Here is a 144,179-nt window from a genome sequence, read left to right as displayed (position 1 = left end):
CAAGAAGGAACGTTATAAATCTGTTGTGCAGCTCATACAGAGCCTCGGTGACCTCCCTAATGCAGCAGTGCACATATCGCCAGCAGCGACCTGAAAGGATCCAGAGCCGTAAAAGTTTAGTGCCACGGTTAGCTTCATAGCCACAGGCAATGCTGACCTTGCCCTACTCTGAGGCTGCAGTTGTGGCTGCAGCAGTTGACATATCTCCGTCACGACCTCTTTTGTGAACCGCAGCTGGATGCACTGATCTTTGCTCATGTTGAGGTAAGAGACTTGGTCCCTGAAGGCCCTCATTGGATACGGCCTACTGCTCTGTGCCTCCTCCTCCCTCTCCTCACACCTTGACCTGCTCTGCGTGGCCTCTCTGCATGCTCCCAGTTGTGTTCTATGCCCAGTGGGAGCCCTAGCAGGCCACCTATGGTTAGCAGAAACCTTGTTTAGCACACTGTTTTAAATGTCACTAACAGTAATGCAGGAGCTGCTGGACCACTCTTTATATAATATTGCAACTTTCTCCAAGTATAGGGAGCTTCAACAAACATGTACAATTGTACCAGCAGCCAGAAGCAATAATCCAGCCACTAACCTGCAACACCTGCATGATCCCTTTAAATAGCGCTGGTGAGGGGTCCTCCAGGTCTTCTATGACCTGTTCAGCTGTGCATGGCACAGCCTACTCTCTACTGCCTACTCTCCCTACTTTACACGGTGCCGGCGTTCATTATCTGTGTGTGCACAAATGCCTTCACCAAGATGGCATCCGGCGCACGTAATACTAGAAGCGTGCGCGCGTATTCCGGATGCCATTTTGGGTCCTTAGGAGGCCGCGTAGCACCTACAAAATGGGCACTTCCCGGCCCAATTTATAGCCTTTAATATTTTATCAGCATTTGATTAGCTTTCACTCTATCAAAAGGAACTGCATTAAGAATAAAGACAAGTTCATTTTGAGGTTCAAATCATACTTTGCAATATTAATAACAAATGTGTTGGTATAAATTTTTTCGTCTTTGCTAAAATTGCAAAGGTGTTCATTACTAATAGCACAATTTAAAGCCCTTTATCTCCTATTCACTATAATATTTACTTCGTCATTAACTATAAGTAATATAACTGAAAAATAAACACTATAGTAATGTCAATTGAGACCTTTAAGAAGCTACATATTTTGCTATGTTATGCGGAAATTATTTTTATAGAGCAAGTAGAATGTGCTGACTCCTCTTTTGCTTCATAATGATTAATAGTTAAGCCTCATCTGCTCCGACACGATCATTTTTTAAAGGTTCTTTCCGAATTTAGATCTAGCTTACATCAGCTTTAATGGCTTTTTCAGGATCAGACACATGTCATAATAAATGATTTCTGTAATGTGCTTGTTCAGCATCATTGTAATCCAGCAACCGACCTCCTCCTAAAGCTGAAGGCACAAACAGTATTTGGTGACTTTTGGTTGTTTTATTCTAAGTGACTAATGCCAATATATTACACAATAACATGTTTTCATTTAAGTGAGACCAAAATGCTGATTGAAAATGATAATGTTTCATTCTAAGATGACTAATAGTTATACTGGGGGTAGTTTTGACATTGGACGATAGTGTAAAATGGGCGATATAAGAAATAGAAGCAGGAGTAGGCCAATCGGCCCCTCGAGCCTGCTCCGCCATTCAATAAGATCATGGCTGATCTGATCCTAACCTCAAATCTAAAGAACACAAGAAGTAGGAGCAGGACCCGGCCACTCAGCCCCTGGGCCCGCTCCGCCACCCACAGGGCCTTGACCGATCCGAACTCAGCTTCATGTCCAATTTCTTGCCCGCTCCCCGTAACCCCTAATTCCCTTTACTACTAGGAAACTGTCTATTTCTGTTTTAAATTTATTTAATGATGTAGCTTCCACAGCTTCCTGGGGCAGCAAATTACACAGACCTACTACCCTCTGAGTGAAAAAGTTTCTCCTCATCTCAGTTTTCAAAGAGCAGCCCCTTATTCTAAGATTATGCCCCCTAGTTCTAGTTTCACCCATCCTTGGGAACATCCTTACCGCATCCACCTGATCAAGCCCATTCACAATCTTATATGTTTCAATAAGATCGACTCTCATTCTTCTGAACTCCAATGAGTAGAGTCCCAATCTACTCAACCTCTCCTCATATGTCCACCCCTCATCCCCGGGATTAGCCGAGAGAACCTTCTTTGTACTGCCTCGAGAGCAAGTATGTCTTTTCTTAAGTATGGACACCAAAACTGTATGCAGTATTCCAGGTGCGGTCTCACCAATACCTTACATAACTGCAGCAATACCTCCCTGTTTTTATATTCTATCCCCCTAGCAATAAAAGCCAACATTTATCCCAACTCTCTGCTTCCTGTTAGATAACCAATCCTCCACCCATGCCAGAATATCACGCCCAATCCAGTGATTCTTTATCTTGAGCAATAATCTTTTATGTGGCACCTTGTCGAATGCCTTCTGGAAGTCTAAATACACTACGTCCACTGGTTCCCCTTTATCCACCCTGTACGTTATGTCCTCAAAGAACTCAAGCAAATTTGTCAGACATGACTACCCCTTCATAAAGGCATGCTGACTTTGTCCTATTAAATTATGTTTATCCAAATGTTCCGCTACTGTCTCCTTAATAATAGACTCCAAAATTTTACCCACCACAGATGTTAGGCTAACTGGTCTATAATTTCCAGCCTTCTGCCTAGTACCCTTTTTAAATAAGGGTGTTACATTAGCGGTTTTCCAATCTACCACTGTAAAATGGGCAATATCTGATCAACCGCCCATTATACACAATTTCATTTCAAAATAAAAATCAGGAGAGATGTATAACGGGCAGCTGATCCGAAATTGCCCATTTTATGCTATTATCGAAAGGCAAAATTACTCCCACTGTTTCCAGAGTTAAATGTAGCTGTTAAATCTCTCACCCATCCAGCACCTGACAACCTTACAAGCCAAAGCCTAATGGTAGGATGATTCTAGTTGGACAAACAGCGGAAAGCTTATCAGTACTCTGTGCTTGTAAGCTGTGTAGTTTTAATTGGTTTAGTTCCAGCAGCACCCCTCCATCCATTTGAGATCACTTACCCTTGGGTATTGCTGATCTGTGTTTAAGTTCTATGGGCTTTGTTAAGTGAGGTGTGTTCCTATGGAGAGTGATTGTGCATTCCATACCAGGCAAGCAGAAACTCTACTTATGTGGATTTCTCAGTAATTTGATTTGGACACTCTCTCAAGCATGATGATAAGCTTCCTTGCACGTCCAGTTAACCAAAAAACAATTCCTCCAATCATGAGTGATTACTAGAATTTTGGGACGAGTACTGTGCATTATCCAGTTAAAAACAGTTGTTCATAACAGTAGAATACTGTACAGGTCTTGATCAACATCATTGGAGAAAAAAATTTCCATTGCCTACATCCTCTCAGGACCGTATCACAAAAGGAAGTGGAGTTTAAATGGGTCAACCTGGTTAAATAAATAGAGGATAAATAGATCCTAGAAAGAACTGGAATGACTAGGTGAGATAAAATTGTAAGATCAACAGTGCAATGATCTGCTTAGTTTGCATTATGTGCCCAAATCTCTCAAATTAAGTTGTTATATGGAGGAAGCCTCTTATTACAACTCAAGCTCTAAATCACCGCACCCATTAAAAGCAAAATGGTTCAGCATGATGAAAATACTTTATATATATATCAATTTGCTGAAATGTATAGCCAGCTACCTTTAGGACTGATTTAATTTGACTAAATTGGTTGAGCATAAATTAGGAATGTCCCAAGCCAATATAATTGCTGTAACATTCATTCTGGTGAAGAAATGTCTTTAACATTATGCACAGAAGAAAGCAGTCATGATAAGGGAATATTTTAAAAAGCTGTAAAATAACATCAGTTTAGTTGTGAAAAATATTTATATTCTCTGAGTGGTATTAATATTTCTTGCCTGAGGAGTAATGTTTACTGCAAAAAAAGGAAATTACACAGACAGATATTAATTTGAGATTGTGTGACTGTGAAAAGAAATATTTTAAAATATGTTAATTATTTACACACCTTCTCTACTAGCATTGAATGAATCATTGCTTCACTCCATACTAACATATACTTACTTCGAAAAACAGCACAAGAACTACAAACATTGCAACGGAGTAGTTTGCATGATCACTTTTGACCTGTGCAAGACATGGGCTTTTATCTGTGCTACTGTAAAATCATTCATTACTTGTGTTAATATCCTATATAATGCATGGATGGGATAAGAGCAATTAGAAGATTCACCTGCAGAGACTGAGAAATAAAGAATAAAGCTAGAATTACATCTGCTTTTTCATTCACTTTCTAGTCTTTCACTCAAAGAAACTGCTGTTTTGGTCTGAATGCTACATTCAGCATTTTAATTAAATTATAATATTTTGAATTTATGGAGGTTTATAAGCAATGCAATCAACTTTCTTCTACGTGTGAAACATTAGTATTTTCAGTGCATGAAAAGTGCGTGGAAGATGAATGGAAATGCAGTTATCCTTCTTGTTAACAAACCTATGCAGAATCAAGTGCACATATCAATTGGTCTTTAAATCTAAGATAGGATATATATGGTATTTCCTATCTTCTCTCGTCCAAAAAGGTCTTAATCGCAAATTCTAAAACCGTACAAGGTTTTTGTAACTAATGCTCACGGGTCAGTTTCCTTAATGGATGTTCTTAAAAGGAAGGAATGAATTGATCAATCCAGATTCATTTACATGAAATCTCTTAGAGTGGAAAATGTTCTCAAAATCCAGAAAACAATAAAAATCTCTTACGACGACAACAACAATTTGCATTTATATAGTGCCTCTAACAGGGTAAAACACCCCAAGGCGCTTACACAGTATTTCTGTAATCAATTACATATTGCGACTTTTCAACTATCTTTTTGAACTCTGAATGAATTTTTAGATTTTTAACAGGTGTGATAAGCTGAATAAAGTAACTTACAAAGTTGATATGCATGAACACGACTAAAGGGTTAGTTTATAAAAACATATGGGGCTGATTGTAACTGTCTCCATTGAGCAGGAACAGGACAATGGCGGCTCTGAAAGTGACGGTGCTACACTTACCGCCCCGTTCCTGAGAGAGGGCAATGTGAGCCAACCTCTTTGCGCCACTGCCACTCTCATGGGGCTGCGGTTCATCACTGTCACTAATCTGCAGGAGAATAGACTGTAGGAGATCTGTGATGTGATTAAAGCACCTAGGAATGTGTTCCCCAATCCTTTGAAGACAGTGGAGATTGTGGAGCCAAGAGCCTGGATAGCATCAGTTTGAGCTGGTGACACATACTTCTATACAGAGTGCCCAGCGACAGTGTGTATAGAGGTGATCGCATGTTCCATGTTAGACTGTAGAATGCAGGTGCCAGAATGCCACATAAGCTGGAAGTGGACTCTCCATATTCTCAGACATGGGGCAGCAGCTCCCAGGCAGCCTGCCCAATACCTTGAACAATTTTTTTTTATTCGTTCATGGGATGTGGGCGTCGCTGACGAGGCCGGCATTTATTGCCCATCCCTAATTGCCCTTGAGAAGGTGGTGGTGAGCCGCCTTCTTGAACCGCTGCAGTCCGTGTGGTGAAGGTTCTCCCACAGTGCTGTTAGGAAGGGAGTTCCAGGATTTTGACCCAACGACGATGAAGGAACGGTGCTATATTTCCAAGTTGGGATGGTGTGTGACTTGGAGGGGAACGTGCAGGTGGTGTTGTTTCCATGTGCCTGCTGCTCTTGTCCTTCTAGGTGGTAGAGGTCGCGGGTTTGGGAGGTGCTGTCGAAGAAGCCTTGGCGAGTTGCTGCAGTGCATCCTGTGGATGGTACACACTGCAGCCTCTGTGCGCCGGTGGTGAAGGGAGTGAATGTTTAGGGTGGTGGATGGGGTGCCAATCAAGCAGGCTGCTTTATCTTGGATGGTGTCCAGCTTCTTGAGTGTTGTTGGAGCTGTACTCATCCAAGCAAGTGGAGAGTATTCCATCACACTCCTGACTTGTGCCTTGTCGATGGTGGAAAGGCTTTGGGGAGTCAGGAGGTGAGTCACTCGCCGCAGAATACCCAGCCTCTGACCTGCTCTCATAGCCACAGTATTTATATGGCTGGTCCAGTTAAGTTTCTGGTCAATGGTGACCCCTAGGATGTTGATGGTGGGGGATTCGGCGATAGTAATGCCGTTGAATGTCAAGGGGATGTGGTTAGACTCTCTCTTGTTGGAGATGGTCATTGCCTGGCACTTATCTGGCGCGAATGTTACTTGCCACTTATGAGCCCAAGCCTGGATGTTGTCCAGGTCTTGCTGCATGCGGGCTCGGACTGCTTCATTATTTGAGGGGTTGCGAATGGAACTGAACACTGCAATCATCAGCGAACATCCCCATTTCTACCTTATGATGGAGGGAAGATCATTGATGAAGCAGCTGAAGATGGTTGGGCCAAGGATACTGCCCTGAGGAACTCCTGCAGCAATGTCGTGGGGCTGAGATGATTGGCCTCCAACAACCACTACCATCTTCCTTTGTGCTAGGTATGACTCCAGCCACTGGAGAGTTTTCCCCCTGATTCCCATTGATGCACAGCAAGTATTTTTCTTTTGAAGGCTCGGCCTGTAAGGAAATATAGGTTTAGAAGATATTTGGGGGAACTAGCCTTGAAAGGGTTAAATAGTCAAAGCTTTAGCTGAAATTGCTGTGTCACTAAATAGACTGCTTTTGACTGAAGTTGCAGGATGACTAACAGCCATGACCATCCTGTCATTGCAAACTAAGGGAGGAACATAATGGTATCTCCACTCCTTCAGACATACTGGAGTGATAAAGCTAGTTAGAATTCCTGTTATCTTCAAGGACTATAGGGTGTCACATCAACTGTTCGGACTAAGAAACATTTTGCTAAGGATAAGTAGAGATAAGGGGGCTACAAGGCACTGTCTCTTCTGGGCTAGTACGTATTGTCCATATGTTTGGGTAAATTAAGGGGCGTATTGGGGAAAATACCTGATTGGATGTATTTTGCCGTAGTTCCATATTCTTGGGGTATAAGTGGAGGGGTCTGAGACTTTGTTAGTGTAGAAGCAAGAGGAACGAGAAGCAGACACACCGGGGGTGATTTTAGGAGGCAATTGCGGGTGAATTGGGGGTGGGGGGGTGTTGTGGGGAAAAATCACCACTCGGAGTCAGACTTAAAGATTCAACATGCAGTTTATTGGACAAAGCTTTGGGAGAAGACTGGACATTCCGCAATGCACGCAGATAACTTCTCAACTTTAAAATGGTTGTCATGCTTTTTTATACCTTTGAAATACAGATTTTCAATAGCTTTTACATCATTAATCTTGATTACACACATTAACCAATTAAGTCCGCACAGCAACAATGGACTGCTTACGCATTAACCAATTAAGTCCGAACAACTATTATCACCTTAAGACAGTATGCCTTTGTTTCACGCAGTCTGGTTCTATAGTTTTATCAGTTCGTTGTGAAATATCCTTTGTATTCCCAGACTGTAAGCCAGTTCTGGAATGTACAAACTCAACACTTTTAACTGTCTTTCCCACAGTCACAGAATCCATTTTATTTAATAGTGTCCCTTTGTTTAATAGAATCCATTTTGTTTAATAGTGTCCATTTTATTAGTAGTCAAGCGTTATATTTAAGCCTTTAATTAAGGTTAGTCTAATCTACACAAAGCGCATTTCAGTGTGGTTTAGGGTAAATACCACTGTCATGTACCCATTAGTCACTTCATCGTTGCCTTTAATTCAACAGTCCAAAATCCACGCTAACAGGGGGGCTTCGAAAATCGTGGAAATCCCTTTTGGGTTCGGAAGCCGGCTCCAACCCGCCGACTTCCAAGTTTCCCAGGGACCAACCTGTGTGCGTGCGGGCGACTCGAAAATGGAAGTCCCGCCGGCAATTAAAGCTGGCGGGATGACAGTTAAAGAGCCAAATGTACCTCATTGAGGTACTTAAGGCAATTTACCTGTGACAGATGAAGGGATTAGAACGATTTTTAACTTACCAGGGCGGCTTGCCCACCGCTTCTGATTCAAACCCGGTGAAACTAAGGTGTAAAGGGCCGGATCAGGGAAAAAGAAACTAAATAAATTAAATAAAAAACCATGGAAGCGAAAATGAACCTGCCTTTGAAACTTGCTCCGATGTCCGATGTCCCCCAATCCGATGTCCTCCTCTTCACCACCCCCCACCACCGATGTCTCCCTCTTCACCTTCCTGATGTCCCCCCGATCTTCCCCCGATATCCTCCTGATCTTCCTCTCTCCCCCCGATCTTCCCCTCTCCCCCCCAATCTTCCCCTTTCCCAACCCCGTGATCTTCCTCTCTCCCCCCCGATCTTCCCCTCGCCCCCCCCCCCCGATCTTCCAGTCCAGAGCCGGATCTTCCATTCTCTCCCGCCCTCCCTGGTGTTCCGTTCCAGCGCTGGATGATGTCTCGCTCTCTCTCTTTCTCGCCCCCCCCCCTCGCGTTGCAACTCCTGACAGCAGCCAGCCTATCAATCTGGCTAGCTGTTGGGCACGAAACCCGGAGAGGTTGTTAATCATTATCAATCAACGTGCGATCACGTTAGAAATGGTAAATTTGGTTCATGTGGGTTTGCCACGTGTACCTTGACCCCCCCCACTGCCAACCCGCCACCATTGTAAAATCGAGCCCACCTCCTACCCAGAATGGAACGGGTAATATATTTCTTGTTCTGTACAGTTAACTATTGCTTAGACTACTCGGATGTGTTGATCCTTGTGTGAAGTTAATAAAATATCACTATATCCAATTGGAGTCAAGTTGTATCATTCTGACAGACCTCTAAAGTTGGTATCACTGTCCTCTATAGCAGAGCTAAAACGCAAGCTTGCAGGTGAACCATCTCTTGGGCTGTCCTTTCACTAGCCTCTGCTCCTGCTTATTTGATCTCTGTGATTTATCCTGTGCAGATACCTTTGACTTGTTATCTTTGCCACCGGGATGCCAATTTCTGTATTGGTGCTTGGGAGGAACACAATAAGTGACGATACTTCTTCTGGAGGTTTGTCCATCTATGAGTCTTGTTCTGCAGGGTCCGAGTCATGTAACGGATCTTGGAAGAGGGACAAGGGACAGTATGGCACGGAAAGATTAGGCAGTAGCAGATGGGTGGCAGCACAATGCAGCACCAGGTTGCCAGCTGCCCATATATGTGATTGCTTGAGTAAAGAGAAAAGGTAAGAGTAATAGGCAGATACCCCGCTGACTGTGATTCCAGCCTCACTATTGCTGATGTTCCTCAAAATGCCTGCTCCAATAATCTGCATGGTTTTCTCCTCCATCTGGGTGAGGGCCTGGATGGAGGCTGACCCTCCTGTGGTTCTGATCTTCTCCCTTTTGTTGTGAACCAGCTTGTCCTGCAAAAAGAGTCAGAGTGAATCAATGTGTGGTTCTTGTAAAGGGTTGTACAGATGTGCGGCAACTCCATGTGGTGGGCATGCTGAGAGGGAAAAGCAGCAAGTTGTGAGCAGGTTGGGGAAGTGGTCATATGCAAGAAAGTAGCTTCAGTGTGAAATGTGAAAGCAGTTAGGAGTGAGATGTTTTCTAGTTGCTGAAAGCAGAATGCTGTTTGTTCCCTCTTGTGAGGGCAGCAGCAGCAGGTGAGTGTGCCATAGGGTTGAGGAGGAGAGATGGTGCACTGTCCCATTGTGATTGAAGGAGAAACATATGGAGTGGGGGATGGTAATGTTGGGGGGTGGAAATCACTGTGGCCAGGTGTAATGCAGAGAAATAGAGATTGCAAGACATAAACCTCACCCTTGCTGTTTGGGTAAGGTCATTGAAGTAGCAATGAACTCATGTCCTGGGGTGATAGTCCAGGCATTGACATTTTCAGTCACTTCCCTCCAGTCCTGCTACAAAATCTGCCTGGGCACTCTACTGCCATCCAAGGGGAGGAGGATCTGCCCATGTGTCCTCACCTATTCAACAAGGACCTCCACCGCTGAGTCACTAAATCTAGATGCTCGTGCCTGAAGCTCAAACCTCCCTATTGCAGCAGAAATTTCATGAGAATAAAGGGGCACCTTTAAATAGGTGCTGCACCCATCAGTAATCCCACCTTCTAAGTGGACAGGCTGCCAGCTCAGCAATGAAATTTACATGAGGTCCAACCATCAAAAAGGTTTGGACCTCCCACTGATAACATCAGGCAGATGGCCCATTCGCCCTGCCCACTGCCCAACTGAAAACCGCCTGAAGTGAAAATCTATCCCTGTGCATTATAACAGGTTTATTTACTGAGAATATTAAGTCAGCCATTAAATGCCAATAATTTGGCACAATGTATGGGAACACGTTCAAATCGCATTTCAGCTGCAGTTGCATTAACTGAAAAAAAGTTCTAAGTACAGCTATTCTTGGACAAAAATAAATCACAATAAAAGTAGAATGCACAGCATTCTACGTTCTATATTGGTGTTTAGATTAAAAATCTGCTCAATATAAAGTAAGAAGCCATTAATTGGGTACGATAGCATCCAAGTGGGGTAGCTATATATCCATTGGTGTCCCTAAGGACTTCCACGCAGAAACATTATTGAACACACACCACTTTCTCCTATCAAGCAGTGGAGTTATTGCACTCCACGATCGATCAATTTGGCTTTTTAAAAAAAAGTCTCTTCAGCGAAGTATTCAGCTCAGTAGTCAGCATATAAATAGGGGCATTGAGTACAAAAGCGGAGGGATAAAGCTAAATCTATACAAATCATTGATAAGGCTGTAATTAGATTATTGGGGGAGCTTTCAACTATGAACCCACATTTTATCTCCAATAAATGAGTGCAAAGGCCCTGAAAGTCAGGTCCCAAACTCACACGCTAAAGCCTTTCCACCATCTACAAGGCACAAGTCAAGAGTGTGATGCAATACTCTCCACTTGCCTGGATGAGTGCAGCTACAACAACACTCAAGAAGCTTGACACCATCCAGGACAAAACAGCCTGCTTGATTGGCACTCCCTCCACCACCGGTGCACCGTGGCTGCAGTGTATACCATCTACAAGATGCACTGCAGCAACTCGCCAAGGTTTCTTCGACAGCACCTCCCAAACCTGCAACCTCTACCAACTAGAAGGACAAGGGCAGCAGGCGCATGGGAATACCACCACTTGCATGATCCACTCCAAGTCACACACTCATCCTGACTTGGAAATATATTGTCATTCCTTCATTGTCGTTGGGTCAAAATCCTGAAACTCTCTACCTAACAGCACTGTGGGAGAACTTCACCACACGGACTGTAGCGGTTCAAGAAGGCGGCTCACCACCACCTTCTCAAGGGCAATTAGGGATGGTCAATAAATGCTGACCTTGCCAGCGACGCCCACATCCCATGAATGAATAAAAAAAATGCCTGCTTCGTGCACAGAATTCACCCGTCGACATTTTGAATTGGGGCTTGTTTTAGACGTCCAGTGGCGCCCACCTGCAAATGGCGGGTGCCTGTTTAAGCATACTAATTAGAGTCCCGCACTTGTTTTAGGACCCAACAGCCCTTTTTATCAGCCATGGCATGCTATTCGCCAACTCCAAATCAGTCACACAAATCACGGGCAGGAACAGATTGGAGAGACCATAAGTCCAGTGGGAGTTGGGCAGAGCCCCAGAGAAATGGCGTAAAAGGCTATTTGTGCCATTGCCCTCAGGGTTCCTCTGATCTCTTGCTGGAGTTGCAGCAGGAGACCAATGGAAGCCTAGTGAATTTTAGAACTTGAATTTTTAACAGTTGTCAGTATATAAAAAAATCTATGCAGGTCAAAAGTAGATTTCAAAAAGGTGACAACTGCATGACACAACTCTTACTTAAGAGCATAATAATTTTTTGAAGGGGAGAAATGCCTTTAGGTCCAACAAGTCTGTACTTTTTTTTCCATAGATCACACCCTCCCCTCAACTCACCATATCCCTCACTTGATTCTTTCAGAAGCACATCTAATTGTTTCTTGAACTCATTTATGCTGTTACTTCAATGACTTTGCACAAGGTCACAAGATACTTATAGTGATGAATGCCATTGCCACATCTTAAGTCATCTGTCCAGAACAACCCTAGACTCCCCCCACTGCTGCATCTAATTGTTTCTTAAATCATTCCAGGATTTTTAACTCCACCACCCAGAAGTCCATTCCAAGTGTTGATCGCTCTCTGTGTGACGAAAAACCTTCTAATATCAGTCCTAAAGTTACCGTTTACTAGTTTGAACCTGTGTCCCCTTGTCCTACTCACTTGATTAAATTTAAAGTAGGATTCCAGATTAACTTTTTCCATACCATTTACTATCTTATATACAGCGGCCAGTGACTAGCACGGGTAGTGCTGGCTGCACAGCTGAATCATTTTAATCAGGTCCCAGCACGAATTTAACATGCTGCCTGGGACCATATGAAGAAACGCGAGCAGCGTGTGCCCCGCCATTGGTGCGATCGATTTTCTAGGTCCATGTCTCCTGCATTCGGAATTATATATTCTCAAATAGATGAGCATTCTTTATGATACACCTTTTCCCATGATATTACGATCACAATGTGTAGATACTTGTTAGATTTGTCTAATAATAAATATGTTGTTGTACAGGTGGCAATCACTGGAATATTATAAAACAAGATTACCTCATCTCTAAAGATGTCTATCTTGCTTCGCTCTCAGGACATAAATAAATATTCTCTCAGCATCTAATTCACCATCTATTCTGTTCCCACCCCATGATACTGTGTTTGTGTGTCCATTCCTGCTTTACAAAACTACTTTATTCTGCCACCACCTAGTGGCCATGTAAAGTGTTAAAAGCCATTCTTGGAGCTGATTTTGAATTAGATAAAAAAGAACAAGGCAGCAATTTATTTTGAAACCATTTCAAAGTCACAAATCAAGTTATGATTTCTATTTTGCATTAAATGCTCCTTTATAAAACTTGAACAGCGATATATTTTCAGTTTTGGACTATGAATAGTTTCCATACATTGAAACAATCTATTCGAGATTTAATTGCCACATACTTCAAATTTCTTCGGAATTTTGTTGCACAACTTTGCCTTGCTGTCTGATTGGGGCAGAGATCGCATCGTATAGAAGGTAAGTGTCTTCATAGATAATGCTTGGTCCATGTGATCTCCTGGACTGGTTTCGATTGCCTGAGAGGGTTGGAGAGAAATTTTCTAGAGTATCTTTTTTCTTATTGGCCCTGGGTTTTTCCTCTGTTTTTTGCCTCCCCCAGGAGATTGCACGGCTGATGGGATGGGTGGGAGGTGGTGGTGAGGGGAAGTGGGGGTTGTGGGTGGGAAAGAAGAGTTTAGCCAGGATCGTCTGGCCATCATTGTATGGGCAGGCTTGATGGACCAGTTGGTCTTTTCCTGCCTGTCGATTTTATATGTTCATGCATATGTCAATGATGGGGACAAGGCTGCATTTATTGTCCATTCCTAGTTGCCCTGAGAAGGTGGTGGTGGGCCTTCTCTTTGAACTGCTGCAGTCATTGTAGTGATGGTGCTCCCACAATGGTGTTAGGTAGGGAATTCCAAGGTTCTGACCCAGCTACGACAAAGGAACAGTGATACATGTCCAAGTCAGGGTGGTGTATGAGGTGGTGCCAATGAAGGTCAAGGGTGGTGGCTGGGCTTCTCTTGTTCAAGATGGTCATTAGCATGCACTTGTGTGGCATGAACGTTACCACCACTTATCAGCCCTTAATGTCTCATTGTTATCCAGATTCTGTTGTACGCTGGCAATGAGCTGCTTCATCACGAGGAGCTGTAAATGAAGCTGAACACTGAGGAATCACCACTCTTGACCTCATGATGGAGGGAAGGTCATTAATGAAGCAGCTGGTTGAAATGAGGACACTTCCCTAACGAACTCCTGGGGCTGTGATGATTGGACTCCAATAACCATGGCCATCTTTCTTTGCATCAGGTATGACTCTAGCCATTGAAAGGTTGATGAGTAAGCTTACAGACAAATAGTGGGAAGTAATCAAAGAAGTATTTGGTACAATACAAAACCAGTATATACCCCTAAAAGGCAAAAGCTCCACTTGTGCAGTTAAGCAACTATGGTCAACAAGTGAGATAAGAGACAGTATCAAACTAAAAGAAAAGACTTACACAAATGCAAGGAAAGGTGGAAATCCGGGAGAGCTATAAAAAGCAACAAAGAGATACAAAGAAATTAATAAGATGTTCAAAAAGGGAAATATAAAAGAAGTCTTGCAAGGGATATCAAAGCTAACAGTAAAAGTTTTTATAGATAAAGTAATAGAAAGAGAGTGCTAAGGATGAATGTGGGCCCATTAAAGATGCAAGTTAGACTATAATAAATAATAAGGAAATAGCAGACTTGTAAATGAATACTTTGTATCCATTTTCATAGTACAGGAAGAGGACAAAATACCAACGATACAAGAAAACCTAAAAATAAGGGGAAGATCTTATTGGATTTAATATAAGTAATAAAATGGTAATGGAGAAAATAATGGGACTTAAGAAAGATAAGTCTGCCAGATCTGATAGTTTTCACCCCAAGGTATTAAAAGAAATAGGTGAGGAAATTGCAGATACATTAGTTATAAATTTCTAATCTCTAGATTCAGGAATTGTGCCTTTGGATTAGAAAATTGCAAATGTCACACCATTATTTAGGAAGGGAGGGAGAGAGTATTCAGGAAACTACAGACTTGTCAGTTTAACATCAACTGTCCGGAAACTATTGGAATCTATCAGCAGGGATAGAGTGACTGAGCATCTGGACAAGTATGAGCTGATCAAAGAGAGTCAGCATGGATTTTTGAAGGGCAAGTCACATCTGACTAGTCTAGTTGAATTTTATGAGGAGGTCACTAACATAGGGAAATGTTTATGGATGTTGTCTATATGGACTTCCAGAAGTTATTTGATAACATTTCACATTAGACATCATTAGCAAAAATGAGAGCACATGGAATCCATGCCCACCTTTAGCAAAACCTGGACAACATCCAGGCTTGGCCTAATAAGTGGAAAGTAACATTTGTGCCACACAACTGCTAGGCAATGGCCATCTCCAACATCTCCACCTCATCTTGACGTTCAATGGCATCACCATCACCAAATCCACCACCATCAAATCCTGGGGTCACCATTGACCAGAAATTCAACTGGTCCCACTACATAAATGCCATGGCTGCTAGAGCAGGTCAGAGGTTGGGTATTCTGCAGTGAGCGACTCACTCCTGACTCCCAAAGCCTCTCCACCACCTACAAGGCACAAGGCAGGAGTGCGATAGAATACTTTCCACTTGCCTGGATGGGTGCAGCTGCAACAACACTCTAGAAACCCGATCCAGGACAAAGCAGTCCGCTTGATCGGCAGCTTAACCACCATCTCAAAAATCCACTCCTTCCACCACCAGAGCATCATAGCTAGGTTGTACTACCTATAGGATGCATAGCAGCAACTCGCCAAGGCTTCTTCGACAGAACCTCCCACACCCGCGATCTCCAGCACCTAGAAGGACAAGGGCAGCAGGTGCATGGAAACAACACCACCTCCAGGTTCCCCTTCAAGTCACACACCATCCTGACTTGGACATATATTGCAGTTCCTTCACCGTTGCTGGGTCAAAATCCTGGAACTCCCTGCCTAACAGCATTGTGGAAGTATCTTAACCACATGGACTACAGCGGTTCAAGAAGTCGGCCTACCGTCATCTTCTCAAGGGCAACTAGGGATGGGCAATAAATGCTTGCTTGATCATGAATGGGAATTTTTTAAAAAGCTTTGGTCAGACCCCATCTGGAGTAGTGTGTTCAGTTTCGGACACCACGCCTCAGGAAGGATATATTGGCCTTGGAGTGGGTACAGTGCAGATTCACCTGAATGATACCAGGGCTTAAGGAGTTACATTATGAGGATAGGTTGCATAAACTTAATTTGCATTCCCTCCAGCTTAGAATCTTGAGGGATAATCTAACTGATGTGCTTAAAATGATAAAGCAATTCAATAAGGTAGATGCAGAGAAACTATTTCCGCTGGTAGGGTAATTGAGAACAAGGTTAAAATTAGAGCTAGGCCATTTAGGAGTGAAATCAGAAAGCAATTTTTCACACAATGGGTAGTGGAAATCTGGAATTCTTTCTCCAAAAAGGCTATGGATGCTGGGTCAACTGAAATTACCAAGACTGAGATTGATAGATTTTTGTTAGGTAATGCTATCAAGGGATATGGTTCAAAGGCAGGTAACTGGAGTTGAGGAACAGATCAGTCAAGATCTAATATAGTGGCAGAACAGGCTCGAGAGGCCGATGTTCTCCTGTTCCTATGTTCTGTCATCCCAAGGTTGGGGGGGAGGGGTGGGGGAGGGCAGTCATGTTCACTGCTTCTTGTCTTCTGCCATTCTTCCCTGCAGATGCACCACAGCCACGTGGACCTCCAATGCAAGAAGACGACTCTGAGGAGGAGGAGGTGAACTGGAACCCACCCTCAGCAATGAAGCAGGAAATTGAAGTTCCGGAAGAGGAGAGCAGAGAGCAGGCCAGGCCACAGAGTCAGCACATTGATTCCACCCATCTACCTCATTCTCAACCTCTGCCCTCAGTTTGCTACCACTGAAAGTTGTTTCCTTTCTCCCAAGCACCAGCTCAAGGAATGTAGATAGAGAAGTTAAGGAAGTGTCACCGGTGGAATCGTCTAGAACGGGAGTTGGGCAAGGATGTGTCCTCTTCCCAGCGGAGGCTGAGAAAACTGCTGATGGTTTCACAATCATGGGACCCAGAACTCATGGGCATTCACCTCAGAAAACAATGTTTGAGGAACACCATGCAGGCTTTGAAAGCAAACATCAAGGATGTGCAGCAATTTACAAGTGTGACAGTCGAGTCCACATCTTCCATTTGCGCCAACATCTCAGAAGCCTTGTCTTCTTTGCAGGTATCAATGCAGCATTTGGCAACTGCATTGACATCTGCAGCAGATCCCCAGATGAGAAGCACCCAGGGACCAATTGGAGTCTCCACTTCATGGAAGCACAGACTGCAGCTCTGCAGGCCACAGGGGACAGTCTGGAGCACAGCAAGGATTGTGGCTTCCACACCATTACCACTGCTGTGTCTCAGGGTTACAAGGATCTCATTGCTGCCATAAGACCGGTCATCCCACTGATCAGTGGGGCTGCAGAATCCGGGCCCAATGGAATGGTGGCCGAAGTCCATGCGCCTGATATTGCTGTCTCTCAGCAGCACATACCAGGATACCAGCAGGCCCCCTCAGAACACAATGCCTGTGGATGGTGGCAGGCGAGACCCGGCTGCCCAGGAGCTCGCCCCAGAGGTGCAGCCAGCAGTAGCTCCCTGACAGGAGCCAGCTTTCATGACACAAGCATCACCTCAGTCCCATGAACCTACTGTACAGCAACTACAGATCACCCATCTCCTGCCAATCTAGCCCTCAAGTGGCACTAAGAAGTAGCAACAGATGAGGGGAAAGGAAGTAACGCCTAGTCATCAAGGGGAATCAGGGTGTAAATAAAGAGTACAATGTTTCAACTTGAAAACATGTTTTTATTACTTACATTTTGCACTTGTACTTTGACTTTAATGTCCATGAATAACATTCAAGAAAGGGAGCATTCAGCTAGGGTGGACACTTATAATCAGGTGATGAATATTGGCGCCGTTCTCTTAGGGCATTGAGAGCTGCTATGCAGTCATGTGCTAAGATTGGTAATGATTTCAAGGAAGATCACTTTCTTGGCAACTGGCACAGAAGAAGATGAGAGTGCAGTATGCTGCTGTAGCTGAAGTTGAACACCCCCTGCACAATCTGCTTTCGGATGCATCTTGCAGCAGCCAGGCGTGATCCCTCAGACTGTTCATGCTTCTGAATTGCTGGGGCCTGCATTTCCCTTTCCTCGAGCAGCACTGTCTCATTGTCATTGAAACGGAATTGATGGCCTTCCTGCAGAGCAAAATTGTGCAGAGCGCGGCATGCTATGACGATATTCATGACCCTTTGAGGCGTGTACTGCAAGACTCCACAGGATCTGTCCAGGCAATCTGCTCTTCAACAGCCCTATGGTCCTCTCAACCACACTCTTGCTGGTGTGGGCCTGGTTGTATGCATCTTCTGCCTGCATTCTCGGTTGCCTCTGGAGACATGAGCCACGGCTGTGGGGGGTATGCCGTGTCGCGGAGGAGCCATCCTTGGACATGGTTGCTCGCATGGAAGAGGGCAGAAAATGCTGAGTGGTGTAGAATGAAAGCATTGTGGCAATACATACAGGATCGTCTGGTTGGTATCGCAGACAATCTGAACGTGTAGAGAATGGATCTCCTTCCTGTTCATGGATGTTAGTGGCTGTTCTGCTGGTGCCTTCAATGTAACTTGTTCCATTTATAGCACCCTGCTCTCTGGGGATTCCAGCAATGTGGTAGAACTCCCTGGCTGTCTCCTTCTGCTACTTGGGTATGTTGGGTGAAAATAAATTCACATCTAATCTGTGGTAAAGTAAAAGGTGCAGTTTATTAAAACAGAGCTCTGGGAGAAGGGCCTGTGCGAGCACCTTCTCCCTGATCAACAAAATTCACAAGCTTATATACAGTACAAGACTGGAGCACACCGATAGCAGTTACTACATTACTTATTCCTTAGCCAATCCGGCTCCGTGGCAACATTCAAAAACAACCTAATTATAATTTTACATCATTAGCTAAGCCCCTTCTTTTAGTTCTGTCTTTTATCCAGTTATCTGTAGGGTCCATTTTTGCTGTATCGTGGCTTTTGGCCGATCTGAGTCAGTGACTCGTGATTGGACAAGGCTCAAAGGTTAATCAAATATACCCTGCATACACCCACATGACAGTTGCTACTTCATAACCCGATTTTCTGCAAATTTTAACCTTATCTCCACATGCTTAATCACTTTTGTCTCAACTGAAACTAGGTTGTCATGCTGTGTCGCTTGACTGCAACATTCAGCTGGTTCAAATTCCAACCCATCAGGTACGATTCCAATGTGGATGAACTCTGCAGCTGTGCTGAAGAGCACATCCATGACCTGTCAAATGCTGCCATGACCGCTCCCTGGCTGATACTGCACAGATCCTCAGTGGCAGCTTCAAAGGATCCAGTGCCAAAAAAATTCAGGGCGGTGTTCATTTTCATAGTGACAGACAGATCTGTTCTGGCAGTGGAGCGAGGCTGAAGTTCTTTGCGAAGAAGGTTGCACACATGTGCAATAGCAACCTTGCACCCTTCAAACACAGAGCGCTGCCGAGAGGTCATGTGATCTGTGCTGCTGATACACGCTGTGGGAGGTATTACATGGTGGGCTGGTGTCTTCTGCCACGCTGTCTTATTCTCGTCACCTCCACATACTGCTGTTCCTCCTCCTCCTCCATAAGATGGCATGCAGAGATTTGCCTATGAGGAATGCCATATCTTCTCTAAAGTAGTTCTGAGTATGTTTGGTGGGATGGGGGGTGGGTGTTCAAAATTTGTAGGGATGAGATGAGACTGTAGCACTGTAGGAGTGGTCAAGTGCAAGTCTGTTCAAAACGGTGGAAAAAATGGGGTGAAAAAAGCATTTGCGAAGCCAGAAATCAGCAAGCAAAGTTTAGGGATTCTTCAAACCTGTCAAACTCCTCACGTCCGCTAGAATCAGGTTACTGGGGGAGCAACTGCACCTGTTTTATATGGGTCTACCTTTCCCAGAGTGCAGCAGTGGTATAAACAGGCGCTAGCGAATCGGTAGCCTGTTTTACATCTCTTCCGATTTTTATTTCCATTCGCATAGCGAAGCAGCCGATTTGCTATCGCCTATCGCACAAAGTCAAAATTACCACCTCTACGACAGGAAACAATAGAAGTGAAGGCCCTAACAAAGGTAGAGGATGTTGAATGGCAACAGTACCTTGACTTATTTGGCCACACTTAAGAGGACATTGGATCTCTTTCTGAATTCTGTGGAAGTTCTTGGGATGGTGGAGTTTGCACTGTCTGCCTCTGCCACCTGGCTCCATACCGCCTGATCAACCCTCTTAAGGAGCTTCCTGTCCTCAGTCCCCAAAGGTCTTACACTTCTGCCAAAATGACATGAACACATGTATCGAAAAGTCTGGGGGACCATCCAGCTGCAGCTCCTTGAGACATTGTGCATTCTCTACTGCTCAAAAAGTGATGTCCCCTTTACCTGGCTGCAGCCTGTTGAAGACTGCAGCAGCACTCCATTTCCCTCCCTCCCAGTGGTGGTAATAGTAACAACAAGTTGCATTTATATAACACCTTTAACACAGAAAAACGTCCCACAGACATTTCACAGAAGCGTAATCAGACAAAAATTGATGGCAAGCAAAGAAAGGAGATATTAGGAGGGTGACTGAAAGCTTGATTGAAGAGGTAAGGGATGTCGAGGATGGGTGGTAGTTTGCAAGGACAGTGGGGTCGAGGGTGGGTTCCGTGAGGAGGGGGGGTCTGATGCTGGCGTTGAAAGGGAGAAAGAATTATTTACAATGTCAGTTAGCATGGGGGTGAGGAAGGGAAGTTGGGTGGTCAGGTGTAGTGGGAATAGGGTCAAGGGAGCAGAAGATGGGTTGCATGGACAAGGTAAGCTCAGACTGGGCACAAAGTGAGGATAGGAGAAAATCTAGAGAAAGATGCAGGTTCAGGATTTGGATAGGGGGAGCCTGAGGGGAAATTGTGACAAAGAAGGAACAGCGATATATTTCCAAGTCAGGATGGTGTGTGACTTGGAGGGGAATGTGCAGGTGGTGTTGTTCCCATGTGCCTGCTGCCCTTGTCCTTCTAGGTGGTAGAGGTTGCGGGTATGGGAGGTGCCGTTGAAGAAGCTGTGGCAAGTTGCTGCAATGCATCCTGTGGATGGTACACACTGCAGCCATGGTGCACCGGTGGTGAAGGGAGTGAATGTTTAGCGTGGTGGATGGGGGTCCAATCAAGCGGGCTGCTTTATCCTGGATGGTGTCGAGCTTCTTGAGTGTTGTTGGAGCTGCACTCATCCTGGCAAGTGGAGAGTATTCCATCACACTCCTGACTTGTGCCTTGTAGATGGTGGAAAGGCTAAGGGGAGTCAGGAGGTAAGTCACTTGCCGCAGAATACCCAGCCTCTGACATGCTCTTGTAGCCACAGTATTTTTGTGGCTGGTCCAGTTAAGTTTCTGGTCAATGGTGACCTCCAGGATGTTGATGGTGGGGGATTCGGCGATAGTAATGCCGTTGAATGTCAAGGGGAGGTGGTTAGAATTCCTTTTATTGGAGATGTTCATTGCCTGGCACTTATCTGGCATGAATGTTACTTGCCACTTATCAGCCCAAGCCTGGATGTTGTCCAGGTCTTGCTGCATGCGGGCACAGACTGCTTCATTATCTGAGGGGTTGTGAAAGAGACTGAACTCTGTGCAATCATCAGCGAACATCTCCATTTCTGACCTTATGATGGAGGGAAGGTCATTGATGAAGCAGCTGAAGATATTTGGGCCGAGGGCACTGCCCTGAGGAACTCCTGCAGCAATGTCCTGGGGCTGAGATGATTGGCCTCCAACAACCACTACCATCTTCCTTTGTGCTAGGTATGACTCCAGCCACTGGAGAATTTTCCCCCTGATTCCCATTGACTTCAATTTTTTTTTATTCATTCATGGGATGTGGGCGTTGCTGGCGAGGCCAGCATTTATTGCCCATCCCTAATTGCCCTTGAAAAGGTGGTGGTGAGCCGCCTTCTTGAACCGCTGCAGTCCGTGTGGTGACGGTTCTCCCACAGTGCTGTTAGGAAGGGAGTTCCAGGATTTTGACCCAGCGACGATGAAGGAACGGCGATATATTTCCAAGTCGGGATGGTGTGTGACTTGGAGGGGAACGTGCAGGTGGTGTTGTTCCCATGTGCGTGCTGCTCTTGTCCTTCTAGGTGGTAGAGGTCGCGGGTTTGGGAGGTATGTTGAAGAAGCCTTGGCGAGTTGCTGCAGTGCATCCTGTGGATGGTACACACTGCAGCCACTGTGCGCCGGTGGTGAAGGGCGTGAATGTTTAGGGTGGTGGATGGGGTGTCAATCAAACGGGCTGCTTTATCTTGGATAGTGTTGAGCTTCTTGAGTGTTGTTGGAGCTGCACTCATCCAAGCAAGCGGAGAGTATTCCATCACATTACTGACTTGTGCCTTGTCGATGGTGGAAAGGCTTTGGGGAGTCAGGAGGTGAGTCACTCGAAGCAGAATACCCAGCCTGTGACCTGCTCTCGTAGCCACAGTATTTATATGGCTGGTCCAGTTACATTTCTGGTCAATGGTGACCCCCAGGATGTTGATGGTGGGGGATTCGGCGATGGTAATGCCATTGAATGTCAAGGGGAGGTGGTTAGACTCTGTCTTGTTGGAGATGGTCATTGCCTGGCACTTATCTGGCGCGAATGTTACTTGCCACTTATGAGCCCAAGCCTGGATGTTGTCTTGCTGCATGCGGACTCGGACTGCTTCATTATTTGAGGGGTTGCAAATGGAACTGAACACTGTGCAATCATCAGCGAACATCCCCATTTCTGACCTTATGACGTAGGGAAGGTCATTGATGAAGCAGCTGAAGATGGTTGGGCCTAGGACACTGCCCTGAGGAACTCCTGCAGCAATGTCGTGGGGCTGAGGTGATTGGCCTCCAACAACCACTACCATCTTCCTTTGTGCTAGGTATTACTCTGGACACTGGAGAGTTTTCCCCCTGATTCCCATTGACTTCAATTTTACTAGGGCTCCTTGGTGCCACACTCAGTCAAATGCTGTCTTGATGTGAAGGGCAGTCACTCTCACCTCACCTCTGGAATTCAGCTCTTTTGTCAATGTTTGGACCAAGGCTGTAATGAGGTCTGGAGCCGAGTGGTCCTGGCGGAACCCAAACTGAGCATCAGTGAGCAGGTTATTGGTGAGTAAGTGCCGCTTGATAGCACTGTTGACGACACCTTCCATCACTTTGCTGATGATTGAGAGTGGACTGATGGGGCGGTAATTGGCTGAATTGGATTTGTCCTCCTTTTAGTGGACAGGACATACCTGGGCAATTTTCCACATTGTCGGGTAGATGCCAGTTTGGCTAGAGGTGCAGCTAGTTCTGGAGCACAAGACTTCAGCACTACAGCCGGAATGTTGTCGGGGCCCATAGCCTTTGCTGTATCCAGTGCACTCAACCAATTCTTGATATCACGTGGAGTGAATCGAATTGGCTGAAGACTGGTTTCCGTGATGGTGGCGTAATCGGGAGGAGGCCGAGATTGATCATCCACTCGGCACTTCTGGCTGAAGATGCCTCAGCCTTGTCTTTTGCACTCATGTGCTGGACTCCGCCATCATTGAGGATGGGGATGTTTGCAGAGCCTCCTCCTCCTGTTAGTTGTTTAATTGTCCACCACCATTCACGACTCGATGTGGCAAGACTGCAGAGCTTTGATCTGATCCGTTGTTTGTGGAATCGCTTAGCTCTGTCTGTAGCATGTTGCTTCCGCTGTTTAGTATGCACGTAGTCCTGAGTTGTAGCTTCACCAGGTTGGCACCTCATTTTTAGGTACCCCTGGTGCTGCTCCTGGCATGCTCTTCTACACTCCTTATTGAACCAGGGTTGATCCCCTGGCTTGTTGGTAATGGTAGAGTGAGGAATGTGCCGGGCCATGAGGTTACAGATTGTGGTGGAATACAATTCTGCTATTGCTGATGGCCCACAGTGCATCATGGATGCCCAGTTTTGAGCTGCTGGATCTGTTCTGAATCTATCCCATTTAGCACGGTGGTAGTGCCACACAACACGTTGGATGGTGTCCTCAGTGCGAAGACGGGACTTCGTCTCCACGAGGACTGTGCAGTGGTCACTCCTACCAATACTGTCATGGACAGATGCATTTGCGACAGGTAGATTGGTGAGGACGAGGTCAAGTAAGTTTTTCCCTCGTGTTGGTTCGCTCACCACCTGCCGCAGGCCCAGTCTGGCAGCTATGTCCTTCAGGACTCGGCCAGCTCGGTCAATAGTGGTGCTACCTAGCCACTCTTGGTGATGGACATTGAAGTCCCCCATCCAGAGTACATTTTGTGCCCTTGCTACCCTCAGTGCTTCCTCCAAGTGGTGCTCAAACATGGAGGAGGACTGATTCATCAGCTGAGGGAGGACGGTAGGTGATAATCAGCAGGAGGTTTCCTTGCTCATGTTTGACCTGATGCCACGGGATTTCATGGGGTCCAGAGTTAATGTTGAGGACTCCCAGGGCCACTCCCTCCTTACTGTATATCACTGTACCGTCACCTCTGGTGGGTCTGTCCTGCCAGTGGGACAGGACATACCCAGGGATGGTGATGGAAGAGTCTGGGACGTTGGCTGAAAGGTATGATTCTGTGAGTATGGCTATGTCAGGCTGTTGCTTGACTAGTCTGTGGGACAGCTTTCCCAATTTCGGCACAAGTCCCCAGATGTTAGTGAGGAGGACTTTGCAGGGTCGACTGGGCTTGGTTTACCGTTGTCGTGTCTGGAGCCTAGTGGTCCAATGCTGGGTGGTCTGTCCGGTTTTATTCTTATTATGACTTTTTGTAGCGAGATTTTACAACTGAGTGGCTTGCTAGGCCATTTCAGAGGGCAATTAAGAATCAACCACATTGCTGTGGGTCTGGTGTCACATATAGGCCAGACCGGGTAAGGACGGCAGGTTTCCTTCCCTAAAGGACATTAGTGAACCAGATGGGTTTTTACGACAATCCAGTAGTTTCATGGCCACCATTACTGATACTAGTATTTTAATTCCAGATTTTTACTTAATTAATTGAATTTAATTAATTGAATTTAAATTTGCCAGCTGCCGTGGCAGGATTTGAACTCATGACTCTGGATTTTTAGTCTAGGCCTCTGGATTACTAGTCCAGTAAAATAACCACTATGCTACCGTACCCTGTAAATTTTAATTTTACTCGGGATCCTTGTTGCCACACTCGGTCAAATGCTGCCTTGATGTCAAGGGCAGTCACTTTCACCTCACCTATGGAATTCAGCTCTTTTGTCAATGTTTGGACCAAGGCTGTAATGAGGTCTGGAGCGGAGTGGTCCTGACGGAACCCAAATTGAGCATCGGTGAGCAGGTTATTGGTGAGTAAATGCAGCTTGATAGCACAGCCGACAACACCTTCCATCACTTTGCTGATGATTGAGAGTAGACTGATGGGGCAGTAATTGGCTGGATTGGATTTGTGCTGCTTTTTGTGGACAGGACATACCTGGGCAATTTTCCACATTGTTGGGTAGATGCCAGTGTTGTAGCTGTACTGGAACAATTTGGCTAGAGGTGCGGCTAGTTCTGGAGCACAAGTCTTCAGCACTACAGCCGGAATGTTGTCGGGGCCCATAGCCTTTGCTGTATCCAGTGCACTCAGCCGTTTCTTGATATCACGTGGAGTGAATCGAATTGGCTGAAGACTGGCTTCTGTGATGGTGGGGATATCAGGAGGAGGCCGAGATGGATCATCCACTCGGCATTTCTGGCTGAAGATGGTTGCAAACGCCTCAGCCGTGTCTTTTGCATTCATGTGCTGGACTCTGCCATCATTGAGGATGAGGATATTCAGAGAGCTGCCTCCTCCCATTAGTTGTTTAATTTTCCACCACCATTCATGACTGGATGTGACAGGACTGCAGAGCTTTGATCTGATCCGTTGGTTGTGGAATTGCCCAGCTCTGTCTGTAGCATGTTGCTTCCGCTGTTTAGCATGCATGTAGTCCTGAGTTGTAGCTTCACCAGGTTGGTACCTCATTTTTAGGTACCCCTGGTGCTGCTCCTGGCATGCTCTTCTACACTCCTTATTGAACTGGGGTTGATCCCCTGGCTTGTAGGTAATGGTAGAGTGAGGAATATGCCAGGGCATGAGGTTACAGATTGTGATGGAATACAATTCTGCTGCTGCCGATGGCCCACAGCGCCTCATGGATGCCCAGTTTTGAGCTGCTAAATCTGTTCTGAATCTATCCCATTTAGCACGGTGGTAGTGCCACACAACACGTTGGATTGTGTCCTTAGTGTGAAGACGGGACTTCGTCTCCACGAGGACTGTGCAGTGGTCACTCCTACCAATACTGTCATGGACAGATGCATTTGCGACAGGTAGATTGGTGAGGACGAGGTCAAGTAGGTTTTTCCCTCTTGTTGGTTCGCTCACCACCTGCCGCAGGCCCAGTCTAGCAGCTATGTCCTTCAGGACTCGGCCAGCTCGGTCAATAGTGGTGATCCCGAGCCACTCTTGGTGATGGACATTGAAGTCCCCCACCTAGAGTACATTCTGTGCCCTTGCTACCCTCACTAGTGGTGCTCAACATGAAGAAGGACTGATTCATCACCTGAGGGAGGGTGGTAGGTGGCAATTAGCAGGAGGTTTTCTTGCCAATGTTTGACCTGATGCCATGAGATCTGGAGTCAATGTTGAGGACTCCCAGGAATATACTCACTGTATATCACTGTACCGCCACCTTTGGTGGGTCTGTCCTGCTGGTGGAATAGGACATACCCAGGGATGGTGATGGAAGAGTCTGGCACATTGGCTGAAAGGTATGATTCTGTGAGTATGGCTATTTCAGGCTGTTGCTTTACTAGTATGTGGGACAGCTCTCCCAATTTTAGCACAAGTCCCCGGATGTTAGTGAGGAGGACTCTACAGGGTCGACTAGGCTTGATTTGCCTTTGTCGTGTCCGGTGCCTAGTGGTCCATGCAGTTTTATTCTTATTATGACTTTTTGTAGTGAGATTGTACAACTGAGTGGCTTGCTAGGCTATTTCAGAGGACGATTAAGAATCGACCACATTGCTGCGGGTCTGGAGTCACATATAGGCCAGACCGAGGAGGGACGGCAGGTTTCTTTCCCTCAAGGACATTAGTGAACCAGATGGATTTTTACGACAATCCGGTAGTTTCATGGTCACCATTACTGACACTAGTTTATTTTTAATTCCAGATTTTATTTAATTAATTGAATTTAAATTCCCCAGCTGTCGTGGCGGGATTTGAACTCATGACTCCAGATTATTAGTCCAGCCCTCTGGATCACCGGTAACATAGCCACTATGCTATGGATGGTGTCAATTTTAGTGATCATGGTCCAGGCAGATCTGGCAATGGATGGCTAAACCAGTTGCGTGCCAGATATGCTCAAGTCTGTGTCCCTTGCATTTGAGGGAGTGAAGATGGGGGGCCTTACCAGGAGGAATGATCAGGTAGGAGAGAGTAAAGATCTTATTAGTGGCAAGGGCATCAAAGGTGGAAGTGAGGGAGTGATTCAACAGATCGACAGCTATAAAAGTACTGTGGTGAATCGGGGGCAAAGGGGGGCAAAGGCTGGACAGTTAGGAGTTAGAAAATGCAGTTGTAAGTGACTTGGGGTTGAGTTTCTTCCAGGGGCAGACACATGAGGAAGTGAGGTTGGAAAGGGGTAGGAGAATATGGGTGGTGAGGGATACAAGGATGTGGTCAGAGATTGCCTTGTTTGTTTGTGATCGAAATGATGGGAGTGGAGAGGCCACGTGAGCTGGCCATTAATATGGATAGGAAAGTTTTATGAGGGAGAGGTAGAGAAAGGGCAGGAGGTCAGTTAAATCAGGGGAGATGGAGATTGAAATCACCAAGGATAAGGAGTCACTCAGTGCAGAGGCTGAGGGAGGAAAGGAGAGAGGATATCTTGGTGAGAAACTTAGGGTGGAGCTTGGGTGGGCAATAGAGAACAAGGATTTTAGAGAAGTGAAAGGTATGAAACAACTTGAGGTGCTCAGGGGAGGAGAACTTATCCGAGGAGTAGGGGAGAGACCAAAGTTGATTTTGTATTATGGGTCACACCACCACCGTGGCAGATTGGGCAGGATGGACGATGGAAAGTATAGTCAGATGTGAAGGCTTCAGTAAGGAGCAAGCGGTTGCCACCTGTGAGCCATGTTTCTGTCAAAGCCATGATGTCAATGTAATCATCCATAATAAGGTCATGGATGGCAAGTATCTCATTCGTGAGTGAATGGACATTCTGGAGGGGAATGCAGAGAGGGGCGGTGATTGTTGATCTGCTGGCAGAGTCCAAGGGGGTAATGGTAGATGGGTTGAGCAGGAAGGGAAGGAGGTTGGCAAGATTAGCCCCCAGCAGGTGCACTGGGCGGGAAGGTTGGCGAGAGATGAGGATGGGACAGTTGGGGCTGTTGCTTGTAGGGAGGCAGTGACGGGTGCCTTGGTGGGCATTTCGGAGAATGCCGAGAGACGCAAAGAGGGTAGCAGTGGGCTAATACAAGGGGGATTCAAGCTTGGGACAGCGACAGACAAGTAGGCAGGCAGAGATGTAATGATAGGTTGGGTAGGGAATGGAGGGGTCAAAGTACCCGAGATGGGAAAATGAAAAGTGGCATGGACTGGGTGAAAGGAAGGGGAAGAGATGGGGGATGAGCACAAGCAGGGTCAGGAGAAGAAAAATAAATAGAGCTAGAAAGTAATGGGGTCAGAACTGAAGCAGCAGCCAAAATGTACACACAAATGTACAGAGGGAATTCAAGCTACGTAAGTATGGTGGAGATTAGGAGATACATTGTTAACAGAGGGCAGAGAGAAGACAATATGAGAGAGCCCAAAGTTGAAATCTGAGGTCCTGTGGTGGGATGAAGCTGGCTTGTAGATGCAATGCAATGTTCATGTTTGGAGACAGTTGTACAGGATGACTGAGTCCAGGAGCTGTTCGAGGGGCAGAGTATCAGTGGGCGCACTGTTGCAGGTTGTCCAATGGAAAGTTGATCATGACCCAATAGAGGTTGACCCAGGGGTCCAGGAGAGGTTAGTAGTAGGCTCGGTGTTAATAATGCACACCAGCTGATCCATTATGCCTGCAGAGGAGTGAGAAGCAGTAGGAACAAGGAGCAATAGGAGTGACACCCAAAGACCGACAGAAGTGAAGCCCAAGGAGCCAAGGGACAGTGACAGGTAAATCCATGGCATCAGTGCAGATGAGGAAGCTGGATCGAGGGGCAGCTGTAGGAAGGTGAGGAGCACACAAGATCGGAAGCATCAGTAGTAGTTTGATGAACCAGTCCAGCGAAGGATGACTGAGCAGTTCTGAAGGATGAGTGGAGTCAGTGGCCACGGGAAACAAGTGGAAAGCAGCAAAGCAAAGGTCATTCATCAACAATGGAGCAGAATCCAGAGCAGAATGGGAACCATCAGGCACAGGTCAGAGTTAGCTCAGCGTAGAGTCAAAAATTTCCAGTGGAGGAGTAGAAAACTGTTGCAAGAGCAGACCAAGTATTGGAATAGACAGTCCTGCAGAAAATAGTCTCCATAGAAAGTGCCAGTGACGGTGGGGGTCACTATATGGTTGAGAAACAAGGAGACACTTGATTTCTGTGCATAGGAACAGAAGTAGGCGATCAGATGTCCCCTTGGCTCAGCGATAGCACTCTTGCCTGAGTCAGAAGGTTGTGGGTTCAAGCCCCTCCTCAGTCCAGAGACTTGAGCACATAATCTAGGCTGGTACTTAGTAGTAATTAAGGAGCGCTGCACTGTCAGAGGTGCCGTCATTCCAATAAGTCGTTAAACCGAGGCCCTATTTGCCCTCTCAGGTGGATGTAAAAGATCCCACAGCACTATTAGAAGAAGAGCAGAGGAGTTCTCCAAGTGTATTGACCAACATTTATCCCTCAATCAACACCTAAAACAGATGATCTGATCATTTATTTCATTGTGGAACCTTGCTCTGCGCAAATTGGCTGCCCCGTTTCCTACGTTACAACAGTGATTACACTTAAAAAGTACTTCATTAGCGGTAAAGCGCTTTGGGATGTCCTGAAGTCATGAAAGGCGCTACATAAATGCAAGTTCTTTCTTTCGGCACCTCAAGCCTGTTCTGCCATTCAATTAAATCATGGCTCATCTGTACCTAAACTCCATTTGCTCGCCTTTGCTCCATATCCCTTGATACCCTTAGGCAACAAAAATCAATCAATCCAAGGCTTGAAAATTTCAATTGACCCAGCATCCAATGCCTTAGGGGGATGAGAGTTCCAGATTTCCACTAGCCTGTGTGTGAAAAAGTGCTTCCTGATTTCACTCCTAAATGGCCTACCTCTACGGGTCCTACGACAGCAGAGTAAAACTGAGAAGTCAGCAATGCATTGGAAATACAGTCCTGACGTTCGGTGGATAGCAGCAGAAGGTGGGGGATGGGCACTATAAGTTCATACAGGTTACCTTAAAACCTGAAGCAACTTGAGTAGCAGATTCACGGCAGCCAAAATTGGCAACGTAGGCCATCGGTGAGTGACAATCAATCATTTTGCTTCAAATATTGATACATGTTACTCTTAAAAATAAATACAAGCTCCATCACTTAAATTGAATTTTCAAAAGTTTACATTCAGATGCATTTTGGTAATCCATTTTTAAGGGTGCACTTACATTATAAGTTGGTGTGAAGTGTTTCATATCAACACTAAACAATTTCTATTTATATAGAGCCTTTTATGACCTCAGGACGTCCCAAAGCGTCTCACAGCCAGTAAAATACTTTTGAATTGTAGTCGCTGTTGCAATGTAGGGAAATGCACCAGCCAGTTGGCACACAGCAATGTCCTACAAACAGCAAAGAGATAAATGACCAGATACTCTGATTTAGTGAAAAGCAAAATACTGCAGATGCTGGAAATCTGAAATAAAAACAGAAAATGCTGGAAACAGTTAACGGGTCAGGCAGCAACTGCGGAGAGAGAAACATAGGGTTAACATTTCAGATTGATGACCTTTCATCAGGTTCCTGCATTTTCTGTTTTAGTGATGCCGATTGAGGGATAAACATTGACCAGGATGTCAGCAGATGTATCCTACTCTACATCAGATTGTGCCATGGAATCTTTTACTTCAACCTGCGAGGGACTTACCTGAAAGACAGCACCTCTGCCTTAGTACTGCATTGAAGTGTCAGCCTAAATTACATTAAGAACATAAGAACATAATAAATAGGAGCAGGAGTAGGCCAATCGGCCCCTCGAGCCTGCTCCGCCATTCAATAAGATCATGGCTGATCTGATCCTAACCTCAAATCTAAATTCATGTCCAATTTCCTGCCCGCTCCCCGTAACCCATAATTCCCTTTACTACTAGGAAACTGTCTATTTCTGTTTTAAATTTATTTAATGATGTAGCTTCCACAGCTTCCTGGGGCAGCAAATTCCACAGACCTACTACCCTCTGAGTGAAGAAGTTTCTCCTCATCTCAGTTTTCAAAGAGCAGCCCCTTATTCTAAGATTATGCCCCCTAGTTCTAGTTTCACCCATCTTTGGGAACATCCTTACCGCATCCACCCGATCAAGCCCCTTCACAATCTTATATGTTTCAATAAGATCGCCTCTCATTCTTCTGAACTCCAATGAGTAGAGTCCCAATCTACTTAACCTCTCCTCATATGTCCGCCCCCTCATCCCCGGGATTAACCAAGTGAACCTTCTTTGAACTGCCTCGAGAGCAAGTATGTCTTTTCTTAAGTATGGACACCAAAACTGTATGCAGTATTCCAGGTGCGGTCTCACCAATACCTTATATAACTGCAGCAATACCTCCCTGTTTTTATACTCTATCCCCCGAGCAATAAAAGCCAACATTCCGTTGGCCTTCTTGATCACCTGCTGCACCTGCATACTAACTTTTTGATTTTCTTGCACTAGGACCCCCAGATCCCTTTGTACTGCAGTACTCTCCAGTTTCACGCCATTAAGATAATAACTTGCTCTCTGATTTTTCCTGCCAAAGTGCATAACCTCACATTTTCCAATATTGTAATGCATCTGCCAAATCTCCGCCCACTCACCCAGCCTGTCTATATCCCCCTGTAGGTTTTTTATGTCCTCCTCACTCTCCACTTTCCCTCCCATCTTTGTATCATCTGCAAACTTTGATATGTTACACTCGGTCCCCTCCTCCAAATCGTTAATATAGATTGTAAAGAGTTGGGGACCCAGCACCGACCCCTGCGGAACATCACTGGCTACTGGTTGCCAGTCCGAGAATGAACCATTTATCCCAACTCTCTGCTTCCTGTTAGATAACCAATCCTCCACCCATGCCAGAATATTACCCCCAATCCAGTGATACTTTATCTTGAGCAATAATCTTTTATGTGGCACCTTGTCGAATGCCTTCTGGAAGTCTAAATACACTACGTCCACTGGTTCCCCTTTATCCACCCTGTACGTTATGTCCTCAAAGAACTCAAGCAAATTTGTCAGACATGACTTCCCCTTCGTAAAGCCATGCTGACTTTGTCCTATTAAATTATGTTTATCCAAATGTTCCGCTACTGTCTCCTTAATAATAGACTCCAAAATTTTACCCACCACAGATGTTAGGCTAACTGGTCTATAATTTCCAGCCTTCTGCCTACTACCCTTTTTAAATAAGGGTGTTACATTAGCAGTTTTCCAATCTGCCGGGACCTTTGCCGAGTCCAGAGAATTTTGGAAAATTATTACCAAAGCATCCACAATCCCTACTGCCACTTCCCTCAAGACCCTAGGATGTAAGCCATCAGGTCCAGGGGATTTATCCGCCTTGAGTCTCATTAATTTACTGAGTACCAATTCCTTAGTGATTTTAATCGTATTTAGCTCCTCCCCCCCGAGAGCCCCCTGTTTGTCCAGTGTTGGGATATTCTTAGTGTCCTCTACCGTAAAGACTGAAACAAAATATTTGTTCAGCATTTTTGCCATCTCCATGTTTCCCACCATTAATTTCCCGGTCTCATCCTCTAAGGGACCTACGTTTGCCTTAGCCACCCTTTTTCTTTTTATATAACTGTATTGAACCCACAAGCTTATGACTTCGAAGCAAAAGCTACCACAGAGCCATGGCTGACACAGAGACTTCTGTACCATATGTCTAGAGTTAGGGCTCGATCTGACACCGGAGCAAAGTGGGATGACATTTTCTCCTCCAGATTTAGGTTGCATTTACACTCTAACTGTAGTGTCGTTGTAAAGGAAAACCATTTTGTACCAAGACAGCAGTCGTGTAAATATACACTAAGAGTCAAGCCTTGAAACATTTGTCCTTGGTGTTCAGCTAACTAGATGCCTTGTTGGGAATAGTCTTGCAGCTTTGTCATCACGTAAATCTTATCTGGCTCCTAATTATTTCATCAACAATTAAAAAGCTTTTTGTCCAGCCTGGCTCGCCATCCGCCAGTGCCTGGCTACTGGCTACACTCCTGGTGACACCGTTTCTAAACTCTCGACCCAGCCTGCCTTAATCAGTGTGTCTAATGAGACCACAGTGTCAGCCAATGAGTTGGAGGCAGGGCGGGACTTACAGCAGGACCAACAACAGTCTATTTTACAGCAAACAAAATCTATTTACTCAGCACGGAGTCTATTTAAACAGTGCACTACAGCAAACAGTCTACAGAGTCTATTTAAAAAGAGTATCTCGGAACTACAGCAAACAGAACTCATGGCCAAAGCAGGGCGATTTCGTCTCCTGATAAAAGCAGGGCAATTTCTCCAGCAAAATGCAATGAGTGGAGGATAGTTATATAACACAGATTGATTTCTCTGGAAAAATGCAGGGTGGAAGATAGTTATATCATACAAATTAATTATTTCTCCAGCAAAATACAGTGAGTGGAGGATAGTTTACATACAAATTATGTGCATAAAATCAATTCCAGTCGCTTACAGCAGTGCAGGCTCCAGGCGTGATTGATGGGGGAATTACCCAATCATCTCCATCCTGGCCTGGACTAGTGCTGTCATGAAATGCAACCAAACTTAACAGCCGTAGCTCCCGCCTACATTAACGACATGACGCCACCAATTGGCTGCTTCAAAGGACTCCCCGTATTTTATTGGTCAACCTGTCTGTCAGTCTGGCTGCGACAGTCGTTCCCCCTTCCCATTGGCTGTTGGCGGCGGAGGTTAGGTTGGCCGTAATGAGCCGAGCGTTGCTGTGGCGATAATCGGCTTGTTGCTCGTTTTTTAAAAATTTATTGACATTACAGATTTTTTTTATCGCTCTAATCATTTTGTTCCGATTTATCAAAGACTCGAAGAACTGCAATGTCTTCAAAGGAAGACAGGGCTAAGGAGATTCTAAAGGGCTTTAAGCTGTATCCTTTACCGTGTGAATATTTCGTTCCATTTGCCCGCTGTGCGAGATCCATGTTCCCAGGGTAAGTGCGGCCCTGGAGTCGAGGCCAGGGCCTGCAATAAATGTGGGGGTAAAAACATCTAAACTCATACAGCAACCGTTCGAATTGCATCAGGGATAAAGCGCGGAACTTACAGTGACCGAGGGCGCTGAAGGTGACTCCACACGACAGGGCCAAGGAGTCTGCACCCGGTAATTCCCAAATCCCACCATGTAGTGCAGTGACAGCGTCGGTAGAAGAAGCCGGCAAGGCTGTTCGGTATATTGCTCTGGGCAAATAATCATCTTGGGATTTTTGGGGGGAACGACACTATCTAAAGCTTAACTAAAGTCGTAATATGAATACATTTGTGACAAACATCTGAATCGTAGCGCAGTTCAAAATTATTTTTGTACTTTTCCCATCGTCATTATGATGTGTCAGACATAAGTGCAGAAATGGATATCGTTCTACATATGTTTTGTTTCAAGTTGCTATTTCAGAGCTGTCCAGATCGATCTTTATGTTAGGAGTGACATGATCAGGAATGATGCAGGTTGCAAATTAATGTATATTACATATTAACTCAAAATATGTTGCATTTTTAAACTAAGATGATTGTCACTCTTGATTAATGACAATTGGTCAGGTCTACTGTCTTAATTCAAGGAACAAGATATTGGCATAAGTAGTTTGGTCATGATATAGTTTTCTGATGTAATTATTAAAAGGTTAAATATGATTTAACAATACTGCGGAATTAATATTCTCCAGTTTGGTACATTATTTTAACTTTGCTCTAATCAGGTTAGAATTGTATAGCTCTAATATGGTATAATCTCTTGAAAGCTAAAAGACTGTCATTTGTTTGAAACATATGTCTAAAAGCATGTATTGTGAATTGTCTTTCAGAGCATGTTATGCTGATTAATTGATAACATTCACAGTTATTCTTCTAAGGGTCTTGAATCATGTGGTGCATAGCTTTACATTTGCTGCAACAAAAATGGCAAGGGTATATGACTGATAGCCTAAATTCTACTGGATTATATTGAATAAAATAGAAATGATACAGCTGAAACTAGCAACATTTGTTAGGCTATACTAGGTTAATTAAAGATATCTCTGATAAATATTCCTGGAAAGTAACCGGCATCTGAGAAACTGTATTCTACTAAGAGTTCAACAGCTTCAGGAGAGGAGAAGATAGAGAAAATTGGTGGAAAAAGAAAAGCTGTAAAATGTAAATATACAAAATATGCTAATCAGTCCACTGGTGTGCCTAATAAATGACAATCCCTCTGCAAACAATTTTACATCATACTGTTGTTTTCCATTCACATCCAACCTCATCCGCCAACAGCAGGAAGGGGCAGCGACTGTCTTCGCACTGCACATTGCCAGTTCTCGTCAACACTTTCTGATTCTTTAATTGCTAAATAAAAGTTGTCGTGGTAGAGTGCCCTCCCCATTCTTAAAATGACAACATGAAAAATAAATACTGTAAATTCTACTTTGTTTCTAAGATGTAAAGCAGCTCCACTAAACTTATCTTTGCAACAATCTTCCTAGCAGATTTACAAATAGTATTGTACTTACAGAAATGCAGGTTAATTTTATTAATGATCCTCTATTACTGTAGGGTCGCTAATAAAATGAGCGGTTTCCTAGAAACGTTAGATATAAGCCAGTTTTACTGACCTGAGAGATATTGCTTTAATTTTGAACTTTTTAAAAATAAGCCATTATAACTAACTTACAGTAAGTATAGTATCCAGTTGAAGCCTTGTAAATCTTTTAAGCAGATAAATATGACTTTCTAATTGGAGCAGAAGGCTATCTAATATTTATGCTCAGACCCAATGCGTTAATCTAAACTCGGCAATGAAGTGTACGTAAGCTGATTAGTAAATTTGCCCTGTGTCATACTGTTTGGCAGCTTAGCTATAGTTTATGCTTTTTAAATTAGTTATATCTGGGAGCGTGCTGTGGGAAGTGGTGGTAGGGAAATGTATTGGAGAGTTGGGAAGTCCTGTAATTTATATCACTAGGTGCTCAGCAGCACATGGCGAGGCCTACCCTTGAGGAAGTATTTCCTTACATAGTGATTGTTTTTTTATTCTTACTCATGGTTAAAAATAGAAGAAAGAGCTAATTATGGTCGGACACTATGATGAAAAGAAGACTATTAAAAAATGAATAAGAAGAGTAATTAGTAATTGGAAATTCAAATTTAGAGATTGCTTAAAAGTTAAGGATAAAAAGCTTAAATTAGGAAAAATAAATTGAGATCCTAAGGAGAATACAATTTGTTTTGGGGGAGGGGGGTATGTTGATCTGAAATTTTTTTTAAAAAAAAGCATTGCAGGGTAAATTTTCAATATTTTCTTATTATTGAAAACAGTCATGTCATTTCTGGTATTTGAAGTAGTAGGCAATGCATTAGGGTACATGGGAAAAATAAGAGATTTGTAGTGATATGTTTTAAGATTGGAGCATTTGAATATTTATAAGGCAACCAAACCAAATGGAATGCTTCCAAGAATTCTTAAAGGGGAAGGAAAGTCTAGCCGGAACCAAGGGTCTAATGAGAGTGAGGCACTTAAAGTAATTAATATCAGTAGAGAAAAAGTACTTGAGAAACTAATGGGACTAAAAGCTGATGGCCTACATCCTAGGGTTCTATAAGAGGTGGCTGCAGAGACAGTGGATGTATTGGTTGTGATCTTCCAAAATTCCCTAGATTCTAGAACGGTCCCAGCGGATTGGAAGATAGCAAATGTGACCCCGCTATTCAAGAAAGGAGGGGGAGAGAGAAAACACAGATCTACAGGCCATTTAGCCTGACATCAGTCATCGGGAAAATGCTGGAATCCATTATTAAAGAAGTGGTAACGGGGCACTTAGAAAATCATAATATGATTCGGCAGAGTCAACATGGTTTTATGAAAGGGAAATTGTGTTTGATGAATCTATTAGTGTTTTTTGAGGATGTAACTAGCAGGGTAGATAAAGGGAACCAGTGGATGTTGTATATTTGGATTTTCAAAGAGCGTTCGATAAGGAGCCAGATAAAAGGTTGTTACACAAGATAAGGGCTCAAGGGATTGAGGGTAACATATTAGCATCGATGGAGGATTGGTTAACAGACAGAAATCGGAGAGTAGGGATAAACAGGTCATTTTCAGGCTGGCAGGCTGTAATTAGTGGGGTGCCGCAAAGATCAGTGCTTGGGCCTCAGCTATTTACAATCTATATTAATGACTTAGATGAAGGGACTGAGTGTAACATCCAAGTTTGCTGACGATACAAAGCTAGGTAGGAAAGTAAGCTGTGAGGAGGACACAGAGTCTGCAAAGGGATATCGACAGGATAAGTGAGCGGGCAAGAAGGTGGCAGATGGAGTATAATGTGGGGAAATGTGAGGTTGTTCACTTTGGTAGGAAGAATAGAAAAACAGAATATTTTTTAAATGGTGAGAAACTATTAAATGTTGGTGTTCAGAGAGACTTGGGTGTCCTTGTACAAGAAACACAAAAAGTTAGCATGCAGGTACAGCAAGCAATTAGGAAGGCAAATGGAATGTTGGCCTTTATTGCAAAGGGGTTGGTGTACAAAAGTAAGGAAGTCTTACTACAATTGTACAGGGCTTTGGTGAGACCTCACCTGGAGTACTGTGTATAGTTTTGGTCTCCTTATCTAAGGAAGGATATGCTTGCCTTAGAGGCGGTGCAGCAAAGGTTCACTAGATTAATTCCTGGGATGAGAAGGTTGTCCTATGAGGCGAGGTTGAGTAGAATGGGCCTATGCTCTCGAGTTTAGAAGAATATGGGGTGATCTAATTGAAACATATAAGATTATGAGGGGGTTTGACAGGGTAGATACTGAAGTTGTTTCCCATGGCTGGAGAGTCTAGAACTGGGGGGCATAGTCTCAGGATAAGGGATCTGCCATTTAAGACTGAGATGAGGTGGAATTTCTTCACTTGGAAGGCTGTGAATCTTTGGAATTCTCTACCCCAGAAGGCTGTGCATGCTGAGTTGTTGAATATATTTAAGGCTGAGATAGACAGATTTCTGGACTCTAGGGGAATCGAGGGATATGGGGATCGGGCAGGAAAGTGGAGTTGAGGTCGAAGATCTTCCATGATCTGATTGAATGGCAGAGCAGGCTTGAGGGGCCATGTGGCCTGCTCCTGCTCCTATTTCTTATGTTCTTATGGGAACTACTCCCAATTTTATAGAAGAAAATATGGACTCAGGCAAATTTTGATTGACTTTTTAAATAAAATTGAGGTTTTATCAGGTCTCCCTCTCTCCTAGACAAGTCTAGTGACATCATCAATGGTGAACATTCGAGAGCAGCATCATTGAAAACATAGGGGGCTATAACTTTAGTTTGGCTTTAAAGCTGCTTCTGTAACACCACACCAAACCATGCTGGGAAAGTTGCATTTCCAGATGTTAATGGTTTCCTAGGGTCCTGTGGTTCTGAAGTGGCTGTTGGGTCATTTGATTTTGTAGCCCTGTTGTTTCCTATGGATCCCTTGTGAGGTTCACAGGAGACGTTAGCCAGCAGGGAGAGAGATCTGACTCTAGGACCTGAGCACGTAATCTAGGTTGATGCTTCAGTGCATTACTGAGGGAATGCTGTTCTTTGAGATAATAAACCAAAGTTGCATCTGCCTATTCAGATGGTTTAAGTGAAATTAAAGATCCTCTTTCACTATTCAGAACAAAGCAGGAAATTAGTTCTTCCAGGGGCCTTGGGCAACGTTCCCCTCTCAACCACTGCCACCAAAAAAAATTAGTCATTTCATTGCTGTTTGTGGGAAATTGCTGGTGCAGAATGGCTGCTGCCTACATAACAGTCACTGTGTGAAGTGCTTTGTAAGTAGGGACTCTGGGTTGAGGTAGTTTGAAGATGGCACGTCTGGCTTTGGATTTCTGGACCAGGTCAGTCATTTGCAGTACGCTCAGTTAACTGATATTTGAACCAGTTAATTTTACAGTGCTCCAGATTGCTGCTGTTGATGATTGACCAGGTCGCATGGCTCACTAATGGAACCAGATCACCCTGCAAACCAAACATCGAACTGGTAGGATGGAACTGGCTGGACAAATGAGGAAGTACGCTGTACTGGTAAGCTGTACAGTTTTTGCTGTTTAAACATTAGCAGTATATCTGTACACACTAGGGGGGTGTGCAGAAGTGGGGCTTTGACAACCTGCCCCTAAATTCTCTGGATTTGTGTAAGTGGGTTGCCTCTCTTGTGGGGAGAGGGTGTGTACTTCGTACATGTGTAGATTTCTCATGAGTTTGGTTTGGAGACTTTCAGGAGGTGTTTGATAAGTCTCACAAGAAACTTGTGACTGAAATGGAAGGTCTTGGGATTCAGGTAGAAACAATACATTGTCTATAAATTATATGTAAATAATGGAAACAAAGGGTGGTGATCATTGTAGTAGTTTTATTTGATCAGCTGTGCCAGTATAGAACCCCAGGAATCACTTCTGAAATTTTTGCTGGTCACAATTATTTGTAAATGATTGCACATTATATGGGAACGTAGGAGGTATAAAGAAAAGCCATGAAATTGAAAGCTATCTACTGATACTTGGGCACAAGGTAAATTAATCAAAAATGGAATAGTAACTGCATAGATGGCTTAAGGGATAAATGTACTTCACAGCATGGCACTCAGCCATACAGGAAAATAATGTCCCATGTTTGATCTATTGATTTTTGAGTTAGCCATTGTTGGGTGGGGCACTATAATTGATTTTAGCATTTGTAAATTGTGGAGGGTAAAATTTGTCAGAGTTCCCCCAGGTAGCTATCCAGTGACCCCAGCTAGAAAGTGCACATGCATGGAAGACATAGTCAGACGTAGCTCTGATTGCTCTCCTCCCTCAATTGCATTTATATGGCACCTTTCACATCCACAAGATGCTCCAAAGCACTTCACAACCATCGAATTGCTTTTAATCTAGTCACTGTTATGTAGAAAAATGTGGAACCTAGTTTGGGATAAATGTTGGCTAGAATACAGAGGAAAAATGCACTGCTCTTAGAATAGTGTTGTGGAATCTTTTACATCCACCAGAACGGGCAGATGGGACCTTGAGTTAATATATCATCTGAAAGGCAGCATCTTTGATAGTACTGCATGGAAGTGTCAGCCTAGGTTATATCCAGGGCTGAATCTGTGACCTTTTGACTCTGAGGTGAGAGTGCTAGCACTGAACCAAACTGACATATAAGCATTGGTAGAAGTTGGCATACAGCGGGGTTGCCCAACCTGCAACCCATGGGCTTGGGCTCTGGCAATTCAGCCTTCGAAGCCGAGGTAACACTATTCTATTGGTGCTTAATTTCTTATTTGCAGCCCATGAAGACAAAAGCTTGGTCTCCCCTGGTACTTTGTCATTCTATCGTCTCTTGTACACAGATATATTTCAAAAGAAATTTTGTTTTTTGCCGTTAAAGCCTTTGTGTCAAACTGAGCGATTTAGTTAATCCACTGAAAACAAGCTATATTATCAGATAGAAAGTATATGGGGAGGCTTCTTTCTGTTTCTGTAGGCAGACTCTTCTGTGATACTGGCATTCGAAAGTCAATTATGAAATAGTGGATGGAGTCTGTACTACTTCCTGTGTGAAGCCAAATGTGAAAGGTTTGGGCTTGTTTGGTTGCTCTATTGTCTTACATGATTTAATATATTGTTTAACTTTCAAATTACATTAATACAGCAGTGAAAAAAAGGCATCTGTACTTCCTGTTGTTGGTGTGCCTATAGACTGCAACTTTTCAAACTTCTAAATTTAGACTAATCACAGACCATTCTGAAACAAGAGTAAACTGCAGCAAAACTTTAAATTTGGCTTTTGTTTTTCCAGTAAACTGGTGTTTACTGAACTGTTAGCTAATGGTTTGTTTACCCCACCTCCAACCCCCAACTTATACCCAGTTAAACAGCAGAACTTTGGGTGGCTAGAGGGAAATGAGGGAAGAGTTAGGTTATTTGGTTTCCTGGAGCAGGATGTTGCTGTTGGCATAGCTATAAACGTGCACCATGAGGTTTCAGTGTGGTTTATACTAGGATAGCATGTGTTGCAATCTGAATTAAAGCTACAGTATCTCTGAGAAGATCTTCCAGTAGGTTCCACCAAATCTAAAACTGAACAGATATTTTCTGGCCGAGAGAGTTTTACTAAAAAAAAACTCTCAGTAATTATCTTTGGGCAGTGGTGTCTAAATCTGATATTGGTGAGAATTTGAACATTTCCAAAAATTGTTCCGATTTGTTGATAGCTAATCTGTTATCATAGGAACAGGAGTAGGCCATTTAGCTCCTCGAGCCTATTTCATTGAGATCATGGCTGATCTATAAGACCATAAGACACAGGAGCAGGAGTAGGCCATTCGGACCCTCGAGCCTGTTCTGCCATTTAATGAGATCATGGCTGATCTGATTTTTACCTCAACTCCACTTTCCCGTCCTTTCCCCATATCCTTTGACTCTCTTGCTGATCAAAAATTTGTCTAACTCAGCCTTGAATGTATTCAGTGACTCAGTCTCCACAGCCTTTTGGGGTAAAGAATTCCAAAGATTCACGATCCTCTGGGAGAAGAAATTCCTCCTCATTTCCATCTTGAATGGGCGACCCCTTATTCTGAGACTATGCCCTCTCAGCATCTGATCTGTGACCTAACTCCATACACCCACCGTAGCCCCATATCCCTTAATACCTTTGATTAACATAAATCTATCAATCTCAGCTTTAAAATTAACAATTCAGCTAGCATCAACTGCCATTTGCAGAAGAGAGATCCAAAGTTCTACCACCCTTTGCATGTAGAAGTGTTTCCTAACTTCACATTGTATATTGGTGCTATTGTAAGTTTTGTTGCAAGAGTAATGAAATAAAAATAACTTTAAATAACTCCACATTGGTAATTACATTTCCTACCAGCACTACTGCAATGGAAACCACCAATAAAAGGCTTATTGCTTCTGACTGGATGTATTTCCACTTAGTTTTGTTGAAGTGGTTGGAAAAATGCAGTCAAGAAGCAATTAAGCAGCTAATTGCACTTCCTTCGAAATTTTTATTTGAATTTCAGATGTACATGATGCTTTATATCATGAGTATAGATCTTGATACAAAATGGGCTACATATGCTTAAGTGGTTGGTTTGATATTCTAACACTGGAAGATATTGACAGTGGTTTGCAATATGTGGGCATAACACTCAAATAATGGACTCCAGGTTTCCTCGTAGGATTTAGTAGATGGTAAACTGGACTATTCCAATGCTCTCCTGGCTAGCCTCCCATCTTCCACCCTCCATAAACTTGAGCTCATCCAAAACCCTGCTGTCTGTATCCTAACTCGCACTAAGTCCCCTTCTCCCATCACCCCTGTGCTTGCTGACCTACATTGGCTCCTGGTCTGGGAACGCCTCGATTTTTAAAATTCTCGTCCTTGTTTTCAAATCCCTTCAAGGCCTCACCCCTCCCTATTTCTGTAACCTCCTCAGCCCTACAACCCCTCCGAGATCTCTGCGCTCCTCCAATTCTGGCCTCTTGTGTATCCCCGATTTTAATCACTCCACCAGCCTTCAGCTGCCTAGGCCCTAAGCTCTGGAATTCCCTCCCTGAACTCTGTGCCTCTCTACCTTTCCTTTTTAAGACGCACCTTAAAACCTACCTCTTTGACCGTGCTTTTGGTCACCTGTCCTAATACCTTCTTATGTGGCTTGGTGTCAAATTTTGTTTGATAACGCACCTGTGAAGTGCCTTGGGACGTTTTACTATGTTAAAGGCGCGATATAAATGCAAGCTGTTGTTGTAGGCATGAAAGAAATGTAAAAATAAAAATTTTGTCGCTGTTTAGCCAAAGTTTAGGGTAGAAGATTGTGATTTTAATGTGGGATAGAAAGAACTTGCATTTATATACTGCCTTTATGTCAGGACATCCCAAAATGCTTTACAGCCAATTGCTTATTTTTAGAATGTAGTCACTGTTAAGTAGACAAACACAACAGTCAATTTTTGTGCACAGCAAGGTCCCACAAACATCAAATGAAATTAAATGAATGACCACTTGATCTGTTCTTGGTGGTGTTGGTTGAGGAAGGAACCTTGGCTAGGACACCAGAAGAACCCTCTGTTCTACAAATATTGCCCTGGATCTTTTACATCCACTTTAATGCTCAGACAGGGCCTTGGTTTAACATCCAATCTGAAAAAAGGCATTTCTGGCAGTGCAGCACTCCCTAAGTACTTCACTGAAATATCAGCCTAGATTGTGCTCAAATCCTGAAGTGAAGTTTCTTACTCGGATGAGATGCTACCAACTGAGCCAATATATATTAAATACACATACACACATCCATGCATATCTGTAATATTGTTTACGGGAAGTCTGCTGACTAGACAAGGCCTTTTCCCAGGTTCTGCCTGTGAAATGGTCTAAATAGATTCTGAGAGCACTGGGGAGAGATACCAGGATCAGCAGGGGAGTGAAGGGTCACGGTGTTCGCTAGCACTGGGAAGGGTGCCAGGATGTGGAGCATTGAGGGAGTGCTAGAATGTATCAGAACTGGAGCAGGGGTCCTGGGATCTGTTGGCACTTAAGAGGGCATGGTTTAATATTGCTAAGGAAGGCCAGGAGCTAAGAATGTTGGAGAGGGGTATCCCAGGGGATGGGAGAATTGGATTGGAATCCACGAGTACTGAAGGTTTCCGGGATCTCTCGTCAGTGATGAGGGACGCCCAAGTTAAGGTAGCACTGTGTGGGATAAAGATCCCAAGTTTTGTGAGAATTGGAAGGAGCTTTGGGGCAGCACTGTGATGTTGATAGGATCTGACACCACTGGGGGCAATCTGAGAGCAGTAGGCAAGTGGCTGTTGGGGTCTGAGAGGACCGGAAGGCAGGTCTCAGGGTCTCTGATTACTGGGAGGGACAAATAAAGTATAAAGCATTGAGTGCTAACACCCAACTTTATGCTCAAAAGGAGATTGAGAAGGCAGGAACAGGTTGGGGCTGGAAGCAAGACCACATCGGCAAAGACTCTGAGTGGACAGTATGGTAGAATAGCAGCAGGGCAGGAGTCAGCTGGGTGAGCACAGGCGTGTTCTTAAAATTATAGTGGACTTCCCATGTGTTGCTTGGAGCTGGAAAGTGGTTTCATCAAGAGCGTAGACACCTCTGTTGGAATGATACTTGAACTCCAGATGCCTGACAGAGGTTAAGTTCCAGGGGAAAATTTAACAGATGATTTCTGACAGCAGATGGGTGATTTTATGGGTATTAATTTTTTTCTTTTGCAAATGTTCTTGCATTAATTGTGTTATAAATTGCATTTCTTTCCTGAGTGTAGCTGGTTGGCTAAAGGAAAAAATAGTAGATGCAAAAAGTTTGAACAATTTGCTTGACTTAGGTTCTACTGTACTTTTATTAATTGATTTTATTTGCATTTCTTAGTTACCGAGTTGCGATTTGTTGAATGTGAAATTTGAATGAATTAAAAAGCGTCATTTGAAATGCATTGGTGGGGCAAAGGGAGTGGGGAATGTGTAAGAGGCCAGAGTCGGAGGAGTGCAGGATTCTCGGAGGGTTAGAGGAAGAAAGAGATGGGATGGTGCGAGGTCATGAAGGAATTTGAACTTCAGGATGAAAATTTTAAAATGAAGGCATCGGTGGAACAGGAGCCAATGTAGGTCAGCGAGCACAGGGGTGATGGGTGAGCAGGACTTGGTGCAACTTAGGATACTGGCAGCAGAGTTTTGGATGAGCTTAAGTTTATGCAGGATTGACGATGGGAGTGTGGCCAGGAGAACATTGGAATAATTAATTCTGGAGGTGACAAAAGCACGAATGACAGAAACAGTGGATGGGCTGAGGTGGGGTGGAGTGGAGACGGGCACTGTTACTGAGGTGAAAGTAGGCGATGTAATGGCTATGGGGTCAGTAGGCAAGCTCAGGGTCAAATAGGATGCTGTGGTTGGTTCTGGCTGGGAAGGGGTGATGGAATTGGTGGCGAGGGAGGGGCAAAGACAATGGCTTCAGCCTTCCCAATGTTTAACTGAAGGAAATTGTGACTCACCTAAATCTGGATGACCAGCATGATGACAACATAAAGACAGCGCACGAGTCAAGAGAGGTGGTGGAGAGGTAGAGCTGGATGCTGTCAGCGTACATGTGGAACCTGATGTCATATGTTCGGGTGATATTGCTGAGAGGCAGCATATAGTTCAGAAATAAAAGCAAGCCAAGGATATATCCTTGGGAAACTCCAGAGGTAATGGTATGGGAGTGAGAAGTGAAGCCATTGCTGGAGATTCTCTTAAATAGAATGTAAAGCACAGAAACAGGCCATTCGGCCCAACAGGCCTATGCCGGTGTTTATGCTCCGCACGAACCTCCTCCCACCTTCCTTCATTTAACCCTATCAACATATCCTTCTATTCCTTTCTCCCACGTGTTTATCTAGCTTCCACTTAAATGCATCTATGCTAGTTGCCTCAACTACTCCTTGTGGTAGCGAGTTCCACATTCTAACCACTCTCTGGGTAAAGAAGTTTCTCCTGAATTTCCTATTGGATTTATTAGTGACTATTGTATATTTATGGCCTCTAGTTCTAGTCTCCCCCGTAAGTGGCAACATCTCTATGTCTACCCTATCAAACCCTTTAATAATCTTAAAGACCTCTATCAGGTCACCCCTCATCCTTCTCTTTACTAGAGAAAAGAGCCCCAACCTGTTTAATTTTTTATGATGGGTATAACCTCACAGTTCTGGTATCATCCGAGTAAATCTTTTTTACACCTTCTCGAGTGCCTCTATATCCTCTTTATAATATGGAGACCAGAACTGTTCATAGTACTCCGTGTGGTCTAACCAAGGTTCTATACAAGTTTAACATAACTTCCTTGCTTTTTAATTCTATCCCTCGAGAACTGAACCCCAATGCTTTGTTTGATTTTGTTAATGGCCTTATTAACCTGCGTTGCTACTTTTAGTGATTTGTGTATCTGTACCCTCTGATCCCTCTGCTCCTCTTACCCCATTTAGACTCTTATTTTCCAAGGAGTATGTAGCCTCCTTATTATTCCTACCAAAATGTACCACCTAACACTTATCATAGAATCATAGAAGTTTACAACATGGAAATAGGCCCTTCGGTCCAACATGTCCATGTCGCCCAGTTTATACCACTAAGCTAGTCCCAATTGCCTGCACTTGGCCCATATCCCTCTATACCCATCTTACCCATGTAATTGTCCAAATGCTTTTTAAAAGACAAAATTGTACCCGCCTCTACTACTGCCTCTGGCAGCTCATTCCAGACACTCACCACCCTTTGAGTGAAAAAATTGCCCCTCTGGACCCTTTTGTATCTCTCCCCTCTCACCTTAAATCTATGTCCCCTCGTTATAGACTCCCCTACCTTTGGGAAAAGATTTTGACTATCTACCTTATCTATGCCCCTCATTATTTTATAGACTTCTATAAGATCACCCCTAAACCTCCTACTCTCCAGGGAAAAAAGTCCCAGTCTATCTAACCTCTCCCTATAAGTCAAACCATCAAGTCCCGGTAGCATCCTAGTAAATCTTTTCTGCACTCTTTCTAGTTTAATAATATCCTTTCTATAATAGGGTGACCACAACTGTACACAGTATTCCAAGTGTGGCCTTACTAATGTCTTGTGCAACTTCAACAAGACATCCCAACTCCTGTATTCAATGTTCTGACCAATGAAACCAAGCATGCCGAATGCCTTCTTCACCACCCTATCCACCTGTGACTCCACTTTCAAGGAGCTATGAACCTGTACTCCTAGATCTCTTTGTTCTATAACTCTCCCCAATGCCCTACCATTAACGGAGTAGGTCCTGGCCCGATTCGATCTACCAAAATGCATCACCTCACATTTATCTAAATTAAACTCCATCTGCCATTCATCGGCCCACTGGCCCAATTTATCAAGATCCCGTTGCAATCCCAGATAACCTTCTTCACTGTCCACAATGCCACCAATTTTGGTGTCATCTGCAAACTTACTAACCATGCCTCCTAAATTCTCATCCAAATCATTAATATAAATAACAAATAACAGCGGACCCAGCACCGACCCCTGAGGCACACCGCTGGTCACAGGCCTCCAATTTGAAAAACAACCCTCTACAACCACCCTCTGTCTTCTGTCATCAAGCCAATTTTGTATCCAATTGGCTACCTCACCTTGGATCCCGTGAGATTTAACCTTATGTAACAACCTACCATGCGGTACCTTGTCAAAGGCTTTGCTAAAGTCCATGTAGACCACGTCTACTGCACAGCCCTCATCTATCTTCTTGGTTACCCCTTCAAAAAACTTAATCAAATTCGTGAGACATGATTTTCCTCTCACAAAACCATGCTGACTGTTCCTAATCAGTCCCTGCCTCTCCAAATGCCTGTAGATCCTGTCCCTCAGAATACCCTCTAACAACTTACCCACTACAGATGTCAGGCACAATGGTCTGTAGTCCCCAGGCTTTTCCCTGCCGCCCTTCTTAAACAAAGGCACAACATTTGCTACCCTCCAATATTCAGGCACCTCACCTGTAGCTGTCGATGATTCAAATATCTCTGCTAGGGGACCCGCAATTTCCTCCCTAACCTCCCATAACGTCCTGGGATACATTTCATCAGGTCCCGGAGATTTATCTACCTTGATGCGCGTTAAGACTTCCAGCACCTCCCTCTCTGTAATATGTACACTCCTCAAGACATCACTATTTATTTCCCCAAGTTCCCTAACATCCATGCCTTTCTCAACCGTAAATACCCTTTGAGTGAAAAAATTGCCCCTCTGGACCCTTTTGTATTTCTCCCCTCTCACCTTAAATCTATGCCCCCTTGTTATAGACTCCCCTACCTTTGGAAAAAGATTTTGACTATCTACCTTATCTATGCCCCTCATTATTTTATAGACTTCTATAAGATCACCCCTAAACCTCCTACTCTCCAGGGAAAAAAGTCTCAGTCTATCCAACCTCTCCCTATAAGTCAAACCATCAAGTCCCGGTAGCATCCTAGTAAATCTTTTCTGCACTCTTTCTAGTTTAATAATATCCTTTCTATAATAGGGTGACCAGAACTGTACACAGTATTCCAAGTGTGGCCGTACTAATGTCTTGTACAACTTCAACAAGACATCCCAACTCCTGTATTCAATGTTCCGACCAATGAAACCAAGCATGCTATGTTGAAATTCATTTGCCAATTCTGCAAGTTTATTAATGTCTTCCTGTATTTTGTCGCCGTCCTCTTCCAGTATTAACTATACCTCCCAATTTGATGTCGTCTACAAATTTTGAAATTGTAACGATTTCAATTGTAACAATTCTCTGCCACAATTGGATAGATAAAAGTGGAACCAAGCTAGGGCAGTCCCACTCAACTGAACAACAGAAGCGAGGCATTGGAGGAGGGTGGTGTGATGAACCATGCAGAAGGCTGCATAGAGGTCAAGAAGAATAAGGAGGCAAAATGCATCTTAGTCACAGTCACAGAGAATGTCGTTTGTGACTTTGGGGCTGATTTAGTGCTGTGGCAGGGACGCAAACCTGATTGTAGAGGTTTAAGCATGAAGTTGCGGGAAAGATGGGCACAGATTTGGGAGACCACAGCACGTTTGAGGACTTTGGAGAGGAAAGGGAGGTTAGAGATGAAGTGGTAGTTTGCAAGGATCGAGAGGTCAAGGGTAGGTGTTTTGTGAAGAGTGAATACGGCAGTTTTGAAAGGGAAGGGAATAGTACCTGAGGAGAGGGAACCATTTACAATGTCAGCTAGCATGGGAGCCAGGAAGAGAAGTTGTGTGGTCAGCAGTTTAGAGGGAATAGGGTCAAGAGAGCAGGAGGTGGGTCACATGGGCAAGATGAGCTCAGAGAGGGGAGATTGGAGAGAAACTTGGAAAGATGTAAGGAATCTTACAACACCAGGTTATAGTCCAACAAATTTATTTTAAAATCACAAGCTTTCGGAGATTATCCCCTTCGTCAGGTGAATGAGCGAAAGGTTCTCAAATCGCATATCTTATATTAGGTTGGGACACCATCACACCAATCAAAAGGTGTCGTTGGTGTTCAGACAGATTAGCCACGGAGAACAGTACGTCTCAGTACACTGAATATACATTGTGTCAAATTACACAGACAGAGAGAAAGTGACCCAAATGGCAGAGAGAGAGAGAGAGAATATTAAAAACAGATAACTTTTTTTTCCCCTTGCTGGTGGGGTTACGTGTAGCATGACATGAACCCAAGATCCCGGTTGAGGCCGTCCTCATGGGATCTTGGGTTCATTCACGCTACACGTAACCCCACCAGCAAGGGGAAAAAGAAGTTATCTGTTTTTAATATTCTCTCTCTCGCTCTCTGCCATTTGGGTCTCTTTCTCTCTGTCTGTGTAATTTGACACAATGTATATTCAGTGTACTGGGATGTACTGTTCTCCGTGGCTAATCTGTCTGAACACCAACGACACCTTTTGATTGGTGTGATGGTGTCCCAGCCTAATATAAGATATGCGATTTGAGAACCTTTCACTCATTCACCTGACGATGGGGATAATCTCCGAAAGCTTGTGATTTTAAAATAAATTTGTTGGACTATAACCTGGTGTTGTAAGATTCCTTACATTTGTCCACCCCAGTCCATCACCGGCATCTCCACATCAAACTTGGAAAGGATGTGGGTTCAGGGCATGGGCGGGAGGAACCTTGAGGGGAATATATCATAATATTACTAGCAAAGGGCCCTTAATTTTGATGATCCAGTTGAAACCTACATGTACTAGAATGGTACCAGGGATGAAGGACTTCAATTATGTGGAGAGACTGGAGAAGCTGAGGTTGTTCTCCTTAAAACAGAAAAGGTTAAGGGGAGATTTGATTGAGGTGTTCAAAATCATGAACTGTTTTGACAGAGTAAATAAGGAGAAAGTGTTCCCAGTGGCAAAAGGGTGGTAACCAGAGGACATAGAGTTAAGGTGATCGGCAAAAGAGCCAGAGGCGATGTGAGGAAACATTTTTTTACGCAGCGAATTGCAATGATCTGAAATGGACTGCCTGAAAGAGTTGTGGAAGCTGATTCAATAGTAACTTTCAAAAAGGAATTAGACAAATACTTGAAGGGAAAAAATTTGCAGGGTTACGGGGAAAGAGCAGGGCAATGGAACAAATTGGATAGCTCTTTCAAAGAGCCAGCAAAGGCATGATGAGCCAAATGGCCTCTAGTGCTGTACCTACCAGGATACTGCTATGATCTTCAAGTATTTAATAATTTTGTTTAATTGAGTTTTTTTGGAAACTGAAATACACACCTTTTCGGTTCTCTGCAAATAGACTTGTTCAAGTATTCCAATATTTTAACAGACGTATAAAGAAATGATCAGTGACTTGTTCAATATATGTTACCTGATCAGAATTAGTAAATGATAAAAAGATAGGAAGTGGTTAATTAAGAGTTCTGTTTTATGTTTAAATCAGGTAATTAGTCAAATGGGGTACAGTCAGTTACCTTCATTTGAGCTTATGTGATAATGGAAACTTTCTGTCTGGATCTGCTGGTACTATATGTCCAGATGGTGCACTGAACTGCCAGCAGCTGCTGGAGACAGTGAGTACCAGGGAATGTCGGAAACTAATGTTTTGTGAAATCAAAAAAGTGCTTGTGCTACGCTTCTTTTGTTGCATACAGTTGCAGTTTAAAACTGGAGATTGCTGGTAGCTAATCTTGAGTTGATGTGTGTATATATTCTAGAATATTTTCAGTATAAATAACTTTGAAGCATTTAACATTTTCATGGATGGTGATTTCAATTTAATCTACATTTTATATTAAAAAAAACTTATTGCATTTGGGTGGAGAAGGAAGTTATTGTAAGTAGTCTCAAAATCCTTGTCTCCTTTATCTTCAGTGGCCTTGCTCCTCCATACCTCTTCAGCCTCATTCATCCCTATTTTCACCTATGTGAAACATATTCAGACATTTTATTAATTTAAAGCTGCTAATTGATCTTCTGTGCCTTTGTTTATGAGGAGTCCAGACTGCAGTCTTCAGGTGAAGCAAGGTTAATTAGACCAGGATGGAGGAGAGAAGGCAGCTTATGAAGTTTTGGGTGTGTACCCTTCATCAGAACTAAAGACTGAAAGATGTTCAGTGTTCTTTTAGTTCTGATGAAGGATACACGCCTGAAATGTCATAATCGGCCTTGTTCTTTACAGATGCTGGGTGATGATCTGTATATTTCCAGCATTTTCTGTTTTTATGTCAGATTTTTTTAGCATTTGCAGCTTTTTTTTCTATTTTAAAATATTTTTTATGTCATTAGGAGCTCCCTACTTAGAATATTTCTATCTTCACTACTTGTGAGTTATTGTTTCCTCTTCAATCCTGAAAATAAATGTAGTAGTTAATAGATTAAAATTCAATATTCTCTATTTCATTCTATTTTAGGCAAATCCTATTTTCGTACAAAAGCAAGGAAGTTATGCTAAAGATTTATAAAACTTGGTTATGCCTCAGCTGGAGTATTGTGTTCAATTCTGGGCATCGCACTTTAGGAAGGATATCAAGGCCTTAGAAAGGGTGCAGAAGAGGTTTACTAGAATGGTAGCAGGAATGAGGGACTTCAGTTTTATAAGGAGAAACTGGGGTTGCTCTCCTTAGAGGAGAGAAAGTTAAGAGGAGATTTGATAGAGGTGTTCACAATCATGAAGGGTTTTGATAGAGTAAATAAGGAGAAACTGTTTCCAGTGGCAGAAGGGTCAGTAACCAGAGGACACAGATTTAAGGTAATTGGCAAAAGAACCAGAGGTGATATGAAACTTTTTTTTTATGCAGCGAGTTGTTATGATATGGAATGCACTGTCTGAAAGGGTGGTGGAAGCAGATTCAATAGTAACTTTCAAAAGGGAGTTGGATAAATACTTGAAGGAAATTTTTTTACAGGGCTACGGAGAAAGAGCAGGGGAGTGGGACTAATGGGATTGATACACCAGAGAGCTGGCACAGGCAGGATGGGCTGAATGGTCTCCTGTGCTGTATCTATGAAATTTTCTGTGCAATTTCCTCATTATCTTCTCATCAGAATCCTAGACAGTACTGAACAGATAAAGAAAGTCTATTAATAGGAGCAATGTCTGTTATTCAAGGTAAAAGAAATCCAAAGATACTTGAGCACATTTCACTTGAAAAGTGTTTTTCCCTGTCTCTATCTTGTGCTGTTACCAATGGGGACATAGGACCTTTTAAGTTGGTTTTGATAGTGACATCATAACAGGGATAACACCTTCACGATTCTCCCTTCCAAGAGCACATAAATGTGACCTTTTTGATTATGTTTTGAGACTGCACCTAATTTGTTTTGTTTTTTTTAGTTTTTTTAATGTTGCTGAGCCATGTTAAAAATATGACTTTTCCAAAGAAATATTACAGTTGGTGAACTTTAACAGAACCAAAAGTGATTCAAAAAACAGTGAAATAGTCTGGACCTGAAAAGTTAGAATGCAACTTCACCTCCCTCAGCCAACACCACCAAAAACAGAACATCTAATTATTCATCTCATGACCATCCATAGGATCGTGCTACGTGCAATTTGGCTGTTGTTTTCCTGCATAACAGCAGTTACTGCACTTGAAAGTAGTTCACTGTATGTGAAGTGAACATGTTCTTTTTCTTTTCATTCGAACCAATTATAACTACTGAAATTCTCAGTATGTGACATTTTGTTTCACTAGAAACTTTGGTCACGTTCTATTTGAGATGTATTAACATCCAAACTTTTTTGTGCAAAGAAATTAGAGTAAAACTTGTATCATATTGTTTATAAATGAAGATAATTACTTTAGAGTTATTACTTTAATTGGTAAACCTGGGAGTACAAATATATACTTGCGTTGGTGAAATAGTGACTTGTGCACAAATAATGGTTTATGTTTGGAAGTGCCTTTTTGGGATCTCAAACTTTTATGTTAAAAGTAACTATTTGAAACACCCTGGAAAATGCTACTACTGAAGCATAAGCAGTTTGCACTAAGACCAGTGCTAATGATTTTTTTCACAAGAAAAATCATATGCTTGATATGCCCAATTGTTATTTACTTAACAAATCCATTCTTCAGTAACTGGATGAATCTGCGCGATGCAGAGACAGGAAAAGTTTTGTGGCAGGGCACAGAAGATCTCTCATTACCAGGAGTGGAACATGAAGGTACTGTAATCATATGTTTCATAAACAAGCCAATTGGTGTTACAATTGGAAAATCTAGGCCATGATATAAATCAGAAACATGGTGAGTTCCCATTGGATTTAATTTTATACAACTTGAGCCAATATCTAAAACAAGTTAAGACTTCAATGCTTGTATGCTTTTCAATCTTAATTAATTATGTAAACATCAGATTCAACAAGCTCTCCCTTTATATCCACCAGGTGTTGAAGTTAGGCTCATATTTGTGATAGAAACAAGTTTTTCTATTATTGCCATCTCTTACATTCTGCTTATCACATTTTTCAAAAGTTGTTTCTCATTTTCCATCTATTAACCTCCATAGGCTCTAGAAAAGGTGAGCATGCAAATAGTTGATGTTATGACTGCAATTCCTTTGGCATTAACCTTCCCCATATGACTAACTTTTGTTGTCTTTCTCTTGTTGAAGTCACTTGTAGTTGTGCTGCCACTGGAGTGAAACGCCATGGGGGTAATTTTAACCCCCATTGTAAAAATGTAAAACCCGACACCAACCTGCCCACTTCCAATTTTTATCGAAGGTGGATTGGGGGCGAGTGACTAATCCGCTCTCAAGGAGGTGGGTTGGTGATGTAAAATCTCTTAAGGAGGCTGTGTGCCTCCATTTTAATAGCTTTTTTTTTATTTGTAACTCCTGCGGGCTAGATTTCCCGGACTTGTGATTGTCTCCACGTAAGAATAGGCATATGGGCCAGGAAGAGCAGGAGTGTTTCCTCCAGGCCCATCAAGCTTACCTGCTGCGATCCGACACATACCCATGTCCGAACCTCGATGTCTGTGACACCCCCCCAAACGGTGTCTGCAACCAGCACCCCCCTCCACCAGTCGCTGACTGCCCCCCCCAATCCAACTGGCTATTGTCGCACGGGAAACCTGCTGACAAAATTTTAAAGATGCCCTGATGTCAAAATCGGCAGAACATCTGGAAAAACCATACTTCTGGGTGTCCCATCCGGAAATCCTCCCTCCCCCAACCCCCTCTATCTCTTCATGGCAGAGTAAAATTCCAGGCCCATATTTCTCAGACAGCCTGCCAAAGGCTTTAAATAGTGTGCCAAAATCGCTGACTCATGATGATTGCTTAAAATGCTTGTTGCCTAAACATCATACTGCAGATTGCCAGATTTGCCTCAGGTTCACAGTTAATCCATAAAGAATGCCTCTACCCTGTTTTCCACATTATTTAGAGAAAAATAGGCAAGTACAGTAAGCCTTAGAAATTCAGCCACGTGCAGTCGGACATGCTGAACACACCGCATCAGTGACTGATGCCAAGGACTTGATAACTTCAGTCAAAGCTGGGGTTCACTGATTTTGAATGGCGCTGAGTTGGTGCTGAAATTGAAAAATGATCTGTACCAGCTATTGCTGAATTCTATATAAACCAAGAGCAAATTACATCCTATCTCTCCAAGGAGATAACTATTAGTCCAGTAACATGGGACTTCCTTCCAGCATATTGCCCCTATGCTCAGAGGTCCCAACACCATGTACCCTTCGAACCATATTCCCAAACGTTCTCTGGAGCGATGGGTAAGTAATGTCTACTTTCACACATATGGTCAATGTTTGCACCATCTTCACTGGGGACATTTCCCTGTGAGACATCAACAGGTTCCTTTTGGAGAGGAGAATGAGGATACAGGAGAATGTGGTGATATTTCCCAGTTGAAATGCACAGGAAGCACAGAGCTCGCTGCATGATAAATTCAGGATCATTGATTTACTGTAATAAGAACCGTGATGCAAGCTGTAATGCTACAGACTGGATCCGCACAACCAGAGGAGACCCAAGGGTCTGTTTTTGAACATCTCTACTTACCTACAGGCGATTTGGGACAGGACGACTCTTTCTCTTCACCCCCACCACCCCCCAGTGACAAATAGCACAAGTGCAAATTGTTAGACCAAGCTTCTGAATGCACACAAACATTTAACACAGGAATCGCTCAGCCTCCCATCCTGCACCATCCATAACTTGTAGCTCATCCAAAACTCCGCTGTCCATGTCCTATCCTGCACCAAGTCCTGTTCACCCAACATCGCTGTGCTCACTGACCTTTGTCAGCTCCCGATTTCCCCCCCCCCTCCCATACCTCAAATTTAAAATTCTCATTCTTATGTTCAAATTCCTTCATTGCCTCACCCCTCCCTATCTCTGTTACGTTCTCCAGCCCTATAACCCTCTTTAGAACACTCTGTTCATCCAACTCTGGTTTCTTGTGCATCCCGAAATCCCTGCTCCCCACCGTTGGTGGCCGTGCCTTCAGCTGTCTAGGCCCTAAGCTCTGGATTTCCCTCCCTACGCCTCTCTGTCTCTCTACCTCCCTGCCCTCCTTTAAGACCCTTCTTAAAACCCACTTCTTTGACCCAAGCTTTTAGTCACCCCTCCTAATATCTCTTCCTTTGGATCATTGTTGATTTTTATCTGATTATGCTTCTGTGAAGAGGCTTGGGATGTTTTTCTATGTTAAAGATGCTATATAAATTTAAGTTGCTGTTGTATTGGGTAGCTGTAACTGTCTCCAGAGTGGATTGCTTTCCTTTAGATCTTATGTAGGGCATAACAGACAGTTTTTATGGGAGTTCTTATGGTCCCATCGCTATGGACCAGAGTCACAAAAGTCTCAGTCAATATAGACATTCTTCCAGCACCTAACCCCAAAATACCCAGACTGTGCAGTCCTAGGATTCCTAGTCACTAGTGAGAAGTCCCAGTGACAACTCAAACAGTAGCTAGAGTTGTTCTGTACAAGCCAGCAAAAGAGGGGATACTGATACTGCCTTCGGACCTGTTTACAATGCCCAGGAAAGATTTTGAATCCAAAGCATATTATTTAAGAACCTGATATGTACATGGAAGGAACAGGGTAGGAAGCATTATAAAATCAAGCAGAGGAAGGCCAAGAAATTGATGAGAGGCAAAGAGGTAACATGAGACGAACATGGCAGAAAATATAAAGACAGCAACAAAATGTTGTTTGGGTGTATCGAGCAATTTTCAGGTTTTCTTGTTCCGTAGTTTGCTATTGGGGAGGTATGGCTTACAAATAAGTCCTGGTGCATTCTGTGAATGATCAAACATGCTTTCAATCAAAAGAAAACCTGAGAGTTATAGGCAAAAATGCATAAATTACACATTTTTAAAAGAACAGGATGTGGTCACAAAATTCTAATCGAATTGTACCTATAGCTGGCACTGTGAACATCACATTAGGTGGCCCATTTAATAAATTGGGCCTTCCCCTAATATGACAGGCTCCTGTACCATCCCCTACCTCTCCGGACATCTGAAACCGCCATTTATCCTATTCAGAAGAATTCTTCCTGAAATGACCTCAGAAACTTAAAACTCATCTATCCAGCAAAAAAATGAACTCTTGGCGATAGACTCAAAAAATGTTTACCTCAGAAGTGGAAAGCATTAGCGCCAGGAGCTTCCAGCAGTAGACCCGCACTGAAATGACACCATGGTGATCCACATTTAACTGCGTGGATCATCTTGTTCCTCAGCGACTGGTAAAAGCTCCTATTCACCTGTCCCTTATTCAAACACCTTTCCACCTGCTCTGAAAAGATTCCTCCCCTGTTAACCATCCCTCTCAATCACATTCTAGTAGCAGCAAGCCAAAAAATGACGAGATCCCAGTATCTGATGTGGTATTGAAATAGTCTGGTTGTGAGTCACAGTTTCTTCTCCCCAGTGAGAAGAGCATCGGAATCCCCTTCCCTCTGAAGAAATTCCACTCCCACCATTGAAAAGCAGTTTCCCCTACACCTACTGATGAGCAGTTTGGACCTCCTACCTATTGAGAAACAATTCCCTCCCTATTGAGAAGCAACTAGCACGCAACTCTGTACTCCTAACCCCTCCTCGGGAAACAAATTTGCTTTCCCACCCTTTTGGACTGTCCTCCCTGCCCCAACTATCAGAAGCAACACAACTGCTCAGAACTAACTCTACCCTTCTCTTCTCTTTCCCCCCCAGCTTCCTAGAAACAATTCTGGCCTCTCTCTTTAACCCCCCACCCCAATACCCTTGCAGAGAGAATAACCTCCCCAGACTCAATGCTCTCTTCCCCTCCCTCCCCCTGCATTGAGAATGAACATGGGCCTGTTCCAACTGTGTGGAACTGCTCTCCTCCTTCTCTGCTCGCCAATGAGAAGAACATTAACCGTGGCCCACTGCCGCCCAGTCCCTTCTTGTCCCTTGTCCACTCCTCTCTTTCCCTCTGCTTTTTCCTGTCCTCCTTCCCATCTAGCTCCTTGTCCTCTGCTGATACTCCCCATTGTTCCCTCGCTGCACCATTGTGAAAGGTGGCCCATTGTGCCCCCGTCCCACTAAGAAGAAACTAAATCGAAGCCCAGTGCCACCTACCGTTTCTTGGCCTCCTCGTTCTCCCTCTCCCCCTTTTCCATCTGCTGCGGAGCTGTGTTTATAGGGCGTTAAAATGGGCAACATGTGTATTCCATGAATGATGTTTAAAATAGCTATGAAAAAAAATTTAGAGACCGAGCATTCTTGGTAGACACTACACTCAACATGTCCAACCAATGCATAGCAGGAATCAACAAAGCCAATAGAATGCTGAACTACATAGAAACAGAAAACAGGAGCAAGAGTAGGCCATTCGGCCCTTCGGGCCTGCTCCACCATTCAAAATGATCATGGCTGATCGTCCAACTCAGTACCCTGTTCCCGCTTTTTCCCCATATCCCTTGATCCCTTTAGCGTTTATAAATATATCTAACTCCTTCTTGAATACATCTAATGATTTGGCCTCCACTGCCTTCTGTGGTAGAGAATTCCACAGGTTCACCACCCTCTGAGTGAAGAAATTTCTCCTCATCTCGGTTCTAAATGACATATCCCGTATCCTGAGACTGTGACCCCTGGTTCTGGACTCCCCAGCCATCGGGAACATCATCCCTGCATCTAGTCTGTCTAGTCCTTTTAGAATTTTATATGTTTCGATGAGATCACCTCTCATTCTTCTAAACTCTAGTGAATATAGGCCTAGTCGACCCAATCTCTCCTCATACGTCAGTCCTGCCATCCCAGGAATCAGTCTGGTAAACCTTCATTGCACTCCCTCCATGGCAAGGACATCCTTCCTCAGATAAGGAGACCAAAACTGCACACAATACTCCAGATGTGGTCTCACCAAGGCCCTGTACAACTGCAGTAAGACATCCCTGCTCTTGTACTCAAATCCTCTTGCAATGAAGGCCAACATACCATTCGCCTTCCTAACTGCTTGCTGCACCTGAATGCTCGCGACTGGTGTACAAGGACACCCAGGTCTCGTTGCACCTCCCCTTTTCCCAATCTGTCACCATTTAGATAATAATCTGCCTTTCTGTTTTTACAACCAAAGTGGATAACCTCACATTTATCTACGTTATACTGCATGTGCCATGTTCTTGCCCACTCACCCAACTTGTCTAAATCATATTGGAGCCTCTTTGCATCCTCCTCAGAGCTCACATTCCACCCCAGCTTTGTGTCGTCTGCAAACTTGGAAATGTTACATTTAGTTCCTTCATCCAAATCATTGATATATATTGTGAATAGCTGGGGCCCAAGCTTTGATCCCTGCGGTACCCCACTAGTCACTGCCTGTCACCCGGAAAAAGACCTGTTTATTCCTACTCTCTGTTTCCTGTCTGTCAACCAATTCTCAATCCATGCCAGTATATTCCCCCCAATCTCATGTGCTTTAATTTTGCACACTAACCTCTTATCAAAAGCCTTCTGAAAATCCAAATACACCACATCCACTGGTTCTCCCTTACCTATTCTACTAGTTACAGCTCAAAAAACTCCAGTAGATTTGTTAAGCATGATTTCCCTTTCATAAACCCATGCTGACTCTGTCCAATCCCGTTAATGCCCTCCAAGGGTTCTGTTATCAGATCTTTTATAATAGACTCTAGCATTTTCCCCAATACTGATGTTAGGCTAACTGGTCTGTAATTCTCTGTTTTTTCTCTCCCTCCTTTTGTAAATAGTGGGGTGACATTTGCCACCCTCCAATCTGTAGGAACTGTTCCAGAGTCTATAGAATTTTGGAAGATGATCATCAATATGTCCACTATTTCCAGGGCCACTTCCTTTAGTACTCTGGGATGTAGATTATCAGGCCCTGGGGATTTGTCAGCCTTTAGCCCCATTAATTTCCCTAGCACTTTTTTTTTACTAATACTGGTTTCCTTCAGTTCCCCCCTCTCACTAGACCCTTGGTTCCCTAACATTTCTGGGAGGTTATTTGTGTTCTCCTTTGTGAAGACAGAACCAAAGTATGTGTTTAATTGTTCTGCCATTTCTTTGTTCCCCATTATAATTTCCCCCATTTCTGACTGTAAGGGACCTACATTTATCTTCACTAATCTTTTTCTCTTGACATATTTATAGAAGCTTTAACAGTCAGTTTTTATGTTCCCTGCTTGTTTACTCTCCTACTCTATTTTTCCCCTCTTAATCAATCTCTTTGCCCTCCTTTGCTGAATTCTGCACTGCTCTCAATCCTCAGGCTTGCCGCTTTTTCTGGCAATTTTATATGCCTCCTTTTTGGATCTAATACTATCCCTAATTTCTTTTGTAAGGCACAGTTGAGCCACCTTTCCTGTTTTATTTTTGCGCCGGAATAATTGTTGTAATTCCTGCACACATTCTTTAAATATTAGCCATTGCCTATCCACCGTCATCCCTTATAGTAAAGTTCCCCAATCTATCATAGCCAACTCGCACCTCATACTTTCGTAATTTCCTTTTACTTAGATTCAGGATCCTAGTTGCGGATTCAATCACTTCACTCCATCTTAATGAGGAGTTCTATCATGTTATGGTCGCTCTTCCCGAAGGGATCCCGCACAACAAGATTGTTAATTAATCCTTTCTCATTGCACAATACCCAGTCTAGGATTGTGTGTCCTCTAGTTGGTTCCTCAACGTATTGGTCTAGAAAACCATCATGTACACACGCCAGGAATTCCTCCCCTACAGTATTATTGCTAATTTGGTTTGACCAATCTATACGTATATTAAAGTCACCCATGATTATAGTTGTACCCTTCTTGCATGCGTCTCTAATTTCCTGTTTAATGCCCTCCCCTACATCTCCACTACTGTTTGGGGGCCTATGGACAACCCCCACCAACGTTTTCTGCCCCTTGGTGTTTCTTAGCTCCAAACATGCAGATTCCACATCATGTTTTTCCGAGCCAATATCCTTCCTCATTATTGCATTGATTTTCCTCCTTTACTAACAACGCAACCCCACCTCCTTTCCCTTTTTGCCTGTCCTTCCTAAATATTGAATACCCCTGGATGTTCAGTTCCCATCCTTGGTCACCCTGCAGCCATGTCTCCGTAATCGCAACTATATCATAACCGTTAATATCGATCCGTGCTGTTAATTCGTCTACCTTATCGTGAATGCTCCGCGCATTTGGACACAATGGCCAGCATTTTAGCACCCGCTATCGGGTGCGTTTCTGGCGGTGGGGCCCCAAAAATCGGGAAATCCCGGAGCGGGACTGGAGCCCGCATCGAACCCGCGCACTTCCGGGTTCCCCGCTGACGCGCCGGCGTGCGCGCGCAGCCCCCGCTGGTGGGAATCCCGCAGGCAATTAAAGCCAGCGGGATGCCACTTGAAAGTATTTATTTGGCTTGTTCAGGTCATTAACTGACCTGATTAAGGGATTATGTGAGATGGGGTGGGATTTTGGAGCAAACTGGGACTGTTTCCCACACTGGGGGAAACACTCCCAGTTCAAATGGACCTGTTGCAGCCATCAGCCTGTGGCAGCTGCAAAGGTCCATTTGACAGGTGGGGGGTGGGGGGAGACCCTCACTCATTGCAGGAGGCCACTCTGTCACTTGGGACAAAGTTTGGCCTCCACCACCCTCCTCCTGACAATCAAAGTCACCAACTTGCACACTTACCCCGGGGTCCAGAGAGATGTACCTACCTTGCGGACCCCCTCAGATGTACATCTTCCGGATGGGGGCCGCCGTAGCTGCAGTCATGACTTCCTCGGAGGGCGAACAGCGTCACCAGCCTCGCCATCCACGCCGTCCACCTCTGACACATGGAGCTCCACAACAGAGTGCTGTGACACATCCACCTGCACAGCAGGAGGGAGGGCTACCGCAGAGAGCGATGCGTCGCAGAGGGCACTACCCTCGCCACAGGGTCCACAGACCGAGGCTCAGCTTCCTGGACCTCTCTGAGCAGCAGTGCACACGGAGGCTCAGAGTCACTCGACATGTAGTCGTGGACATCTGCAGCCTCCTTCATGCCAAGCTGCTCCCCGCTGGCCCGAGCACCATCTTCTTACCTGTCGCTGTCAAAGTCACCACTGCTCTAAACAACCTCTCCTCCGCATTCTTCCAGGGTGCAACCGGGGACATCGCCGACGTCTCTCAGCCGTCTGCACAAAAGCGCCCTGCAAATACACCTACACCCACTCTGCAGTGACACAATGGGTGGCATCAGTTGTGGGTCTTCATAGTGATCCTCAGGAAAGGGCATTATTGCACAGACCAGACAAGATTCGCGAAGACATGGCAGTAGTGGTGCCAATATAATATGTGATGTGAGTTGGTCAGAAATTCAATATAAGTAACAACCATGACAAACCCTCAAACACCCTTGTGCATCCCCTTCATGCTCACGACACGTTTGCCTTACGCTGCCTACTGCACATATGTGATGCATGCCCTGTGGCTGCAGCACAGGTAGTGGCAGGTTGAGTGAGGCTGGCCGTGAAAGAGATGCATGAGAGGGTGAGTACGAGATCGAGCCATGAGATTGTATGAGGATTGGGTTGAGTGGTAGTGGCGGGATGAGTACTGGCGAGGTGAGTAGGTGCAGGTACGATGAGGATGAGGTTTGAGTGGGTATGAGGGGTGATGTGACAGAGTAGTGTTGGCAGTGCAGAAGGAGATGTGGGTTGGGGGCAGTGATGTGGCAGACGGAGTGTGGGGGAAAGAGTAAGTGTACTCACTTTGGCTGACCTACTGAGGTCATTGGAGCGCCTCCTGCACTGTATGCAGGTGGGCGATATGTTGGTGGTGCAGGTGACCTCCTCTGCCACCTCGAGCCAGGCCTTCCTGGTGGCAGAGGCAGGCCGCTTCCTCCCGCCCGCCGGGAGGAAGATCTCTGTCCTCCCCCTCCTCCTCACCCCATGTATTGATATCTGGAGTGAGGCATCATTAAACTGGGAGCAGCCTTCCCCCTGGGCTGCTCCATGCTGTGATTTTTTCTGTTTGTTGCAGCATCTGTCAGTGGAGGACTGCCCCTTTAAATAGAGCTCCTCTAGCTGACAGATCTTACTGCACATGCGCAGTCCGCCCGACGCGCAGATCAGCAGTGGGGAATCCGGAGGAGCAGGTAAGTGGATCCAATTAGTGGATTGGATGCTACAATTGCGCGGGAAGCTGACTAATTTCACCTGGCGCGTTACGCACGCGCCCGATAGCCCCCCCGCCGAGAACCCGCAGCCCTGCTAACATCGGGCCCTATGTCTTTAGACCTATCTTTTTAAGATTGCTAGTCATCTTAGTTTTATTTTGCACTAAGGCCCTATTTGTTTTTCGCTCTTGTTTTCTCTGCCTTCCACTATTGCATCTTCCCTTTCTGTCTTTTGTTTCTAACCTTGTTTCCCCCTCCTCTGTCTCCCTGCTCAGGTTCCCATCCCCCTGCCATTCTAGTTTAAACCTTCCCCTACATAGCCAAAACAGTAAGAAATAAGCCATAAGAAGTTGTCATCAAACCACACTTTAAGTACTGTGCCCAGTTCTGGTGACTAAGAGATATTAATATACTGGAGGCAGTGCAGAGAGCAACCTTGAGGCTGATCCCAAGTTTCAAGAGGATTGAGTTATGGAGAAAGACTGGAGAAACTTGAGCTCTTCAGCCTAGAAGGAATCATGGAATGAAACAGCACAGAAGGAGGCCATTCGGCCCATCGTGCCTGTGCCAGCTCTTTGAAAGAGCTATCCAATTAGTCCCACTCCCCTGCTCTTTCCCCATAGCCCTGCAAATTTTTCCCCTTCAAGTATTTATCCAATTCCCTTTTGAAAATTATTATTGAATCTGCTTCCCCACCCATTCAGGCAGTGCATTCCAGATCATTGCAATTCGTTGCGTAAAAAAATGTTTTCCTCATTTCGCCTGAGGTTCTTTTGCCATTTACCTTAAATCTGTGTCCTCTGGTTACCGACCCTTCTGCCACTGGAAACAGTTTCTCCTTATTTACTCTTATCAAAACCCTTCATGATTTTGAACACCTCTATCAAATCTTTCCTTAACTTTCTCTGCTCTAAGGAGAACAACCCCAGATTCTCCAATCTCTCCACATAACAGATGTCTTTCACCCCTGGTACGTTGTCGTAAATCTCCTCTACACCCTTTCTAAGGCCTTGACATCCTTCCTAAAGTGTGGTGCCCAGAATTGGCCACAATACACTGGCTAGGGCCTAACCAGTGTTTTATAAAGGTTTAGCATAACATCCTTGCTTTTGTGCTCTATGCCTCTTTTTATAAAGCCAAGGATTCTGTATGCCTTTTTAACAGCCTTCTCAATTTGTCCTGCCACTTTCAAAGACTTGTATATGTACACCCCCAGGCCTCTCTGTACCTGCACCCCCTTTAAAATTGTACCTTTAGTTTGCATTGCCTCTCCTCATTCTTCCTATCAAAATGAATCACTTCACACTTCCCTGTGTTAAAATTCATCTGCCGTGTAGCTGCCCATTTCATCATTCTGTATGTCCTCCTGAAGTCTGTTACTATCCTCCTCACTGTTTACTACATTTTCGAGTTTCATGTCATCTGCAAACTTTGAAATTACGCCCTGTATACCCAAGTCCAGGTCATTAATATATATCAAAAACAGCAGCGGTCCCAACACCGACCCCGGGAGACACCACTGCACACTTCCCTCCAGTCTGAAAAACAACCGTTCACCACTACTCTCTGTTTTCTGTCCCTTTTCGTATCCAAGCAGCAACTGCCCCTTTAATCCCATGGGCTTTAATTTTGCTGACCAGTCTATTATGTGGTACTTTGTCAAGCACCTTTTGAAAGTCCATATACACAATATCAACTGTACTACCCTCATCAACCCTCTCCGTGACTTCATTATTTGCCTCTGTTTCGTGTACAAGGATACCGAAATCCCCCTGAATTCCAAATTTAACAGTTTCTCACCATTTAAAAAAAATATGGGGATTGGGCGGGAAAGTGGAGTTGAGGTCGAAGATCAGCCATGATCTTATTGAATGGCGGAGCAGCCGCAAGGGGCCATATGGCCTACTCCTGATCCTATTTCTTATGTTCTTAAAGAACTCAATCAAGTTAGGCAAACACAATTTGCCTTTAACAAATCTGTGCTCGCTTTCATTAATTACTCCATATTTTTCCAAGTGCCAATTAATTTTGTCCCGGATTAAAGTCTCTCAAAGTTTCCCCACCACTGACATTAGGCTGACCGGCCTGTAGATGCCAGGTTTATCACTCCTCCCTTTGAACAGGGATGTAACATTTGCAATCCTCCAGTCCTCTGGCACATCTCCCATATCTAGGGAGGATTACAAAATAGTGGTCAGAGCCGCTGCAATTTCCACCCTTGCTTCCCTCAGCAACCTAGGATGCATCCCATCCGGACCAGGTGACTTTTCTACTTTGAGGACTGCCAACCTTTTTAGTACCTTCTTTATCTATTTTTATCCTATCTAATTTCTCTACTATCTCCTCCTTTACTGTGACATTGGCAGCATCCTCTTCTTTAGTGAAGACAGATGCAAAGTACTCCTTTAGTACTGAATTTTGAAGCTGACATTTATCATAAGCCTCCTTTTTCTGTTTCATTTTAATCTCTATCTTTAGTCATCCAGGGAGCTCTAGCTTTGGATGCCCTTCCTTTCATCCTCGTGGGAATGTATCTAGTCTGTTCCCGAACTATCTCTTCTTTTTAAAGGCCTGCCATTGCTCATTTACTGTTTTACCTGCCAATCTGATTCCAGTCCACCTGGGCCAGATCCCATTTCAACTCATTGAAATTAGCCCTCCTCCAGTTGGGTATTTTCACATTTGATTGTTCCTTATCCTTTTCCATAACTACTCTAAACCTAATGATATTGTGATCACTGTTTCCCAAATGCTCTCCCATTGAAATATGCTCCACTTGCCCCACTTCATTCCCCAGAACTAGATCCAGCACTGCTTCCTTCCACGCTGGGCTGGAAACATACTGATCAAGAAAGTTCTCTTGCACACATTTCAGGAATTCCTCCCCCTTTTTGCCCTTTACACTGTTATTTTCTCAGATAACTGAAGTCCCCCATTATCACTACTCTAAAGTTCTTGCACCTTTCTGCAGTTTGCCTGCAAATTTGCTCCTCTATCTCTTTTCCAATATTTGGTGGCCTATAGAATACACCCACCAGTGTAATAGCTCCTCTATTGTTCCATAATTCTAACCAAATAGACTGTCTTCGAACCCTCAAGTACATCATCCCTTTCTAGTGCTGTAACAGTATCTTTAATCAATACTGCTGCCCCCCCCACTTTTTTTCCCTATCTTTCCTAAATATATTGTAGCCAGGAATACTAAATGCACATTCCTCCCCTTGTTTCAGGTCTCTGTTATTGCCACTATATTATAATCCCATGTGGCTACTTGTGCCTGCAGCTCACTAACCTTATTTACCATGCTCCATGGATTTATGCACATGCACTCTAAACTCATCTTAGTCTGCCTCACATTCCCCCCCCATATCTGATCCCTCCTATTTCTGAACTAATTTTTATTCTAATGCTGTTGTCTCTCCCAGTCCTCTGTGCACCTTGTATCTCCTCTCAAATGCTTCATCCTAGTGCCCCTCCCCCTACCAAATTAGTTTAAACCCTCCCCCTCAGCACTAGTTAACCTCCCTGCAAGGACATTGGTCCCAGCCCTGTTGAGATGCAACCCGTCCATCTTGTACAGGCCCCTCCTTCCCCAGAACTGGTCCCAGTGCTCCAGGAATCTGAAGCCCTCCCTCCTGCACAATTTCTCCAGCCATGCATTAACCTGGCTTATTTTACTGTTACTATACTCACTAGCACGCGGCATTGAGAGTAATCTTGCTCTTTAACTTTCTCCCTAGCTTCTGAAACTCTGCCTGTAGGACCTCAACCCTTTTGCTACCTATGTCCTTGGTTCCAACATGGACCACTTCTGGCTGTTCCCCTTACCCCCCCCCCCCCCCCCCCCCGCGCAGAATTTTCTGCACCTGTTACGTGATATCCTTTACCCTGGCACCAGGGAGGCAACACACCATGTTAGACTCACGTCGGCGGTTGCAGAAATGCCTGTCTATCCCCCTGACTATCATAGAATCATAGAAGTTACAACATGGAAACAGGCCCTTCGGCCCAACATGTCCATGTCGCCCAGTTTATACCACTAAGCTAGTCCCAATTGCCTGCACTTGGCCCATATCCCTCTATACCCATCTTACCCATGTAACTGTCCAAATGCTTTTTAAAAGACAAAATTGTACCCGCCTCTACTACTGCCTCTGGCAGCTCGTTCCAGACACTCACCACCGAATCCCTTATAATCACTGCATTCTTACACTTTGCTGTGTCCCCCTGTGCAGTCATTTACCCCACAGTGCTGTGGATGTGTTCTAGACTACACTCCCCCGCGGTGCCGTCGCCCTCACTATCAGCACTGAAAACCAGTTTGAGAGTGCCACACCCCCGGAGGATTCCAGCACTGCCTGCCTCTTCCTACCCTGCCGGATGGCCACCCACTTACTATCTTCCTGAACGCTCTGTGCTGCGAGGTGACCACCTCCTGGAATGTGTGCTCCAGGAAATTTTCAGCCTCCCATATGCCCTGCAGTGACTCCAGCCGATCCTCAAGGTCAGAAACCTCAAGCTCGAGCAACTGGAAGCACTTCCTGCACACATGAAGCATCCTGGAGTTCCTACATGACACATGAATTGCAGGCAACAGGTCTCAGCTATCACATCATTTTGCTTAAATGATGTGATAGCTGATGTGTGTGTGTGTGTATGTGTATAGTATCACCGTACTCCTATTTATTTATGTGTACCAGATTTTTATTTGATGCAGTTCGGATCCCTTTAATGTTGGTATCCTCTCTTTAATTTTACTTTTATCCCCTTAGACCTAATTAATTACTCTGATTATATATTTACTTATTTACTGTTGCCCCTTGGTTTAAGTTACTTAGCATCTCCTTTCCCCTTTGCACTAAATTCCCACTCTCTCCAAATTCCTGTCGTCACTCTGTTTAGCAAACCACTCCATTTAGCGGATTCACCCAACTCTCACCAAGCTCTAAAGCTCAGAGATGAAAGGCATCTGAGAGGTGATCTTAGAGGTATGTAAGACTGTTAAGGGAATGCAGTATTACTTTAAATTAAATTGCAAAAGTGGGACAAGGGGACACTGATTCAACTTGTAAAAGGTAAATTTCAGACTGTTAGCAGGAAGTACCTCTTGACACAAAGATTGATCAGCACTAGAATGGATACCCAGATAGAGTATTGGGGTGCAAACTCTAGAATCATTAAAGAAACAATTAGATGCTGAAATGGGGCAACTGTAGGGTTTTTCTGGATAAATAAATTAAAATAGACTGAATGGCTTTCCTCTTAGGTAATTAACCTGTAATTTTGTAATATTTGGAAGAAATTTGCATATTGTACATGAGACAATGAGCTGCAAGAAATTTATAATAAATATCACACAGGATTATGATGATCAAGAAAAGCATGCACATATACTGGTTTTACTTTATTACTAGTGGATCTCCTGTGTGGTTGCTTGCAGTGAGTCACAGGTTACTCTGTTCCAAAGGAGGTGATTACAAAGAATTTACAGCACAGAAACAGGCCATTTGGCCCAACTGGTCTGTGCTGGTGTTTATGCTCCACATGAGCCTCTTCCCACCCTACTTCATCTAACCCTATCAGCATTTCCTTCTATTCCTTTCTCCCTCGTGTACTTATCTAGCTTCCCCTTAAATGCATCTATGCTATTCACCTCAACTACTCCATGTGGTAGCAAGTTCCACATTCTAGCCACTCTTTGGGTAAAGAAGTTTCTCCTGAATTCATTATTGGATTTATTAGTGACTTTTTATATTTATGACCCCTATTTTTGAACTCCCCCACAAATGGAAACATCTTCTCTACATCTAACCCATCAAACCCTTTCAGTATTTTAAAGACCTCTATTAGGTTAAAAAATACCTCTTCATGGAGAAAAGAACCCCAGCCTGTTCAGTCTTTCCTGATAGGTATAACTTCTCAGTTCTGGTATCATTCTTGTAAATCTTTTTTTGTACCTTCTCCAGAGCCTCCATATCCTTTTTGTAATGATGGAGATCAGAACTGTACATGGTACTCCAAGCATGGTCTAACCATGGCTCGATACAAGTTTAACATAACTTACAAAGAATGTACAGTACAGAAAGAGGCCATTCAGCCCAACAGGTCAATTAATTAAATAAAATCTGGAATTTAAAAAAAAACTTGTATCAGTAATGGTGGTCATAAAACCACCCGATTGTTGTAAAAACCCATCTGGTCCTTTAGGGAAGGAAACCTGCTGTCCTTACCCAGTCTGGCCTATATGTGATTCCAGACCCACTGCAATGTGGCTGATTCTTAATCGCCCTCTGAAATGACCTAGCAAGCCTCTCATTTGTACAATCTCGCTACGAAAAGTCATAATAAGAATAAAACCGGACGGACCACCAGCATCGGACCACCAGGCACCGGACACGACAAAGGCAAACCAAGCCCAGTCGACCCTGCAAAATCCTCCTCACTAACATCTGGGGACTTGTGCCAAAATTGGGAGAGCTGTCCCACAGACTAGTCAAGCAACAGCCTGACAGCCATACTTCACCACACGGACGACAGCGGTTCAAGAAGGCGGATCACCACCACCTTCTCAAGGGCAATGAGGGATGGGCAATAAATGCTGGCCTCGCCAGCGACGCCCACAAACCATGAACGAATTTTTAAAAAACTCACAGAATCATACCTTTCAGCCAATGTCCCAGACTCTTCCATCACCATCCCTGGGTCTGTCCTGTCCCACCGGCAGGACAGACCTACCAGAGGTGGCGGTACAATGATATACAGTCAGGAGGGAGTGGCCCTGGGAGTCTTCAACATTGACTCGAGACGCCATGAAATCTCGTGGCATCAGGTCAAACATGGGCAAGGAAACCTCCTGCTGATTACCACCTACTGCCCTCCCTCAGCTGATGAATCAGTCCTCCTCCATGTTGAGCACCACTTGGAGGAAGCACTGAGTGCAGCAAGGGCGCAGAATGTACTCTGGGTGGGGGAACTTCAATGTCCATCACCAAGAGTGGCTCGGTAGCACCACTACTGACCGAGCAGGCCGAGTCCTGAAGGACATAGCTGCCAGACTGGGCCTGCGGCAGGTGGTGAGCAAACCAACACGAGGGAAAAACCTACTTGACCTCGTCCTCACCAATCAACCTGTCGCAGATGCATTTGTCCATGATGGTATTGGTAGGAGTGACCTCCGCATAGTCCTTGTGGAGACGAAGTCCCGTCTTCACACTAAGGACACCATCCAACGTGTTGTGTGGCACTACCACCATGCTAAATGGGATAGATTCAGAACAGATCTAACAGCTCAAAACTGGGCATCAGCAGCAGCAGGTTTGTATTCCTGCACAATCTGTAACCTCATGGCCTAGCATATTCCTCACTGTACCATTACCAACAATGAGAAGTGTAGAAGAACATGCTGGGAGCAGCACCAGGCGTACCTGAAAATGAGGTGCCAACCTGGTGAAGCTACAACTCAGGACTACATGTATGCTAAACAGCAGAAGCAACATTCTATAGACAGAGCTAAGCGATTCCACAACCAATGGATCAGATCAAAGCTCTGCAGTCTTGCCACATCCAGTCGTGAATGGTGGTGGACAATTAAACAACTAATGAGAGGAGGAGGCCCTGTGAACATCCCCATCCTCAATGATGGCAGAGTCCAGCACGTGAGTGCAAAACACAAGGCTGAAGCATTTGCAACCACCTTCAGCCAGAAGTGCCGAGTGGATGATCTAACTCGGCCTCCTCCTGATATCCCCACCATCACAGAAGGCAGTCTTCAGCCAATTTGATTCACCCCACGTGATATCAAGAAACGGCTGAGTGCATTGGATACAACAAAGGCAATGGGCCCCGACGACATCCCGTTGTAGTGCTGAAGACTTGTGCTCCAGAACTAGCCGCGCCTCTAGCCAAATTGCTCCAGTACAGCTACAACACTGGCATCTACCCAACAATGTGGAAAATTACCCAGATATGTCCTGTCCACAAAAAGCAGCACAAATCCAATCGGCCAATTACTGCCCCATCAGTCTACTCTCAATCATCAGCAAAGTGATGGAAGGTGTTGTCGGCAGTGCTATCAAGCTGCACTTACTCACCAATAACCTGCTCACCGATGCTCAATTTGGGTTCTGCCAGGACCACTCGGCTCATTACAGCCTTGGTCCAAACATGGACAAAAGAGCTGAATTCCAGAGGTGAGGTGAGAGAGACTGCCCTTGACATCAAGGCAGCATTTGACCGAGTGTGGCACCAAGGAGCCCTAGTAAAATTGAAGTCAATGGGAATCAGGGGGAAAACTCTGCAGTGGCTGGAGTCGTACCTAGCACAAAGGAAGATGGTAGTGGTTGTTGGAGGCCAATCATCTCAGCCCCAGGACATTGCTGCAGGAGTTCCTCAGGGCAGTGTCCAAGGCCCATCCATCTTCAGCTGCTTCATCAATGACCTTCCCTCCATCATAAGGTCAGAAATGGGGATGTTCGCTAACGATTGCAGTGTTCAGTTCCATTCTCAACCCCTCAGATAATAAAGCAGTCCGTGCCTGCGTGCAGCAAGACCTGGACAACATCCAGGCTTGGGCTGATAAGTGGCAAGTAACATTTGCGCCACACAAGTGCCAGGCAATGACCATCTCCAAGAAGAGAGAGTCTAACCACATTCCCATGACATTCAAAGGCATTACCATTGCTGAATTCCCCCACCATCAACATCCTGGGGGGTCACCATTGACCAGAAACTTAACTGGACCAGCCGCATAAATACTGTGGCTACAAGAGCAGGTCAGCGGCTGGGTATTCTGCGGTGAGTGCCTCACTTCCTGACTCCCCAAAGCTTTTCCACCGTCTTCAAGGCACAAGTCAGGAGTGTGATGGAATACAATCCACTTGCCTGGATGAGTGCAGCTTCAACAACACTCAAGAAGCTCGACACCATCCAGGACAAAGCAGCCTGCTTGATTGGCACCCCATCCACCACCCTAAACATTCACTCCCTTCACCACTGGCGCACCATGGCTGCAGTGTGTACTATCTTTCGGATGCACTGCAGCAACTCGCCACGGCTTCTTCAACAGCACCTCCCAAACCCGCGACCCCACCACCCTAGAAGGACAAGGGCAGCAGGCACATGGGAACAACACCACCTACATGTTCCCCTCCAAGTCACACACCATCCCGTCTTGGAAATATATCGCCATTCCTTCATCGCGGCTGGGTCAAATCCTGGAACTCCCTACCTAACAGCACTGTGGGAGAACCTTCACTACACGGAATGCAGCAGTTCAAGAAGGTGGCTCACCACCACCTTCTCAAGGGCAATAGGGATGGGCAATAAATGCTGGCCTTGCCAACAATGCCCACATCCCATGAACGAATAAAAAAAATGCTGTTGTTTATGCTGCACGTGAGCCTCCTCCCACCCTTCTTCATCTAACCCTATCAACATATCCTTCTATTCCCTTCTCCGTCATGTCTTTATCTAGTTTCCCCTTAAATGCATCAATGCTAGTCACCTCAACTACTCCCTGTGGTAGCGAGTTCCACATTCTTACCACTCTCTGGGTGAAGACGTTTCTCCTGAATTCCCTATTGGATTTATTAGTGACTGTCTTATATTTATGGCCCCTAGTTTTGGTCTCCCCCCACAAATGGAAACATTTCTATATCTACCCTATCAAACCCTTTCATAATCTTGAAGACCTCTATCAGGTCACCCCTCAGTCTTCTCTTTTCTAGAGAAAAGACTCCCAGCCTAGTCAATCTTTCCTTATAGGTATAACCTAAACTTCTCTGCTTTCCAATTCTATTCCTGTAGAAATGAACCCCAGTGCTTTGCTGCATTTTTTATGGCCTTGTTAACCTGCCTTGCTATTTATAATGATTTGTGAATCTGAATCCCTAGACCCCATTGCATCGTGAATGAAATCATTTTTTTAAAGAATTTTGCCCAGAGACAGTAAAGTAAATGCTATTGATTAGTTCCTGGAAAATAAATAGTGTTTTCTTTACCCATTGCAGATATATAAATAAATAAATAGACACAGTTGTATAAATAAATCTGTTTATATGAAACTTCAGCATAAATGAAAAAAGAAGGCGCTATAACCATTTAGAATACATTAAAAACAGAAAGCTTCCACTTTTAAATTTGGAAAATTAGTTCAGAAAACATTGGAGTTTGTCCTTTACCTTGAAGAGATTGCCTATGGACTAGCAGTAAATGAAGACATGGTTACGGTAATAAACATATAAATTGCATAAATAGACAACCCCAGTATATACTATTTTCCTGTCAAAATTGACTAAACATTCAAAAGATAATACTTTACACTTTCATATTTTATACTTAAATAAAACCGTAAACTTTATTTGTATCTTCAACCAAATATGGTTTACTGTCTTTGTACATGGTGTTTAACAGCATCAGGGAGGGGGTCTCGTGGGTTTTCGCAGCATTGCTGTGTGGGTTGGTAATAGTTTACTTATGAACCATTTTGCTCAAAAAAGCTTCCAAAATTCATCTTCCCTTCCGTTACTTTGTTTTTCCTTAGCCACTGCAATTAGATAAATAGCTGGCACAGTTGTATAATTAAATGTTTCTGTTTTCAATTCTAAGGACAAACAAAGCATAGGTGGCGTACCCAAAGTCAGTCAGTCTCTCTCTGCCACCTAAAAATATGTCTCTACCTGGAAGAACCTTTTTAAAATGTTAGATGTGACAATAATATCAACTACAATTCCAGGTACGTGATACATTCCAGTCGTCAGTGTATGGAGTAAGAGTTCTCGGTTATGATCTTTGGGTTAACCAGTGGATATTGGGCAGAGAAAGGTATACTGCAGATGGCAGGGGATTCGAGGTCCGCTTACAGGAATGACTGGTGACATTAAACCAAAATATCCACTATAAAAACCTGAAAATAGTGACTGCCCTTTTACCAATGATACCTTCATTCAGACTCTCCTGTACTTTTCTTTTTACATCCACGTGGCTGTAGCACTAGATTGAAACCCCATCCCACTGCTGGCAAACCTTTGGCTCCCATCCAGGATCACAGGTCCACCCTCTGCATCCTGATAAATTATGATGTTTCTGATGATATGATGTTACTTGGCATAACACCCTGCTTTTATTAAATGTCTGACTCATTGTGAGCAATGCCATGGGAGATCTTTTAATGATGCTTGAAAGTTCATTGCACGCAGGAAGGAACATTGTAGGTTCACAATTCCTCATGTGGGTTTTGTTGTTAGTCAGGGAAATGCACCAAGTGATAGCTGGAAGAGATGGATGAGATACAAGACCTAGTTGCCCCAAGATTATTAGTGCAGGTCCCTGGATTACTAGTCCTGTAACATAATCACTACATTACTGCATCCTGCACAATCTGAATTCAGCTAAAATAGTCACTGCTCTAGGCAAAAGTATCAAATCCAAGCTCAGGCTTGTGAGAGAGGCTCTGGCTTTGAAGTAAAAACTTTAATGAAGGCATTATAAGACATAAAAAAAACAACTAAATGAATGAATTTAATCATGTTACTGTGACATGTATTTTTGATTTTTTTTTGCTTTTTAAAAAAATCTTTGGAAATTAGAAATTTCAGTTATTGAGGAGAAATGGCAATGATTTTTTTTCTAGAAAGCATTTTGTGTGATTTGTGGAAAACAGATACTCCAGACACAGCTAGCCTGTTTAAGTATTTGACTTAAAATATATTTTTTTAGTTTGGTTCCCATGGTAATTCATTTTCTGTGCTTGCTTCCTTCCTTCCTCTCTCCACCAAGTATAAAGGTATTGGACTCCTTGTGGGTCACCTGATGATTCCTCTCATATAGCTAAATATGGCTGTTAAATAGTTTAGAAGGGGTTATCATGTGGCTGCAAACCAAAATCTCTTTGTTTTGATTTCTTTGCAGCTCGGGTTCCTAAAAAGATCCTGAAATGTAAAGCCGTTTCCAGAGAACTAAACTTTTCCTCATCTGAACAGATGGAAAAATTCAGGCTAGAACAAAAAGTTTTCTTCAAAGGACAGTGCTTAGAAGGTGATTATCTTGTATTTAGTTGTGTCACTAGCATTATGTTAATGGTGGGCTGCATAAAAAAATTATGCAAACATCAGTTATTCAGGTAATAAAGCATTATCTGACCCAGGCATAATTTATAGAATAACTATGGCAAATAAATTCTAGTATTTAGTCATTTTTCATATATATATATATATATATATATATATATATATGTTTTCATATATATATATATATATATATATATATATGAACAAATAATTCACAATGAACATCTTTTTTATTTTGCTTATTTAACCATGCATAGTATTGAGGGACCAGAAAAGTCAATGACAGTGTAAATGTTCATCTACTTACATTAATAACTTTAGTCCTCCCTTAGGAACCTTGGCGATGGTCATATTTTTGCTAATGGGTATTAGTGAAGTGGGTAAAGTAAGCGAATTCAGATGGGACTTTCCACTAGAACTGAAAACCTTTCTATGCTATTATGGAATGTAAATAAACTTGGATACTGCTTCTTCACTAATCCATAATTTTTCCTATAGGTGGCTTCACTTCAGGGTTAGAAGATCAGAGGCAGTGCACAAATATTCAGGAAGTTAACTTATTAAGCTGAATGCTGTACAGGGCAATTTTTGCTACATCCTCAGCAGAGACTGATATATTCTCACTATTCAGCAACTTCAGGGAAAATAGCACTGAAAACCTAATAGTTGTGCTGCTATGCAGGAGGGACTTAACTTGATGCCTGTTGGTACTATTTTTGTTCTATCTATGCTGAACCAGTATTAAACTGGTTTGATCTTGCGTTGTTCTGCATTTCATGGCTTTAGATGGCCATTCGCGTTAGGACATTAGAGAGCCAAAATAAAACAATGAAATTCAATAATCTTTGCTTATTATGTACCTTGTCTTGGAACTTTCTCCTTGCAATTCTTAGCATTTGTCAGTTTAGACTGGGTCACTAACAAATTGGTGGAAATACACAGCTTGTCATTTGTAAAGAGAAAAGATAATTTATGAAGTTTCAAGTGTGTACCTTTCTTATCTCTTTTTACAGATGCCATCTGACCTGCTGTGCATTTTTCATTTTTACTAAACACGGTGCTATTTTGGTGGCACTCAAACAAACATACTAAAAGAGGGATGGGAAAAGACCATTTTGTCCTTTAAGTCTGTCCCATTCAGAAATGGTGTTGTCAAGTACACTATTGACCCATCCACTAATTATGTAATGTCCTGGGAGGGGTAAAAAAACACGGAAAAACTCTTGGAACTTCCTCTTTCAATTCCCTAAAGCAATCAAGGAAAGCCGCAAGAAACTATGGTAACTGATAAATTCTTCTACAGCCAGCCGACCTATAGCTTACCCTCTGCAACTGGAAATGTCCTCCTTTCTCAAGAACTCGTCCAGCTCCCTTTCAAAGGATTGCAGGGAATCCATGCATACTTTGGTAATCTGTTCCAGAGGCTGATGACTCTGTAAACATAAATACTTTCTAACATGTACCCTAACTCTTTCCCCTAGTCTTACCATTCCTATCATCTCAGATAGACAAAATCTTTTATCATTTTAAAAACCTCAATCATTTCCTTTCTAGGCCTGCGTTTTTTAATGAAAATAGCCCTAACTCCTTGACCCTATCCTGATAAATAATACCTGAAAACATTTTGGTTGCCATCCTGTGTAGCTTCTCCAGAACCTTAATATCCCTGCCACGTGTAGAGACCATAACTGAACGCAATACTCCTAAGTGCAGCTACACTAAAAGTTTGTACTGCTTAAATATGGTGTTCTTAGTTTTATATTAATGTATTGTGTTAGCAATACAACCAGGTATCCCTTTTGCTCTGTAATCTTTAATGGGTACCCCTGTATTGTATACACATGCTTGGAATTTTCCAAACCCAAATGCAAAATACTGCACTTATCCATATTGAAGGAAATCTGTCACTACCATCTTCATCCTAGGGGTTTTCCAGTAGGCACCTTTTCAATCATTTTACAGTGTTTGTAAGAAAATCCACAAAGCTAAAGCATGGGTAATACTTGTAGATTCACTGGCTTGTCAATCTTGCTTGGTGAGTGTTGATCTTAACTTTACCATTCAACATTTGTTTCCAGGAAGGGTTGCTTTTCACAATCTCTAGCACTTGTGTTTGACATTTGGAGTGTTGAGAGAAAAAAATTAAACAATCACAGGTGGTTTTGATATTGTTATAACCTCCTAGGCCGAGGAAGCCTCAACAGTAGTTTATGAATGCCCATGAACATCTTCAAGTATTAGTCACCTTCCACGACAAAAATATTCTTGACTGCTGAAGTTTCATATGTACTGCGCTTTCTTCAACTGGGTTTTCAGAAGGGACTTTCCTGTGGACTTGAATAGTGCTGGATGGCAGCACTTGGTGTCTTTCCAGGGATTTAACTGAGGCTTATCCATCATCCTACTGTTAACTGGATTCTTTGGCACGGTATTATTTGTGGGTTCATTGTCCTCGGGTGTATACTGCCAAAGTTTTGATTAATACAATTTTAAACCTTTCATTTCCTTTCCCTTTGTGCCTCTGCTGCACACACAAATTTCCAACCTCAGACAGCTTTTCATTGAGCCTCATATCTTCAATTTTTCTGGGAGAATTGGTCTCTTTATGTGGTTCACCGGGGCTATTGCCTTTTCATCTTAGCATTGTGCCATGTTGCTGTCATACTCTGGAGCAAAAGCACCATCACTTCCATCGTCTTCCAGAATAATCAGAAAGACTTGCATTTACATAGTGCAAGGAGATCACTCACTAGTTAACCTGTTTTTGGTGGTCTTGGCTGAGGGTGGATTGTTGGCCAGGACACTGAGAGAACAACCTACTCTTCGAATAGTGACATGGAATCTTTAACATCTATCTGAATTACTAAAATAGAGGTCTTGGCTTAACATCTCATGCGAAGGATGGCACCTCTGATAATTTCCATTCCCTCAGTATTGCATTGTAGTCTCAGCCTAGATTATGTACTCAAGTGCTGAAGTGGCTCTTCAATGCACAACCTTCCAACTCAGAGGCTGAGAGTGCCATCAACTGAATTAAGCTGTCACCAGGATGCCAACCGGACCAAACTGAGGATGAACATAAAATAGCTGATATGTTCAATGATTATTTCCATGTATTCATTACGTAGGATTAATGACTACAACATGATGTGGAAGTGCTAGATGGACAAAAGGGATCACTTTCAAAAAGATGACAAAACAGACCCAGGCAATTCCACATCCTTTACTGTTGCATTAATACTGGGTAAGATAATAGAATTGACTATCTGAGGATTACCTGTATGATAATCTAATAATTGGCATCCAACACAGACTGAGAATAGGAAGATTCTGCTTGACAAAGTTTCTAGACATTTTGAGGGAGTGACATCCTACGTATAATGCGAAAACCCTTACTACGTGGTATATCTAAATTTCCAAAAAGCGATTGACAATGTTCTGCATGAAAGGCAGCTACTTAAGCTTAATGTGGTGAGGATTGAAATTAGAATCTGCAAAGGATAAGAAATTGGCTAAAAGGTAGACTGCAGCTTTAGGGGCGTGATGTTGGAGTAATGTGGAGAGAGTGCTGAGTGAAGTGCCTAACGGATTGGTTTTGGGATGTCAACTTTTTCTAACTTGTGTTAACAACTTGGATTCAGACGCTTAATGCAAATTTGTCAGATTTACAGACAATACCAAACTGGGAGGAGAAGCGGGGTAGGGCATCAGTCAACTCTGAAGAGGCAGCCAAGGACCCACAAAATGAATTAGATTAAATATGTACGTGGATGTATCAGTTGCAAATAGAATTGAATATGTATACAAAATGAAAAATTGGGCAACATGCATCCTTTATGAATAGTGTTGAAATAGCTACGGATGAAGTTGAGAGAGATCCAAGGGTTTTGGCTCTATAGTCAACATGTTCAGTCATTACAGAGCAGCAATTAATAAAACAAACCGATTGCTGACCCATGTAGCTAAAATGGTACTGTACAAGTTGGAGTATGTCATTGCTAAAACTGTACAATGCTGGTCAGACTGCATCTTGAATACTCTCAGTTTTGGTAACCGAACCCAGCCCTGGAAGTGGTACAGAGAAGAACTATGAAGGTGAGCAAGCCATGCAGGCAGAATGGCATGCTGAAAGAGAAAAGTAGGTAGGAAAATTAGATTAGTGAAGAAAACCAGGGATCATCTTTACCATCAATGTGTCTCTACATTCGCCTGTTGATTCATTACTGTAGTTACCAAATGGTTGAGACTATAATTCCCAACTTGCACTGTACCTATTCAATACTTAATCCTTCGAAGCAGGACAAGATCTTCCATTTAGAAAGTCATACGGCAGAGGGAAAGTGTCCAACCAGGATTTCATAGTGAGGCCACATAAACTTCAGGAACTGTGCTTCAGATTCTGTATTACCCATGAGAAATGCCAGACGAGATCTAGTTTGGTTAAATAATTTTAAATATTGTACTGAGAGATGGTACTTGTTGTTTTTAATCCTTATGGAACCTTATTTCTATATTTTTTTCTAGAATGGTTTTTTGAATTTGGCTTTGTCATCCCTAACTCCACAAACACTTGGCAATCATTAATAGAAGCAGCACCAGAATCACAGATGATGCCAGCTAATGTGTTAACGTAAGTGACCTGTGATGTGACACCTTATTAGTGTGTTAATACATTTGCCTTAAAAAAAACAGATAAGTTGATCATGAAAATTGAAGTATACTATGATGGAACATACACTGTTATCTGCTGTTGGCCTACCTTTGTTTCATTTTATTTTCCTTACATTTTTTTTAAGTTCCTGGTTTCTTTATCAAATTCTTGATTACCCCCCTATCCTTTTGCTTACCACATCTAAGTAATCCCTAAATCAACAAAGGAAGATTTCATTGGGTAGCTGCCCTTCTAAGAGTATGTAGTATGAATCCATCGTAAAATTTATGTTTTTTTCTCGTGCTTCTATGGTGACCATGAGTCAGTCTCACTGAGTTCGTCAGCTGCTGTTGGAAGTAACTGCAATTTCATGCAGCTCTTGTGTATGCAAGGAAATTTCTCAATTATTAATGAACTAACTTGTGAAAATATCTTTTTTTTTGCTTGATTCATCTTTGTCCCATGTAAGGTTCTGATTTTAAGGTAGGTATACATTTGACATTGGAAGCCATTCTTTGCGTTACTTGGAAGAAAGTGTCAAAGAATGGTTACAGAAGCAGCATACTTGGAGATGGCAATTTGCTGCTGTAAGGCCAGAGGTGTCATTTCATTCCATGCTTTTTGTATTAATCTGCATGGCGACATTAGGGAATCTGTGTCACGTCTTAATGCAGAGGTCTTCACCTTCCACACCTGGACAGTGTAAATAGAAAAAGGAAACCAAAGACATGGCAAATTGCCCTCCCATATACAAAAGATAAGATTGTACCTGGACACATAAATGGGAAAGGGTGTTATTTTTTTTTTAAAAGCATAAAAGATCAAAGATTGCAGTGCCTCATCAAAATCACCCAGGCTATGATGGTGAATGTGAAAAAGGTGGTGGCATCAAAGATCATGGCCACAAGTGGCCCAGGTAAGTATTTAAATTTTTTTTTAAAGGTTCCTTGTGGACCAGGAGGAGCAGGAGTGCCACATAAGGATACCTTGGGCCTCCCCTGCCCCAAGCTTTCTCCCTTTTCCCCGGGCTTCCTTCCCCTTCCCCGATTGCAGACTTGTCCCCCCTCGCTCAATCCTTACTTACCCTACCAAAGACCATTTCTGTGGGTCCCTGGCGGCGTCCTGACCCCCCCACCAAATTTGACTTCCACCTGTTGGCGGTGATGTCAATCCTGCTGTCTTCGGATGAGAATCAGTCGGTCATGCAAATGAGGCCCAGGAGTTAAAATCTCCCAGGCTCCATGGTGCACGGGTTCTGACGGTTCACCGCCGGCTTCAGGTGGGAGTCAGAGTTGGGGCACGTAAATGAGGCCCGTGAGGTCTTTTGGTTTGCCGCCGACTTCAGCTTCTACACACCCCATCCCAGCTCTGAGTTATAATCGACCCTTATATCTTTCTCAGACAGGCCTTGCTCATTGGCTTCGAAAAGACAATCAACTGCAACTGTGAGATTTTCTTTGGGGCAGAAAGCCTCTGAAAATTCTCCCATCACCATCAGGGAAGGATTACACTCAGAAGATATTGAGGGAAAGACAAGAGCAATCATCGTTATACGGAGTAACTCAGATTGCTCTAGTTGGATCCTGGATGCATAAATCCAGGATGGCAGAGTTTTGTATTCTTCGTTATCAATGCTAAAACTGCGGTCTTGATGTTGGTACAAGCATAACTGTGGGTGTATCTCTCATGGGGAGAACCTTTGATCTTTTAACGGCATGTGCTGAATAGGTCTCCAGCACACCTTTCTATCCTTGAACAAACCTCTAAGACTTGGGTGGACTGGCGTTCATGTCTACATAGGGTTTAAATTCTGACACAAGCTAGTCTAAGGTCTTTGGTTCAGACTTCTAAGATGCATCCTTCTGTTGACTGGTTCCAGTTGGATAACACCGGCCTCAGCGATGGAATCAGTTCCTCCAAATTGCCTTTCTCTTTCTCTAATGCAGTGTTCCAAGTTGCATTCCTTTCAAGTCTTTCTGTTTTGTTTGAGGATGCAGAGCCTGTTGTTGTGCCCCTTTCCTTAACTGAAAAGAGGAAAGACTGCTTTGAACCATCAGCAATGATACTGCTTTTGGTTTCCACAAAAAAATGGACAAATCACAAAATGTTATCCCAAGCACATGGAGAAAAATTCTGGAATTCTATATATCAAAAACAGAATTTGATTAATCAGTCATTATAAGCCAGTTGCCCAGATCATTGGGCATAATACCAAGATTCTGATCTAAAGTAAGTTTTAACCTACGTCTTCATTGCCGAGTCGCATCCCTTCTAAATATGTAAAACCATGTTCCAGCTGATTAAAGAGGAAGGTATGCTAAATCTACAGGGTATATTGTCTGGGTAAGACTTTGAACTCTTAGTCCACCCCTCTAGGTCAACGGTAGTTCAGCCATTCTCTTAGCAATCTGTTGTATCCTCAAGCATGGAAGAATGCAACCACGTTGCTAGGGACTGTTGCACTCTAGTTTTCATAAATACTTTGGTGGAGTCCACGGTGACTGCATTGATGTGACCTTACAATGAGACTTTTGTGACCTGGTATCCCCAGACAAACAAATCCAGAAAGTTGGATACTATGGGTCGTATACTTTCTCAAGAGCATGATGCAATCCCCAGTAGTGGGCTGTAGTCATCAGTGATTGACAATTACTCCATTCCTAATGACACAGCGTCAGATTGTAATGTGAGATTGAAAGCCTGGACTAGTACTGACACAATTACACCATAGAAAATAGGAGCAGGAGTAGGTCATTTGGCCCTTCGAGCCTGCTCCGCCATTCAGTATGATCATGGCTGATCCTTTATCTCAATACCATATTCCCGCTCTCTTCCCATACCCCTTGATGCCTTTTGTGTCCAGAAATCTATCTAGCTCCTTCTTAAATATATTCAGTGACTTGGCCTCCACAGCCTTCTGTGGTAGAGAATTCCACAGGTTTACCAACTTTTGAGTGAAGGAATTTCTCCTCATCTCAGTCCTAAATGTCCTACCCTGTATCCTGAGACTGTGGTCCCTTGTTCTGGACCCCCCAGCCAGGGGAAACATCCTCCCTGCATCCTGAATGACTAGCCCAGTCTGAATTTTAAATGTTTCAATGAGATCCCCTCACATTCTTCCAAACTCGAGTGAATACAGTCCTAGTCGACCCAATCTCTCCTCATACGTAAGTCCTGCCATCCCAGGAATCAGTCTGGTGAACCTTCGCTGCACTCCCTCTATGGCAAGTATATCCTTTCTTGGGTAAGGAGACCAAAACTGCACACAATACTGCAGGTGTGGTCTCACCAAGGCCCTGTAAAACTGCAGTAAGACATCCTTGCTTCTGTACTCAAATCCTCTTGCAATGAAGGCCAACATACCATTTGCCTTCCTCTTGCTGCATATTTGCTTTCAGTGACTGGTATACAAGGACACCCAGATCCCTTTGTACATCAACATTTCCCAATCTATCACCATTTAAATAATACTCTGCCTTTCTGTTTTTCCTTCCGAAGTGGATAACTTCACATTTATCCACGTTATCCTGCATCTGCCATATATTTGCCCACTCACTTAACTTGTCTAAGTTGTCTTGAAGCCTCTTTGCATTCTCCTCACAACTCACAATCCCACCTAGTTTTGTGTCGTCAGCAAACTTGGAAATATTACATTTGGTTCCCTCATCCAAATCATTAATATAGATTGTGAATAGCTGGAGCCCAAGCACCGATCCCTGCGGTACCCCACTAGTCACTGCCTGCCACCCTGATAAGACCCATTTATTCCTACTCTGTTTCCTGTCTGTTAACCAATTTTCAATCCATGCCAATATATTACCGCCAATCCCACGTGCATTAATTTTGTACACTGACCTCTTATGTGAGACTTTATCAAAGGCCTTCTGAAAATCCAAATAAACCACATCCACTGGTTCTCCCTTATCTATTCTACCAGATACATCCTCAAAAAACTCCTGTAGGTTTGTCAAACACGATTTCCCTTTCATAAATCCATGTTGATATTTTCTAAGTGTCCTGTTATCACATCCTTTATAATAGACACGAGCATTTTCCCTACTACTGATGTTAGGCTAACTGGTCTGTAGTTCCCTGTTTTTTCTCTCCCTCCTTTTTTTAAATAGTGGGGTTACATTTGCCACCTTCCAATCTGCAAGAACTGTTCCATAATCTATAGAATTTTGGAAGATGACAACCAGTGCATCCACTATTTCCATGGCAACCTCTTTTAGTACTCTGGGATGCAGATTATCAGGTCACTTTGGAGGGTGTTCTCAGGGCCTATGTTAAGCTGTAGTTGTGTTGTCACCACTCTCATCTTATTTAAAGCATTTCCATGCTTAGCTCGGTCCTAGTGCTGCCTTGAGAAGACCAAACCTTTGTAATAAATCTAATATTTGTACTTTGATTATCCAGTTGTTATTGGCATTGTCAGTTTGGTTCTCCATTGTCATTCCTGTCATATTTCTCTTCCTCCAACCCTCCCAAAAAAGCAGATCTATCATAGTGTGAAGACTTTACTGTGTACAAGTGCTTGAGACACTGCCTAAGAGCATTGCTCTCCCTATCATAAACACCATAGCTTTGGATAACTTACCCAACCAATCCTTGAAGAATTGATCATCCCACCTGAAAATAAGATCAAGGTTTCAGACTGGATGGAATAACCCTACCTGAATAATTTGTGATGTCTAGAAGCAACTGGTTCCTTTTGTCATAAAATAGGGTCAGAGTTAGGGTGTTATATTTGGGTCCAGCTGATGACCAGTGGTTGTCCATACAACGTGCTATTGCTACATATACATTGCTGAATGAATGATGAACCTCTGTGTGATAGGTGAACTTCTGGGTACTTGGCCCTAAATAGTTAAGTGGTACATTAACAGTTAATGGTGCTAGCTTCCTGTCATTCTTGCCCCCCTTTATTTCTGGTCAGTTAATCCTATTCTGTAAGGACTTGCACAACACCAGGTTATAGTCCAACAGTTTTATTTTAAATCACAAGCTTTTGGAGCTTACCTCCTTCGTCAGGTGAGTGAAGGAGGTAAGAACCCTTCACTCACCTGACGAAGGAGGTAAGCTCCGAAAGCTTGTGATTTAAAATAAAACTGTTGGACTATAACCTGGTGTTGTGCAAGTCCTTACATTTGTCCACCCCAGTCCATCACCGGCATCTCCACGTCATTCCTATTCTGAACAGACCATATGAATATGGCATTGCGTGTTAAATTTTGTGAGGGAGGAAAGAAGAGGACAAAGATAAACTAGGTTAGCAGTGAAATTACGTTGAAAGTCAGTTGCTACTGCACAATTTGACAGTAAAGATAGCCTTGGCAGAAATGTTCAGCAGCAATATGATGAACCGTCCCCACACCACTTTACCCAAAGATGGCTGACAGAACATTTCAAAGATGGAAGTGTCCTATTACAGACCAAGTTACCAAAGCAAACGACCATAAATTTTACAGCCCAAGATGAAGTGACAACAAGAAAATAGCCGTATTGTATTTTACTCAGTTCTTTGAAGGTTGAATCCTGCATTGAGCCAGTTAGCCTGCTGGCTGTATCTAAAATTTGTGGAGTGCCGATGTTCTATAATTTAAAAAAAAATCTTTCCAAACCAATTTGCCCAGCATTGGAGTTGGTCATTCATTAACTTCTATGTTCTCAATTTAAGCAAGTATTGCCCTTGACCTGGAAGACTGTTATGTTGGTAACACGGGTATCTGTTAGGAGAGTCAAGTAATTACAGTAGCTTGTGATGGGTTCTCCTATCTCACCAGCAATACAGTCTCCTTCAAAATTCCTTCCTCATTGATATCAGAAAATTTCCTTCCTGCTTTCTAGTCTCTTACACAATCGTGAATTCCACAGAATTCCACAAAACAATGCTCATTATTTTTATATCAGGCGTGGCATGGATTCATTGTCACCAACTGGTAGGGCAAAATCTGCAGGCAAGCACAAAGACCATTCTGCTAGATCTGTAGCTACAAGTTTTAACCTGGTGGCTTTAGATATCTGCAAGACAGCAACATGGAGCAGTTCAGAAACATTTATCAAGCACTATTATTCAGATATAGCTCCAAACCAAAATATGCAGTTTATCATAGGCATATTGGCTTCCACACATACAGATTTCCTTTCCTCTTTGGGTTATTACTTGGACTACTTTTCTCTATGAATGAAACTTCATTTATACTCTGGTATAGCCAAGCAAAAATGGGAGAGTGTTTTCAAACAAGTAAAGGAAGTACTTTTTTATTACTGTTACTAAGCTTTTAAGATTCACCAGGACAAGCTAAAGGTCTCCATCTTTAGCTGAAGATAAAGGACATGCACTTTTGTTTTTATATTTACATCCTATCCTTATGGCCTTGTTGCTCTCAATGTTGCCTCTTACAGTGAAAAAGAACAATTAGCATGCTTGAGTTACATCGAGACTACAGCACAGAAATAGGCCATTCAGTCCAACTGGTCAATGCCAGCGTTTATGCTCCACACGAGCTTCCTCCCACCCCTCTTCATCTAACCTTATCAGCATATCTTTCTATTCCTTTCTCCGTCATTTACTTATCTAGTTTCCCCTTAAATGTATCTGTTATTTGCCTCAACTACTCCTTGTGGTAGCACGTTCCTCATTCTTTCCACTTTTTTTGGGTAAAGAAGTTTCTCCTGAATTCCCTATTGGATTTATTAGTGACCATCTTATATCTATGTCCTCTAGTTTTGGACTCACTTACAAGTGGAAACATTTTCTCTACGTCTAACTTATCAAACCCTTTCATTATCTTAAAGATCTCTTTTCTAGAAAAAAAGCGTCCCAGCCTGTTCAGTTTTTCCTGATAAGTATATCCTCTCAGTTCTGGTATCATCCTTGTGAATCTTTTTTGCACCTTCCATAATGCCTGTATATCCTTTTTATAATATGGAGACCAGAATTGTGCACAGTACTCCAACTGCACACCTGCAGGACAGGCTGTCAGCTGGAGCGTCTGGATTTAAAGGGCCATTGCTCCAATGGATTTTGCTGGAGCAAAGAGCCAGAAGACCCAATGAGCAGCACAGGGGCAAGGCTGCTCCAAGATTCAGCAATGCCTCACTTCAGCTGCTACTGGCTGGGGTGAGGAGGAGGAAGGAACTATTTTACCCAGCCGACAGGAGGAAGTGCTCTGCCTCTGCCAACAAGAAGGCCTGGCTCAAGGCAGCAGAGGAGGTCACCAGCAGCAGCAACATATCCCGCACCTGGGTCCAGTGCAGGAATCATTTTATTTACCTAACTAGGTTAGCAAAAGTGAATACATTTACTGATTCTCCTGCATTCCATGGTGCACATTTACCCCCCCCCCCCACCCCAAACTCATTCTGCACTGCCAAGTCTACTCCATCACATCATTTCTCGCACCCACTTAAGGCTCATCTTCAACTTACCTGCACTTCCTGAGCATTTCCTCACTTCTCCATTTGTGTTCCTACCACTCACCCACCCCAATCCTGATCCAGTGTGATGTCTGTGTCTCATACTCACCCTCTGATGCACGTCTTTCAAGGTCAGCCTCACCCAAAGCAATGCATTCATCGATTGGCCACTTCACCATCATTCACACACGTCTGTACTTTCTCCCCTTCTAGGAGAAGAGAGCGCAAAATGCACGTGAGAGGATGAGGACTGGAGGGGGGCCACAAGAAATAGTGGTCCTCACAGACGAGGTGGAGGAGGCCCTGCAGATCACCGCACCCTTGAGTGCCTATCCCTCAGGGACGCCGAGACTGGCAACCCACAAAAGTCTGATGACACAACTTTAACATTCGTCACACACAACATGAATTGATGTTAACAATGATTGGCATGTTGAACACCTCAGTATGCTCATCGCAACATGACACATATATGATGATACTTAATGCCTTCTGTTCTCTTACAGACCCTTCAACGACTGCTGTCATGGCAGACGGCGATTCCTCAGAGGACCTGCCGGCCTCTGAGGGCGCACTGTCACATCTTAGCGAGCCGTCCATCAGCGCAGATACTCACACCTCGTTGGGTCATAGTAGTCAGTTAGTTAGGTTGGCACCTGGTGCGTCACCACACACAAGTGAGCACGAGCAGACACTGGTGGCAGGGGCAGCTGTGGAGAATCCGTGTCCCTAGTAGTCAGTTAGTTAGGTTGGCATCTGGTGAATCACCACACACAAGTGAGGACGAGCAGACACTGGTGGCAGGGGCAGCTGTGGAGAGTCCGCGTCAGTGGGCGCACTCTCCGGGCTCTGCTCAGCTGGACGCAGATGCTGAACCCCGGGGGGCCATCCTTTAAAAGGAGAACGATCAAGGGATAGCAGCACATTTGCGAGATACTGGAACAGGTGCCACGCACACTCTCCAAAATGGTGCAGAGGATAGAGGAGGCCAATTCCTGCATTAGTGGAATGGTAGTGCAGGTACGGGAGGGAATCTCTGAGATAGTGTCACAGGGACGTGAGCAACTGTCTGAGATAGTGGCGCTCGTAACTGCTGAAATGTCTGAAGTAGTGTCGCAGGTAAGTGTGGGAATGTCTGCGATGGGGAAGGCTAGCTTCCGTTGAGCTTCAAGCACGGCTCAAAAATGAGTCCATTCAGGCCCTGACAATGGCTGTTCCGACTCACGGTGAACAACATTCTGCCGCCTTAAACAGGCAGACAGAAAATTTACAACTGGGCTTCCAAGGCATCATACATGTCCTCCAAACTGTTATCCAGCAGAGTGGTAGGAGTGATGTGGGCCTGGCCCAGTGGAGGGATGTTGGCAAAAGGGGACATGGAAGTGGGGACGCCACTCAAAGTGCTCCCATGTCTCACCCGTTTCCCCGCTCTCAACCAGTACCCGCAATGCTGCCTCCTCTCCAGGTGGCCAAGTCAGCCCCTCCGCAGGTGCAGGTGGAGCAGTCTTTGGAGGGGCCCTCACAGGCTCCAAAACCCAGAGGACATAGGCCGGAAGTATCCAAGCAGTCCGGCCATGGACATGAGCATCCTGCCACTACCTCTGCTGCAGCCACAGGGGATGCACCACATAGAAGCGGTAGCAAGAGAAAGGTTAAGGATTTGTGATCATGAAGGGTGTGCACAAGGGTGTCTGACAGACTGTCATGTTTTTTATTTATATTTGGTTTCTGTTAAAGTCACATTAAATGTTGTCATTCTCACCACTGCCATGTCTTGCCCATTCTTGACTGGCTTTTGTGATAGCACCCTTTCATGTGCTTCACCATGAACGGTGACACTTGATGCCACCCAGTGGGTCATTTTACAGTGGGTATATGTGTAGTTGCAGGACTGTTTTATGCAGGAGGAGTGGGAGGGAGCTGGTGTTGGCGCTGGTCTTTCCAGGTCGTATGAGGACTGGACTCTTCTCACTTTCTGATCTTACGAGAACCGTTCACATATGAGTGACTCCCTGGCCTCACGAGCAGCCAGGTGAGCCGCTGCTGTGCCCATGGGTTCGTCCTGCGCCTCCTCCTGCTCCTTCTCAATGTGGATGGTGGATAAGGAGATGGGAACTCCTCAACCGGTACCCCTCTCTTGTGCGCCATGTTGTGCAGGACACAACACACTACTATAATGCAACCCACTCTCGCTGGTGCGTATTGAAGCACTCCCCCCAGAACGATCGAGGCACCGAAATCGCATCTTCAGCGGCCCTATCGCATGTTCGGTTATAGACCTGGTGGCGATGTGGCTGTCATTGTATCGATGCTGTTGCTCGCTAATGGGGTTCCTCAGAGGTGTCATGAGTTACGTGTGCAGGGGGGTATCTCTTGTCCTGAGGAGCCAGCCCTTAAGGGTGTTCAGAGCGTGGAAGAGGCCCGAGATGTAGGATTTCTTCACAATGAACAAATCATGGCAGCTGCCAGGGAATCTGGTGCACACGTGAAGGAATCTTTTGCAGTGGTCACAAACGAGCTGAGCATTGATGGAGTGATACCCCTTTCTGTTGATGAACTGCCCTGGCTCGTATGGAGGTGCTTGGATTGCTATGGTGCGTGCATTCGATTGCACCCTGTACTCATGGGAAGCCAGCCACAGAGTGGAATCCCACTGCCCTCTCCGTCTGGCTGAGGTTGTTCATGGGGAAGTTGACGTATATCGAGGCCCTGCGAAACAAGCCGTCGGTGACCTGCCTTATGCACTTAGGAACATAGGAACAGGAGTAGGCCATTCAGCCCCTCGTGCCTGCTCCACCATTTGATAAGATCATGGCTGATCTGTGATCGAGCTCCATATACCTGCCTTTGGCCCATATCCCTTAATACCTGTGGTTGCCAAAAAGCTATCTATCTCACATTTAAATTTAGCAATTGAGCTAGTATCAATTGCTATTTGCGGAAGAGAGTTCCAAACTTCTACCACCCTTTGTGTGTAGAAATGTTTTCTAATCTCACTCCTGAAAGGTCTGGCTCTAATTTTTAGACTGTGCCCCCTACTCCTAGAATCCCCAACCAGCGGAAATAGTTTCTCTCTATCCACTCCCCTTAATATCTTATAAACTTCGATTAGATCACCCCTTAACCTTCTAAACTCTAGAGAATACAACCCCAATTTGTGTAATCTCTCCTCGTAACTTAATCCTTGAAGTCCGGGTATCATTCTAGTAAACCTACGCTGCACTCCCTCCAAGGCCAATATGTCCTTCCGAAGGTGCGGTGCCCAGAACTGCTCACAGTACTCCAGGTGCGGTCTAACCAGGGTTTTGTATGGCTGCAGCATAACTTCTGCCCCGTTGTACTCCAGTCCTCTAGATATAAAGGCCAGCATTCCATTAGCCTTCTTGGTTATTTTCTGCACTTGTTCATGACACTTCAATGATCTATGTACCTGAACCCCTAAGTCCCTTTGGACATCCACTGTTTTTAACTTTTTACCATTTAGAAAGTACCCTGTTCTATCCTTTTTTGATCCAAAGTGGATGACCTCACATTTGTCTACATTGAATTCCATCTGCCACAGTTTTGCCCATTCACCTAATCTATCAATATCCCTTTGTAATTTTGTTTCCATCTACACTGCTTACAATGCCACCAATCTTTGTGTCATCGGCAAACTTAGATATGAGACTTTCTATGCCTTCATCTAAGTCGTTAATAAATATTGTGAATAATTGAGGCCCCAAGACAGATCCCTGCGGGACTCCACTAGTCACATCCTGCCAATGTGAATACTTACCCATTATCCCTACTCTTTATCGCCTTTCGCTCAGCCAATTTCCTAACCAAGTCCGTACTTTTCCCTCGATTCCGTGGGCTTCTAACTTAGCTAACAGTCTCTTATGTGGGACCTTATCAAATGCCTTCTGGAAGTCCATATAAATAACATCCATTGACATTCCCCTGTCCACTACTTTAGTCACCTCTTCAAAAAATTCAATCAGGTTTGTCAGGCACAACCTACCTTTCACAAATCCATGCTGGCTCTCCCTGATTAACTGAAAATTCTTGAGGTGTTCAGTCACCCTATCCTTAATTATAGACTCCAGCAATTTCCCCACAACAGATGTTAGGCTAACTGGTCTATAATTCTCCGGTTTCCCTCTCCTTTCTTAAAAAGCGGAGTGACATGTGCAATTTTCCAATCTAGAGGGACAGTTCCTGAATCTAGAGAACTTTGAAAGATTATAGTTAGGGCAACTGCAATCTGCTCACCTACTTCCTTTAAAACCCTGGGATGGAAACCATCTGGTCCTGGGGATTTGTCACTCTTTAGTGCTCTTATTTTCTTCATTACTGTTGCTTTACTTATGTTAATTTTATTGAGTCCCTGTCCCCGATTCAATATTAGTTTTCTTGGGATTTCCGGCATGCTATCCTCTTTTTCGACTGTAAATACTGATGCAAAGTAATTGTTCAACATGTCTGCCATTTCCCCATTGTCAGTGACAATATCCCCACTTTCAGTTTTTAAGGGGCCAACACTGCTCCTGACCACCCTCTTTTTCCTAATATAACTATAAAAGTTCTTCGTATTGGTTTTGATATCCCTTGCAAGTTTCTTTTCATACTCTCTTTTTGTAGCTCTTACTATCTGATTTGTGACCCTTTGTTGATCTTTGTATCTTTCCCATTCGCCAGGATCTGTGCCATTTTTTGCCTTTTTGTATGCCCTTTCCTTACGTCTTATACTGTCTCTTACCTCTTTACTTGTCCATCGCTGTTTTTTTTGGCAAGTAGAGTTCTTGCCCCTCAGGGGTATAAACCGGTTCTGTATCTCGTTAAATGTTTCTTTAAACATTTCCCACTGATCATCAGTCGTTTTACCCATTAACAGATTTGCCCAGTTTACTGTGGACAGTTTCTGTCTCATCCCATTGAAGTCGGCCTTACCCAAGTCTAGAATCTTAGCAGCTGATTCACTTTTTTCCCTTTCAAACACTACATTGAACTTGATCATGTTATGATCGCTATTGGATAGATATTCACGCACAGTTAAGCTGTTAACTAAATCTGGTTCATTACTCATTACTGAATCTAGTATGGCTTGCCCCCTTGTTGCCTCTAGGACATACTGCTGTAGAAAACTATCCCGGACACACTCAAGAAATTCACTACCTTTCTGACAGTTGCTAGTCTGCTTTCCCCAATCCATGTGAAGGTTAAAGTCCCCCATTAAGACCACTATGCCTTTGTTACACGCTTGTCTAATCTCTGCATTTATACAATCTAGCACTTCAGAGCTGCTGCCAGGAGTCCTATACACAACTCCCACTATAGTCTTAGATCCTTTCCTATTTCTCAATTCAACCCATAAGGTCTCAGTTGGCTGCTTACCTCTCGTTATATCCTCCTTTATCATTGAATTGATTTCATCTCTAATCACTAAGGCTACTTCTCCCCCTCTTCCATTTTCCCTGTCTCTCCTGTAGACCTTATAACTCGGTATATTTAGTTCCCAGTCCTGACCATCCTGCAGCCATGTCTCAGTAATAGCTATCATGTCATACCCTCCAATTTGAATTTGAACCTGTAGTTCATTTAATTTATTCCTTATACTCCGTGCATTTGTATATAGAATTCTTAGTTGGGCCACACACCCTAGCCTGACCTTCAGCTTTTGTGCTGGGTTAATCACCTTACGCCTTCTAGTTTTCACTTTATCTGTAGTGTCTAAAGTACACTTTCTTTCTGCTGCTCTACGCTTTTCCTTTTCACTTGTTCTTGAACAACTGTTTGTACTATTTGATTTGTAAATTTCCCCTTGTGTGCAAACGACTTAGAGACCCCGGTGACACCCTGGAATGATCTGGAGGCAAAGATGTTGGGGGCAGTGGTGACTTTAACAGTGACAAGTAATGAAATGCCACCAGGCCCAGCCGGGAGCAGCTCGGCATGAAGGAGGCTGCAGATATCTGCGACCACCCGGCAACTCACTCTCAGCCTCCTTATGCACTGCTCCTCAGAGAGGTCCAGGAAGCTGAGCCTTGGTCTGTAGACCCTCTGACAAGGGTAGTGCCTCGTGCGACGTCGCTCCCTCTGTTGTTCCCCTATGTGTTCTTGTGCAGGTGCTTGTGGCAGAGCACCATGTTGTGGAGCTGCAAGTGGCAGAAGTGTATGCCGTGCCTGGCGAGGACAGTGATGTTGCTCGTCCTCAGATGTACTGATGAATGCAGCCATCGCGTCCCCCATCCTGATGGTGTCAGTTTGAGGGGCTTCTAAAAGTTGGTAAATATGTGTAAGCAGAACAATTCTGAGTGGAAACCAAGAATTTTCAGCCTAAACACAAAAGATCTCCCAGCCAAAAGTTTGTCTGGAAGAACTGAGTGCCCTGCTGCAATAACTCACCTTTTATCCCCATCTGTCAATCAGGAATTTAAATGTCCAAATGGCTGCCAGCTGAAACGTATCTCGTTTACCATGGCGTGTTTCACACAGCATGGGAAACACGCTGAGGCAGCGTTGAAATTGCTTGCCTTCACTGTTAATTAGATTCATGTACAGGTCAAGTACTTGAATTGCTTGTTTAAATATCGTCCCGCCGGCTTTAATTGCCGGCGGGACTTCCGGGCTTGGGAATGGCATGCGCACCCAGATGACTCTGGGTCGAGCACGTTCTTAGGCATGTTGGAGCCGGGATTTCTGCCAGCTCCTGGAAATCGCGATTTTCTTCGCCCCCAGTTCTGTTTTAAAATTGAGCCCATTACATCTACTGCATTACCCTTATCTACACTCTCTGTTACTTCTTCAAAGAATTCAATAAGGTTAGTCAAGCATGACTTTCCCTTTATGAAATCTGTGCTGACTATTATATTTTTGGTTTCTAGATGTTTTTCAGTGACATCTTTGAGTAAAGATTCCATTATCTTTCCTGCCACTGATGTTAAGCTAACTGTTTAGGGAAGGGAAATTTGCTGTATATTGATTGATTCCTGCTTATGTGTGGACTTGATTACTCTCTGCTATCGTGCTGCCTTCAATGGCCACTCACTGTCCAGACTCTCACATAAAAAATAGTCACTTGGGTGAGGTATTGGGGAATTGTCAGCCCCTGTGGAGCTGTACACCAACAAGAATCAGTGTCTTTAGATAAATGAGGGAGAAAATTGGGAGGGAGGGGAAAATCCAAAAAATAGAGAGTTTTTATCAATTATAATGCCTCCTTTCCATCATCTGCATTGGCCATTTTTTTTTCTGAAAGCATCCTCCTTCAGCCACAAAGTTGAAAGTAGGTAGCCTTCTCTAGTCATATTGATAATGCTTCACGAAGCAGCTGATCCTCCTGGTAGTCTTGACAAATCAGTCAACAACCTAAGTATTGTATTAACTTGTATATTGCCTGGTTTTTTTAAAAGCAAAAAAATCAGTCTAAGTTGGGGTTTGCAGCTTATATGCTAGCCCCCGCCACCCCTGCTCAAGTTTGGCATGCAGCCTATAAGCATGTCAGTATGGTGTGTCCGAATGAGACGAGAAACTCTGAACTATTGCCTCTGGTTGCAAGTTAAGTGCTCGTCCACTTGACCTATTGGGTCATTTGTTTCATAACAGTTTAATAGCCTAATACTGGCATTAAATTAATACATGAGATCAAAGATCAGTAAAATCTGCTGTAATCTTGAACCAATAACTGCACCCAGTTACTTTTTGATCTTCATCCGCTGTTTTAGAGCTTGGCAATCTTGTACAGCAATCAGTTACTTATTAGTAAGGATATTTACTTGCTTTTCTTCTAATGTTTTTGTAAGACCCACAGCCCAGTCAACAAAAGGATGGGCAACCTGCTTCCAGACCACTGGCAGTGCCCTCTTTTGCTATTTGCTGGTAACCAGCAATTGCGCACCTATCCATTTTTTTTTCTCCTTTTGATATGTTGCTTCCTGTACTTTAAATGACTCAGATTAAACACTGAGCACCTTGGGCAATTAATTATGTATCTTACCACTCCATGGGGCAGTATCATGTTCCAGTTTAATGGGGGATTGAATTGGCATCCTCTCGCTCTGTGGTGCTGTCCGTTAGTGTTCCGGTGTGCTGTACCACTATGCTATCTAATATTCTGAAAAACAAATTTCAAGCTGTTTGGGCAAGAATGCATCAGGAACTCATTATATTGAGTCCAAATGTTTTAATAAATGACAAACAGAATAGATTTTTAAGAATGGGCAAGGAATTGTGTTCAATATGGAAAAACCCTGTACTTCAGCTGCTGTATAAGTTCTTTGTTTTCACCCCATTTTTTAGTAGGTTGTTGACAAATGGAACTTGTAAATATTGTAATTGTGTTCCATGAAGTTTACCAAGTTCTTTAAGCTTACTGTTTTTTCTCTTTCTTTAACCAACAGTGGTAACGTAGTCATAGAAACCAAATTCTATGATGATGATCTCCTCGTAAGTACTTCCAAAGTCAGACTTTTTTATGTCTGAAGTGAATTGTCTACAGTTTAGTACAAAATGTCTTGCTGATGGCAGATGGATGAGAAACACTTTTCAGCGTCATGTGACCAATGGACCAGCTCTATCTGGATTGCAACTGGCAAATTAGGTTCTTCAGAATTGATTTAGAAGATTGAAGTGACCAAGACTCTCGATACGAAAAAACAAGACTCTTGTAAAAGAAAAAATGGGCAGTGACACTTAATACTGTATTTTTTGAGACCAATGTTGTACATTATTTTAAATGCTATTTGTTTTGTTTTGAATCTGTATACACTACTTTGCTTCCCTAGTTTGTACCATGCATAGTTGCACTTCAAGTTACTTTAGAATTTTGTCCATGTTTATTGTCTAATTCGTTTTTATTAACTACTGTAATTTGTGACACATTCCTCAGTTGTAACAAAGTGTAAAATACTCCTTGTATGTTATATATAGTTATAATCCATAATGAAGTAAATGATAGGGCTGAGCAACATTGCAGTCTCGTTAAAATAAAAGCTGTTGCTTCTGTATTTTAAAGTCAAATGTAGTTAATTTGTACTGTACATATTAGTGCAGTATCATTTTATGACCTGTGTTTACAGTTTGTTTGCTAAGGTACAGTATTAAATGGGTTAGCTTTAGATAGCTATTTTAAGTAGAGAATCTCAATCCTTTTTTAACTAAAGGATTTTTAATGGCACAAATATTGCTGTACCATCAGAGATGCAATACAAAATATGTACAGTATGTCAGTGGATGGTGGGAGAGGTCACTTATCCAGCAGCAATTTGATTGCTGCCAGCCACTGCATCCCACAAATAACCTACCCTTTTATACTTTTTTTTTAACCCCAGCAACCTTGCATGCATAAGTAGTACAATTTTCAACTGGGAAGACTGAACATAATAAAACATTGAACATTTTTTCCCAAAAATGTTATTCTCACCAGGAAATCATTAGGTGTACTGTAGTTGTATTTGTCAGCAAATTTTGCCTGAGTCTATTTTTCTTCACTTGTTATCTTTACACTCCTTAGTAGTCTGGCCAGCTGTGATTTCCCCATCCTTTGAGAAATACCTAGCCTTTGCCCAGTACTTTCTCACAGCAACACAACTGATATTGGCAACTGATTGAGTTGGTCGTCTAAAGCTCTGTGCAACAGAAATTATAAATTTTAGTGCAGTATCTTTTAAATTGATGTCATTATTATGGTCCAGGCATTTTTCCAACATACTTTGCTCTCTTTCCCCTCCCCTCACCCTCCAGAAAGATAGTCAGTCATTGGTGATTATATGGTGTTTGCGAGAACCTATCAGGCATCCTACTTAGGCAAATAATGTTGACTAGTGTTTACAGTTAAAGGGTTCAAAGGAACATGTATAGACTTCTTTGATGTGTTCCCTCTGAAACTATGGCCTCCTACTTGTGGTTTTGTATGCTCTGTACCACAGAATGTGGGTGTTACTTGGCTGACGTTGGGTTGTCGGACAAACTTTCTGGCATAGATTGTTCTGCCTGTTGATAGTGGATGAAAGATTTGTAAGGACTCTGCAGTCTGCTGTTTCTAGCTGTTCGACAGCTGTGTAGCTAGAGCAACTCTCTTTCTCACCGCAAAAAGAAACTCATTGTACTCTCAGCAAATGCACCAATTATCAGATTCCTTATGTTCGCTCCTTGAACAGGCGGAACACAAGGATAACCTGTCGCAAATGAGCGTTGACATATTACTGTGTTGCACTGGGGTCCCCCGACAATGAACTGTTGATGTGTTCTCAGGATAGAATGTCTCTGTGAACTCAGTCTGTCTATGAAGACGCTGCTCTCCACGTACCTCCACACAAAAATTAAGAGAGGACATTGGAGTGAAAAGGCAGGACAGTAAGTAGGGGGAAGGTGGCCTGAATTAGAGTGGGTGGGTGAGTACTAAACTATATTGACTAGTTAGCTGTTAAATTACTGCTAGTTGTTTAATTGAAGGTTTATTTGTAACGAATTTACTGGGGATTTGACTGAAACTCTTAATTAGGTGTGAAATTACTGGTGGCTGGGTATGATTCTGACTGGCTATTTTGAAAATGCTATGTGTTTGAATTGGCTGAATGAGCTATTTTGAATGGTTTAAGTAGATTGTACAAGCTAGAGACAGTCGAGTGAGAGAGCCCAGTAAAGTGAGAAGACAGCTGAGTGAGAAGAGCGAGTTTGGCTTGAAGTATAGTTGGCATGAACTGAAGTTCGGCACCGAGGTATATTTGGCATGAAACTACTTAATTTCTGAATCAATTTAGTGTGGCAGGACAATGGAAACCAGTGTTTTGTGGAACTTGCATGATGTGGGAGTTTCTGAACCATGTGTGTCTAGGGCAACCACACGTGCAAGAAGTATTTCCATTGGATTTGCTTGAGCTCAGTGTCACTGAGCTTGAGAAACAGAGACTGTCTATATGGAAGCTGGTCATCCCACAGATACAGAAGAATACTGAGGCAGTGGAATGGAAATCAGTGAATATGCACTAAGAGGGAAGGAGCTCTGGTTGAGGCAGTGCTGAAAACTCCTGGAGGTTTTAACTTGTTTGATAGGATGCAGATAAGGACAGTAACACAGAAGGAGGGAATCACAAGCAACACCGTTGCACTTGGAGCCAGTGGTTACTAGTAGGGGTGGGGAGGAGGAGGAGAAGGAGAAGAAATTATGGTGTTGAAAGAAGGCAATTATGGAAGAGTCTATCACAGGAATAGATAGCTGTTCGTGACTGGGAGTCCTGAACAGTCTCGTCTCCTGAGTGCCAGGGTAAGCAACATAAAGGAGCTGGTGAAGAAGAGTTTGGAAAGGGAGGGTGAACATCCTGAAGTTGTGGTTCATGTTGGAAGCAGTGACAGGGAAAAGCAGGATGGAGATCCTGCAGGAGAAGCTGGATTACAACATAAAGGAGAGGACCAGAACCAGGGGAGGATCATCAAACATCCAGGCCCTCAGTGAGATGGAGCTTCAAGTGATAGACATAACCAGGACATGCAGAGCAAGGAGCATTGGTGACAGTGAGATTGGAGGTAATGCTTCGCAGGGTGTCTGCCTATTATACCCTTTCTCTTTCCTCAAGCAATAACTCATTCAGGCAGCAAGGTAATTGGAAGCACTTTGCAGCATCACATAATCTGCTATTGTCTAGCCTTTACATGCCGTGCTGACCCTCACACACACGTGCCTACCAATAACAACCTGGTAGTGCATTGTGCTGCTATTCATCTGCTACAGCTTACCCTCGCCACTATATACCAAACCATGTCCCTCTTTCCTTTTTTAGGTCCTGCTCAATGCCTGGAGCCTGCTGACAAGGACTCGCAGGAGAGTAATTCATCGCTCCATCCCTCCCAAGCACCAGCACAGAAATTGGCACTGCAGGTGGGGATAGATAGTGAGTTGATGAATCACAGCACAGGTGAGCTAGAGCAGGAGCTACTGGAAGGGACAACCCAGGAGAGAGCTTGCTAGAGAGCAAGCTTGACTCCTAGTTCTGCTAAGGAAGACAGAGGTATCAACATCAGGGCTTCAGCCTTTAAAAGAAAGTTGCTTTCTGTACGTATGCAGTTGTATACTGGAAAGCCTGCCTAGAAGCTGTCGCAACATGTATGAAAGTGTCTGCTTCTAAAGTTATGTTGCAGGGCATCAGCACTCTGCAACCTACCATGGAGCATGTGGTCACCTCTATGGACGTTCAGCCAGGGCCTCTCACCAGCAGTCTGTCGCACCGGCCTTGGTTGATAGAAGCTCAAACTGATGCCGTTCAGGTTCTGGGCTCCAATATCTGCACCACCTTGGAAAGGCTAGTGGATCAGATGATTCGGGGCCTCAATTGTGTAATTGGTCTGCAGTCTGCTCTCCTGCAGATAGGTGGGAGTAATGAGCTGTAGCCCCATGAGAATGGCACATGATTTCCTCTCTCAGGATGAAGTCACATCTGCCCTCACCAGCCCCTCAGCCCGCGATAGTGCCAGAAAGCTGGCTGGGCAAGACTGCCCTAGCAGTAGCCGAAGTGCTGCAATCTGCCGCCGGGCCTTCACAGGCTCAAGCTTCTAAAGGTTGCCAATCAATTTTAAGAATAAAAGTAGCTCTATGTCTCACATTTCTAAAAACAATTCTTCGTATTTTATATTTTATTAACGATTAAATACCTTGTATTACAAAATTGTCCTTCGGACTTCATCCCAAATTCAATATAGAATTCCATCTTGGACATGAAAAGCTAAGCTTGCATTCACATTCCCAATTTAGCATTACATAAAAATTACAACACAAACAGGGCCGTTCGGCCCATCCAAATTCTGTTGGTGTTTATTCTCCAGACAAGCAAAACATTTTGAATTTTGCACCAACACTAAACCGGATGAAGTGAAGTGAGATTCCTTGGAGGGAGTACCTTGAAACTGCTTTGGTTTGACACTACATCGAGTATAAATCCAATATCGTGTCAAACCTGGTTTACCAAGTGCTTAAGGAGTTCTTTGGACCCTTGAGCTATATGTAAACCCACCTAACATCAAATTAAATATTTAGAGAGCGGTGATTCTTCCCTCCCCACTTTCTAAACTTTTGAATTTTAAACTGTTGGGAGAGATTTTAGCCCACATCTGTATCCAAGCATACACACAGCTCTCTCCCTGCCAAGACTTACAGTTCCAGTCAGGCAATGTAAACATTTTTCTGTCTGGCTGGAAATCAAACTGCAGCTACCAGTCTAAGAATGCAGATTAATAGTGCAGGAAGTTCTGAGCAATTGGAAATAGGTTCCTGAGAAAAACATCATCCCTGCACTATGCCAGTTATGCTATGGAGTACTGCAAGGTGTGAGTGAATTAAAAAGGAAGAATATTCTGTCGAATCGCCATCTGTCTAAATGTTACAAGGAGAAACAACCAAAACACATACCACCTGTCCAAACTAACCCCCGTTCAAATGGAATTTCTCATCGGCGCGAGGCCCTGAAACCTCCCTCTGGAGCCTGCGCCTCACAACTTGAGCCGTCTCTCGGAAATTCCCTCCGTGCCATTTCACTCTGCACGGAGGAATTTCCTATACAGGCTCCTGCAACCTCTCCACTTTCTCGTCCTCCGTCCGGACACCTTGCCATCCGGCAGAGGCGGGGGACCCCAATGTAGAGATCTGGGGTGGAGGATGTTGCACGGAGCAGTTCCGACAAACTGGTTCCTGAGCCACTTCACGGACTCCCGGGCCGCCTGTACCTTTTGCGGTCTGGATGAGCCTGTGTTCCATGTGTACATAGAATGTGAGAACTTGCAGCTCCTGTTTCACTATTTGAAGGGGCTGCTCCTCAACTTCTGGCTCCTCTTCAGTCCTACGCTCCTGATCTTTGGCCACCCAATGCGGAGGGTGACGGGCAAGTCAGGACCTCCTTGTTGGTCTGCTTCTGGGCCTGGCCAAGATGGCCAATCACAGGTGCAGGTTGGATGCAGCCCGTAGTTGTGGTAGCTCTCGCTGTCTGCCTCTCTTCTGTGGCTTTGTTCACGCCCGGGTGACCCTGGAGAAGGAGCACGGGGTGTCCGCCGCTACGCTTGAGGCCTTCCACGACCTGTGGGCACCGCTAGTGTTCACTAGACACTAGCAACAACATTATGATTTAATTTGATAAGTTTCTTTTGTCTTTTATATGATCTGGATGTTTATTAGTTGTGCCCCTCTAAAAAGGCCCACTTTTGTTAGATTTTTTGAATTGATGACACTGGGGCAACTTAGTGTCTCCTTACGGGTTAACCAAAAAGAGGCATACAGCAGAGTGGATTTTCTTGGGATTTCATCCTCTCTGCTGCTGGGAGTTCAGCGGAATCCCTGTTTATGCTTGTGAATGGGGTTTCCACCGAACTTCCACTTGGTCACAGCAGCAGAGCAGGAGAAGCTCTGAGGAAGTTCACTTCAGGTGTTTCAGTCGCTCCCTTTATGCTTCAGAACTGCAGGATACAGACAACCTGCAGGGAAAGCTGTAAAATGAATGGGGTATTCTACTTTAATCCTCCAACTCCATTGTTGCATCTTATTTATCCTACTTCAAAATTCAGTGCAATGTGTCTGAACTTGCTGTGACACCCATGATGGAACTTTTGTATTCTCATTTTGGAAACTTTTTCTGTTTTTGAGAGACTTGGCTGGTCAGAAGTTCTCTGTTAGGTGCCTGTACCTGAGTTTCATTCTGGTTCCCTGGCGTGTCCATGAGCGACAACACCACAAGAGGTCACTATTATTTTAAAAATAAGCCTGACTGGTGCCCTGGTGCTGCCCAATTCCACTGCCTGTCTGCATCCTTCCTAGCCTAGCCTGGCCTGGTCCACGCCGACACCTTCCTTCCTTGTTGGGCCCACTCCCAGTCCTGTCAAGGTATAACTTTGTCTTGGGCCTGGGCAGGGGTTTGCGGTTCACGCTGAATTGTTGTATTACATTCCTGTCCCACCGTACTGCTTTCCTGCTAAAGCTGACCTGGCCCACGTCAACTCCAGCATATTCTTTGCCCATCAGCAAATACAATTGGCAAACACAGAAGTGTGAACAGCACTGAAAACTGGCTTTAAGCCAGCAACATGCCCTGAGGGCCGAAAAAGGGTCGGGGAGATGGGACAAATGTGGGAACTGTCAAGGGTGGGGGCTACAGACCGGGAGTGGGTAGGAGCAGAGTTCTCAGCCCAACTCCAGTGGTATCAGACCCTATTACCTATCCCAGGGGTATCAGACTCTTCATGCTGACACAACCCACTCCGCCCTCATAGCTGATGCCAGAACGTACGGCATCTTTACAGTTCTGCCGGATTCCAGGACCCTCCCCATTGTTGTCAGAATGCTGGACCGCTTCCTGCACTGACACCAGATCCCAGGGACACTATCCTCTGTACCACTAGATGTTGGAATCAGTCCTCGGTGTTACTAGATCTTAGGTCTCACCCCACATCCTGGTAGACCCCAGGATTTTCCCCAGACCCCTGCACGGTGCCACCTCTCTGTACTGACACACCCCAAGAACCTTCCCCATTGACTTCACACTCCTAGACCTCCCCTTTCCATTGCTGTCAGACGTTCGGGACCACTTCACCCATTGCTATCAGACCCTAGTGTCGATAGACCCCAGGGACCCTCTCCTAGTGCTTTGATACCCTAGGATCTTCCCCAGTGCCACCAGACTCTGTGATCTGATTTGGTCAGACCAAATAATGTCTTTTTCACAGTACCACCAGGATCCTTTCAGAAATATCTGGAACAGACAGTTTATTCCTTACATCAAGTAGGATTGCTGACCAATTTTATATCACTTTTCTTTCAAGAGGAATAGGTCCAATGAGTTTTTCATTCACCCTTACATAGATCGTGGAGCTGGACTACACATCCCGGATAAAATCCAAGATTTGGCCACATACTTTTATAGTTTCCAGATTCTCCGTGAGTTGCTTGAGGCTCTAATTTTGAAGCTTCACACAAATTGATGAAAGCCATGTAAGTGGGTTTCTCCTGTGCCTTACATCATTCTTCAATCTGTAATAAAGTGACAACATGTGCTAGTCATTCCTAATGAGAGCAAAATACAGGCTATTCCTTTTTGAATACTCCATGGGCCTCCACAGTTTTACATTTTTGGATCTTTTCTGCATTTCTTGACTGATTTTCAGCTCTTGTATCTGATCTAACTTATTAGTGAGTGTGAATTTCCTAGACCTTTGAGAATCTTCATTAGCCTTACAGTTGAGGTGCTGGAATTATCCTACGCCTCCACACAATTTATCTCCAGTCCTAGAAAAGCAATGGAGCATCACATCAGTCCTGATTCTAGATTTAAACTATTAAGAACATGTGTTAACTAATTAGTTATTATTAAAAAATGAACAAGCAAATAAGTAACAACAGAGAATTTATATTTACAGTAGAAATTCCATTAACTCCTTAAAAGGAAAACAAAAGGGTGTGATCTATAGGCTAAGCTGTTCTTTTCTAAATGACTTTTTTCCAACCTCCATGCAAATGACGACCTCCCTCAATGCTGTCAAATCCCAGCACTACCCTCCAGTGCTACCATACCCCAGATTCCCCCAGTGCTGCTAAGCTCTATGCCCTCCCAATAAATGCCTACCTTGAACCTGGTACATTTTGCCTACAGTGTTCTTTTGTATCCTGGGCTTTAAAAAAAATGAGAGATAAAAACCGAGTACATAGGTAAAAGAACGTACAGCAATTAAGGCCACTAATTTACAGTTTTCATGGAAAACTGCATAGAATTACAGAAATGAATTCCTAAAACAAGGGTAAAAGCCCCAGAATACCATGTAATTAAAATGCAATTTCATTTATTTCGTCACCATAAATCAAGGGTATTGTTGGGGGGAATCTGCCTTATCTTGACCTATTGTAGATGTTCAGTTTTGTTGTGTTGAAGGAAGAGCTTAATGTGTAAATGGACACATACCAGAGTCACATTGTATTGGCCCATTCTCATTGTTCTATTGCTCCTGGTCCATAGGATCAATGTTCATTTTGAGTCTTGCTTCTACAAAATACCTGAAGTTCTTTCACAAGTCAGCAGGGGGCTCTAGGATCTAACTACAAATGTGTTGCAGAAACCTGAGTAGACCAATGTAGTGAAACCCTGTGTAATGTCAATTTACTACCAAAGAGAAAGTTGATGTTAGCCAGTGACATCAGTAGGGAAGAATTAGTGGTAAAATTAACATTGAGAAATAAATATTTCCCTTTTAATAATGCACATACTTTACCAATCTGGTCAATTTTAATGTGTTTTTTGTTGACCAGTAATAAATAAATATATATTATGTTTTACTGGTCAACAAAAACACATTATATATATAATGTATGTATAGTAGCCAGCATTTGTGTGAAATGTTCTTGTACTCTGAAGATAACAGAATGTTCTGTTGCAGATTTGCAGATAGTAAACATTACTCTCTGAGTGCTTTTCCAGACCAATTGTAGACCAGTTGTCAATATTATACCAGTGTCTAGACCTAGACTATGAAGAGTGAGTCCTATCCTCAATTGTTAATAAAGCACTGAGGAGTGTAGTAGCCAAATTTAACACTTCATACATGATAACCCAATAAGCTCAAGTGCAAAAATATGACATATAGTTTTGCTTTAAGAAGTTCACACATGAAAAATATTGAAGGATGATAATCATCATTTTTGAGTGGTTTTGCCATGTGAATGAAGGTTTTTGTTCTCTCTCCTTATAGTTAACAATTAGAATGAAAGGGGGAACTAATTGTGCTGAATCTACTGATGATTTAAAACAAGTGTTTTTACTTAACATTTAATTATTCTGCAGGCTACTCCTTAACTATGCTATTTTAATAAATGTAAAAATCCATTTAAGTTTCTTTATTCGAATGTACTATAAATAAAAAAACAGTAGTAAGTTAGAAAAACAATGTAGATAGGACAGCCTTCAACAATTGTTAACCAACTATTACTTCTGTTCTTAAAAAATTGCATTTAGTTTTGTAATGGTATAACTATTGCTGCTGAATTGTTGGGAGCTGAAAGAGGGAGCACATGATTTCAACATTATCCTGGATGATATTACTATTACAGAGGTCAGTTTTGATAGGGATTACACAGCAGCTGTACAAAACAAATGCATAATAAAGCCTGAAAATTGTGCTTAAATGTTATTTTATCTGTCTTTATATTCTAGAAAGCATACAGTGAACAATTGTATTCTATGTAATCCATTTGCAATAGTAGAAAATTGGTAGCATACTGCTGTGGTTATGCTCCCTGTCTTTTTCTTTTGAAAGACTATTATATGAAGTCACAGTGGGTTGGATAATATTGTAGCTCATCACTCCAACTCAACTGTTTACTTGACCTATAGTCGTTAAATTAGTATTGTGCCTGTATTTGGTAACCCATTCTATTCCATTATCTTATTAATTAACACTTGAATTAAGAGAATAGTCTTGCAGTACCATAATAATACAGCTAAATGCATCAGATATGTCAAAATATTGTTTCATCATAAGTAAACCTATAATGCAAATGGCAGTGGATGCATGTTTTTCTAAATCATTGTTTATTGTCTGTATACTCTGCAAACCAGAAGTCACGAGTTGCTATCTGTATGACAGAACGCAAGGTGACACGTGCTAGACAGCATGCAATTCTTGGTGAATTTATTGCTCCATAAAATGTAGAGCCCCGATTTTAACTTGGGCGGAAATTGAGCAAGCAGACAGCGGGAAGAGCGGCAAGCTCCCATGATGTTGCCAGCATGAGGCCCGGGCTATTTTAACTCCCAGGCTTAATTGTATTAGGATTGATAGGCTGCCCACCTGATTGCATCACAAGACATACAGCCCGCTCGTTTTCGCGGCGCAATTTCTGGTGGGCCACCGAGGCCTATTTAAAGTGGAAATGCACCTCTTAATGCGAGGTTTCATTCTCCGATGCCAGGTTTCTTTTTCAACAATGTGGACAGAATTGTCATTACTGTAATGATTCACAAAGCTGCTCCCAGGTTTCCAGATGCCTGCTTGAAGATCCTTATGGAGGAGGTCAGGGCAAGAGGGAGGTACTGTATCCCAACACCTGCTGGAGCATCCCCAGGGCGACTGTCTAGCAGCCCTGGGCAGAGCTGGCTGAGAGGGTCAGTGATGCAGCATCACCCCGGGACCTGGCTTCAGTGTAGGAAGAGATTCAATGACCTCACAAGAGCAGCAAGAATGAGTACAGTGCTCTCCATGTCTCTCACCAAAACCTTCCAACACTCCATTCACCTTACCCAGCCCATAGGGTCTACAGGCCCAGAGTGAGTTTGCCTTAGCATGGCACTGAGAGACTCGACAGTAGCAGTTGACAGATTTCACTTGGCAGCATAACGTGGTCAAGCTGGTTGAATAATCTCCAGGGCTGTCTACTCCATTTTGCTTAGCACTTGGATGTTCAATGGTTCCCCCAGTCTTGCTGCTCTCCCTAGTGTTGTGAGCCATTTTTCCTGCAGAGAGGGAGAGTGTTGCTGACTGGCTATTGAAAAGCAATGTATACGTGTGAGGCTACTTCATGTAGTGCATATGCTGAGAGTGAGAAGATGCAAGTTGCAAGCAGGATGAGGCGGTGTTCAATGGACAGCAAGTGGCTAGAATGTGAAGTGAGAAAAGAGTCATCAGAGGACTTCCTTGTTTTGCAATTGCTACCATGTGAGAACAGAATGTTGTAGTATCTGCTGTGAAGGCATCAAACAAAAGCTGAGTGTGAGTTTGAATGTAAAGGAGAGGTGGTACAGTGTTCCCTTGTGATTGATGGCGAAGGATGTATTCCACTAAAAAAGAACAAGCTAGCCAAGAATGAGATGCTATGGATAAACAGAAGTAAGGATAAAATTGAATCTAAAGAAAAAGGCATAAGCAAAGTGCATAATCAAAAAAGGAAAGGATGACTAAAGGGAATATGATGAGCTTAGAAAAGAGGTTAAAAACACAATTAGCAAGGCAAAGAGGAAATATGAAATAAAAATATCAAAGAATATAAAAAGAAATAGTGAAGTATTCTATAGGCACACAAGTAACAAAAGTAGAGTTAAAATGGGGTTAGGGCCACTAAGGGATGAGCAAGATAAACTCACAGGAGATGATACTGAAATAACAGGGATACTAAATAGATACTTTGCCTCCATTGTCACTGAAAGGGCTAACAAAGAGGAAATGACAACAGTAAAAGTCAAGAGGGATATTAAAACAGTTACGATAGAAAAAAGGAGACAAACTTGTCAAACTTAAAGAGGATAAAACCCCGGGTCCAGATGGATTGCACTCGTGGATACTAAAAGAAAATAGGAAAGAGATAGCAGAGACTATGGTATCCATATATAAAAATTCAATAGAAAAAGGAATAGTGCCAGAGGACTGGCGAACAGAAAATGTAATTCCTATCTTCAAAAAGGGAGATAGAACTAATCAAGGGAACTATAGACCAGTTAGCTAAATGTCAGTGGTAGGAAAGATATTGGAATCTTTGCTAAAAGATCAATAACAAAATATCTAGAGATGGAGAATACAATAAAAAAATAGTCAGTATGGATTTCTAAAAGGAAAAACCTGTTTAGCCAACTTTATTGAATTCTTTGAATAAATAAGAGTAGACAAGGGCAATACAGTGGATGTAGTATACATGGACATTCAGAAGGCCTTCAATAAGGTTCCAAATAAGAGACTCGTGGCAAAGGTCAAGGCGGGTGGAGTCAGCAGCCAGGTAGCGAACAAATTGAAATATGGTAACAATTAAGAGAGCGTAGGAGATCAAGGAAATTTCTTGGACTGTAAAAATGAGGGAAGTGATATCCTGCAGGGATCCATGCTGGGACCATATATATTAATGGTTTGGAGTCAAAAATTGGAGCAATGGTGTCCAAATTTTAAGATGATACTAAATACCAGAGTGGTGAAAATGTGGAGTTTGCTGTCACATGAGGTGGTTGAAGTGGATAGCATTGGTGATTTAAGGGGAAGCTTGATGCATACATGAGGGAGATGGGAATGGAGGGATATGGGTGCAGGTTGAGAAGAGGTAATTAGAGTGGAAAGGCTTATGTGGAGTACAAACACCAGCATAGACCGGTTGGGCTGAATGGCCAGTTTCTGTGCAGTAGATTCTATGTAATTCTATTAATTATATACAATGAATGTGATACGGGGGGAGGGAAATATTTAGAGTGCTGGGGACAGGGGGAAAACGGGCTATTGCCAGGTGTTGTGCAGAGAGATGGAGAAATGAAGAGTGTACTCACCCTAGCTACTCTGGTCAGGTCTTTGAATCTTTTTCTGCATTGAATCTAGATCCTGGAAGTGATGCTCCTTGAACTGATAAGCTCAGCCACCCATCTCCAGGCCTATTGGACGTTGGCCTTCGGAATCTACTTCCCATTCATTGGAAGAGAGTCTTCCAGTAGGACCTCCAAGGAGGTGTCAGAGAACTTGGGGGCTTGCTTTGACTCATTTCTCACAATCACCTTTTTGCAGCAGTATAACACAGCAAATTCCAAGAAGTGAATGCAACCTCCCTTTAAGAGGTACATTCATGCGTTAAATAGGCCTCTGGAAGCCCACCTGAAATCCCGCCCGGCAAGTGGGCGGGCTGCCCATTCCCAAAGCAATCAGAATGGAACCCACCAGTTAGATATAAATGAGGTCTGGCAGTTAAAATCGACCCGGCCTTACACTGATGATGTCGGGCGTAGTTTCTGCTCGCCCTGCCCCACCTCTCCCGAAACCTGCTGCTAGTTAAAATTCCCCCTTAAATCTGTTTCTACTGTTGTTTGAATTCTGGTTTTACCTAGGGCGTAAGATTTTATCAGGCTTGGGTGATGGGAGGGATCCTGTAACACATTCAAATAATCTCCCAGTGAGCTGGCTATGAAATTGCATCCATGGAAACTTGTGAGTTGTAGCTTTGTGCATTACCAACTGAAAAAGATAATGTGAGTTTGAAGAGTAAGTAACATTCGCACCAGAGAAGTGCCAGGCAATGACCATCTCTAACAAGAGAGAGTCTAACCACCTCCCCTTGACATTCAACAGCATTACAATCGCCGAATCCCCCACCATCAACATCCTGGGGGTCACCATTGACCAGAAACTTAACTGGACCAGCCACATAAATACAGTGGCTACAAGAGCAGGTCAGAGGCTGGGTATTCTGTGGCGAGTGACTCACCTCCTGACTCCCCAAAGCATTTCAACCATCTACAAGGCACAAGTCAGGAGTATGATGGAATACTCTCCACTTGCCTTGATGAGTGCAGCTCCGACAACACTCAAGAAGATCGACACCATCCAGGACAAAGCAGCCCGCTTGATTGGCACCCCATACACCACCCTAAACATTCACTTCCTTCACCACCGGCGCACCATGGCTGCAGTGTGCACCGTCCTCAGGATGCACTGCAGCAACTCGCCAAGGCTTCTTCGACAGCATCTCCCAAACCCACGACCTCTACCACCTAGAAGAACAAGGGCAGCAGGCACATGGGAACAACACCACCTGCACGTTCCCCTCCAAGTCACACACCATCCTGACTTGGAAATATATCGCCGATCCTTCGTCGTCGCTGGGTCAAAATCCTGGAATTCCTTTCCTAACAGCACTGTGGGAGAACCTTCACCACACGGACTGCAGCAGTTCAAGAAGGTGGCTCACTACCTCAAGGTCAATTAGGGATGGGCAAAAAATGCTGGCCTTGCCAGCAACGCTCACATCCAATGAACGAATAATAAAAAAAGAGAATCAGCATTAGAAAATACTTAGTGCAGTTACTGTCAATTAAAATCTGCAACAGTCACCAGCATTCAAAGGGTTAATATCAGGCTGACTGAGTAATTTCCCACCTCCAGAAGGGAATTTGACTGTTGCAATCAATTTGGCTTTTTGTCAAACATGTTTTTTGACATTTTCTTTTACCTGGGAGAGGCTTGGCATAAATTGACTCCTCAATGGGTAAAGATCCTATGATTACATTTCCACAAGAACCAACCACATAAATGCAAATAGAGATATGACTTGGTTGAAAAATACATTTCATTTAGAGAATAGATATTTGAACTGAGCATGTGCGAATGCATAAATTGCATTCTAGGAGTTACGGTTTCTAATTAGATAGTTTTCAGACCAACTGATCTCTTAACTCCTCTTTCTTTACCATGATGTGGAGATGCCGGTGATGGACTGGGGCAGAGAAAGCCTCCGAAAGCTTGTGATTTTCAAATAAAACTGTTGGACTATAACCTGGTGTTGTAAGATTCCTTACATTTCTTTACCATGTTGATCTCCCAAAACCAGCATATTACTCGCCAGCAACGCCCACATCCCATGAACGAGTAAAAAAAAAACAATCGAAAGCCAATAAGGCACTTATAGGAGAGGGTCTCTGAAGAAATGGGCCACAGGCCCTCCACTCAGCACTTGATTGGAGGACTTGAAAAGGGGAGGCAATAAGAATATGGAGCCCGAAAAATAGCACCTTCTCTTTACAGGTACGATCCTCAGGCCTGAAGGCCTTTTTGCTGCTGTTCTTGGGCAGCAGCCAGAAGGCCTCACAGCCAACAGCCATTACCACTGATAAGTGGTTGACTTTCTGCTCCTGCTTCTAGGTGCAAAGTCCTGTCAAGGGGCGGACCTGTGTTGGGGGATCATGTGGCTTAGTCAAATAACTCAAACCCAGAAATCCAGTAGGGGTTCAAGGTACTGTCAGATAGAGTGTACTTTGGGTGTGCTCTACTTGACTTGCACCCAAACTATCCTTACTGGATTAATAAATTGATATCTCTAATCCCCTCCTATAGCTAACATAGAACAGAAAATACATTTGGGTGAACTGAAAAACTGTGGTCTGTACTCTTAATTTAATTTGGGGCATTGGACTGGCTCAGCATGCATTTGACTCTGAACAGTATTTAAGATAACCATTGCATTTTGTACACTTCAGGTACAACATAAACCATCTCTTGAGAGAATGCAAATTTCAACAGATCATCATCCTGATGTGTGTTAAGAACTATATAAAATGTATTGTGAATCGAAGTATTGCAAACTCTTCTTGACGGACCTGTGCACTATTTGAATATCTGGCACAATCATCTCTGTGTGCATAACTTTTGCTTTTATTTGTTCTGTATCATCCGTCGAAATAAAATTTTAAAAATTGTGGCTTTAATAACATAGAAATACATTAGCTGGATCTTATTTATACTGAAGAACAATTCAGGCAAAACATTTTGCATACAGCCCGGAATTTCCTTGGAGCTGCTCCTGCTCCAAAGCCGTAACTTTTCCGGAGGTTCGGCATGTGTAAACGGGCTTTACGGCAAAGTTATGGAGGTGGAGCGAGAGCGGTTCCAAGGAAATTCCAGAACTAATTTCATTTAATTTTTCTTCTCTTCACTTACCTCCTTTGTATACAATGTCAGTGTCACAATCCATTCCCCAGCCAAGAGACTGAATGGGTGATCTCCTCCCAGACTTCAGCTAATTCTGTAATTCAGTCAACCACAAGAAGATGCATGAAAGAATCATTTAAATTTCCTCCTTCCACCCCAGTTACAATGGTTTGGCTAGTGTCCAGAGGATTTTATTTAAAACCTTTGATGTTACATTTTCAATGTAAATGATCATATGTGATCAGATTCAGTTTCCAAATTATGTGATTTTTCTGAAAATTAGAAAGCCTTAGATTTTTAGTGTGAAGCAATATTTCTTTGTGAAGCGATTTTGACCTCTCAGAACTGTTCACTTGGATACTGACTGTCTGCTGAATCTTCAGATCTATAGTTTGATAAGTAAGTCGCAATTGTAAATGCATGTGGGCCATCAGCAGCAGCAGAATTTTATTCCGGCACAATCTGTAACCTCATGGCCCTGCATATTCCTCACTCTACCATTACTAACAAGCCAGGGGATCAACCCTAGTTCAATGAGGAGTGTAGAAGAGCATGCCAGGAGCAGCACCAGGTGTCTCTAAAAATGGGGTGCCAACCTGGTGAAGCTACAACACAGGGCGACATGCATGCTAAACAGCGAAAGCAACATGCTATAGACAGAGCTAAGCGATTCCACAACCAACAGATCAGATCAAAGCTCTGCAGTCCTGCTACATCCAGTCATGAATGGTGGTGGACAATTAAAATACTAACGGGAGGAGGAGGTTCTGTAAATATCCCCAATCTCAATGATGGCAGAATCCATCATGTGAGTGCAAAAGACAAGGCTAAAGCGTTTGCAACCATCTTCAGCCAGAAATGCTGAGTGGATGATCCATCTCGGCCTCCTCCCGATATCCCCACCATCACAGAAGCCAGTCTTCAGCCAATTTGATTCACACCACGTGATATCGAACGGCTGAGTGCATAGGATACGGCAAAGGCTATGGGCCCCGACAACATCCTGGCTGTAGTGCTGAAGACTTGTGCTCCAGAACTAGCCGCACCTCTAGCCAAGCTGTTCCAGTACAGCTACAACACTGGCATCTACCCGACAATGTGAAAAATTGCCCAGGTATGTCCTGTCCACAAAAAGCAAGACAAATCCAATCTAGTCAATTACCGCCCCATCAGTCTACTCTCAATCATCAGCAAAATGATGGAAGGTGTCGTCGACAGTGCTATCAAGCGGCACTTACTCACCAATAACCTGTTCACCGATGCTCAGTTTGGGTTCCGCCAGGACCACTCAGCTCCAGACCGCATTATAGCCTTGGTCCAAACATGGACAAAAGAGCTGAATTCCAGAGGTGAGGTGAGAGTGACTGCCCTTGACATCAAGGCAGCATTTGACTGAGTGTGGCACCAAGGAGCCCTAGTAAAATTGAAGACAATAGAATTCAGGGGCAAAACTCTCCAGTGGCTGGAGTCATTCCTAGCACAAATGAAGATGGTAGTGGTTATTGGAGGCCAATCATCTCAGCCCCAGGCCATTGCTGCAGGAGTTCCTCAGGGCATTGTCATAGGCCCAACCATCTTCAGCTGCTGCATCAATGACCTTCCCTCCATCATAAGGTCAGAAATGGGGATGTTTGCTGATGATTGCAGTGTTCAGTTCCATTCGCAACCCCTCAGATAATGAAGCAGTCTGTGCTCACATGCAGCAAGACCTGGACAACATCCGGGCTTGGGCTGATAAGTGGCAAGTAACATTCGTGCCAGACAAGTGCCAAGCAATGACCATCTCCAACAAGAGAGAGTCTAACCACCTCCCCTTGGCATTCAACGGCATTACCATCGCCGAATCCCCTACCATCAACATCCTTGGGGTCACCATTGACCAGAAATTTAACTGGACCAGCCCCATAAATACTGTGGCTACAAGAGCAGGTCAGAGGCTGGGTATTCAGGAGGCGAGTGACTCACCATCTACAAGGCACAAGTCAGGAGTGTAATGGAATACTCTCCACTTGCCTGGATGAGTGCAGCTCCAACAACACTCAAGAAGATCGACACCATCCAGTACAAAGCAGCCTTGATTGGCACCCCATCCACCTCCCTAAACATTCACTCCCTTCACCACTGGCGCACCGTGGATGCAGTGTGTACAATCTACAGGATGCACTGCAGCAACTCGCCAAGGCTTCTTCGACAGCACCGGCCAAACCCGCAACCTCTACCACCTAGAAGGACAAGGGCAGCAGGCACATGGGAACAACACCACCTACACGTTCCCCTTCATCCTGACTTGGAAATATATCGCCGTTCCTTCATCATCGCTGGGTCAAAATCCTGGAACTCCCTACCCAACAGCACTGTGGGAGAACCTTCACCACATGGACTGCAGCGGTTCAAGAAGGCGGCTCACCACCACCTTCTCAAGGGCAATTATGGATGGGCAATAAATGCTGGCCTTGCATCCCATGAACGAATAAAAAAAAATGTTTCTGAAATTCTATTTAATTAAAAAATATATATACTACTTTCTCATGGAAAATGTTGATTGATTTTTAATTCAACTTTACATAATTTCTATGTTTTTATATTTTCTACTGAAATTACCTTGGGGAAACTTTATTGTTCTAAAATCTATATATTTGGATTTTTTTTCTGTGCTGTTAAAGGTGAGGATATCTGTACTTTCTTTCACTTTTGGCATCCATTTAAAGCGTTGAACACTCCCAGGTCAGGTACAGCAGAGTAGAGCATCCTCTATTCCACCCCAGCATTAGAAGATCACCCCGACTGCACCATATGACATTTTCATTTTGCATGTTGTCCATCCTTAAGATCTTTGAGTATCAGTGTTGATTTGGGTGGAACTACGAAGAATTTTGTACTCTGGACCACTAAAAACAGGACTAAAACAGCACTGACTTGTTTAAGATAGTTACAAGATCACAAGATAGTTGCAGATGAGGAAAGACATTTGTCGCATCTTTATTCATCCATCCAAAGAGATCCTAAAGTCCCCCCTTTGTAGCACCCAATTGTTTCTCAAATGATTCCAGGACTTTTGCTTCCACTATATCTAGAAGTTTATTCCATAAGTTGATTAATCTTTGTGTAAAGAAGAATTTCCTGACATCAGTCCTAAAATTACCTTATACTGATTTGAACCTATGTCCCGTATTTCTATTCCTGCAGTTTAATTTAAAGTAATATTCGGGTTTACTTTTCTATACCCTTAGCAATCTTATATAACTCTATAAGGTCACCTCTCAGATGCCTCCTTTCCAAGCTGAAAGACCGAAGTCTACCTGGTCTTTCCTCATTACTCGGCCCTCTGACAGCAGCATGTAGTTGGCTGGTCTTCCCCCAGCCTTGTTCTTCCACCAGGTATTATGTGCTGTCTTGTCTTGCAGAGAGGGCAAGAGTGTCTCCTGCAAAGGAGAGTGCAGATGTGTGGGGCTTATGCTTCCAATGTAGATGCTGAGAGGGAGAAGAAGCAAGATGCAAGCAGGATGGAGAGGTGTCGAATGGCAAGCAAGTGTTGGGAGTGTGGAACGATAAGGAGTCCTCAGAGAAGTTGCTCATTTCCGAAATGTGACCAAGTGAGAAGAAATGCTGCTAGTGGCTGCAGTGAAGAGAACATGTGTGTGTTTAGAATGTGAATGAGAGATGCTATAGTGTGCCCTTGTGATGGGTGGTGAAGGAAGTGATGGAGGGGAGGGAATAGGTAAGAGTGCAGGAGGAAGGAGTGGGAAGGACTGTTAGCAGGTTTTACTGAGAGAATTGGAGAATGCAGAGCTGTATTCACCCTTGCTACTCTAGTGAGGTCATTGAACCTTTTCTGATACTGAATTCAGGTCGTGGGGGAGATGTTCATGTTGCTGACCACCTCTGACACCTCCCTCCAAGCCTGGTGGACCTCATGCTTAGGCACCCTCCTTCCAGTGCTGGGGTAAAATACTTCTCTCCTCAAGATGTGCTACCAGAACGTAAACCTGCAAGGAGTCATTAAAGCTGGTGGCTAAGAAGACACATTTTTCTGAGTCTTCCTAGCCACCGGCCTTAGCAAATCTCTGCAAGTTTACTTCCAGGTTGCAGTCGGCTGTGTGAGACCCATATGTCAGAAGCAGATGCCACTAGCACAGGCCTTATACAATATAAAAGCAGGTTGTACTGAACCTATCAGAAGCCTGGAACAATTGCAACCACAATAAACTGTAAATATGGCAAATTAACTGCTATCACCTAGGTGGGCTTTGCACCTTCTAACACTTATAAGGCAATACAAATAGTTTGGTGCTCAGTGACCTATATGCATCTGATAAGAAATTAAAAGATCTATCATTTAATTAGTTATAGTTCAAAGGGATAGTGAGGCAATCCACAGTTTTCATAGTCAGGAGCAAATTTAACATTGTAATAGTTTCAGATGGAATATTGGGAAGACCGAAGCCATTGTCTTCAGTCCCCACCACAAACTCCATTCCCTAGCCACCGACTCCATCCCTCGCCCTGGCCGCTGTCTGAGGCTGAACCAGACTGTTCACAACCTTGGCGTCCTATTTAACCCTGAGCTGAGCTTCCGACCCCATATCCTCTCCATCACCAAGACCGCCTACTTCCACCTCCGTAACATCGCCAGTCTCCGTTCCTGCCTCAGCTCATCTGCGACTGGAACCTTCATCGATGCCTTAGTAACCTCTAGACTCGACTATTCAAATGCTCCCTTGGCCGGCCTCCCACCTTGCATCCTCCGTAAACTTGAGCACATCCAAATCTCCGCTGCCCGTATCCTAACTCGCACAAAGTTCCGTTCACCCATCATCCCTGATTTTAAAATTCTCGTCTTTGTTTTCAAATCCCTCCATGGTCTTGCCCCTCCCTATCTATGTAACCTCGTCCAGCCCTACAACCCTCCGAAATCTCTGTGCTTCTCCAATTCTGGACTCTTGCGTAGCCCCGATTTTAATCGCTCCACCATTGGCAGCCGTGCCTTCAGCTGCCTAGGCCCTAAGCTCTGGAATTCCCTCCCTAAACCTCTCGGCCTCTCTACCTCTCTCTCTTCCTTTAAGGCGCTCTGAGCTTTTGGTCATAGAATTATAGAAAGTTATGGCACAGAAGGAGGCAATTCGGCCTATCGTGTCCATGCCGGCTGAAGAAGAGCTATCCAGCTTAATCCCACTTTCCAGCACGGTCCGTAGCCTTGTAGGTTACAGTACTTCAAGAGCACATCCAAGTACTTTTTAAATGAGTTGAGGGTTTGTGCCTCTCCCACTCTTTCAGGCAGTGAGTTCCAGACCCCAACCACCCTCTAGGTGAAAGAATTTCTCCTCAGCTCCCCTCTAATCCTACCAATTACTTTAAATCTATACCCCCTAGTCACTGACACTTCTGCTAAGAGAAATAGGTCCCTCCTATTCACTCTATTTAGGCCCTTCATAATTTTATATACCTCAATTAAATCATCCCTCAGCCTCCTCTGTTCCAATGAAAACAACCCCAGCCTATCCAATCTTTCCTCATAGCTAAAATTCTCCAGTCCTGGCAACATCCTCATAAATCTCCTCTGTACCCTCTCTAGTGCAATCATATCTTTCCTGTAATGTGGTGACCAGAACTGTACGCAGTACTTAAGCTGTGGCCTAACTAGTGATTCATACAGTTCTAACATAACCTCCCTGCTCTTATATTCTATGCTTCAGCTAATAAAGGAAAGTATCCCGTAAGCCTTTTTAACCACATTATCTACCTGTCCTGCTACCTTCAGGCATCTGTGGTCATGCACTCCAAGGTCCCTTGTGTCAGCTTAGCTCAGTTTTTGCCTGAGTCAGAAGGTCTAGGGTTTAGGTTCCACTCCCACTCTAGGCTGACACTTCAGTGTAATACTGAGGGAGTGCTGCATTGTCAAAGGGCTATCTTTTGGACAAGACATTAAATCGAGACCCATTCTGTCTGTTTGGGTGGACATAAAAGATCCATGGCAGTATTCAATGAAGAGCCAGGGAATTCTCATGCTGTCCTGGCTAACATTAATCCTTCAACCAACAGCATAAAACAAATTAACTGGTCATTTAGCTTGTTGCTGTGTACAAATTTCTGTTTGCCTAGGAAAAAGTGACTACACTTCAAAAGTAATTAATTGGCTGTAATGCCCTTTGGGATATCCTGTGAACAATAAGGCGCAAAGTGAATACAAGTTCTTTTTTTGTAGAAAGCCAGCAACCCACCCATTCAAAAATGCAATTAATGCAACTCGGCGTTGCATTTAATGCATGTAAGAGTCAAAGACACCAGGTGGCAGCAGATACGGGAAATTTTCAACATACTCGAAGCTTCCATCGCAACAAAGAACCATACTGCTATACGTTTCCTTGGCGTGGTTTTCAATGCGATTATGTTATCTAAATCTAACAGAATAAATTTAGAATCAAACAATAGAAAGTCCAAAGCTTTCGAAAGATACTGCCACCACTACTAACTTGCATTTATATATCGCCTTTCACGACCTCAGGACGTCCCAAAGCGCTTTACAGCCAATGGAGTGTAGTCTCTGTGGTAATGCATAGGGAGGTAGCTGCCAAATTGGTATTGGGATCTCGCCAACTAACGCTCTCATTGCACATTCCATAGCACATTCAGAATCATCACCCAATGAAACACCGGCTCTAATGATTCCTTGCTGCCTCGGTATATTTTGTGTACACAAGACATTTCTTATAAGACCTCACTGCTAAAACAAAATCGTGTAAATTGTACTATTTGAACAGTGAACACCTCGCTGTGAGAACGATCGGCGCTGCGTTAAAGGAAATGCTCGGCGAGCTTTTTGTTTGTTTGCGGATGGAGAGCCAGGCATCGTGTGCAAGTGATGAGATTTACTTCGCGGTGTGTGTTTGGCGAACCTTTTCTTCGTTTTGCAAACCCACATTTCCTCACTAAAATTTGGTCTTCCAATCAGTGCAAAGAATGACGCAGTTCAGTTCTCATTCCAAAAAAAAATCTTAATTTTCCACACAAAAAAAAAATAAGAATCCGGTCTTACAAAATAAATATTAATTATGCATCCTTCTCCCTCCTCCCCTCTACACAAATGCACACAATACATAAAGAATCGGATCAGCGCACACCCAGCACATCTCCATGGAAACATTGACCTCATGCTGTGACATGAAATCCAGGCTCATTGCTATGGAAACTATCTGTGACATCAAACCTGAAATCCGTTGCCATGGCAGCCCACCTACTGACTTAGCAGCTATTTATGTTGCCGCGGTCTGCGCCAACACGCCGCAGTCAAGATGTTCTGTTGTGGCACAGAAAGCCTGCCAACTGGAATGAAGGCTAATGATTAAACCAGAATATGCTGAACATGGGGCACGCGAGTCCCCTTCATGTGCTGCATAATGTCTCCAACATTGACTTGTTTGTAAAACGCTGCAGCTTAGCTGACTTTAGATAAAGATCCCAGACCTGCTGTCCTTGTTTGTTTTCATCGCACAACCTTGACATATTAGGGCGTAAATCGGGCGCCAGTTTAAGAGCGAATATGACTCTTACAGCAGCTAATGGCAGTGAGTGCTCAAGTGTCACTATTACAGCCTTTGGACTTAATGAATTATTTGTGCATATGTCCATGCATTGGTTAACTGTTGAACTGGTGGTATCATTTTACACGGGAGAGGGGTGTGCGAGTTATGATCGCACAGCTCTCTTCCAATTGCTGTTTTTTTAGGGTGGGGTGGAGTAAGTAGCACTCGCCCCTGAGAAGTGGATTGTTGGAGTTCAGTGGGCGACAGAAAGTCTCTTCAGATATTAAAGTCTCCATTTAACATGTATTAATTGAATTTTGTTAAGAATTCTGTGATGAAATTTCTCAGTCAAATCAGATCAGGTTAGATGCACGGGGCATCCTGAGGGAGAAATTATTGCTGTGCTGTTTCTCGCGAGATTATAGCGTTGCTTTTGCAGATGGGGAAACAGTGCCAAGAAAAACTGAGGGGGAAGAGAAGACGTGGACATGTTATGGGTGGGGAAATTGCAACTCTGTTAACCAGCTACAAGGATTTAAGTTTGAACCCATTTAATTCATTTTTTTCTAGTATAAACAGCGCTCTTCATACAAGATTGATTATTCCATCAATATGACCTGCATAAAACATAATTCACATGACTGCCTTTTGCTATCCCACTGTACTGAATGAGGGTGCTCAGCAGCCTTCAGCGTATCACTCATTGTTAATGCCGTAGTGTCGAATTTCAGCAAATTATCTTATTCCATTACACTGATTAAAGACGAAACTGCAGAATTCGGTGCGCAGTAGATGGACCAAAATGGCTTCTGCTGGTGCTTTAGATAATGCGGATTATCTTCATGGGTGGTTTCTCTGTAGCAGCTGCGCTGCAGACAATTGGGGGAACGCTTTTTGTTTGCGTATGAAACAGGGAGAGCCTCTTGAACAATGTCACCAGCTGCAGATGTGGAGATTACTGCAGTTATCCAAAAATAACTAGTGGAAACTAGCACCAAAAAAAATACACACCTTTTTTCGCACTCTCATGATTCCTACCCGTTTATTAGACATAAAAAAGGTCCAGGTGTAATCTCTGATTTTTTTTAGGCGACTGGCTAATGATTAACGTGATAGATAATTTATCTATTTTCCTTCAACGCCCCTTTGCAGTGGTATGGTCCAAGCTGCTTTGAAGAGCTGGTTATGCAAATTTTCTAGAGACGCTTTTCTCTGTGCAAATAGCAGCCAGACGTGAATAGTTATTGGCTATTTATTTCCTGCCTGTGTGAGCTGGCAGTTTGAGAGAAAATTCTAGAAGGTCTAAGCATATGATTACAGTTTTGTCACACAACTTGTGAAACATAAGAATACAAGCCTTTGTTTTTAAGGCAAATTTGTAGCCAAAAGTGAAAGGAACTAAAGCTCTTTTGAAATACATCAGCTGAGCATATATGAGAATTATGAAAAAAGCTTTTGTTTGTCCAGGTCTCTATAAACCCGTTTGAAACAGAAATAATAGCGACTGTTTTCTGAGAGCTGAAATGGCTGCTGCTCATTTTTGAAAATTAGGTAAATTGCAGAGTAACCTTACGTGTACGTTAACATTGTTTCTCGGTGATTATATGTTTTCAAAACAACTTGGTGCTATTGCTAGTAGATACAAAGCAGTTTGTTAAAATGTGATACTTTCATATGTTTTCGAAGCTAACCGTTTCTTAGTATGTGTTATAACAGTTGGTAAAAGTACCAGAGCTTCATAAATTCTGTTGGTCTTTTAGTGACGGAATTAAAACACAATTCTTTTTATAAATCTATTGTAAGGTTGAACAATTTACGGTTATAATTTGAAAGCTGCAGCCTGTTTTAATAAGCTTTTGATAATTTCCACAGCAATCACACACCCACGATCAATAATGTAAAACCTTCCGGTTATTACATCCTTATGTCTCTTGTGTATCTATACGTATTGCAGCAAGGCAGCAAACACAATTCAAGAAAACCACAGCAGTAATTTAACCTTTCTTTAAACGTCAAGCGAAGCAAGAAATTCACCAATATAACAAGACTTGAAGAACATTTGAATGCACAAAGTCAATCTAGTATTAACACTGAATATAACCTGTCTGTTACAGACTCCCTTTGCTCTCCTTAAAACCTTTAAAATGTAAAAGTTGCAGGGCTGAAATTATATGGTTGAATGAACAAGCAGCAATACCCACAACATGTATTTTTTTCAAGCCCTTTTTATTTTGCCTTGTCTCCAATGCCATGTTAACAATCATTTCATTTCTCATTTTCCCACATGAGAGATAACTAGATACTGAAGCTCTGCCAATGCTACATTGTAACTGGCTACTAAGAGCACAATGGTATGTATAAATACCGTGCCATTTCTCTCGGACCTTTTGCACCTCGCCAACGTCATAAGAACATAAGAAATAGGAGCAGGAGTAGGCCATACAGCCCCTCGAGCCTGCTCTGCCATTCAATAAGATCAGATCTGATCTTCGACCTCAATTCCACTTTTCCGCCCTATTCCCATATTCCTTGATTCCCTTAGTGTCCAAAAACCTTATCGATCTAATTCTTGAATATACTCAATGACTACAGCTCTCTGAGGTAGAGAATTCCAAAGATTCACAACTCTGAGTGAAGAAATATTTCCTCATCTCGGCCCTAAATGGCCGACCCCTAGTCCTAGACTCTCTAGCCAGAGCAAACAGCCTCTCAACATCTACCCTGTCAAGCCCCCTCAGAATCTTATATGTTTCAACGAGATCACCTCTCATTCTTCTATAACTCCAGAGAATATAGGCCCATTCTACTCAATCTCTCCTTATAGGACAACCCTCTCATTCCAGGAATCAATTTAGTGAACCTACGTTGCACCGCCTCCGAGGCAAGTATATCCTTAGATAAGAAGACCAAAACTGTACACAGTATTCCAGGTGAGGTCTCACCAAAGCCATGTACAATGTTGGAAGACTTCCTTATTCTTACAATCCAACCCCCTTGCAATAAAGGCCAACATGCCATTTGCCTTCCTGATTGCTTGCTGTACCTGCATGCTAAATTTTTGTGTTTCTTGTACGAGGACACACAAATCTCTCTGAACACCAACATTTAATAGTTTCTCAGCATTAAAAAAAATTCTGTTTTTCTATTCTTCCTACCAAAGTGAATAACCTCACATTTCCCACCTAGCTTTGTATTGTCAGCAAACTTGGATATATTACTCTTGGTCCCCTCATCTAAGTCATTAATATATATTGTAAACAGTTGAGGCCCAAGCACAGATCCTTGTGGCACCTCACTAGGTACAACCTGCCAACCCGAAAATAACCAATTATTCCTACTCTGTGTTTTTTGTCTGTTAACCAATCCTCAATCCATGCTAATATATTACCTCCAATTCCATGAGCCCTAATCTTGTGTGGCACCTTACTGAATGCCTTTTGAAAATCCAAATATACTACATCCACTGGTTCCCTCTTATCTACCCTGCTAGTTATACCCTCAAAAAATTCTAATAGATTTGTCAAACATGATTTCCCTTTCATAAAATCATGTTGACTCTGCCTAATCATATTATGATTTTCTAAGTGCCCTGTTATCACGTCCCTAATAATAGATTCTAGCATTTTCCCTACTACTGATGTCAAGCTAACTGGCCTATAGTACCCTGTTTTCTCTCTCCCTCCTTTCTTGAATACCAGGATTATATTTGCTATGTTCCAATCCACGGGGACAGCTCTAGAATCTAGGGAATTCTGGAAGATCAAAACCAATGCATCCACTAGCTCTGCATCCACCTCTTTTAAAACCCTAGGATGCAGGCCATCAGGTCCAGGGGATTTGTTGGCTTTTAGTCCCATTAATTTCTCCAGTACTTTTGCTTTACTAATCTTAATTACTTTAAGATCCTCACTCTCATTAGACCCTTGGTTCCCCACTATTTCTTTTGTTTTTTGTGTCTTCTGCTGTGAAGACTGATACAAAATATTTGTTTAATGTCTCTGCTGTTTCCTTATTCCCCATTATATTTTCTCCTGTGTCAGCCTTTAAGGGATCCACGTTTACTTTTGCTAACCTCTTCCTTTTTACATACTTGTAGAAGCTCTTACAATATGTTTTTATATTGCTTGCTAGTTTACTCTCATTTTCAATTTCCTCTCTATCAATTTCTTGGTCATCCTTTGCTGATTTCTAAAACCCTCCCAATCCATAGGCTTACTACTCTTTTTGGCAACATTTTAAGCCTCTTCTTTTAATCTAATACTATCTAGTTAGCCAAATGTCAAATGTGGGAGATGATGAACACTGAATTCGCTTTAGGGTCAGGGATTGGTTAGGCCTATATCTTCCTCCTACAGCCATCCTTATTAGATGAATAAAAGTTGGCCTCTACATTTCATTCAGTCAGAGGAACCTCTTTAGGAATCACCTCTCTGCGCCAGGTGCTTGAATGAGTTTTTTCTAGTGCAACTTAATGTTCTTTTTCAATGTGTTAGTACACAATCTGTCCAAGGCTTTGGTTTCATTATTAGCATTTGTCTCAGATGAACCCAACACTTGAAAAAGTGGGTTGCTCAGTGTCTTTGTGCTTGGGACTTGCATGGGCCTAATACTGCTCAGTAATACTGTCCAAGTTCTTGCTGTGCAGCTGACAATTGTCAGCAACTACTTTAAAGGGATGAAGACAAGAGATCATCATTGACCAGTGTTTGTGGATCACAGGATTTAGCAGCTGTAGGCTAGAAATTACTCTTTGTAATATTACCATACAAATCTTAACCGGTTCTTGTGTGTGCTATTTTAAAATAAACAGGTTGCACAATATCAGCCACTTCTGGGCTTGTATGATTAAATGGTGTGAAACTATTGACATAAATGATCTGAGAGTTTATGATTTAAATTCCAAAGACACTTTTAATTGGTTTTTGGCAGTTCCCCTGACTTCCCTGACAGCAGAATTGGTATGAATTATGTCCACGTCGCCTCACAAGAATGCCTATGCAGGCATTTCTACTTTGTTGCTTACAAGACAAGAGACCTCCTTCAGTATACCTGAATGATGATGTTGGATGACTAAACGTCCAATCAGACCCTTGATCAAGGGTCACATTGGTTCAAACTTTCAATTTACACATATAGAATCATAGAAAGGTTACAGAATGGAAGGCAGCCATTCGGCCCATCAATTCTGTGCCAGCTAATCCCACTCCCCCGCCCTATCCCCGTAGCCCTGCAAATTTTTTCCTTTCAAGTACTTATCCAGTTCCCTTTTGAAAGCCATGATTGAATCTGCCTCCAACCACCCCCACCCCCCCCCCCCCCACACCGGCAGTACATTCCAGATCCTAACCACTCGTGCATAAAAAAGTTTTTCCTCATGTCATCTTTGGTTCTTTTGCCAATCACCTTAAATCTATGTCCTCTAGTTCTTGATCCTTCCGCCAATGGGAACAGTTTCTATCCCGTCTAGACCCTTCATGATTTGAATACCTCTATCAAATCTTCTCGCAACCTTCTCTGTTCCAAGGAGAACAACCCCAGCTTCTCCAGTCTATCCATGTAACTAAAGTCCCTCATCCCTGGAATCATTCTAGTAAATCTTTTCTGCACCCTCCCTGAGGCTTTCACATCTTTCCTAAAGTGCGGTGCCCAGAACTGGACACAATACTCCAGTTGTGGTCAAACCAGTGTTTTATAGAGGTCATCATGACTTCCTTGCTTTTGTACTCTATGCCTCTATTTATAAATACCATGAGGACGGCCTCAACCGGGATCTTGGGTTCATGTCACGCTACACGTAACCCCACCAGCAAAAAGGGGGGAAAAAATTATATGTTTTTAAAAATTCTCTCTCTCTCTCTCTCTTTCTGCCATTTTGAGTTTCTTTCTGCCTGCCTGTGTAATCGACACAATGTATATCTAGTGTACTGGGACGTGCTGTTCTCCGTGACTGGCCTGTTTGAATAACAACGACACCTTTTGATTGGTGTGATGCTGTCCCAACATAGTATAAGATATGCGATTTGAGAACCTTTTCACTCATTCATCTGACGAAGGAGATAATCTCCGAAAGCTTGTGATTTTAAAATAAATTTGTTGGACTATAACCTGGTGTTGTAAGATTCCTTACATCTATTTATAAAGCCCAGGATCCTGTATTTTTTTTAACCGCTTTCTCAACCTGGCCTGCCACTTTCAACAATTTGTGCACATATACCCCCAGATCTCTCTGTTCCTGTACCCTTTTTAGAATTGTGCCCTCTAGTTTATATTGCCTCTCCTCGTTCTTGCTACCGAAATGTATCACTTTGCATTTTGCTACGTTAAATTTCATCTGCCACGTGTCCACCCAGTCCACCAGCCTGTCTATATCCTCTTGAAGTCTATCACTATCCTCCTCACTGTGCACTACACTTCCAAATTTTGTGTCATCTGCAAACTTGGAGATCGTTCCCTGTACACCTGCCTTCTCCATGCTAGTTGAAATTTGTCTGGCCATCCATCCATGGGGGGTGGGGGGGAAGGGAGGTAGTCCTCTGAGCTGGAAGGCCAGTCAAGAATTTTTTTAAGTTTCCCTCTTTAGGGATTCAGGCTGCTTGCCTGGTCTGGACCCCACTGGTGGGTCCCATATTCACCCTTAGTGAGGCTGGTATGCCTAATTTCACTCAGTGTACTGGCTGCCACTAATATGGTGGATCTTTATCCAGGGCCAGGAGTGGGAAATGCCTGCATAGGGATTCTCCAATCCTGACCTGTCATTTGCTTTGTAAGGGGTGAATGGAAGTTCCACAAGTCAAATCTAACAAAAACGGCAGAGACCTGATGTAATTATGTTCCCCCTTTTCCTTGTGGGGCGGGGGGGGGGGGGGGTTGATCATTCTCCCAAAAAAGCTGTAGCAGGAGATTAGCAGAACTCCCATAAAAGTTTGGGCCCAGACATTCCAAAGTGAATTGAACAAAGGAGCTAAGTCTTAATTTTTCTCTAAATTATTGTTCTGCCCCCTTTATTGCTCGGTCTAGGTCATGTACCAGCTGCACCTAAAGAGCCTGGTCCATTGCCAAGTCAGTACAACTGACACTGGCAACCTGTCAGTGTGGAGGATTGTTAGCTTAAACCCATGTTTCACCATTTCATGGCAACACTGGAATGCCAATGGACTGCATCTCTCAATATCCCTCATATTTTAATTTTCCACACTGGAGCTCCAATGCATATTTCTGATTCTCATGCTTTAATTTTATAAAATGTTGGGGGAAACTTTTGGTTAGGAGTACAACCTTGTTCCACTCAAGCAAAGAGCTCAGGTAACTGAAGGCAGTGTTATTGGTTGCCACAATAGAACAGGAGTTATTGTGTGATCTCTGGAATTACATTGTGAATTTTGAGGCAATCTCTCTGTGCTAACATGGCTGGTTCTGCATACCTTCAACATCAGGAAGTGGTACTCAATTTGACCTTTGATCATGAGCACCTATTTGCCAATAAGATTAGGAAACTCCTCTCTAAGTGCCTTTTTAACAATTTTATTTATTTACTTCATTTTAATCCTCTCTTTATGGTCTGCTTAATGTTACCAGGCAATTTGCTCCAAGGCCTCTGGCAATGTCTTTACTAACTCAGCTGCTAGGTGGTATGAGAGACTGAGTAGGATTAAGTTGGCCATCCACTCATCCCTCCTTTCCTATACGAAATGCCTTATCTCCATTCTTTATTTTCTTTGGCAGTCCGTGTGAGATTGAAAACTCACTGAGGGTAATCCTGACTTTAGACGTTAGTTGAAGTCAATGGAAACAAAAACTGGGAGAGGTGTTTAATGGGTGGCTGAATTGATAGCGCATGTTTTACACTATGGCCTAAAGTCAAAATTACCCTCACCACGTGAGGAAATTTGGACACGGGTGATTATCATGTCGAGCCCATATCTGGCAGATGGTATGTGCGCTGTGCTGACCTGAAGAAATTGGTGTGGGGCCATGCCATCTTCATGGCTGAGCCTAATTTACATTAATCTGATGAGCTGCCATTGCAAAACGTACTCCCTATAGACAGCTTACTGATGAGGGCAGGAAATTCAGCGGGATGGCCACTACTTATAGACCTGCAGCAGAGCCTTAAAGGGGAGGTGCTTTTTATCGTGGTGGACAGCAACCAGCGAGACCATGCAGCAGCAGGCAAAATTACTTTAAACAAGGGTTGAACAAGTGAGCATCAGGAAGAAGGTTCTCCAATGGGTGATGAGTGCCGAGACAGATCAGTCAACATGCATGCCATCAGCATTGTTCCCAGGACGTGGCTGCAGTGCAGGAAAAAATGTAATGATCCGACCAGGACTATTAAGGCCGGATTCCCTTTCACATCTCTCATACTCTCTGCATTGCCCTACAGAACCCTACTTTAGCCACAGCACTATGAATCCTTCCCTTTTCCATTTCCCATGGCTCTCCTCAAATTAGCAGGGAACACTTCATTCCACCTTCTTTCTGCTTGCACTCACACCATCAAATCTATTCTCTCTTGGCCTCACTTGCTTCTTCATTTCATCATGCACAATATACTAAGCTGCCTCATACATCTTGAAATCCTTAAACAGGGCACATATTAACCCACTTCCACTTTTCTTGAGGAGAAGTTGGCACACAGCAGTAGGGGGACAACCAGAACAGGAGAAGATCCTGCCACTCTAGACATTGACACCAATGGACGATGCCGCCATTGACATTACTGGCAGAGAGAGGGCAAATCGCATTGGAGATAGATAGACTGGAGGCCAGTTATGACAAGTGTTTTGGCATCTTCCCTTTTCTCTTCCTATTTAATTCTCACTCACACATTTTCACAGTCACACACTCAGCATGACAACCTAGTGGTGCATTGGGCTGCCACTCATCTGCTACTGCTTCCCCTTGCCACTACATGTTAGCACTTGTCCCTTTCTCCTTTTTCTAGGTACATCAGATGACTCAGACATTGCAGTCAAACAGACTGAGGAGGAGAACGCTTCAGGAGATGTACCGTCACTTGCTCTCACCCTTCCAAACACCAGCACAGAAATCGGTACCCCATGTGGCATAGATAGTGAGATAGACTGTTCTGCACTAGGTGACTCACCAAGCGCAAATGAACAGAAGCAGTTGCAGGTAGGAAGGATGGCCCAGGAAACAGCTCGCTGGATGGCCAGCTCGCATCCTAGCTCTGCTGAAGAGGACAGTCAATTAAGTACTTTTGAAGTTTAGTCACTGTTGTAATGTAGGGAAACATGGCAGCCAATTTGCGTGCAGCAAGGCCCAACAAACAGCAATGAGATAATAACCGGATAATCTGATTTAGTGATGTTGGTTGAAGGATAAACTTCTCCTCAAGAAAAGTGGAAGTGGGTTAATATGTGCCCTGTTTAAGGATTTCATTCACATTGCTTGGCAATAGATGTTTATTAGTTGAAAGACCTGCCCAAAGAGAATATTTGTCATCTTTTTAATGTAGTAATGCACTGCAGGTTGACTTACATGACTGAGGTCACCTGATGCTGTCTGGAAGGACCTGGTGGCATAAAAATTCAGGGCTATATTCACTTTTACAGCCTTTTGGGCACTGCTTTGTTCTGTTTGACTGCTGCAAAAACCAGGAATTTACCACTGGGAATAATTGAGAAGAACTTGCATTCGAACATGAGTTTATATTTTTACAGGACAGCTTGTTTAAACAAAATTAATGTATAGCTTTTCATCAAATTGCAAAAAGTAAGCTATTATTTTTGATGCTAGAACTTGAGCTTTATTTTACTGTATTAGATTTCATTTTTGACACTTGTGTGTTTTTTCCTCTTTATTTTCCTATAGTTGCCAACACATGCTTGGGTACAGTTCCATAGGAAGTGGTGGCGCTCTGATACCTCAGCCAACTGACTCGTCATCTGTGAGCTTTTCCACTGAGAATTGTCAGGTCAGTCAGCCATGTAGGCAATCACAAGTGAACCCAAATCTGCCCTTATGTAGCATCAACACAAATGCAGAGAGGCTATGGAATAGAAATCAGGATTAGGAACCCTGATGGAATTTATCTCCTCCCTATTTGAGAGACGATGGAGCTTATCCCACTGCCCAGCTGAGATTTGCTTACAGCACAGACAAGGGATTAATCCTGGGAGTTTCCTGGACTGTATGGGGGAAAAATTTGTTAAGGGCCATTTTCAGGCGGGGGTAGCATGATGCGCTAGTACTCCGCGCCCGATGGCCCCTACGCAGAATTACTGCTAATTATCATGATATCTCCGTACAGCCAACGCACAGTTGAGATGCTGCAGGGAGAATGAGGAAGTTGGAAATGGGGCGTGCGCAGCGCACGTCATCAGCAGCCTGCACCTCTTAAAGATGCAGGTGCACGTTCCAAATGGCAGGTACACAGTTTACTTGGAGGAGAGAAAGATGGCCACGAGTAGTAGGGCTGGCACGAGAGAGGGCTTCATGCTTCTCCAATGATGCTGTGGAGGCCCTGGTGAAAGACATGGACTAAAGGAGGGCCAACATGTACCTGCAGGGTGGCCAGAGACCCTCCAGACTGCAGCTCCGCAGGCATTGGCAGGCTGTGGCGCAGGAAGTAAATGCCAGGAACATAGCACCACGCACGTGGGTGCAGTGTCGAAAGAAGTTCAATGATTTGACACGAGTGGTCAAGGTGAGTGAATGCAAGTGTCAAGTGGCACATCCTACCAACTGCACCACTGCTCCATGCATCACACTCCCCATCACCCATGCACCAACAAACACTGTTCATCCATACGCAATGCTGCACTTGTCATGCTTCATCTCACCCGCACATTGTACCACACTTGCAGGCCACACAACCATCACTCACAGGTCACACAAACTGGCAGCTATTCGACCACAACAGGCACATCACCCACACATCTTGCAGGAGACTCACTGGCATATTGTCCTCTGTCTCGCAGGAGAAGGTGACGCATAACAGTCGGCAGCAGGAGGGACCTGAGAGTGAACAGGCACGTTTACACGTCCTCACCCCCCTAGAGGAGACACTGCTTAGGATCATTGGGTGGGCCGTAGCTGCAGCCATTACAACATGTAGGTCCCAATGAAGCCTCTGCCTACCTAATGCTCCTTCTCCTTTTCCACATCTCAATCCTCCCATAATCATTTTTGACTCACATGCTGCAGATGTTGTCAGCAAGCACATCTTACTTGCTCCTCTCCCCACTCTACAACTCAACCTGTTTCCTTTTGTCATTGCAGATACCCAAGAACACGTGGCGGCACCGTCTGAGGAGGAGGAGGACACTGAAGCCACACCGTCGCTCGATCTGACACTTGTTTCCACCAGCTCAGAGACTGCGCTTCCTTTAAATGTTAGGTTAGAGGAGGGATCTGCACGTGGTGAGACACCGGGCACAAGTGCAAGGAGCCGGGGTGGGGGGAACGGATACCACAGGTGCCAGCTCACCGGAGGGCGAGGTCGCTCACTAGCTCTGCTGCTGAGGAGTCAGATGAGGACTTCGATGGGCCAGACTACAGAAGACGGCTGAGGGGCACACACCACCAAATGCTTGGGGCACTGGAAAGCCTGCCAGAAAGCCTGTGCATAGTGACAAGGGGCATGGAGGAGTCCAGCTCCAACTTGGCACAGGGCTTTCCGCAATGTTCCACCATCAGCGCACCTGTGGAACTCACCATGATGCAGCGTCTGATGACTGATGACACAGCTTCCATTGCAGCACAAACATCTGCCATCCATCTGCTGCATTTGGGGCTCAGACAGCTGCCTTGGAAGCTCAGACTGGTGCTATCATGGGTCTGGGGACCACTGTGGAATGGGGCTTCCAGGGCATCGCAGCATTCCAGCAATCCGTTCTCCAGCCGATCACCAGGAGTGCTGAGGCGCTGCCCCGGGAGAGTGGCAGTAGCGCCATGGCAGTCGGACCTGCTGTCCTCTCTCAGGATGACAGCCTTCCTGCTCCCACCCCTGCTACTCCGCCAGTGCCCCTGTTGTTGCCTATCGGCCAGCCAGGCCAGACTGCTGCAGCCAGGCTGAGATGGTGCAGTCTGAAGCCGGTCCCTCCTGGCCCAGAGCTGCCGAGGTCATCCTTCAAAGTCATCTGCACGCTCCTCCATTGCAGGCCAGCAGCCTCCCACCACCCATGCTCCAGCCTCTGGGGAAGCACCTCGTAGGAGCACTAGGATAGGTAAAGGCACAAAAACAAAAGGCACTAAGGGAATGCACAAGCCTGAATAGTTCTGTTATGTTTGCAGAATTTCATCTATTCATTGATAAATGAGACTTTGATTTTGCATTTGGTGGTGGTTTTTATTTATGCAATGAGCTGAGAGGGACACCAATGTGTAATCAGATGGAGGGCGATTTGATTGTCTTGTGGGAGCGGAAAGGTGGGGTGTGCAGGACTGTTGGTGAGTTAGGGGATGTAGTTCAAATTGTTGATAGTGGGCATGGATCAGGCGAGCACGCAGAGCGCTTGCAGACAAGACATGTAGTTCCTGTTGCACCCTTGCGTCTTCCTCCACTTCCTCTTCTGGCTCCACCCCCTCCTGCTCCTCATCCTCCTCCTCCTCAGCCTCTTCCTCCTCAGCCTTCTCCTCCTCCACCTCTGGCTCAGGGTCTTCTCCAATCATTGGTGGCAAAGGCTGGTCCCTCATGATGGTGAGGTTGTCCAGCATGCAGCATACCACCACGAATCTGCCCACCCGCTCAGGGGAGTACTGCAGAGCTGCCCCAGACCTGTCCAGGCAGCGGAAGCATTGTTTGAAGAGGCCTATGGTGTGCTCCACCATGTTGCGTGTGGCAGCATGTGTCTCATTATAGGCCTGCTGTGCACATATGCGTGGGTTCCTGGCCGGTGTCATGAGCCATGGCGTGAAGGGATAGCCCTTGTCACCCAGTAGCCAGCCTTTGACGTGCCGAGGTGGGTGAAAGATAGCTGGCACGTTGGACTGCCACATAATGAAGGCGTCGTGACTGCTCCCAGGGTAGCAGGCATTGACCTCCATGATTCGATGTGTGTGGTCGCACACCAGCTGAGGGAGTGGAAGCCCTTTTGGTTGACGAAGATGGCTGAGTTGATATGCAGGGCACGCAGGTCAATATGCGCGCAGTCAATAGCACTCTGCAACAAGAGAAAGCTAGTAATGCGAGTGAACCTCCATGCTCGCTCGTTCAGCATTTCTCTGTGGAGAGGGGTGATGAACCTGTTCCTCATCTGGTACAGTGCACTGCACACTGCAAGATGTTGTACATGTCGCCAGCAGAGGCCTGAAATGCTCTTGAGCTGTAGAAATTCAGCGCCACGGTGACTTTCACAGCCATTGGCAATGCTGTCCTCACCCTGCTCTGAGGCTGCAGTTGTGGCCACACCAGTTGACAGATCTCGGTCATGGATTCCTTGGTGAACTTCATGCGTCGGATGCAATCCTCCTCGGTCATGTTGAGGTAAGAGAATTGGTCCCGGAAGGCCCTCATTGGGTAGGGCCTCCTGCTCACTGTCCTGGGCCTCCTCGTCCTCCGTCTCCTTGCAGCCTGACCTGCTATGCATGGCCTCTCTGCATGCTCCCAGTCATGCTCAATGCCTAGCGGACCACCCATGGTTGGCAGGAATGTTGTTCAACCACGGTTGTAACTTTCCGACCCGTAAGGCAGTACCTACAAAACCACTCTCAAATGTAGTCTAGGAACTCTTGGTAAGAATAGGAAGCTTCAAAAAACATTTCCTGCTCCACCAACAGCCAGAAGCAGTAATCCAGCAACTAAACAGCAACACTTGCATGGCCCCTTTAAATAGCGCTGGTAGGGGGGGTCCTTCAGGACTGTAAGACACGTTCAGATGGTCAGGGGTTAAGACCGTGCGTTGAGTTGAGCGTAATGTTTGAAAATGGTGTCCATCACTTTAAATCAGCGTTGCACAGTGATTGCTATCCATTTTCTCCCTACTTTACATGCTTCCAGCATTCGGTATTTGCCATTTGCTAACTCCTATACCAAGATGGCTTCCGGCGCACGTCACACTGGAAACGTGCGTGCGCATCCAAGATGCCGTCTTGGATGTCAGAGAGGCTGTGTAGCGCCGAAACAACGGGCACTACACGGCCCGATTTAGCGGCCTATGACTCAGTATCACACAACATGGTGCATTTACACACTGAGTAATTCCCCTATTCACTTTCAAATACATTTACTTTCTGCTTTTGTTTGGTTCCAAATATTTTCTATGATATTTTCAGTATACATATATTCAGCAATTCCTGATTCAATAGAATAAACTGAAGTGGCCATTTTGTGGAAAAATTAGCTGTTACTGCTTTTAGTAAATATTATTGAACAAATATGTTGACTCATTCAATTATGTACACAGTTTTGGTTCCATGGAAACAAGTTAAGGACATATTATTTATTATACATAATATAGTTGTGGTCCTGTGGAAACAAGCTAAGGAAACATGTATTTACACAATATAATTGTAGTAATATAGATTCTTTCCACTATAAAATTTCAAAAAGACCATCTCGAGTGTTTGCTTTTTTTCCCACTATGTGGTGGTGAGCCTATTATTCTGGAGAAATTTGCATAGAGGGATGATCACATGGTCCTTATGAGTTTAATAGCAGAAAACTAAAATTCTTTTGAAACTGAATATGGAAAATGATTTCAGTAGCTAGTGTTCATGTAATTCAATGCAATCTTAGAAGCTATAGCTTATCCAACAGCACATCAATAATTGTACATTTACTAAGCCACAATTTACATTATATACTCAGTATTAGGTCAGTTACTGTAATGAAATGAGAGCTAGCCTTGTTTACACTACACTCACAGGAAGGCAGCTCTCTTGACAGGTAAACTTATACATAGGAGCAAAAGTTTCAGTATCATGAATTCACATGATGATGTGCTGCATATCCTGCTGAAAATGCTCAGTGAGCTTCTGGCATATGAATATTTCCTTCACACTGCCCAAACATTTACACCAGGGTGAGGAGGCATGAAAGTAGTGCAAAATCCTACATCATCAGCAGAGCTTACACCATAGTGGCCTCCCAATATTTTATCTTTGTATACCTGTTAGAAAATACAATACTTTTGATCTGATGATGCAACTGAATTATACTATTAACTTGTTTTAATTCTTTGTGTCTGAGAACTGTCTAATGGTACAACTATCAAGAAAAATAACAGCATCATTACTCATTCAGGAACTTGAATATTATATTATATATAATTAAATATAATATATATATATAATTGAATGTTATAGAATGTTTATGCAAATAGTTCTGAACAAGCATTCAGGATACATCAGAGAAACAATGATTTTCCCACTTAATACTCAGAGCAAAACTACTGCTGTGATATATACAGGTCACCGTTAATCTTCTGTTGGGAAATAGAATGACTCATTCAATTATTACAAGAATTAGCTGTACTTAACATTTTAATATGGTTCTCATATTCTGCCTATATATGAACAAATAATATTGAGCCTCTTTTTATACATTTCTGGAACTGTGTTCTTGAACAACCTAGTAAATCATCAGTCAATGCTATGGACATCTCCAAAGCCTCTGGCACTGTGTACCTCTAAACAAATTACCATCAAATAGACTTATTACCATCAACCAGACTATTTCTAGTTTTCTCTTAAATCACTCTTAACTCTGCTGCAGTTGATGGCTTATCGTCTGACTCTTTTTCCATTGACACAGAGTTCCCAACCTGTTTATTCTTTCTATCAATGATTTCTACTCATCATCCAACCTTGTCTACTTTTTAGTTGACAATTGCATTCTACATTCATCAATTTCCTTCAGGTTATATACCCTCAGTGCTCACATCCTATAGTTCTGTCACAGTGCAATGGGGGAATCTCTAGACCTTGAACTCCTTCATGGCTTCCAATGGGATAATGAAAATCTTGGGCTGGATTTTCTTCTGCAATTGCACCCAAAATCAGGATAGTGTCAGAAACCGAGGGAAAATCAGGCAGTGAAGCCTATGTTCTTGCCTCAATGTCTATTTCCTTTCCTCATGTCAGGACAACTGGAAGCTGCCCCTTCCCTGCCCACTCCATGTAACTACTGATAGGAAGGCGGGGCTCAGCAAGCTGGATTTTCTTCCTTATCAACACTGTCTCCGCCAACCCTGAGGACTGCCAGGTGGTGGAAGTCCCAGGAGTAGTAGCAGTTAGCCCCTTAAACTGCTGGATGGAGGGAGAGACCCAAGTAGTAGCGTCCTCTCCCTCCATATAGACCCCAAACACCTACGTTTTTAGGCCTTGAACTCGGCTAAGGCTTAAAATAAATTTTCATTCCTCCTCTGCAGAACCCTTTAGATGCTGCAGCAATGGTCTCACTGTAGCACTGCCAGAATGTTCCACCCTTACCCTGGTGGACTCTCGCTTGGTGGTGGGGATTGTGCAGGAAGCCCACCCTACATACCTAATGAACCCTGATCCAGGAGTATGAGCTGTGGTTATAGAGGGATCAAAGTGGTGGGTGAAAGTCCCGTCCCACCACTAACCCACCACAAATTCATCAAAGACACAGTTTCTTCACGTCTCTCACAAGTCTAAGCAATGGATATAATCTCTTGCCTTTGATGACTCCATCCTTATTCTTCATCTATTTAAATTCTTGGACTCAGTATTTCCTATGGTTTAAAATGGAACTCCCCCATATTCCCCATTGCTAAAGCTGCCTCCAAGATACTCGGCTTTCTCTTTCATGTCAAATATATTTTCCCCTCAACAACTCTTAAATCTCTATGAAGTCCAAATATGTCTGAGACATGAATATAAGTCCTAAATCTATTCTTCCAGCATCTCCCTTGTCTTCTAGGACAGGATGCAAGAATAAGATGATCAATTGATAGGGCTAGTATTACTAAATACAGTGTAATCTTAATAATCCATCACAATGGAAGGTAATCTGTCTGGCAGATGATGGAAATTGGTGGATAATCAAGAAAATCGAAATTACACAGCTACTAGCTGTTCTGAATTTTGAATGTGATACTTTTTTTTACTTGCCTTTATCAGTCCTTTCCAGCAGCATTTTCCCTCTATTACTCTCCTGTTGCTGCTATCAAGATTATCTGGCATTGGAAAAACTGATCTGCTGGCTAACCTTCCAGCTCAAAACTCCCTCATGCAGCCAATTGCAACCTCAAAACTCCACCCACTGGATCTGACACAGACCCAAAGGGAGCTGGTCAAAAAATGATCCCCTGATGACAGTGCTGAAGAGCTGGTAACTTTTAAATCATTACAAAGCTTGCCTGTTTAAACACACTGCTGTGCAAATGAGCAGCACATGTTTTGGTACGAGGGCAATGCAGTTGATGTGGTGTAAATGGACTTTCAAAAGGCGTTTGATAAAGTGCTGCATGGTAGGCTTATCATCAAGATTGTGGCCCATGGAATAAAGGGGGCAGTAGCAACATGGATACAGATTTGGCTAAGGGACAGGAAACAGAAAGTAGTGGTGAACGGTTATTTTTCAGACTGCAGGGAGGTGTACAGTGGTGTTCCCAGGGTTCAGTGCTGGGACCACTGCTTTCCTTGATATATATTAATGACTTGGACTTGGGTGTAAAGGGCACAATTTCAAAATTTGCAGATGACACAAAACATGGAAGGGTAGTAAACAGTGAGGGGGATAGTGAGAAACTTCAAGAGGATATAGACAGGCTGGTGGCATGGGCGGACATGTGGCAGATGAAATTTAACGCAGAAAAATGCAAAGTGATACATTTCGGCAGGAAGAACGAGGAGAGGCAATATAAACTAGAGGACACAACTCTAAAAGGGGTACAGGAATAGAGAGATCTGGGGGTATATGTGCAGGAATCGTTGAAGGTGGCAGGGCAGGTTGAGAAAGCGGTTAAAAAAGCTTAGGGGATCCTGGGCTTTATAAATAGAGGCATAGAGTACAAAAGTATGGAAGTTATGATGAACCTTTATAAAACACTGGTTCGGCCACAGTTGGAGTATTGTGTCCAGTTCTAGGCACCGCACTTTAGGAAAGATGTGAAGGCCTTAGAGAGGGTGCAGAAGAGATTTACTAGAATGATTCCAGTGATGAAGGACTTTAGTTACGTGGATAGACTGGAGAAGCTGGGGTTATTCTCCTTGGAACAGAGGTGGTTGCGAGGAGATTTGATAGAGGTATTGAAAATGATGAAGGGTCTAGACAGAATAGATAGAGAAAAACTGTTCCCATTGGTGGAAGGGTCAAGGACCAGAGGACATAGATTTAAGGTGATTGGCAAAAGAAGCAAAGATGACATGAGGAAAAACTTTTTTACACATCGAATGGTTAGGATCTGGAATGCACTGCTCGAGGGAGTGGTGGAGGCAGATTCTATCATGGCCTTCAAAATGGAACTGGATAAGTACTTGAAAGGAAAAAAATTGCAGGGTTATGAGGATGGGGCAGGGGAGTGCGACTAGCTGCATTGCTCTTGCATGGAGCTGGCGTGGACCTGATAGGCCAAATGGCCTCCTTCCGTGCTCTAACCTTTCTATGATTCTATGAGTAACACCAGCTCGGGTGTTAGCACTATCTTCTGTAGTGGGCCTGTGGTTAGAGGAGCATTTTTAGCCAGCTGTTTTGGGTCAATGGCCACTAGACATAGGCAGGTACGTAGAAGAGTTTTGAGACAACAGATCTGCTGTTCCAGCACCAGATGATCTTGTCACTAGGAGCAAAGCAACAGAGATGAATGAAGAAAAAAATGCGAGCAACCTTGACTCCTGTTGGTCTTCCATTATCTTGGATATTTAAGACAGTGGATGGTGGAAGTGTAGATAATTGATGTTCTGTTGTGGGAATAAATGATTTACAAGAATCAAAGTGCAAATTAGTGTTAACTTATTTATATGTATTGATTTTTCTTCTCCAATTTTCTCCTATTACCTCTCCTGGCAATGGTGACTCATGCTAGGTATGGTTCCACAGGCAGCACTGGCTCTTTGTTATCTCTCTCTCTAAAGTGAATGTTTTTCATATGTGAGCTGGACAATGAGTATCCTCCCCCACCATGTGAACTGCTGGAAATATACACGGGTGGATGGTGAGAGAGGATAAGGTTGCTGGATACTGATCAGGAGCAGGGAAGCATAGATTTGACAGCTGTAAACAACACTGTCCAACAGATGGAGATGAGGCAGCCTCTCTCCCCTGATCAGGGAAAACCTTCAAACACTGGTCCTTTACCAAATGTTCATTATTGCACATCACTAAGAATCCAACAACATTCACCATTTTCCATTGTGCAACATAAATAATTGGTTCAAGCTAATGGCTGGACATATCTACGTCTGGCTCACTTCAGTACAGGCTAGTAAGAAAGAAATGTAAGGAATGCATGGTCTAGTGGTGAGCATATTGATACACAAATGTGCTGTGCCATTAAACCACTTGTTCCTAACATTTCTTTCTCTCATAAAGTAGTTTTTTTGAAGTTCTTTGAACTCATTATCATAGTTGTTACTGGATAGTAATCAGGAGGTTTTTTTGCCAGTTTTTTCCCTCCTTAGCCCAGATTGCTGAGAATATTTATCATATCCCTACTGCTGCCCTGGATGATATTCACTAACTCAAAACAAAACAGGATTAAGCCTGTGATCTTGGTCTGTACAGCTCAGCACCACACAGTGTGCATATGAAACACTGAAATATTTGGGGGAGATGGCACAAATAAAATAAAATCTATGAGACTGCTAGCAACCTAAATACTTTCACATTGAGGAGTCATGAAACAGATATTTAATGTCTGGATTTGGAGAATATTTGGAATTTACACTATGACATTTACAGTGGACAGACTATTGTTAGTGAGCAAATGGATAATTAACAGATTAGTATTTGCAAAGTTTATGAGTCTTTTAATCTACAGAGCAGCGTGCATCAGCTGTAAAACTATTCATCTAAATGGAATGCTCCATGTTTATTATACATTTACCAGAATAGCCAATAGAGTTAATTGAATGGAGAGGAGGGACAGGGCTTTAAAAAAAAACATTTACTAAACAGGATATACACTTAAAGGAGTATATCGCATATGAACTGTTGTTCTTAAAGTACAGTATTATGGTTCAAAATGAGTGCCTGCTTGATCAAAAATTCACATCACATGAACAAACCATTAGAGCAGCTACAAGATCAGTGTTAGGCTTTGTAAGAAACTATGTATAATTTTCAGCCTGCCGATTTTTAAAAAATGTTGCTTTCATTTTTTACTGAGCAGACAGTACATGTAAGAACGTGCGTGCTTATTACTTACCACACAAATTCCACCACAACCTACTCACATGGTTCACTGCCCAGAAATGTGTTTATCCAAACTCTAGCTTGTTACTGTAAAACAAAAATTGTTGGAAGAGCCTGGACCTTTCAAATCTGCAGATATTTGGACAGATGAACTTTACAGTGACTTTGGTGCACTGAGAACTTCCTTACACACTAATAATGATTTAATCACGTAGCACAACAAGCAAGCTTACTGTGAAAAGAAATATGTCCATATATTTCTAGTCATAGCCCCTTTATTGAAACAATTTCAGGGAGTGAGTAGGAGTGACCTTATTAAGAATTTGTTATTGTGAGGAATTCCTTTCTGAAAACAGCTGTTTTTGTTGATGAAATGCATCCCCGAGGCCCAGGAGTACTTACTGCCGATACAAATGATTTTGTTTTTCTGAGTAAACAAAAAAAAACCAAACAGGGTGCAGAGGGAATTGACTAATATTATAGGATGGGTTGAACATTTCATGAAGTAATACAGAATTGTCAACCACATAATGACATGTTCTGGAAACAGGTATCTTTGAAATGGATTTCACCAGTAACTAATAAAGTAAATAAAGTAGTGAGAAGTTACACTTTGATTTTTGTTTCCAAGCGTAAGGTTGTGTTGCCTAATCAACCAGATAAGGAACAATTGCCAAAGCTAGCCAGTGTTGCAGTATGAAAGACTAATTGGTGTAGCACTATTTTGTCTGCGATAAACGGCGGTCCATTGTAAATCAAGGATCAATGCTGTAAATATGGAATGGGGGGGTGGGGGAGGGAGAGTTTAGAATGGGAAGGATCAGCTGTGGAGCGTCAGGAGGAGACTTTGCCATATGTTGAGCAAATTAATGCACACGTAATTAATATGGCTGGACAGACTAATCTGGCCCAATAATAACTTGGAGCCGGGAAAAGAGAAGGGTTGGGGGGAGGGTTTTTGGACGGGAAACCCAGAATTAAGGGTTTCCCGCAGGCCCTGCCGAAATTAGCAGCAGGACCTGTTTTAAATTTTTTCAACAGGTTTCCCGCCCGACAGCCAGCCAGATTGACAGGCTGGCTGTCGGACTGGAAAGCAGCTGGGGGAGTGGGTGTCAGGTAAATCTGACATCGTGGGGGGGGTGGGGGTGTGTGAATCGAACATCGCGGGAGGGGAGTCAGACATCGTGATGAGGGTGAATCGAACATCATGGGGGGGTGGGGGGAATTGGGCATCGCGGGGGGGGTGGAATCAGATATCGCGGGGGGAGTGGGGGGGAGTTGGACATCACGGGGGGGGTGAATGGGACATCGCGGGGGTGGGGGGAGTCGAACATCGGGGTGGGGTGGGGGTCAGCCGATCGTGGGGGGAGGTGGGGATCGGCCGATTGCAGGAGTAGGGTGGGCGTTGGCTGATCGCGGGGGTCACATCATAGGTAAGCTTGATGGGCCGGAGGAAAGCACTCCTGCTCTTCCTGGTCCACAAGCAGTGCAATAAAGGCACTCACCTCATGGATTCGACCCTTCTCACCTCCTTTCATCTGCCAGGATTCCCATTGCCTGTGGGTAGATAGGAGGCAGGTTGGTGTCGGCATTCCCATTTTTTCATTTTTAACCCCCCCACCTGCCTCCTCACCCGCCTGTCTTGGGGATTAAAATTCTGTCCGTAGAAACCAACAAAAAATACATTACTTTTAATACAATGGATTGGAATAGGAGTGGTTTCTCTGTTTTACCTGATTAGCTGGCAAACTGTGTGCAGCACCACATATGAACAATGATGTCCTATACTGCATTTTTGACTCAAGATTTTCAGTATTCTGCTGCCAAAACGAGAAAGCTACCATGCAAGGTGGTATCAGCAACAATGAGACTACCTTCAAGTGTTGGTTCTATGTCATTTTAGCTTTGCCCTGGTGGTAGTATAAATGCCACCAATGTAAATCATTCTTTTCATTTAGGTTTAAAATTAAACTAAGAATCCTTGAACTTTGCTTTACCCCTGGAAAATAGTTCATTATCAGTGGTGTCAGTGAAAACCTCAGTGGTAGTTGGAGGCAGGTAAGGAAAGTTCCTGGTCTGCATCTGAGTGCAGGTCTGTGGAACTCTGCAGTCCTTTTTGCAGCCATATAAGCAGGCAGTGTACCGACAGCTTCATACATGGACCACTGTTAAAATACTTAAAAGTATTACACCAGTACAAAGGCAGCATAAGAAAAGTATTTAATTTTGGTGTTTCATGTGAAAATAAACTCCTTGATGTGAGGCATGTTTAATAAGTTAATGGCTCCCATTTTAATTCCAGGCGTGTTTTGGGCAGGTAGGTAGTAAGGTGAGTTGAAAGCTCACTTGCTGTGGCAGAAATTAGGTCCAGGCTATTTTAATTCCCTGGCCTCAGTTAAATCCCGCTGGCCGACTTATTGCCCGAAACGGTAGATAGGTGGCGAGATCGGGTTTTGGGGGCATCTCACGGGGGTCTCGTGTTCGGAAAGGTGCGGCTATCTGTGGCAGGGAAGCCAAAGTTTCCTTGTGAGGCCTGGAGGAAACTTACCTTTCTCAACCTCTTCTAGGGCTGATCCCCTTCCGCCCTGGCTCAACCTAGTGGGAAATCTGCAGTGGCTACCCTGCTCGTGCCAGAGTTAAAATTGCAATTGGGTCCGAATGATGCCATATAAAGAAGGACCCCACTAGTTTTGTGCAGGTGTCCTTGACATCTGCTTGGGAGAGCAGGTTAACATCTCCGATGGCAGGATCCTGTCAGCTTGGTGGGGAACTTGGCGATGATGTGCCTTTCAAAATTAAGTGGAGTGGATGGGCCTTTTCTTGTTGGAGAAGGTCATTGCTTGGCATTTATGTGGCGCAAATATTATGTGGTGCCAATAGTCAGCCCAAACCAGGATCTTGTTCAGGTCCTGTTGTAGGCTGGTATGGAGTGCTTCATTATTGGAGGAGTTGTGAATAGAGCAGAACATTATATAATTGTCAGCGAACAACCCCACTTTTCCACGTGTAAAACGAAGTTCACTTTACGATGGAGTGACGCTCATTGATGCAGTTGAAGATGGTTGGTCCGAGGAACTACTGTAGCACTGTCCTGAGGCTGGCGTCTGACAACCACAGTCCTCTTCCTTTGTGTCAGGTATGACTCCAGCCACTGGAGAGTTTTCCCTTTAACCCCCATTGACCTCAGTTTTTCTAGGGCTCCCTTGTGCCATGTTCGGTTAAATGCTACTTTAATGTCCATGGCTGGAACTTTCACTTCTCCTCTGGCATTCAGCTGTTGCATCCACATCCAGATCAAAGCTGCAATGAGATATTGGGCCAAGTGTGTTTGGCAGCACATAAATTGAACCTCGATAAGCAGATTGTTGGTAGATAGGCGTTGCTTGATAGCGTTATTGATGACTCCTTTCATGACTTTATGATGATGAGGAGGAGGAGGATGGGCCAATGATTAACTGGGTTAGATTTATCTTATTATGGCATTGTGTAGTTGACAGAAAAAGTGTAGTACTTCCACTCCGAAATATAAAAAGCCCAAATTCCATTTGTTCAACAACACCTCACACCTAGCTTTTCCTGGAACTGGTGAGCTGCTACTGAGCCTTCATTTAAATATAACTCCCCGCCCTCCCCCTTGTCTGGTGAATGGTGTGGGATATTGGGACAGACTTAAAGAGGGAAGAAAAGTAATTGTAAACAGGGTAACTAAAAGTCTGATACTTTGTATGAATAGCAAATGTGAGGCAGCAGAGCCTGTGATTTAATTTCTATTAATCCCTAGAAATGACACAGGAAACCTGCCATCCAACCCAGTCTGGCCTATATGTTACTCCAGACCCACAGCAATGTGGTTGATTCTTAACTGCCCTCTGAAATGGACCAGCTGCCACACAGTTGTTCAATCCTGCTACAAAAAGACATAATAAGAATAAAACTGGACGGACCACCCAGCATCGGACCACTAGGCACCGGACACAACAAGGGCAAACCGAGCCCAGTTGACCCTGCAAAGTCCTCCTCACTAACATCTGGGGACCTGTGTCAAAATTGGGAGTGCTGTCCCACAGACTAGTCAAGCAACGGCCTGACATAGCCATACTATGGAGGCCAATCATCTCAGCCCCAGGGCATTGCTGCAGGAGTTCCTCAGGGCAGTATCCTAGGCCCAACCATCTTCAGCTGCTGCATCAATGACCTTCCCTCCATCATAAGGTCAGAAATGGGGATGTTCGCTGATGATTGCATAGTGTTCAGTTCCATTCCCAACTCCTCAGATAATGAAGCAGTCCGTGCCCGCGTGCAGCAAGGCCTGGACAACATCCAGACTTGTGCTGATAAGTAACATTCGTGCCAGGCAATGACCATCTCCAATAAGGGAGAGTCTAACCATCTCCCCTTGACATTCAATGGCATTACCATCGCCGAATCCCCCACCATCAACATCCTGGGGGTCACCATTGACCAGAAACTTAACTGGACCAGCCACATAAATACTGTGGCTACAAGAGCAGGTCAGAGACTGAGTATTCTGCGTCGAGTGACTCACCTCCTGACTCCCCAAAGCCTTTCCACCATCTACAAAGCACGAGTCAAGAGTGTGATGGAATACTCTCCACTTGCCTGGATGAGTGCAGCTCCAACAACACTCAAGAAGCTCGACACCATCCAGGACAAAGCAACCCGCTTGATTGGTACCCCATCCACCACCCTAAACATTGACTCCCTTCACCACCGACTCACCCTGGCTGCAGTGTGCACCATCCACAGGATGCACTGCAGCAACTCGCCAAGGCTTCTTCGACAGCACCTCCCAAACCCGTGACCTCTACCATCTAGAAGGACAAGGGCAGCAGCCACATGGGAACAACACCACCTGCACGTTCCCCTCCAAGTCACACA

General features: G+C 43.7%; 1 protein-coding gene, 2 long non-coding RNA genes and 1 pseudogene across 13 annotated transcripts; 2 read left to right on the top strand and 2 right to left on the bottom strand.

Moving 5' to 3' along the window:
• Window positions 1-17,603: 17,603 nt before the first annotated feature.
• On the bottom strand, window positions 17,604-19,463 carry LOC137331119 (putative nuclease HARBI1; annotated as a pseudogene).
• Window positions 19,464-34,003: 14,540 nt separating this feature from the next.
• Window positions 34,004-96,293, top strand: pde6d (phosphodiesterase 6D, cGMP-specific, rod, delta). Its single transcript, XM_067995305.1, has 5 exons — window positions 34,004-34,197; window positions 53,407-53,495; window positions 74,862-74,987; window positions 79,544-79,649; window positions 95,471-96,293. Exons 1-5 carry the CDS (start codon window positions 34,148-34,150, stop codon window positions 95,550-95,552), a joined length of 453 nt encoding a protein of 150 aa, XP_067851406.1. The 5' UTR covers window positions 34,004-34,147; the 3' UTR covers window positions 95,553-96,293.
• A 6,488-nt stretch (window positions 96,294-102,781) lies between these two features.
• On the bottom strand, window positions 102,782-141,161 carry LOC137331484 (uncharacterized). Of its 11 annotated transcripts, none has more exons than XR_010965501.1 (5): window positions 141,014-141,161; window positions 139,294-139,367; window positions 111,486-111,570; window positions 108,877-109,007; window positions 102,782-103,329 (listed from the first exon to the last, which is right to left on the bottom strand). It is a non-coding gene; the product is annotated as an uncharacterized lncRNA (long non-coding RNA). The 11 variants fall into 11 exon arrangements; XR_010965506.1 differs by having other exon boundaries at window positions 102,782-103,074; XR_010965500.1 differs by lacking the exons at window positions 108,877-109,007; window positions 139,294-139,367; window positions 141,014-141,161 and adding exons at window positions 112,719-112,890; window positions 114,734-114,898; window positions 117,947-118,052 and having other exon boundaries at window positions 102,782-103,074.
• Window positions 120,330-133,426, top strand: LOC137331054 (uncharacterized). The gene is made up of 3 exons (XR_010965365.1): window positions 120,330-120,547; window positions 128,831-128,933; window positions 130,241-133,426. It is a non-coding gene; the product is annotated as an uncharacterized lncRNA (long non-coding RNA).
• Window positions 141,162-144,179: the final 3,018 nt, after the last annotated feature.

This window comes from Heptranchias perlo, chromosome 13 (assembly GCF_035084215.1).
Source record: "Heptranchias perlo isolate sHepPer1 chromosome 13, sHepPer1.hap1, whole genome shotgun sequence".
In the NCBI taxonomy this organism is placed as follows: Eukaryota; Metazoa; Chordata; class Chondrichthyes; order Hexanchiformes; family Hexanchidae; genus Heptranchias; species Heptranchias perlo.
This window is presented reverse-complemented; position numbering and strand designations above follow the sequence as displayed.

Excerpts from the sequence above, each read along its gene's own strand:
- pde6d (XM_067995305.1), top strand. The coding sequence starts at position 34,148 with ATGTCTTCAAAGGAAGACAGGGCTAAGGAGATTCTAAAGGGCTTTAAG. Across the intron at positions 34,198-53,406 it reads ATTCTAAAGGGCTTTAAGCT|TAACTGGATGAATCTGCGCG; the intron begins GTATCCTTTACC and ends TCCATTCTTCAG. Across the intron at positions 79,650-95,470 it reads ATGCCAGCTAATGTGTTAAC|TGGTAACGTAGTCATAGAAA; the intron begins GTAAGTGACCTG and ends TTTAACCAACAG.